The 144,179-nt window shown below is 45.1% G+C and overlaps 2 protein-coding genes across 2 annotated transcripts in view; one reads left to right on the top strand and one right to left on the bottom strand.

The window, feature by feature from the left end:
* The window catches only part of ADAMTS7 (ADAM metallopeptidase with thrombospondin type 1 motif 7), a 112,200-nt gene extending 84,330 nt beyond the window's left edge, over window positions 1-27,870 (top strand). Inside the window, exons 12-18 of the mRNA XM_036735885.1 lie at window positions 1-1,364; window positions 3,688-3,840; window positions 4,240-4,413; window positions 5,226-5,372; window positions 6,752-6,899; window positions 18,315-18,329; window positions 27,154-27,870. The exon at window positions 1-1,364 is cut by the window's left edge and continues 454 nt beyond it. Coding sequence (XP_036591780.1) covers window positions 1-1,364; window positions 3,688-3,840; window positions 4,240-4,413; window positions 5,226-5,372; window positions 6,752-6,899; window positions 18,315-18,329; window positions 27,154-27,317 — 2,165 coding nt within the window. The 3' untranslated portion in view covers window positions 27,318-27,870. The remainder of the gene's footprint in view (window positions 1,365-3,687; window positions 3,841-4,239; window positions 4,414-5,225; window positions 5,373-6,751; window positions 6,900-18,314; window positions 18,330-27,153) is intronic.
* A 31,323-nt stretch (window positions 27,871-59,193) lies between these two features.
* TBC1D2B (TBC1 domain family member 2B) lies at window positions 59,194-137,364 on the bottom strand. The gene is made up of 13 exons (XM_036735652.1): window positions 136,987-137,364; window positions 118,424-118,577; window positions 114,478-114,643; window positions 99,704-99,867; window positions 94,333-94,559; window positions 93,216-93,605; window positions 77,655-77,765; window positions 76,436-76,629; window positions 74,683-75,177; window positions 72,468-72,585; window positions 69,071-69,256; window positions 67,244-67,365; window positions 59,194-63,025 (listed from the first exon to the last, which is right to left on the bottom strand). Exons 1-13 carry the CDS (start codon window positions 137,362-137,364, stop codon window positions 62,830-62,832), a joined length of 2,901 nt encoding a protein of 966 aa, XP_036591547.1. The 3' UTR covers window positions 59,194-62,829.
* Window positions 137,365-144,179: the final 6,815 nt, after the last annotated feature.

Below are 144,179 nucleotides of genomic sequence, written 5' to 3'. Positions count from 1 at the left end.
GCACATCTGATGAAACACCCCTGGCTGCACCACCCAGCTCGGAGGGTGAGGACCAGGCCGGTCCAGAGAGCCACACGACCCAGCCCATCCCAGCTCAGGAGGAAGTCATGAAGACTGATGGCCAACGGTCTGTGGGCTTCACAACTGAACCTCTCCCATCCACCCCCACCCCCACCTTGATAGCCTTCAGTCCCAGTCAGGGACAGAAAGGCGAGACGGTACTTCCAGAAGATTTCCCAGGCCCACAGCCTAATTCTACAAATAGCTACTCTAATCTCTTCCTAGATAAACCCCCAGAAGGCCCAGGGGATATCTCTAAAGAGGACTCAGCATTCTCGACTTCCTACCCTCTATACCCTTCTTTACCCACCTCAACCTCGATGACAGCTATAGAGAAGGACAGTGAGAAAACCAACATCAGCAAAAGCCAAAGAGAGACCCAGGAAGAAGATACCAACCCTCAGAGGCCTGGGGTTCTTGGTGGCAAGGATACCAGTGACATATACGTCCCCACCAAGGCCTCTGAGAGAGACCCTGACAGGTTGCTCTGGGAAGGATTGGATGTGGCATCTGATCATGACAGCAAGTTCCCTGGGCAGATAGCAGCCACTGGGGATAGTAGAACTACCCCTGTGTCCCCTCACTTTCCCCATGAGCTGAATCTGGGTCTCCCATCTCCCCAGACTACTAGCCTGGACCCATTCCTTTCTACTGTTCCCTCAAGGGCTCCAAGGACAGAAGTCATCATCATTTCCAAAGACACTGATCCTATTGAAAGGTCACAGAACTCAAGTGACCACAGACTGAGAGACAATGAGCTCCTCCCCACTGAGGGGACCTGGAGGGCTACCTCTTCTCCCATCCCTTCTGAGACTAAGCCAGTCAGATTCTTTCCATTAGACACCTCTTTATCCCCTCCCGCCGTGTCTAGCGCCCCAGAGCCAAGGAGTATGGACCTCCCAGCCCAAGATTTGACCCAGGGGGATTTCCAGACCCCAGTTATGCCAGTGACCTCTGATCCCAATGACCTGGCTGGTCCAGTAGTCATACCTTGGGATGACCCTTCACTCTCCTCTGCACTGACCCCCAGCCTGGATTTAGACAATTTGTCTAATGAAATCAGGGTCTCCCACTACCCAGGCTTCTCATCTCCCCCCAGCCACCCCTGGGCAAACAAGTGGCTGGGAAGTCCAGATGGGGAAACATCACCTAGGAACGTTGTTCATGATGGTGGAGACCTCAAGAATAAATTCCAGATCCTGACCGAGATGGAGCCAGTTGCTACCGAGGAGCCTGCCCAGGGAACATTAGCTACCACTAAAGTCCCTGGGGGAGCCAGCTGGGAAGTCGGACACTGGAGTGAGGTGAGCACTGGCTAGAACTTCTCCTCTGAGGCCCTGGACTCTCCTCTGTCCTTCCAGGCACCAGAGGAGAAAAGGCTGATTTTATTCCATGTGGTATTTAACTTGGCAGCATGGTCTGGTGGTTAGATAACTAGTCATGACATCAGAACAACTTGGGTTTGAATCCTGCCTCTGATACTTACTAGCTGTGTGACCCTGAGCAAACCTTTTAACGTCTCTGGGCATCCATTTTCTTATCTGTAGAATGGGTGCAGTTGATGTAGCTGCCTCCCATGGTGGTTGTGAAAATCAAACGAGATAATATGTGTAAAGCTATAATTAGCATCATCATCATTTTTACTATTATTATTGTAACGGTAACAAACATTTTAAAAAAGCATAAAAGTGTATATGCCAGATGGGTTCATGGTGTTATAACTACTAGGAATCATATTTGACTGGCTAATTCATTTTCTTTAAAAAAAAATCCTCCTACTGATTATCTGTTTGTGAATTTGAGTGATCGCAGTTCCGAGGTCACTGTTTGTCACAGGGGCTCTGGTAGAAATGACAAGGCCCATGTTCCCAGCATCACAGCAGTCTCAGTTTTCTTGAAATGAGATTTTGGTGAGACGCTCCAGGCAGAGCCAGGAGAGAGAGAAGCTAGACCAAATTCCAGGCCATCTCAAAGATTAGGAAGATGAAAGATGCCAATCCAGAGGGGTTGATGAAAGGCCCCACCTCCCTGCTCTCAGCTCCCCTGCTTCTCTGTGGCATATCCCTTCAGTGAAGCAGTGGCTTAGGTAAATGCCATGCGGGCATGTCAGAACCTGGGAACCCACCATAAAGGGCTCCTCTTAGAGGCCAGAGAAGCAAAATTGGGTTGTGATCCCCAAAAGGAAGAGAATTACATGTCTTAAGCTCCTCTCATCTAATCTCCCATGATAGAATAAATCCCCTCTGTGCAAGCTCCTACAAGATGCCCCATCTCTTCCTAGCACAGAGTTTACAGCTTGCCAACACAACCCACTTCATTTCTGCTCTAGTCGAATTGTCTGGAATATTTTTTGTATCAGGCCTCCCTGTAATCCCTTTCCCATTTCCTCCGTCATTCCTAGTTCTGCTAGCTGAGGCCAAGAAGTCTTGCATGTAATAGCCCTTCTAATCCTTGAGAACCGCTCTCCTCTTTTCCTGAGTCTTTTCTGCTTCAAGTCAATATTCCTGATTCTCCTAAGGCATGATTTCCCACCCCTCACCATTCTGGCTGAGCTTCTCTGGGCATGCTCTAACTTGTCAATGTCCTTCCTAAAATATGGTGCCCAGGATGGGACCCTCCAAATGGGATCTGATTGGGACAGAGTATTAGGGGTGAGGAGGAAGGACGAAGGGGGTGGCCTCCCTTGTTCTGGACTGTGCACATCTGGCAATTCAGTCCAACATCACCTAATCAAGCAACTGGTGATTCCATGCAAAGAAGACAGAGCAGACAGTTCTCTGACCTTCAGCTTCCAGGCTCTGCACCCAGCTGAAAGTATAGATAATTTGGATTTGAGAAAGGACTCAATGTTGTATGGTGCCATCATGGTTGTGACAAACCCGTCCTGTAGTCTTCTCCCCTTCCTCCCTTTCCCCTTTCCCCTCCCCCTCCCCACACCCAAGGCTAAAGAAGCTGGGGCCTGAGGGTCTCCATCAAATACTGACATTAGAAGGCCCATTTTTAAGATAGAAAGGTTCAAGCTTACAGAGGGAGATAGTTGACTGGCAACCCCAAGGCTGGTTCTAGAGCTGGAATTTGAACATGAATCTTCTAATCTCCATACTCTTCCCAAGGTGAGATGATAATTGAATGGTTCTGCATTTGTTCCTCTGGCCCTGGACTGGGGGTCAGTGCAGAGGAGAAAGACAATGGTCATCTCAAGGCATGACCACCAGATCTTATCTTGTCCACCTGAGATACTTTCCTTCCTACCTTGCCCATCACCCATTCATTCTACAAGTACTCATCATAGTTGTTTATGTGCACAGCTGATCCTCTCTGCCAGTAAGAAAAAAAAATGTGTTAAGCTTATACATATAATCCCTGCCCTCTAAGAACTTACAGCCTAATAATAGATAGGTCAAGAGTGATGTAAGGGAGCAAGGGATAGAGGCAAGGGTCCAGAGCATTCACAGAAGAAGAATGGTTATTATTGGGCATTCTGGGTCTCAATCCCCTAGGTCCTTATGGCCCTCACTAGCCATGTACAGGAGCTAACTCTCTCAGGCCTGAGGATGTTGACCCATGTATCAGTGGGTTCTGCTGGGGAGCAGATGGGTACCAACCTCATTCTCTCCCCTCCCACAGTGTTCCACCACCTGTGGCCTGGGAGCCATCTGGAGGTCCGTGCGCTGCAGCACGGGCCGGGAGGAAGATTGTATCCCCACCAGCAAGCCAGTACCTGCCCGTCGCTGCTACCTGAGGCCCTGCTCAACATGGCGTGTGGGGAACTGGAGCAAGGTAAGGAGTCTTTCACTTTCCTTCACCTCCCCTGTACAACCACAGACCTGCAGGGAAACCAAGCCTTTGACTCAACCCTGGTCTCTGAAGAAGAACTATTCCCTATTGGGGAAACTGAATTGCCCTGGAGTTAGAGCAGAGGGCACTTACTAGCCAACTGCTCATAGTTATTTCCATGGGTCTCTGGGGCTATTGGAGGAGGGGAGGGCTGGGCAAAGGAAGCAGAGATCATCTGAGGGGCCAAATCCTCAGCTTGGTGTGAGAGGGCCTATCCACATCCTCCCCACCATGGAGGCAGTCCACGGAAGCTATGGAGGGCACACTGCATTTGGTTGGGCTGCGACCCAACTGCCATCCCCTCCTGCTGTCAATGATGTGTCTCCCCTTACCCCACCCCAGTGCTCCCGGAATTGTGGGGGTGGCTTCAGGTTTCGGGATGTGCACTGCATAGATACCCGGGACCGCCGGCTCCTCCGCCCATTCCACTGCCAGCCCGGACTTTTCAAGCCCCTGGGCCAGCTCTCTTGCCATGTGGACCCCTGCCTCGACTGGTACACGTCGTCCTGGAGAGAGGTAAGGGTGTGGTGAAAAAGCTCCCCAGGCTCCCAGGCACCTTCCCTGTCCCTCAGACACCTGCACAGCAGACCCAGCCTCCAGCAGTCTCAGTACTTCTCATCTTCCCCCTAAGCACCCTTTTCCCTGTGTTTGGAAGCTCCTACTGGCCTATCCACCCAACTTGGGGCTCAGAACCCTCAGGACATTCTGGGCCCTTCCTTTGAAGAGCAAAACTCCTCTCCCCAATTCATTTACCCTAAGGCAGAAGAGAGTAAATGTAATCCCTGGAAAAATGGTGGGCCCTTGGACAATAACCTAAAAAGGGCATGTGGAACCAAAGAAATGACTTTCAAATGGTGGAATTCAAGGCCCTTTGCCTGGTATCTGAGGAAAAAAATCTATCTAGAGATAGGAATATCCTCCTGATGCCTCTCTACTCACCTCCATGAGGCTAATGCCTCCTTCACTTTTGCTTAAAGCCAGCCTTGATCCCAGAATTTCTCTCCCTCAAACCAAGAGAACCCCCTGACCCCACCTGGGGCACCCCCTCCCCTGCCAGCTTTCCTCACTTAGAGTATCTGGTCCACTGGCAAGGAGTAAGATAGATTCCAGGCTCGGGTGTCTTGTGTGAGGGGATGGATACAGGATCTGTCAAAGCCCTTCTCCAAGAGGAGACCTCAGGCCACTGACGGGCTCCTCCAGCCTTTCCACAGAGAGCCAGACCATCAGTCAGCAGTCCCTGTGGCCAGCCCCTTCTGCCCTCCCCAGGCTTTCAGTGCCCCTGAGTCCTAACAGGGGGAATGGGGGGCGGGGTTTCTGTTTCCCCTCAGTGCTCTGAGGCCTGTGGAGGAGGAGAGCAAGAGCGTTTGGTGACCTGCCCGGAGTTTGGGCGCTGTGAGGAGACCATGCGGCCCAACACCACCAGACCCTGCAACACTCACCCATGTACTAAGTGGGTGGTGGGGCCCTGGGGACAGGTGAGCTGGAGCGGGGCTGGAGATGGCCAAGAGGGAACCCCTGGGCCTTTTAAAATGAGCCCCAAATAATACAATGAGTGTAGAGGGGTGGGCTTAGAATCAGCCGTGCTGGGGTCATATCCTAACTGGCACTTACTGGCAGATGTGCGACCTCGGGCAAATCAATGAACATCTGTAAAATGAAAGCATCGGGCTAGGGAATGTCTAAGATCTCCTCCATCTCTAACTTCTATAATCCTTTGGCACAAAGATGCAACACCCTCAGCTCTGGCATTGCCAGTCACACGGTACAAAGACTAGAAGTATCCTCAAGAGGTCAGTAGGACCCATGGTCACAGGTGCCCATCCAACAGTGTGGCCTATTGGCGAGAGCATTGGGCGCGGCATTGGCAGAGATCTGGGTTTGAATGCCCATGATTGTCGTAAGGATCCAATGACATAACATGTGTAAAGCTACTATCATGATTAAACACCTCTGGTATGTCCAAGGCTTTACACCGTGGCCAAATCACTTGTCTCCTTTGGATCTCAGTCCCCCCCATCTCTAAAATGGAGATAATACCACCCATAAGACTTTGAGACCCTTTGTGGAGAGTGCTTCATAAACCTTCAATGGCTATATAATTGGCGGTCATGGTGATGCTGTGGCCGTTTGGAAAGGAGGCAAGAAACCAGACTCTCTGGGCCTTTTCTGAGGTGCCCTCGAGGAGCAGATAGAGACAGAATCTCTGAGCCCTGCGCCCTAGAGCAGGAAGAGCCTCCATGTACCCAAACCCCACCCGTTCCAAGGCTTCAGCAGCTCTCACAGAAAACAATCATAGACGGAAAGCGGGATGGCTCCCAACAGGCCATCTGCTCCCACTCCCCTCATTTTATAGGACAGGAAACTGGGACTTAATCAATGTAGCGAGTGGATGGGGCCGTATTTGAACTCATGACCCCGACTCCTAATACCATTGTCCTTTCCAATGGACCACATGCCAAAAGAGTTCTCATCCATTCTCTCCTCCTCCCTACCTGTGTACCACATTAGCATGGGCCCTGGCTCTGACCCACCAGGCCAATTACAGCATCCCTCTCCTTGAACGCACCATGCCAAGACCTTCTCCTTCGGGAAGCCTTCCCTGATCACTCCCATTGTTAATGGGCCTCCCTCATCACTTCGTTTTATACCCCTCTCATGCGTTATGTAATAAGTGTGTATTCAGTTCTAAGTATTTTTGTCTTTTCACACTACTGGACCATGGGCTCTCTGAAGGACTATGTCTTGTCTTGCCGCACACTCCCCAGGGCCCAGATCAATATGCAGCACACAGTAACCTTTCAATGCTTGTTGAATGAATAAATGAATCCTCCTTCCAATGGCCTTTTTTCTCCAGTGCTCAGCCACATGTGGTGGGGGGATCCAGCGGCGACTGGTCAAGTGTGTCAACACCAAGACCGGCCAGCCAGAAGAGGACAACAGTCTTTGTGACCATGAAGCATGGCCTGAAAAATCCCAGAGGTGCAGCCCCCAGGACTGCCCAGGCCAATGAGTCAGGTAAGCGGCTCTCCCCTGCCCTGCCTCCCTGGGCTCAGCAGGCCACTGGGGGACATTGGATTCTCTCTCTGGTGGAGTGAAAAGAAGACAGCATGGAAAAAGAACCTGGGAATTGGGACCTGGAAACCCGAGTTCAAATCCTGGGCCACCTCCTGCTGCCAGTGGGCAGCCTTTCTATGGCTCAGTTTCATACTCTGAGAGAGAGTTGGGCTATGTGATCTCTAAGATTCCTTCTAAATCCGACGGTCTATATTCTACAGTCTCTCCCAGTGGTGGCCTTCTGTGTTTTGTTGATTTGTTTTTAATGTTCTCAAGGCCCTTTCCAGCTCTGAGAGTCTGTTTTAAGGACCCTCCCGACTCTGACATTGTAGGTTCTGAGGTCCCCCCTTGCTCTGATATTCTAGGTTCTAAGGTTCCTCCCAATTCTGACAGTCTATGTTCTAAGGCCCTGACATTCTAGGTTCTAAGGTTGCTTCTTGCTCTGACATTCTCTAAGAGCCCTCCCAGCTCTGGTAGCCTGTGTTCTAAAGTCCTCTCCTACTTGGATATTCCATCTTTCTTTGTGATCATCTGTCAAATTTATGAATTATCTAGTTCATTTGCAACTGATCGTTTTCATAATCCTCACTTGATTATGAGTTGTTGGTATTTCATCACACCCCAAAAAGTTGCCTTGATCTTGGGCTGCCCTAAGCAAGGCAGTGTCTCTAGAATGAGGAAGGTGACGGTCTCCCTAGAGGCAGGGGTTCTTAACCTTTCCTGTATCCTTCACCCACCCCTCATTCTTGGCTATCTGATGAAACCTGTGGTCCCCTCTTCAGAATATGGTTTATTACTTCCATTCATAATGGAAAGAAATGCTTAATTTCACTGAGAGTTTAGTGAAAATAAAGATCTGTTTTTTTCCCCATCCAAGTTCATGCACATCCTGAAATCATCTGTGGAGACAGCTGTATAGAGCTCTAGACTTAGAGTCAAGAAGACCTAAGTTTAAATCTTTTCTCAGATAGGTATAATAGATAGATATGATAGATGGATAGAAAAGATAGAAGGATGGATGGATGGATGGATGGATGGATGGATGGATGGATAGAAATATGATAGACAGATGGATATATAGGCAGATGAATAGAAATATGATAGATGGGTAGATGGATGGATAGATATGATAGACTGATAGATAGACTGACAGATAGATAGATAGATGGATAGATAGATAGATAGATGCATGCATAGGTTGATGGAGAGAAAAGAAGCACTATTGAAAGCACTGGGAATACAAAAACAATCAAGACAGTTCCTACTGTCAAGGAGCTTCCATTCTAAGGGCAGAAGATAACACTTAAAGAGGAGGTGAAAAGTGGGGGTGGCAGTGGAGGAAGCAGGGAAGCTATAGAAGTGGGCCAGGAGCTGAGTTGAGTTGGAAGGCTAGACAGCTTGAAGAAGCCACCCATCAAAGGAGGATGCCATAGGGCTGGGGCATTGCCCATAGGAGAAGGTCACTGGACCGAGATGGAAAGTGGTCAGGAGTCATGGGCTGAGGCAAGTTTGAATGTTTATAAATCCAGTCCATTGATGTTCTCCTCTAGTAATTTATAAACATTAAAATTCTATTACAGAAGTGCATGATTTCATAATGGCAAAGGCTTCTGGCATAACGGATGCAATGCCAGACAGAGTCATGAAGACCAGGGTTCAGCCCAGCTTCTGACAGTTTATTGCTGTGTGGCCCAGAGCAAATCAGGGTCAGTCTCTATGATCCATGGGTGAGTCTCCCCTCATCTACAGAATGAAGGGACTGGACTAAGCTATCTCTTAGGCCTGTCCCTTCTGGCTCTGGACTGGCTGCTGTCTGCTCCATGGAGGGAATTCTCATCCTGGGAGTTTCTCTCACAGTGATGTTACAGGGTCTTCCCATGGCGTGGAAAGGCAGTGTAGAGCAATGGTGAGAACACAGGTATAGCATCCATGGCCCTGGCACTAATGCTTATTCCGTGACTCTTCACAAATTCCTTTGCCTCCATGATTAAGCCTCAGCTTTCCTCTGGGGTGGTTGTGAGGAAGCGACTCTTTTTAAACCTTAATGTCCTGTAGAAATGGGGCGTCATTCCTGTTAGCTGTAGGTTTTTTAAGTGTCTCGCCACGGACACTGGAGTGCGGCCTGAGTCATCAGCATGCTTGTATTCTGTGGGAGGAACAACACACATATATGCTTATGCTTGCATGCACACTCACACATGCGTATACATGTGTGTACATACACGTATGCATATACACACGTATGTATATGTGCACATGTATAAAAGCAATTCAGAACATGGGAGGATGATCTAGGAAGCCCCTTCACTCCAAGTTGAAACTCCCTCTACCAACACAGACCAGCCCCTTCTCCAGGACTTCTAGGCTTGATTACCTAGAGCATGGAGACGTTGTGATTTACCCAGGGCCATACAGCCACAGTATGTCAGTGGTGGCACTTGAACCCAGGACCACCTGACTCTAAGGCTGACTCTCTATCCACTAAGTTACCCTGCCTCTACAAAGACAACATAAAGCCAAGTTAATTTTCTCTTGGGGAAGGGGTAGCAACTGGGAGAATTCAGAAAGACCTCAGGTCAGAGGTGCCGTTTAAGCTGGGCTTGGAAGGAAATCAAGGATGCGGAGAGGCAGAGCAGGGAGATCATCATGGCAGGCCTGGAGAATGGCCTGTGTGCTGTGGGGATGCTCTGTGGGTATATTGAGAACAGCGGCTGGGCTCAGTTTCCCTCCTTGATGGTGAAGAAGGCTGGTCTGGAGGATCCCCACGACCCCTCTGAGCTCTGCCATCTGGGACTCTGTGAAGATCCCCAGTCTAGACAGACTCCCGCAATCCCACAGCTAGGGATGACTAAGCTTCTTCCACAGGCTCCTGACAAGTCTTAGCTAATTAGAAGGGAGTCAAAAAGCCAGGCAGGCCCTGTGGCAGCCCTGCCACAGGCGTTACCACAGCTGCACTAAGGATGGCGTGGGATGGGGATGGACCACCACGGATTCTCTACCCCAGCCTCAGAGCTGGGGACATGTTAGCCAATTAGCTACAGTCCTAATAGCCTTCATGTGGCCCCTTAGATTGTGAGCTCCTTGAAGGCAGAGTCTGTCCTTTTGTGTTTTTATATCCCCAGAACTTAGCAGAGTGTCTGGCACATAGCAGGCACTTAATAAATGTTTATTGACTGACTGACTGATCTGTTGAGGCCCGTGCTCTGGAGAACAGCCCAAAGGGGACATTGGTTTGGTTTTGGGTCTTGGTAGCTACTCAAAGTCTTGTTTCTGTGTGAGGGCATGAAGGAGCAGGGGTGGATTTAGGAAGGGTTACATGAAAGTAACCGTCCAGGGCATGGACATTGATAGGATCCTTCATAGCTGGGGACCGTTTGTACCTCACTCATGAAAACTTAGCATTTGCCCTGGAATGAACAGCAGTGTGGCAGAAAGATTGCTGGCCCAGAAACAAAAAACCTGGTTCAAATTCCAGCTCCATCCTTTTATGGCAAAGGATGACTTTATATCTCTGGGCCTCAGTTTCCTCATCTCTGCAATAGCCTAAATACCCTCTAAAGCCTCAGAGTGTCTCAGAGCTCAGGCTCTCTGGTCTGAATGTGGCGTTTGGCTCTTACTAGCAGTGTGACTGGGTGAGCAATCACTAAACTTCTTTAGGTCTCAACTTCCTCATCTGTAAGATGGGGGCATTTAACCCGAAGCCCTTTGGAGCTGCATATCCCAGAGCCTACGAAGGAGTGATTACCAGGGAACCTTCTTCTCTCTGGCTGATGCCAAGCTTGGAGTCTCTTTCTCCCCAGGACACTTGCCCCTAGGCCATGTGGGGCCCTTTCCTTTTGGGAGGGCAAGAAGGCTGCCCTTTGTGACTCAATGTCCCCTGCTTGCTTTAGAGAAGTGTTTTGGGTGAGTTTTTGCTAGAATTCCTCCTCTATCCCCCACCCCCCACTACGTGCATACGCGCATGCACGCGCGCGCACACACGCACACACACACACACACACACACACACACACCCCTTCCTTCCAGTCATCCTGGATTATTCACTGATTCCTGACTTTATTTTGTTCCTTTCTGATTCCATGCATTTGCTTGTGCTGTGCTTCCTTCCTGATATGCCCTCTCCTCTCCTCTCCTATTCATACCCTTGACACCTACTTAGCGACCATCTCCTCTGTGAAGCTTATCCAGTTTAATTTGACAAGCATTTATTAAGTGACTACTGTGTTTTTCTAGGCCATGTGCTGTAGATAGTAAGGCTACAGAAAGGAAGAATGACCTGGCCCCTAGATCTCAGTAGAGGGAAATGGGATAGCAGTGAGTCATAAAGCATTTATTAAACACTTGCTGTGTGTAAGGCACTGTGCGAGAGTCTAGAGATACAAAAACAGAAACACTTCCTGCCCTTAATGTGCTTACAATCTACTGAGGGGGATGTAACCACATCTACAAGGCAGATACAAGACAATCTGGGGGAAGGCTCTCATGAGATGACAGCCATGCAGTGCTTTGTAAGCGCTAAGACATTCTAGGAGTCAGTTATTGTTATCTGCAGAAATGGCCCGTTGGAAGGGGTAGGGGTCTCAGAGTCAGGGCGCTGGGACCATTGACGTCCTGATCCTCCCGGGCGGATGATTCCTGCCCTATTTCACGGAGGTTCTGCCAGGAGGCTGGAGTGAGGTACGAACGGTCCCCAGCTATGAAGGATCCTATGCCCGGACGGTTACTTTCATGTAAGTTTCATGACTCAGGACCAGGTGGAGTCTTGTTTCTTCCTGGCCCTCCCTGTATGTTGCCTCCCTCCATCCCCAAAATCCTCCGGAAAGGGCCCTTCCTGGTTAGGAACAGTCTGAGCATCAGCTGCCCTGAGGACAGCAAGGAGCAGCGATGGAAATGGCCGCATTTCCTGACTAGCTGGGAATCGTCCCAAGGCTTTCCGATGGCAGGAAGCCAGGAGCTTAGACACACCAGCTCAGTACATGCACATGTAACAGACACATGCAGACACCCCCCATGCATATGCACACACAACACAACAGACACGTGTAGTCAAAGGGGTGGGTACACATGTGCTCACGCAATAGATGCTTGAATGCTCTCCAATGCCATAAACACGTGCATGTATGTGTACACAGTATAGTCAAATGTATGGATATACACAGGCATATGGAACAAATACATGCTACATGTTAGCTCCTCCAGGGAAGTGGCTCTTCCATTCTTGTCTTTATTTTTCGGGTCTAAAATACTTGCTATTCGATCGGTTGAATACATGGATGAATAGTCACCAGACATGCATGCACACAGAATATGACTTATTTCATGGAGGTGGGGGGGATAAGCATCTATTAAAGTCCTGCTGCATATCAAGCTCTGAGCTAAGTGCTTTGCCAACATTGTCTCACTTCACATACATGTATCAAAAAACTAGCTTCCTACCACAATCCCATCTTCTCCAGGAAGCCTCTCCCAGCCCCTCTTAATTCTGGTGCCTTCTTCACTCTGAATTCTTTCCTGTTTATCCTGTGCATGTACCGGTGCTGTTTGCTTATTGGCTCCTCCATTAGATCCTAAACTCCTTGAGGGCAGCGACTGTGCTTGGCACAGTGCCTGGCACATAGCAAGCACTTGCTGTATGTTGATCGACTGACGTATACACACAAGTACATACGTACATACTTTTCTGTTTCTATAGCTGCCTGACTAGACAGCGGCCAGGACTAAGGAAGGCTTAAACATCAGTAAGGTAGTCAGTTAGCCAGCTCCCCAGTGGGGTCCCCCAGTTATGGAAGACTAAGACTCACGGAGGAGCTTACCTTTCTCCTAACTTTGTCTATCCTCCCAGCCCCCACCACAGCCCTGCCACCTGCATCTGTTCCCTGGCCTCCTCCTCCTCCATTCCCACAAGGTTGCCACCGGGTATAATGGCTTTAACTTCTGCAGCATGAGATAGATCCCTAATCCCTGCTCTGGGCCAACTAGAACGTGAGAGCTAGGAGGGGCCATGGAAGATCATCAGGAGTCCTGGATTTGAATTCTGCCTCATAAACAGACTGTAGTAATCTCATAGTCTTTCTGGGCTTTAGTTTCCATAGCTTTGAAAAACGGCACTTGTGGCTGTGTGAACTGGGACAAATCATGTCCGTAGCCTAGACCTCAGTTTCCTCATCTGTAATATGAGTAATAAATGGTATTTATTAGGGCATCCCAAAAGTTTTCATGCAGTTTTAACTTTTCATGCCTTAAATAGCTTAACTCAAACTGCACGAAGACTTTTGTGACACCCTGTATCGTGCTTTATAATTTATGAAGAGTTCTTCCAATAGTAACCTTGTGAAGTACAATTCTCCCCATTTTACAGATTGTAGGATTCTAAGAAAATGAGCCGGTAGCAACCATAGGGATTACCTAATCCAACCCCCTCATTCTACAAAAGAAGAAATCAAGGTCACCCAGGGACTCAAGTTTCAGAGCCAGGCTTTGGAAAGAGGCCTCTGATTGCCATTCCTGGGCTCCTTCTGCTGTCCCATGCATGGTGTCTGAGGTTCATCTCCGCTGCAACATTCCAGGATTCTCGCTGCTTGGGCGGGCTCCCTGGAGGAGGTTTGCTGGGAGGATGTGGCTGGATCTCGAAGCATGGTTGAGTTTATCCAGAAAGACAGAGAGGAGCAGAGAGGGAGCAGAGGCCCACCGAGCCCCCTCCCAGGTCCTAGGACACTTCAGCCATGGTCTAGACGCCATGATCTGGCCACTTTGGGAAAAAAGCATCTGAGCCTGGTGGCTCCTCAGATGTGGTGGAATTTCTCGGTGGGAAACTCCATTTCCATTGTTTTTCCTGTTCTGAGGCAGATCAAGACCCTTTGACAGACACTGGGTGAATCCACTGTATACCCTACAAGGCGGAGCATTGGGTCCTAAGTCTTTTAGGGCCCCAGATCCCCGCAGGTTAAGGACTGGAGTGAGGGAAAGCCCAGAAAACCAGAGGAAAACACTGTCCATGCCCTGATGCTCTGGGGCACATGCTGTGTTCCCCCCTCCACCTGGTGGCAGGGGAGCACCAGCCAAGCCCACGCCAGCTGTTGCCTGCCAGGACAAACAATGGAGCAAACATCTGGCAGCCAGAGAGTGGATGAGAGTGACCTTCCCCAGTCCATGGGCTGCGGGCTGTTCCTGAGCCCCAGGCCAGTCCTGGCTCTGCCACCCAGGCTCTCAGGCCCTTGGGGTTCAGAGGAACCTTTGTCTCAGCAAGGTGGCGCTTCACCTACGCTTCCGGGGATCCACAAGGTCTGAGAGCTGCAAGGACCCCAGAGATCAGGGCATGGAGTCCTGATGAGACATGCAGGCAGAGGGTCTGGGGCCAACTCTCAGCTTGGCTTCTTACTGCCACTAAGTCACTTCACCAGGCCACAGTTTCCTGTGCTGTGAAACGAGGAGGTTGGGCTATTCAAAGAAGCAGATCATAGATTTAGAGCCAAAAGGAAAATTAAAGGCCACTTGGTCCAAGCCATCCATTTTACAGATGAGGAAACTGAGGCCCAGAGAAGGTGCAAGACAACTCAAATCCCTCTTTTTGTGAGAAGCCTCTCCCAGCTCCCCAACACTGATAGTGCCTTCCCAATGGGATTTATTCCCATACCTGAGTTATGCAGCCGGGAGTCAGAATGTGAACACAGGTCCTCTGACTCAAAATCCTGCACTCTTCAAGGTGGGAGACACTTCAGGTGTCACCTCGTCCAACTCCATTGCCAAGATCTCTCTACCCCTACCCCATCATCCCTGACAGGTAGTCATCCATCTTCTGCTTAAATACTTCCAGGGATGGTGAACTCACCACCTCATTGGGTAGTCTGTTCCGTTGCTGGACATTTCTCATTTGTTTGTTATTCTGATAATGAGATCTACTTTTCCCTATAACTTCCACTCTTTGGTCCAAGGGCTACCTGGCGGAACTATAGAAAATGAGTTTAATCTCTTGTCACTATAACCAGTGTTTGGATGTTTGAAAAAATTCTCTAAAATTCAATTCAACACATAAGCACCTACTCTGTGCTAGCCGTGTAGTGGGCAAATAGTAGCCACCTATACAGGCAAAAGAAAACAGCCACAGCCTTCAAAGGACATTCCTTCAATTGCTCCGGTCTGGTAGGGTTTCCAAACCTAACCTAACCTTCCTGGATGTCCTACCCAGGATACTCTCCAGCTTGACAGTGGCTAGCACATAGTAGGTGCTCAAGAAATACATGTTAAATTGAATTTTAGTGAATTTTTCAAACATCCCAAAGATGTACCTGGAGCTTATCACAAGCATCCGCTTGGGGCCGACCTCCGGAGTTCTGGACGCCGTGCTTGTTTTAGAATGGCCCACTCTGCCCCTGACCTTGTTCCATTAGGTCTAGTCTAGAGCTGAGGCCATCTAGACCAAACTTCTCATTTTACAGATGAGGAAACTGAGGCCAGCAAAGAGGAAGGGGCTTGGGATCAAAGATCTAGACCTTGGAGACCCTCGAATCGGCTCCTCTCGTTTTATAGCCTAGGCCCACGTGACTTGGCCAGGGTCATCTAGGCAGTAAGTATCATAGGCAGGCTCTGACCCAAAGTCACAGTGACTACGAATGAAATAGCAGACCACACTGCTGGCTTATGTTCCATCCACGGTCCACCAAAACTCCCAGGCCAGAGCAGACCTTTTGAACCTGAGACTGGCCAAGCCCAGTTTCTCCCATAATTGACTTTCTGAAGCCCAGGGCTGTTCCTGGGAACCCAGGATGAGGGCCAGAGGTCACGAACTTAATCCTCTCCTCTTCCTCCCTCGCAGCCAAGTAAAGAGCACTTGTATGTATAAGGCCTGTGCCGGGAAGTTTATTTTTCTCAGCTCCGCCGTGACCCACCGGCTTTCTAATAATAATGATGATGATGGTAACTGACATGTATGTAGCATTTTAAGGTTTTCCAAGCACTTTATAAGCGTCTCATTTGATTCTTACAACAATCCTGTAGCAATAGCAACCAGAACAATAATCCTTTTATTCAGGCACAAAAAGCAGTTGTTTAATCCGATAGTCCACAGAACATTAAATATAAAAGAATTGTAGCAAGATAATAACTTGTTCAAGACCATTTCTACCTGAACTCCATCAAGAACAGTTAGAAGAAGGAAGCAGCGATGATAGCGGTACTAACGGCTTGACATTCCCATGGGGGCATTTTATGTCCACGTTCTCATTGAACATATCCCCTTTTGGATGCTGAGGAGAAGTTGGCTAACTTTGCTGGGCCTCAGTTTCACCAGCTGTGAAATGAGAGGATTGGACCAGATGGCCTCAGAGATTTCTTCTCATTATAGATGTATGACTCTCATGACCCCAGCCCTGTGATCTAGGGAGCTCATGAATGTCCCCATTTTATAGAAACTGAGCAAGATGAGATAGAGAGGTGGTGTGTTAGAACACTCACTGGATTGGGGATCAGAAGATTTGGGTTTGAGTCTCAAGTCTGCTTCTTACTCATTGCATGACCTTGGATAAGTCACTTAACCTCAGTCTCTTTCCCTATTAGAAAAATCAGTATTTCTAAGGTACCGTCCATCTCTAATACCTAGATAACCCTGTGGATAGAGTATTAGACCTAGAGCCAAGAAGACCTGAGTTCAGATTTGGCCTCAGATAATAGCTGTGTGAGTCTAGACAAGTCATTTAACCTCAGTTTGCTCCACTTCCCTCATCTGTAAAAACGAGGATAATGATACCCCCCACTCAGGAGGTAGTGTTTGTAAAGTGCTCTATAAATGTTAGCTCTTACTACATTTCTTCTGGGTCATACAGAGAGCAAATGGAACAACTGGGAAGGGTCAGATTATTGACATTCTCCTCTGTGGGAAACCTAGGGAGGAAGAAAGAGAGAATAAGAAGTCACTGGAGTGGGGTGGTGGGGGAGAGGGGGTGTGGAGGCAGCCCAGTGTTGTTCTCCAAACACATTGGACAGGCCGGGGAAGTCAATTATTTCTCTAGATTAACCCCCTGGGCTAAACGGGGTCACTTGTAGGAAAAGGGAGTGAAGGGAAGGGTGGAAATGTCAAGCAAAGAATGCATTGTATTAGGGAGACTGGATGGGGCTGAGCTCCACAGAAAGGAGAGCTGGGAAAGTCACCTCTGACTAAGATGGGTTACAGCTGGAAGAGGTAAAATATAGAGCACCAGGACTGGAGGAGTCCTCAGAATGTAGAGCCTTAGAGAGCTGGTTGAAGCCTTAGAACATAGAACTGGGAGGGGTCCTCAGAGCATGGAACCTTAGCGGGGAGGCCCTTAGAGAGCTGGATAGAGCCCTAGAACATAGAACTGGGAGGGGTCCTCAGAGCATGGAACCTTAGCGGGGAGGCCCTTAGAGAGCTGGATAGAGCCTTAGAACATAGAACTGGGAGGGTCCTCGGAACATGGAACCTTAGCGGGGAGGCCCTTAGAGAGCCGGATGGAGACTTAGAACATAGAACTGGGAGGGGTCCTCAGAGCATGGAACCTTAGCGGGGAGGCCCTTAGAGAACCGGATGGAGCCTTAGAACATAGAACTGGAAGGGTCCTCAGAACATAGAACCTTGGGGGAAGCCCTTAGAGAACTGGATGGAGCCTTAGAACACAGAATGTCACATCTGTCAGGTTCATCCAGTCCGACCCCCTCATTTTACAGAGACAGAAACTGAAGCCCATGAAGGTATTGCCCAGAATCACACATGTGGAGAAAAGCTTCAGAGGTGGGATTTGAACCCCGGCTCTGACTCCAGAGCCCTTGCTGCCCTTCTCTGGGTGTTTTGGCTGCCTGGTTTGCCTGTCCCTAGCCCCAGTTGGGTTTCTGAGTGAATCTGGCTTGATGAGAGTTGGTGGCCTGGCCAAACCCCTTCCCTGATGCTTCTAGGCAGTGCTAGGCTGGGTCACTTGAAGCTGCTCACAACTTTTGTGCCGAAGGTTATTTTGGGGGACCTGGATTCGAATCCCAGCTCCGCCATTCTTTGACCTCGGGAAGTCATTGAATAGCTCTCAGTCTCTGTCTTCTGTAAAAGGATCAGGTTGGACCAGATGACCTCCAAGCTCCTCTCCAACATTAACCACAGCCCAGAGGGGCCAAGGGGCTCCCGTGTTATATACCTTTTCCAAACTTTCCTGATTAGGGGTGGGGGAGGGGTGGGAATGATTCACTTACTAAAGGACAAGCTCTTCACTGTCCTTAGTCATGGCTCCCTTGGGAAGTCTGGGAAGGCATATAGACAAACTTCTCAGCGTCGTGTTTTTAATGCATCAAATAAAGTGCATGAGAATACAGTGCAAACCAATTATATTAAAATACAGTTTTCAAAGTATTAAACAAACAACAAAGAGATGTACAGCCTCCAGGTTCAGAACCTGGCTAGGGGAAGAAGGAAGGGCCTCTCCTCACTTCCACCTTTCCACATCCCTCTCAGCTGGTTTTCCTTGACCCAGGGCTCCCCAAGGGCAGCCACTAGGACTGCTCCTCTTCCTCCTCCCCCTTCCCATCCCTCACTCTCCACAGCTCCCAGTAGGGCTCGAGCAGGGTCTGGCCTCCCCATCATCTGGGCTCCATCACACCAGCTCTGCCCCACCCCACCCCAGTTCCCTTCCTCTCTCCTAATCCTCTTGGGTGGTCAAGTCCTCCAGGCTCCAGCAAGGCATCGAGGGGGCTCCCCAGCTGGCTGCCAGCAGCTGAACGAGACCTGGTTTCGCATACTTTCCCAGGGAGCCCTGACTGCAGCACACACCAGTACCAGAAAGAGCAGGGAAGAAATAAGCATTTATGCCTGAGAGAGATGTACAGAGGTGGTCACTGGGTGGGAGGCAGATAAAAGATGGCCTGGGGGAGTCCTGGCCAATTCCCTTCCCAAAGACCCAGCCCACATCAACCGCACATTCATTACCTGTGACCTTCTTAGAGTGGGAGATAGATATGGAGGCAGGGTCAGGCTCAGGTCCCACTCAGTGTAGAAGCAGAGGTTTGTCCAGAGGGACATGGCCTGGTGAGAATTTCTCACCTAAAGCCATCCACTTAACCCACTCTGTGCTCCAGGTTCCTTCTGTATAGAATGAGGGTGTTAAATTGCTCATAAGCTCAAAGTTTCAGAGCTAGACCAGACTTCAGAGGCCATCCAGCCCAATGCTTTCATACAGGGGCTAGCCCAAGGTCACACAGCAGAACCAGGGTTTAAATGCACGTCTTCTGACTCCAAATCCAGCTTGCTTTACACTGTGACCTACTAGGTGCCAGGCACTGGACCCTAAGAAGAAAGTGAAACGACCCTTGCCTTCAAGAAGCTTACATCCCACTAGGAGGAAACACCATGTATGCAGATTAAGTCTATACAACATAAATATAGGGATCACCTATAGCAAGGAGAGATATAGTCTGATGGAAGCAAAGAAGGAAGGCATTCCAGGCATTGGGGACAGTTTAGCTGTAATATAGGGTGGGTGAGGGCAAACCAAGTTGGAGCCAGATGGTGAAAGGCTCTTCTTCCTGAGTTCAAATCTGGCCTCAGACACTCAGTGGCTGAGTGACCCTGGGTAAGTCACTTAACCCTGTTTGCCTCAGTTTCTTCATCTGTAAAATGAACTGGAGAAGGAAATTGCAAACCATTGAAGTATCTCTGCCAAGAAAATCCCAAGTGGGGTCATGAAGAGTCAGACACGACTGAAGTGACTGCACAACAAAGAGGACAGAGACCAGAGTCAGGGAGACCAGTTAGCAGACTATAACAATCAATTGTCCAGGCAATAGACAGCGAGAGGAATTGGATGTTGTGGAGTTAGAATGAACAAGACCTGGACAGTGAATGAAAGAGGGGAAGGGCCAAAGATAGCAATGAAGTCTCAAACCCTGGTGGCTGGAGGGGAGGGAGTGCCCTGGACAGAAATCAGGAAGTGAGAAAAATGACTCCATATCCCCCTTTTGATGTGATTTTTTTGAAGGTCACTGACAGTTACTTAGTCTGGTCCTCAATGTAGTTTTTCCAGGCCCAATGACTTGACCTCTTTGAAGATAATTAGCTGATCTCTTACTATGAATGAACAAATGAATAAATGAAAAATTGAATGGAATGCATGGAAATTCATGAATTGAATTCATGAAATTCACGAGATGAAATTTCATGAATTGAAAATTTGAATGAATGAAAAAGATATCTATTAAGCTAGGCATCAGCTTAGTGCTAGGTATACAAATACAAAAAAAAAAAAAAGACAATCCCTGCCTACAGGAAGCTTACTTTCTAATAAGGGAAAACCACATATATTGGGGAGTGGTTACAGAGAAGAGAGGATTTTTGGTCTGGGGGACAAGTTGACGCAGAAGGCAGTAGGTTGACACAGCTCTTTCCAGAAGTCATAATGGTATTAATCTGATTGCTATACCCAGAGCCAGAGGGAGAAAGTTCAGGGATGGGATAGGAGAAAGGCCCGGGTGGATTGAATGTTCAGTTGAAGCATAGTCTGGAGTCTGGAACTGTCTAGATAACTGGGCTAGTTTGCTTTCAATCGATGTTAAGCCTCAGGACTGGCTATCCAAAGATAAGATAAATTGAATAACTTCCCCAGGGCCTAGGGGCACAGATTCTGCAGGTCCAGAGTGCAGAGGTCTAGATTCAGGCCCAAGGGTAAAGGTCTGAGGATTCTCCTCACTATCTTGGGTCTCAACTCCCTGGGCTATTTTGGTTTAACCTTTCCAGTCCAAACATTATCTTCCCCGTTAAAAAAAAGAAAGAAAGAAATGAAATACAAGTTGGGTAGTTCTGCTTTCTTTCCATTGTCCATTTTCACATTCCCAACTGCCCCAAGTAGCGGTGCTATCCCTGCGATGAGCTTCCCGTCATCAACTTCTGGCCATTGGGAGTGTTAGCCCTTTGATCGTTATCCTTACCTTCTGCTAGAGTGGAAGCTTCTTCAGGTCTGACTGCGTCTGCCCTCCTTTGTATGCCCAGTGCTTAGCACAGGGCCTGGCACATGGTACACGACCGATCATCCTTACAGGCATTACGGTGACATGCTTTTGTATTTGTCCCATTACCTTCTATCTTGTGTACGTCTTCTTCTCTGCTTTTTTTTAAAGTAACAGTCACTAAATTTTACTTTCTTAAATTAACAAGTATTTGTTTTCTTTATATTCTGCCTCCTTTCCCTGAAAGAAAAATGAAAAACAAAATTCTTGTAACAAATATGCACAGTCAAGCAAAACACATTTTCACATTGGCCAGGTCCAAAAATCCATCTCATTCCGCATCTTGAGTCCATTGCCGTTCATGCACATGCCTTTGAAAAATCTGAGTCCCCTCTCCTTTCTCCCCCTTTTCTTACTCATCAGCATGGATTTGTATTGGCAGGAGTTTTTTCTGGAGAGCTGCCCATCCCTCCTGGGCTGATTTCCCCTGCAGATCTTTGGCCTCTTCCCAAATCCAGGGTGTGTAGCAGACTCTGCCCAACTTCCCTGCCCTTCTGTCTTCTGAATTCGAAGATGGCACGATCAGTTCCACCCAAGATTCCCATCACGTCCACGTCAGCTGTCAGTTCCTCCTTGTTGGTCAGAACGGCATTTCCCTCTTCCTAGGGCCTCCACCCTTTGAGGAATAAAACCATCATTAAGACAATATAAGAGCAGATTCAGAAGATATCTAAGTACTTGGAATCCTCATCACTCCTACAAATTAATAGCTAGCACTATTAGCTATTAGCTAATATAGCACTTTAAATATGTTATCTCAGTTGGTCCTCAAAGCAACCCCATAGATGCTATCAATATTCTCATTTTGCAGAGGGGGAAACCAGGGCTAAGGGTCTAAGGCGGGATTTGAACTCAGGTCTTCCTGCCTCCAAACTCAGCGCTCTATCCACGTCCAGTTTGTGATCTGTTTCCAGAGCTCATGGAATCCCAGAATTTCAGAGGGATGAGGGACCTCAGCATCCAGCCAATCCATTCCAACCCATACTTTAACAAGAATCCTCACCCTCAACAGAACGAGCTAGAGACCTGTGGCCACACTGGAGGCTCGCCTTAGGGCACATTTCAGCTGATCAACGTCCTCCTAAAATGTAATACTGAGATATGGTCTGACCAGGGCAAGACAAGTCAACAAGCAGTTTTGAAGTGCCTACTATGTGCTAGGCACTGTGCTAGGCTCTGGGGTTATAAAAAGAGGCACATTCAGTCCCTACCCTCAAGGAGCTTGCAATCTAACAGTACACAGTAGGTGTTTATAAATGCTTGCTGATTGACTGGGCTTTCTTAACATAGCTCAAGGTAGAATTATCTTTTTGAGCTACCATATTACAGTGTGGAGTCATCTTGACCTTGCGGTCCTTTAATACCCCCAGATCTTTTTCAGATAAACTCCTGAGCTTCTTCCTTTTTAGTGTATTTCTGGGATGCCATCCCTTCCATTTTTCCCTCCTTGGATTTTTTCACTACGCTTCCTTCCCCAGTTCTGGGATTTAAAATCCAATGCCACTCTACCCTGTTATGTATTCTGTTCCCGCTCCCATTTTTGTCTTTTTATCTCTAACACCTGACATATAGGTGATTATTAATAAATGAATGCTTATCGATTGGTTCTGAATAAGGAATGCCTTTCCAGAGTCTTAGTGCAGTCCTAACTTTTCCCTTAACGCTCACTTTGAATCCCCACATTAAGACCTCTCCGCAGAGTACACTGGTCTTGTAAAAGCCTTTTTCATCGTTAAACTGCTCCATATGAGGAGGGCCTTTAAAAAGCAGGCACGTTTGCCATATTACATCCAGGTCACCCTACTTATCATTCGTACTTGCACACTAATTCATAGCTATCAGAAGCCCCAGGCTTGGTTACCGGCCCTTCTCTATGGCGTTATCTCTGGTGAATTCCAGGCCCTCTGACACTCTTCCTCCTATGTTTTACCTGCCACTGTCTGCGTCATCTTCTCGTAGATATTTGTGGAGAGGATGCTCCTCCTCCACCCTTTTCGGTGCTGAGTTCTCATGGTCAGTTTTGCCAGATCCCAAGTCAATCTGTTTACAGCCCCTCTTAGGCGTGCTTCATCCCTGGCTGAGAGCCTGTCATTCCTCTCTTTTAAACCACACTCCAGGTCTCCAAATTTCATCTCAGATTCCATCTTCTTAACTGATTGTTTGCCCTTCAAGTCTTCCTCTTTGCAGAAGCCTTTGCCTTCAGTCAGCAGCTTTCTTCAGTGCTGCTGACCGTATCCCCAGGGCTTAGGAGTGTATAGTCCCATTTTGGATGGAGCATAGAATACATAATAACAATGATGATGAAAATAATTAATGATAATAACATATAGTGCTTACTATGTGCCGGACACTATGTTAAGTACTTTTACAATTGTCGTCTCATTGGGTCCTCACAACAACCCTGGGAGGTGGGTGCTTTTATTGTCCCCATGTTATAGTTGGGGAAACTGAGGCAAGCAGCTTTTAAGTGACTTGCTTAGGGTCACACAGCTGGTAAACGTGTGAGGACACATTTGAACTCAGGTCTTTCTGGTTCCAGGTCAGGGGCTCTATCCACTGTACCATCTAGCTGCCACTAATACATGGTAAGTGATGGTAAGGCTGGAGAGGTAGATGGGAGTCAGATTGTGGAAGCCTTGAGTGCCAAGTGAGAAAAAGATTATGGTCCTGGGTTCTAGACAGAGTGAGACAGGCTAAAAGGGAGGACATTTAAACTAGGAATCATATAACCTGGGTCTGGTGAGGCAGGAGTTTCATGCCATACATTCCAACAGCTACATAGAACAGTGTTAGGACCTGGAATCAGGAAGACCTGAGTTCAAATCCTGCCCTAGACACTTCCTAATGTGTGACCTTGGGTAAGTCCCTCTCAGTCTCAGTTTTCTCCTCTGTAAAATGGGGCCCACAGTGCCTCCCTCCCTCCACAGAGGAGTTGTGAGGATCGAATGAGATGATGGATAAAACCTGTGACAGACGTTCAAGTTCTGTACAAATGTGTCATCGGGTCCTCTTCCTCACAAATGCACGCCCAAAAGCATGCACACACACACACACACATTCATACACATACACTCTCATACACACACACATACACACATTCACATTCACACACACATTCGCACACACTCACATTCACACACATACACATACACACACATATACATATACACACTCACATGCACTCACAAACACTCACACTCACCCTCACACTTTTGGGCAGGGGTGTGGAAAGGCAGGGGCAGGGCATCTTGTTGTGATGACAACATCTGGAAGCGGTTGGAATGAGAAAATTCTCGCTGGGCTCTTTCTCACCCCCCGAAGCACAGCCAGGGCTCCGAGCCCCAGACGAGGTGTGTCAGGCCTGGCAATAACAGGGGCTTTTCCAGATGTGTCATCACTCCCCACAGCTGGGTCTCCATCACTGCCAAGAAAAGCCTGTATGGACAAACAAGGCAGACACCGGGGGATGGACCCTGGGAGCAGGAAAACAGGCTTTTATTTTCCATCTTCAACAAAGGAAAAGACTCATAGATTAGTGGCCCTGGAAGGGTCCCAAAGGGCAATCAGCCCAGCCACGTCATTTTCCTGAGGAGGGATCCTCAGCACAGAGAGGACAAGAGATTGGCTCAGGGTCACACAGCAAGTGAGTGTCCTAATCAGAACTCGAATCCAGGTTTCTCAGTTGCCCAGGCCCAGGGCACCATCCACCACACCACACTGCCTGTCGGTTTTGTCCTCATTTTGAGGTCTGGCAAAGGCTTTAAGAAATGGTTTAAAAAAAATACAAGAGGAATCCATCTAGAATGTGCCTGATGGCTCTTTTTTATTCTTGTTGTTAATGAGTTGTATCTGACTTTACATGACCTCATGGACTTCTTGTCTGTGGGCTTTCCTGGGCTTCTCCAGTGTGCCCCCATTCTACAGAGGAGGAAACTGAGGCAAACAGGGTTCAGCGGCTTGCCCAGAGTCACCCAGCTAGAAAGTGTCTGAGGCTGAATCTGAACTCAGGTCTTCCCGACTCCACACCTGGCATTCCGTCCACTGCAGCCCCTGACTGCTCCTAGTCACTGTGTTACTGAAAAGCTGTAGGACAGACTGTCAGAGGGAAGAAACTGAGAGGAGCCGCAGGCCGCCCATTTCCCAGGCTGCAGAGCGGAGGATTTCAGTCTCCAGCGCATTCAGGTGGGGGGGGGGGGTAAAGGACCAAGAGTTTGTGCCTGTGCTGCCCAGAAAGCTGGCTGTGGGTGAGGCCGGAGAAGGACCGAGGAGAGAGGAAGGAGGGGTCTTCACCTAATCGTAATCATCACAAAGACGAGCATTTCTGTAGCACTTGCAAGTTTGCAGAGAACTCCAAATACCGCCTCATTTTATCCTCCCAACCCTCAGAGGTGGGTGCTGGCATCGTCATCATTATCCTTCTTCCCATTTTGAAGATGAGGAAACTGAGGCTCCGAGAAGGCCCTGAGCTGCCCAGGACCAAACAGCTGCTAGATATCTGAGGCTAGATTTGCACTCGGGTCTTTCTGACTGCAGAACCAGCCCTCTACCCACTCTACCACCAGATGCCTCTAATAATAGCCAACATCACATAGCGATTTAAGGTTGGCCACCCAGGAGGTAGATGCTATAATTACCCTCATTTTACAAATAAAGAAACTGAGGCAAACAGAGGCTCAGACCTCAGTTTCTCCATCTGTAAAATGGGACAATACTGTCTGTTCTACCTACCTCGTAGTCACTGTGAGGGAAAAGCTCTCAGAGACACAGTAGCACGAGGCTTCTCGTGTCAGAAGCCCCTCTAAGCCACTCCTTCTCTCCCAGCTTCTCCTGGAAATCTCATGTGGGTGAGTTGTAGCCCCACGCTGCCCCTTTGCACAAGAGCCCAGTGAGACCTGAGCAGGGCAGCCCTGTGGCTGTGCGTGACTGAAGTGGCCAGAGTCCCAGGCTCCGTTCCTGCTTCACTCTTTACCAATTCATCTCTTCTCCGATCTCATTTCTTCCTCCGGTTCTCCGAGGCGGCTCTGACTCTTCCTGTTGGATCAGTATACAGAGAGATAGGGTGGGGAAGGATGGGGGGGGTGGTGCAGCCCCAGGAAGCCCCAATGAAGTCCCCCTTCATTCTCACTCACCACCCTCCCATGGCCCAGGTGCAGAGTGCCTCCCAACCTTCTCTCATCCAACCTCGAAAGAGCTCCCGGATATAGCAAAACGGGCCCCCCAAAATGGGACAATTGGTCTCCAAGCTGGTTCATGGCAGGTGGGTGGGCGTGCGTTCCCCGACTTGGAGCCCAGCACTCCTTCCACTGGACAGGTCTGTCCTAAATGTCAAACAGAGGAAAACTCATAGAGTCAGCAGCAGAGCCCAGACCAGCCAGCTCCCAGTTCCTTCAATGATGCAGAGCACCTGAGGAATAAATAAGGATTTCTTAAGGGCCTGCTACGTGCCAGGCACCCTGCTGGTGACACAAAGACAAACATGAAACAGCCCCTGCCTTCGCGGATCTTACATTTTATTGTGGATCCAACATATAAATTAAGAATTTATATGTATATGTGTGCATATGTGTGTGTGTGTCTATACACACACACACACACACACACACACACACACACACTGAACACAAGGTAAATGGTGGGAGGCACTCACTAGTAGCTGGGGGGGACTAGGAAAGGCTTCATGTAGAAGGTGACACCTGAGTAGGGTTTGGAAGGAAACAAAGGATCCTAACAGACAGAGATGAAGCAGGAGGGCATTCCAGACGTGGGACTCAGCCCATGCAAAGACAGGGAGATGGGAGATGTAGTGTTGTGTGTGAGCAACAGCCAGAGGGTCGTGTGGTTGGATTGCAGAGTGTGGGCAGGGGAATACTGTGTAACATTATGAGAGGCTTTAAAAGCTGAACTAAGACTCTGCTTGGATCTCCAGTTAATAGAGAACCAGAATTTATTGAGTAAGGCAATGACATGGTCAGACCCAAACTATGTTTATGAACTTTTCAGACCTCGGTGCACTGAATTAAGAGCTCTTTCCTCTGCCCAAGCCACAAGGCCCATCTGCACCTGGGGTGATGGCATTAGTGAGCATGGCCGTGCCCAAGTCTGTGCCTGCCCGTGTGAGGCAGGCTCTAATCCTTTGTGATTGGGCATCAGGCCAGGTGTGTCCCTCACCTGGTGGCCCCCCATCCACCTGTGCTCTCCTTGTTGCACCCGCAGGTCTTCTCTGTGACCGGGACCGTCTCACTTTCAGCTTCTGTGAGACCCTTCACCTCCTGGGCAGGTGCCACCTCCCCACCGTCAGGGTCCAATGTTGCAAGACCTGTAGCCAGGACAGTCATGGCTCCCGGGACCGGGGCAACGAGCGGGTGTCGCGTCGGTGAGCTGGCTGCCCAGCCCCTCCCTTGGAGGGATCTTCCACGGATCTGAGGAAGCAACTGTCCCCTCCTCTTGGGCCTCTTTGCCCCCTTCTAGGGGCAGCACAGAAGGCCTGCCCCGGAAGGAGGGATTCCTGGTGCTCACCACAACCCAGGGAAGACTCTGCTGTTGTTACAAATATTGTTATTTTTAATAATATTATGGTAATTATTATTATTTTAAAAGCAGACGCCCTGGGGCGAACCATTCCACAGCTGAGAAGGATGTGGCCTTACCTCATAACCCACTTCCCTGGGGAGCGTTCCCCACAGAGACCAAGGGCGTCCCCCTCATCTCAACCCTCTGCTCATTCACTCGCCCTCAATGGTGCTAACCCAGCAGGCCCTCCTGCTCTGTGTCTCCAGGACCAACAGTGGCCAGACACACTACTTCCTGGGAACGAGGGGAGGCTTGTTTTCCCACCTCTCCCCAGAAAAGGTTTTTAAGGTTTTTTCATTCTAACGAAGGTTCAAGGAACCCCTACTTTTTGTATTATAAATAAATATCTATCATTCCAAAGACTAGGTCTCCTCTTTGCTTATTAAGGGCAGGAGGGAATGGGGAAGCGGGGAGGGATAGAGCTGAGAGCAGGTCAAAGATGGATGTGGTCCTGGGGTCATCTGACTTCAAAATGGACCCCTTGGACTAAGAAGCACAAAGAGGGCCAACAATGGGTGTGAGGCATAGGAGAGCATGCTGAAATCCCCTTGTGGCTCACGTCAATAACACTTCCCAACCTGTGGTAGCCCAGGAACCAAGTGCCTCCCATTCCTTCTCTCATCTGAGCCCCCAAACGTGGTCTAGGGGTTATCAACCTCATTTTACAAATGAAAAAATCTGACCCCCAAACTCCAGGAATTGGCTTGCTCCCCCCTGGCCTCCAGAAGAGATGGATGGGGCTGATAGTCAGGAATTTGCAAACCATATGCAGGTTCCAGCCACCTCCCATTCCAGCCCTTTTACGTGGGGCTTTCCAAAGGACTGGATAATGGATCACAATTCCTCATCACTTTAAGATTTACAAGGCATGGGGAGGAAAAATGGACCTGTGATTTCATTGGCATGGGAAACTTCCAGAGGAGGGAACCCCCTTCACTAGTGCAGGTTGACACCTTAAGATCTTAGCATGTTGCTTGCCTGGAGCACTGAGAAATGAAGGTCACTGAGGCTCACACAGCCTGGATCCCTGCCTTCAAGGTACTGCTACTCTGTATGAGGAGAGAAAACTGGAACCCATGAAGATCTGGGGAAGGAGAGGCATTAGCTTGGGCTCTCAGGGCCCTCATTACTCCCAATGTCTGTGACCTCAGAAGTAGTTCAGACAGTAAGAGCTACGGAAACTCAAAGAAAGGAGTACTCCTTGGAGGCCGGGGTGATCATGGTGAACTTCCTAGGGGAGGTGCCACGTAAGGTGGATCTTAAAGAAGAAATGGCATTTGTATCACACTTTGAGGTTAATGAAGCAGTTTTATGACCATTATTTCATTTGAGCCTCCTCACAGCCTTGTGAGATAGGTCCCAAAGGTATTATTATCCCACTTTTCAGATGAGAAAATCTCTCAAGATCCCTCACCTTGGAAGACAAAAACTGGACCTGGTTTTCCTAGTTATGTCCCATGATCCTCCCTCCCACAATCACACATAAATGAGTAAGGCCATTTGTCATTTTGTCCAAATGCTGGCCAGGGGTCAGAACTTAGCGTGGGATATTCCTCATCCTCATCTAAAGCCCAAAGGGAAAGCCCTTTCCAGGGAGTGCCCATGAGGCACACTGCCCCTGACCAGGGCCATGCTAGGGCAACATCTGCCTGCCCCCTCCAGCTGACCAGGAAGGTCTGGCCTGACTCTTCCCTTCCAACCTTGAAATTTGGGTGTATTTAGAGATCCTTCAGGCTGGGCTGGGCTGGGTTGTTTGCTCCAGTAGCATCCTGATCATATTATGTGTTCTTGGCTCCCATCCTTGTTCCCTCTTTCTCTCCCTTCCTCTTCTCTTCCTCCCTCTTATTACCTCCTCCCTCCTTTCTCTCCTTCATCTTTGCCCTTTCTCCTCCCTCCTTCTCACTGTCTCTACTCTGCTTTTTCTTCCTCTTTCTCTCTCCCATTCTCTCCTCTTCCTACTTCTTATGCTGTCCTCACTTCCCTTTTTTCTCCCTCTCCTCCATTTTTTTCCTCCTCCTTCTCTCTCCCTGTCCTTTCCCCTCATTCTCTTCCTCCCATCCTCCTTCTACCTCTCTCTCATACTCTCCTCCTCCCCTTTCTCTACCTCTCTCCACATTTTCTTACTCTCATCTCTTCCTTCTCCCTCTTCTCCAAGTCTCCTTGAATCTATTCTTATTTACAAAATTTTAAAAGGTTCCCGAAGTTTGCTGCCTGTTATGCAAAATACGAATTCCTGTATTGTCCTAAAACCCCCACCCTCTAGCTCCCATGGACTCCAGGAAGTGAAGAACAAGACTCCTTGACCTTTTGGTGAGTTTATGGCCTGTGGTCAGATCCCTTCTTGGGCTTTATCTGTCCAAACTAGAGTCCTGGGTGGAAGCTGTCAGATTATTCTAAAATGTATATTCTAAGAGTCAGGGCCCTACTAGAAATAGACTACCTTCTCAGAACCACAGAACTGGGTTCCCAGAATCAGCAAAAGGGGCCTTTCTGGTCATCTTGCCCAACCTTTTCATTGTGTAGGGCAGGGCCTGTCTTACTTTTCAGTTTGTATCCCCAGCTCTTAACACATAGTAAGCACTTAGTAAACACTTCATTCATTCATTCTGAGAGGGAAAATTGAGGTCTAGGGAAAAGGACTTGACCAAGGTCACACAACCCCCTAGGAGAACCTTTGACTCCAAATCCATTCCTTTTCCGGTTGTGCCCGAGGGAGTTGGAAGCCATCTAGATCAGCTCACACTGAATAAAGGTAATTAGCCTCTGTCTGTAGCCTGCACAAAGTATGTCCCTACTTGCCACAGCAGAGGCACCTGGGGGCCAAGAGGTCGGCAAGACCAAGGCTAAGACTGGCCTAGGGCACATTAATCTCATCCATGGGGCATCTGGAAGAGGGGGTTCATCGTTCTGTCATCATCTGCCCTGATTGGGCCATGCCTGGAATATTGTGCTTGGTTCCAGATGCTGTGTTTTAGAAAGTCCATGGGTTCTTCCAAAAGAGGGTTAATTAATAATAATAGCAAATAAGATAACATGTAAAGCCCTTTGTAAGCCTTAAAGCGCTATATGAATGCTAGCTGACATTAATATGAATAATTATTATGATTAACAATTGCTAATATCTATCATTTGTGTTAATAATAAAAACAGGCAATTCTTAAAGTGTCATATAAGCACTAGCTGATAGTAATATGAGTGATTAGTATGTTGTTCATTCATTTTTCAGTTGTGCCTGACTTTTCATGACCCCTTTTGGGGTTTTTCTTGGCAAAGATACTGGAGTGGTTTTCCATTTCCTTCTCCGGCCCATTTTACAGATGAGGAAACTGAGGCAAACAGGGTTAAGAGACTTGCCCAGGGTCACCCAGCTAATAAGTGTCTGAGGCCAGATTTGAACTTAAGAAGATGAGTCTTCCTGATTCCAAGTCCAGTGCTCTGTGTACTATGGCACCCCCAGCTGCCCATAAATATTACAGATAATTATTATTGCTATTAATAACTACTCATGGTAACTATTTGTGTTAATAATAAAAACAGAGAAACCTTTAAAAGCTGTATAAGTTGTTGGGAGTGTTGCTGTTGCTTGTCCTTCATTTTCAAAGAGGACCAATGATATCATGGGGCAATGACTTGACTCCCACTTGAATTGGATTTAAGTGAAGCTGAGTTACACAGCTAAGGCATCTGGGTGGCAAAATGGATAAAGCACCAGGCTTGGAGTCCTGACTTCAAATGCAGTCTCAGACACTTTCTGGCTGGGTGACCCTGGGCCAGTCACTTACCCCTCTTTGCCTCAGTTTCTCATCTGTAAAATAAGCTGGAGAAGGAAATGGAAAACCACTCCAGTATCTCTGCCAAGAAAATCCCAAATGGAGTCAGGGAGAGTCAGACACAACTGAAAATCACTCAACCACAACAGAGTTGCATGACATCATCAGCCTCACTCTCCCTTCTAGTCATCGAAGTCCAATGACAAAACAAAAGTCAGGACAACTGGCGATGGCCCAGTATGCATTGGATGACCTTGGCGTCTTTATGTTTGACCAAGCTCTAAGCACTCCACAGGGCCATCTCCAGTCCTGATCTATACCTTGTCACTGGACCCAGATGGCTCCAGAAGAGAAAGTGAGGCTGGTGACTTTGCACAGCCCTCCTCACTTAAATCCAATTCATTTGCAACTCATGGCATCACTTTCCCGATGTCATGGTCCTCTTCGAGAATGAAGGACAAACCACAAGCACTCCACAGCACCTGTTTCAGCTGCCTTCATGGCCGTCGAAGCAAATTGTTCTCATCTGCCCTTTCCACCCAGATGGGAAGCGGGGCCAGGGGTGGAGTCTTCACATGCTTGCATAGATGACCCCCAACTCATCAGCAGGCTTGAGGACTATAGGTTACCCTCAACCTGGTTTATCCCATCTGCTGAGACACTTTACCAGGATGTGGCCTCTGCACACGCTACAGGTTCTTGGAGCCACAGGTGAGAGTTTGGTGAATCGGGTAGAGACCGAAGGTGAATGAACTGCCTTCAATCGCCTTTACAACAGAGGTGTTAGTCCCCCTGAATAGTCCATACAGTCTACCTGCACCACCTAGCTGCCCGTGACTATTGTAGATAATAATTATCACTATTCATAGTTACTAATGGTAATTATTTGTGTTAACAATGAAAACAGACAAACCTTAGAGGGCCGTATAAATGCTAGCTATCATTTAGCCTAGGGAAGAGAGATCAAGAGAGCCAACTTTTATGTATTGGAAGCACTGCTCCAGAGAAGAAGGGTTAGCTTTATTCTGCTTGGCCCCACAAAAGGCAGAAACTAGGAAGAGTGGGTAGGAGATGGGCTGAGGCAGATTTAAGCTTGAGAATCAGCTGACATTTCCAAACAATTAGAGCTACCTCAAAACGTGAACCTGCTTCTGGTGAGGCAGCAAAAATCTTCACAAAGAGGCTGGTTGACCCCTTGAGGGGAATACTGTAAAGCAGCTTCCTGACTGGGCACGAGATGACCATGGATGGCCCTTCCAGCTTTCAAATTCTATGATTTTGTGAACTGACAAGGTGTTGATGTTTCTAGCTGTATCAATAGGGGAGGCAGACAGTTGACCCCTGCAGCCATGGCCCTCTAATGAAGACCCACGTCCAAAGAAGGGGATCCTGAAAGCTGAAAGCATGGACATCTAATACTGATGTTGAGCGAGGGCAAAGGAAATTAATCTTTTAAGGAACAAGGAATTGAAATGGAAGAGAGCCATACAACAATCCCAAGGAGAAATTCTGGCATTCAGGTAGGGGTTTAAGGTGTAGTTTAACCACAAGGTGTATCATTAGCCACTAAGCTGATGCTGTTCAGTGAAAAGGAGCCGGCTCTGGGTAGAAACATTTCACCCAGGTAGTTATGTACTCCATCCCAAGGAACTGGGGAAGTGTCAAGTTGTCTGTGGTTCTCAGAGAGTGAATGACCTTCTATCATACACACACGCACACACACACATACTCACACACTCACACACACACACACACACACACACACACTCCTTTGTCAGTCTAGAGGTTATAGTCTTTGTAGTTTTACCCAATCACAGCAACTCTCATCCCCACCCAAAGGCCAAACTCGACCTCCTCCCTGTTCTTCCCATTTTCCAAATAACATTAATCATATAATCTTCACATAGTGGTGTTGGCTTCACCATAGGAATCATTAGGCATGCTCAAATACTGTACACAGTGTTTATATTCTTTGCATAGAATTAATAAAAGAAATAAAGGACATAGAAAAACATATCTACTATATTGCTCACTGGATGTCCTGTTTCTCCTGGACCCATGATGTTCAAAATCTAGGAGTTCTGGAAAGATGGAGTTCAATTTTTTTTTAATCCTCTGTGGCTGTTCCTCCCTTGGGTGGGAAAAAAATGTAGAAAAACATAACACATGATAAATCATTAAAAAAATACACAGACGGAAGTTCAGAAGGGGACACAGATAAGCTGGGCAACCTTGTTGTTACTGTGTTAAATTTAATATACTGCCTCAAAGAGAAGCTCACCATTTCATACCCAATCCTCTTTTTTCTGTTCTTTGTATTTTTTTTAATATTCATGTTTGCTGGTGTTTGTCAAGTTCATAATAAAAAAGAAAATGAAAATAGATAATAGGATCATAGATTTAGAGCTAGAAGAGACCTCTGAGTTCATCTAATCTAAACCCCTTATTTTATAGTTGGAAAAATGAGGTCACACAGATGATAGGTAGCTGAGCTGGGATTAGTGACCGGGTCCTGACTCCAAATTCAGTGCTTTCCCTCCTGACTACCAAGATGTCCCAGCAGAAGCTCCAGGAGGGCTGTTTTATTTAGGTGACAGACATGGGATCTGTGTCTGGGCTCTGGATCCTGGTCACTGCTCCTACTCAGAGGATGGGCCGTGAACTCAGGAGATGACTGAAGCTCCTGCGGTCAGTATTTTTCCTTTCCATACCCCGTTTCAGGCAGGGACCTCCAGCTGCTTCTTACCAAAGTCAAGAACAAGGACAGAGGAAGGACAGGCGCCTTGGTGGGGTCTCTGCCCTTAAAGATTATCTAACTCAACTGTCCTGTTTTACAATGGAGGAAACTAAAGTCGGGCTGGGTGGGGAAGTGACACAGTGGAGAGAGTGCCCCTCCTGGAGTCAGGAAGGCCTGAGTTCAAATCCAGCCTCAGACACTGATGAGCTGTAGGACCCTGAGCATGCCTCAGTTTCCTCATCTGTAGATGAGGATAATAGCACCTAACCTGTCTCCCAGGGTTGTTGTGAAAGGATCTAATGAGATCATAATGGTCGAGTGCTGGCACATTGCCTGGCAAACAGTAGGTGTTTAATAAAGCACCTTCCTGTGCTCGCTTCTTTCCTCACCCACGTTCACACAAGTAGCCCCTGCTTTGGAGCGACGCCTCTCTAATGACACATTCCCACCTCCCCTCATAGCGTCTCTAAGCCCAGCTCCCCTGGGCCTGGTTTATCGGTCTCCTCATTGTTTATTTATCCGGAAATGTCGTCTCGATGCTTGGAACATGCTGAGGGCCCAGCTGCCAGGCAGCTGGTTGTGAATGGAGAGAAGACTAACCCTGCAAGGCAAACGCATGCATCAGCCTCTGGGCCCGGGCCTCTCTCCTTTAATGGAAGATTTCTCCACCAGATGTTTCCCGACAGCCCAGAGGGCCTAGGAGGCATCTATCTGCCTAGCTCATGTCTTCACCTGGACAGCTTTCAAAGCTTCCCTGAGCCCTGTGGTTTGTCTATGCATCCATCATTCAGAGCCCAGGTATTTGCTGAACTCCCAGCTGTGTGCTAGGTCCTGTGCAACAGGAAAACAAGAGAAGGAGAAGGCCTGGTCTCTGCCCCCAGGGACCTCAGGCTGTCTGGAAAAGGTCAGAAACAATACATGACTATGTGGGATCGGGGCCAGACCATGGTAAGTGTTATGGGAATTTAGAGGTTGGTGATAATAAACTGACATTCTGATAGTAACTTAAGATTTACAAAGCATTTTTCATAAGTTACAGGGCAGAAGGAGGATCTCCTTCCTCTGGCTTTTGACTTTGGCTCTATTAGGCCTAGTTTAGCCCTTTATTAGAATTCTCAGAGGGCAGGGAGAAAAAGATCTCCTTTCCTTCTCCCAATTCTCCTCCAAAATACTGTACTGGTTGAACTGAATCGAATCCAATTGCCTGTCAATATTTTGAAGGAAGGAGGATCATAGAATCATAGAATAATTTGGGGCCCATTTACTCCCGAGAAAAGAGGCGTGTGTTTCCAAGTACCTTCTACCCATGACTTATAATCCTGCCCCGGGTCAGGCTGTCAGGCCAGCACATCCTCCTGGCTGTCCATGGGGCTATTTCTGGTCCAGAGGTCCCTGACCCCTGATGGACATGCCCCTAGGAGGCTTTTCCTAAAAAGGAAATAGAGCTGGGGGCTGGGAATTCCCCAAAAGGAAACACAAGTGGGAGTGGGGAGAAGGGAAGGAATAAAGAGGAACAGACCAGCAAACAGGGGGGTTTCCCCAGGAATAAGGCTTCTCAGGACAGCTCATTGTTCTGCCCATCAGCAGATTACAAGATTTATGGCTAGAAGGGTTTCCCTGGCTCTTAACAGAACACTTGGTACATAGTTAATATCTAATAAATAATTTTCATTCATTCATTTACCTTCCTCATTTTACAGATGAAGAAACTGTAGGAAGCATCTTGCCCCACCAAAGTCACACAGTGAGGAGCAGAATTATGGGCTGGCCTGGGTCTTCTACCTCAGATCCAGGGTTCTTTTCAGGACAATTGGAGAGGACTTCCAGAGGGCCTCTTTTCTCTTGCACAAGGGAACATGGACACACTGAGGAGAAGAGCAAGAGATGGAAAGGCATCCTTCACTTTGGAGAAGGATGTTCCCGTATGTTCATTCATTCATTCACCAACCACATTGTTGAGTGCCTTGTCCAAGTAAGACCTTGTAGGGGAAACAGAGATAGAAAAAACCCAGCTTCTGCTCTCATAATGCTTACCATCTCGTAAGAGAGGTGAGAAAGAGACAAAAATAACTATGGTACGAGGAAAAAAAATGAGAGAAAGAACATAAGATGAAAAGATGCCATCTGATCCCTGAGGCCTTTAGAGGCAGCATTGGAAAGAGGAGATAGCACTGAACTTGGAGTCAGGAAGACCTGTGTTCAAATCCTACCTCAGACACTTAAAATCTGTGTGATCATGTGCAAGTGGTTTCATTTCTCTGTCTCAGTTTCCTTATATGTAAAAGGAAGGAACCAGGTTCAATAACTTTTATTGACCCTTCCTACTCTAAATCAGTGTTCTTAGGATCTTCCCCGACCCACAATCTCAGTGATCTCTCTTCAGATTGGTCAAGACATTTGGCTCAAACCTGTAAGTGACCCTGAACACACATCCCTGATTGTATCATTTGTCTGTGTTCATGTCTTCCCCCCATTATTTTGTAAGCTTGTTGTCTCTCCTGTTGAGGGTAGGAGTTGCGTTTTGAATTCTCAAAACCCAGCAAGGACTCTGCACATAGTAGACACTTAATAAATGCTTGTTGAACTGATGTGGCAAACAAACTTCTCTTTTACTATATCACTCCCCTGTTCAGGGACCTTCACTAGCTCCCCATTGCCCAGGACACTTCAAGTTCAAACTCCTCTGTCTGGCCATCAAGGGCCTCCTCAATCTCACTCCAATCTACTCATGTCTTTCTGTGCCCTTACAAAGCAAAATTGGCCACATGGAAAAAGACATGCAAAAATTCACTGAAGAAAAATACTCCTTAAAAAGCAGAATTGGCATGAAAAGACCAGAGCTGAATAGCAAATGTGACTTTCAATAACAAGGCTCAAGAGAAACATAAAAAGGTAAACAGGATAGATAAAATCACAAGGGATTCAAAAAGGTTAAACTGTTTACATTCCTGCATGGGAAGATGATACTTGTAACTCCTAAGAGCTTCCTCATTATTAGGGCAGTTAATACACAGAGACAGAGGGCATGGATGTGACTTGAATATAATAGGATGATATCTAAAAAAAATTACATTATGGGGTGAGGAAGAGGAATGCCCTGAGAGAAGGGGTAAGGGAGAGGTAGGATGAGGTAAATCATCGCACATAAAAGAGGCACAAAAGAGCTTTTACAGTGGAGGGGAAGGTGGAGGAGGTAAGGCAGTGGGGAGCACTTCAGCCTTATTCTCACTGGAACTGGATTAAAGAGAGAATAACACATACTCAGCTGAGAATAAAAATGTATCTTACCCTACAGGAAAGTAGGAAGGGAAGGAGATAAGGGAAGTTTTGGGGGAAACTGATAGAAGGGAGGGCAAATTGAAGAAGGTGGTAGTCAGAAGCAAAGCACTTTTGAGTATGGACAGGGTGAAAGGAGAGAGAGAATAAGATAAACAGGGGGGTAGGATGGAGGGAAATACACAACTGGTAATCATAAATGTGAAAAATTTTTATAAGTTTTCCTAATAAAGGCCCCATTTCTCAAAAATCTAGAAAATTGAGTCAAATTTATAAAAATAAGAGCCATTCCTCAACTGCTAAATGGTCAGAGGATATGAAGAGGCAGTTTTCAAACAAAGTATTCAAAGCTATCTCTAGATATATGAAGAAATGCTCTAAATTACTATTGATTAGAGAAATTCAAATTAAAACAACTATGAACTACCATCCCACACAGGTCAGATTGGAAAATGACAAATGTCAAAAGGGATGTGGGAAAATTGGAACACTAATGTACTGTTGGTGGAGATGTGAACTGATTCAGCCACTCTGGAGAGCAATTTGGAACTATGCCCAAAGGACTATAAAATCACGCATACCCAGCAATTCTACTACTAGGTCTGTATCCCAAAGAGATTTAAAAAGGGGGGATATAACCTATTTGTACAAAAAAAATATAGTTTTTGTGGTAACAAAGAATTGGAAACTGAGGGGATGCCCACCAATTGAGGAATGGCTGAACAAGTTTTGGTATATGAATGTAATGGAATACTCTTGTGCTAAAAGAAATGATGAACAGGTGAACTTCAGAAAAACCTGGAAAGACTTCTATGAACTGATGCTGAGTGAAGTGAGCAGAACCAGGAGAACACTGTACACAGCGATATTGTAATGATCATCAATTGTAAATGACTTAGCTATTCTCAGCAATACAATGACCCAAGGCAATCCTGAAGGACTCATGATGAAAAATGCTATCCATCTCCAGAGAAAGAACTATGGAGTCTGAATGCACATTGAAGCAGACTATTTAAAACTTTTTTTTTCTTGTTTAGTTGGGATTTTTTTGGTCTGTGTTTTCTTTCACAACATGACTAATATGGAAATATGTTATGCATGACTGTATATGCATAACCTATATCAAATTACTTGCTTTCTCAATGTGGCGGGGGGGAGAAAAAGAGAGGGAATTTGGGACAATTTTTTTTTAAAAAATGTTAAAATTGCTTTTTACATGTAATTGAGGAAAAAATAAAATATTAAATATATATTTAAAAAGGAAAAAAATTAATTAGAGTTGTCCAAACATGTAATGGGTTGCTTAAGTAGTGAGTTATAAGTCACTGAAGTTTTTCTAAGCAGAGACTGAATGACCACTTATTATGGCTGATATAGAGGGAATCTTTCCGGAGGTATTAACTGTATTAGATGACCTCCAGGATGCCTACAGAATCAATGGTTCTGTGATTAGATGATCTCAAAGGTACCAACTCTGACATTGTCTGATTCTACATTAATAAATTTAAAATTCTGGAAAATAGCAATACTTTTAGGCTAATCTCAACATAATCCAGATTATAATAGCTAATATTAACTCCATAGCATACCAAATGGTATCCATTCTGTCAGTTCCCGTATGAGGCTTCATCGCTCTATGCCCAGGTAAGAAAAAGAAAAGAGTCTGTCCTGGGTACAATTTCACTTTGGTCAGACCTCCTAGGGTCCAGAATTTGAATGACCTTCAATTTATGGGAAGGCAGCATAGTTACCCAACATGAGAATTATGTAGATTTATATTTGCTTTTAATTTTTTAAGGAACTTTTCACAGCAGAAACCAAGGTCCCACAGCTACCTAAAAAAATACAAAACAAAGGAGACCTAAAGGTTAAATGACCAACTATTAAGAGTCATTAGAGATCCATGATGGAGATACACGCACACGCACACACACACACACACACACACACACACACACATTTCATTTCCCATCAATATCATTTCCCATCAATCTTTCACAGTGCCCAACATTCCAGTATTGGAAATCCATGTCCTCTGTTCGAATGCAAATCTCCTTGGGAGGGGAAACACATTAGTCTTATCAACATTAACACCTTATTTTGAACCATCACTCTATCATCATTGTCTAACAGTCCAGTAGGTAAGGGTAAATAGTGAGGAATTCTTAGGGAATCACTGGAGAAGAAAAGCTGGAGGAGAGCCTATGGGTGGGTAGCATTGAATTAGACGAGGGCATTGCCAGGATTTGAGCATTCTGGGAATTGTTTGGTACCCAAGAGCAGATTGAAACAGAAACAGAGGGCAAAATCTAACATGACAAATGTCAACGATTTCACAATTTTGCTCAGACCCAGCCAAATTTAATTCATGATCCTCTTGGATATGAAAAAAAATGGTGCTTCACTGAAAGAAATACAATATCTAACTGATGCTGGCTGACTAGGTTGTGTCCTTCCCCCAAGGAGATGGGGGGAGGAGGGCAGACAGCTAGCATGACCGAGGATCCAGTGCTTATCCCCTGACACCAAATGTATTCCACAGACCCCTGTCTTAATCTTTGTCTGAGTGTTGTTTTCAATTGCATTTTTGACCCTCTTTGTGACCCCATTTGAGGTTTTCTTGGAAGAGATACTGGAGGGGTTTGCCATGTCTTTCTCCAGCTCATTTTACAGATGAGGAAATGGAGACAAAAAGGGTGAAGTGACTTGTCCAGGGTCTCACAGCTGGTGAACGTCTGAGGTCAAATTTAAACTCAGGTTTTCCTGACTCCTGGCCCAGCGCTCTATGCACTTTGGCACCACCTAGCTGCCGTAACCTATTCATCATTGTTGCACTAAAAGGGACCTGGATCTGGTTACCTGGATCTATGTATTTGGGGAACGGTCCAGCTTCCCTTTGTCTATCTCTGTAAAACTATACAGCCCTTAATAACCTTGGGCCACTCCAGATTACACCAAATTTCTGAACAGAACCTCCTAGACTATGGTTACACGTATGACTTCATTTCCTAGAACTATAATGAGAATTGAACCCAAGGATAAATCTTGGTACCCTGTTATTTAATAAGCTATTAATAAACCTGTAGTTATTTTAGAGATGGGCATGATGGTGTTTCTTCACTTTGAGATCCAGAATGGGATTAAGTGGCTAGTGTACAAGTAGCCTGGCATATTGGGGAAAGCACAGGATGAGACCCGAGTTCAAATCCTAGTTCTTCTACTGTGTGACCTTGGGTAAATCACTTTCCTCCTCTGAGCATCAATTTCTTCATTGGGAAAACGGAGATTAAAACACTAGCATTTTGCATCTCATATGAGTGTTAAGAGGAAAGTCATCGCTTTAAATATGAACTGTTTTCTTCCAGTCCCAGAGAAGAGCAGATGCAACAAGGTCATTTAGGGGGGATGGGAACTAGAGAATTACCCAGTGTAAGGAGATTCCATGGAAAAAGTCCAGCGAGTCCAGTGGATGAGGCATTTGGGTGGGGAAAAGTCCTGCTATGTTGCCAACCCAAACTAGAGTATTCTCTAGTCCCCTGATCCCCATGTCAGTCCCTCATAGAGACAACTTGAGTTACTTTGAGGATCAGGATGGAGACCTAGACTGCTTGCCAAGGAGCTCAGGAAGGCTAACAAAGCACCCAAAGAGATTAGCATTCAGCAGGGACCTGCAAGCCCTCTCAAGTCCAATGAGCAGGCCAGGTGCTGCTCTAGGGCATCCTTCTTGGCTCTCCCAAAGCTCAGGGTGTGAGGGAACAAGCCTTCCATTTCCTGAGCAACCAGGGTTCTGTGCATGCGTATGCTGGGGCTTCTAAGGGCATCATCTGCTCACTTCCTGTCTCTTATCGTTTTCGGACTGTTTCAGGTGGAAGCTTCCAACCAGACTGGGGACACCCTAAGGATAGAGACTGTGGTCTCTTCCTCCATCTCCATTGCATTCTTCCCATTACTCCACAAGTACAAAGAAGTTTATAGGATGTTAGAGCCAGGAGGGACCTTAGAACATAGAACATCATAGCTAGAGGAGGGACCTTAAAACCTAGATCTGGGAGGGAACTTAGGTCATAGAACATAGAATGTCAGAATTGGAAGAAACTTTAGAACATACAATTTCAGAACTAGGAGGAATCTTAGAATTTAGGATATCAGATCTAGGAAGGACTTCAAAACATAGAATGTAAGAGCTGGGAAGACTCTTAGAACCTAAGATGTCAAAACTGTAAGGGATCTTAGAACCTAAAATTTCCGATGTGGGAGAGAACTTTGGTCATGGAACATAGAATGTCAGAATTGGAAGGAACCTTAGAACATAAAATTTCAGAACTAGGAGGAGTCTTAGACTATAGAATTTAAGAGCTAGAAGAATCCTAAGGTCATAGTGCATAGAATAATAGAGCTGAGAACTTAGAATGTCAGAGCTATCAGGGACCTCAGAACATAACAAATAGAGTGCCAGATTTTGGAGAGGGCTCGGAGTGAAACAGAGCCAAGTCAAAGGCAGTATCTGTCCTCAAGAACCTCAGTGTACTTGGGGAGACTTTAGGCATATGGACCAGATGGGGAGCAATGTCAGGGGTCTTAGGATTCAGTATCCAGTTTAACCACTAAAGAATCCGAGTCAAAGAGATCAGTGCCTGTGACTTCAAAGAGGCTCCTGAGTGGGATCCCCTCAATTCTCAAAAACACCTAGGCTGCCCTGATCCTGGAGCTCCCCTACCTTCCAATCAACCAACTCAGCAGTGACTGTGACCCCCAGGAGGATCTGAGCTGCCCTCAACCTCAGGGTTACCTGAGGTCTCTACTGACAATGATGTCCTTGCTAGAGCGTCACCATTGTGAGCGTTGCCACTTAAGACACACAAAGGTGAGCTTCAGAGACCTAAATTTTCATAATTAAAATTTATAAGTATGGTTTTGACTTCCTCACTTTTTGCCTTTCTCCACAAAAATCCTTTTCTGTTGCCTCATTGTGTTGTTCAGGTGACCCGGGGTCCTTGAAGCCAATGCCAGCCCAGGTCAAAGTTTGGCCAGTTCAACTATCCTGGAAAAACTTCAGTTACAGTCTTGGAAACAGACTATGTCTGCTTTCCGAGGACATGTCTAGCAAGGCTGACCACTAGATGAGTCCTTTGACTCTGAAAATCCATGAGACAAAGAAAGTTACAAAATGGTTTGTGGTGCCCAGCCTCCTTTCCATTTCCATAGTGATGATGGAATGGTAGGAGAAAAGAGTGTGAAGGGGCCTACTTTAATGTTTAATACATAGTTTGAGGTCATCTAAAACCACTGACATTATGGTTTGTACTCTGAATCATCTCACATAAGGGTGACATCCTTGTCCAATGACCAACAAGTCAAGTGGAGTCATACTAATCTTGACATACTATAAATTAAATCAAGAGACAAACAGCAATTTTGTAGATAAATACCAGAAGAGTAGCTTACAGGCTAACCTTAAAATAAAGGAGTTGGTTTTATTGTGCATTCAAGGGCAACAAGAAATATCCTTTCATCTTCTATTACACGGCTCATGATAGGCATGTGTTAAAGTTGTAGAACGAACTCATTGCCTCGATGCATTTTCCAGTATAACTCTCCATCTTTGCTCTGGGAAGTTGTATCAAAGGATCTGTAATTGTCTTCCCTTTTTTAAACTCTGAGTCCCCAGCCAAAGACAATGCTTCTGGCAAAACATCTCAGCATTAGGAGATAGATCTATGGCTGACATCTATCTCACTTTCATTTCTTTGAATGCTTCCCCTTTAACTGTCTCCTCCCAAATGCATTCCTGATAAGTACCCCCAGAATACCAAATGCCAATGGTTAACATTGTTTATAAGGAAAAAGTAAATATTTAAAACAGACTGTTCCCATGACCAGAGGGAAAGGCTTCTGGCTCTCATCAAGGATCTTATACACTTAAACGACCTCCTCCTCCTCCTCCTCCTCCTCCTCCTCCTCCTCCTCCTCCTCCTCCTCCTCCTCCTCCTCCTCCTCCTCCTCCTCCTCCTCCTCCTCCTCTCCTCCTCCTCCTTCTTCTTCTTCTTCTTCTTCTTCTTCTTCTTCTTCTTCTTCCAATTGGGGTTAAGTGACTTGCCCAGGGTCACACAGCTTGTGTCTGAAGCCAGATTTGAACTCATGGTTTCCTGACTCCAGGCCCAGCCCTCTATCTACTGAGCCACTCAGGTGCCTCTGATAATTTATTCTGCTGATTGATTATTGGGGAGAGAGGGTGGGAACCCACCTTGCACTTCTGTAGGATCACAGGACTAGAGTCAGAGGGACCTCAGAGGCCATCCAGTCCCCCCTCTCACTTTACAGATGAGGAAACTGAGACTCAGGAAAGTAAAGAGATTTGTCCATGATCATGCAGGCAGCAAGGATCAAGGTGGGACACAAGCCCAGGTGCTCTGACACACAGCCAGAGCTCTTTCCACTGTGCTGTGTTACACACCCCACACCCCGGTAAAACTGATTTGTGTTTGTGTTTGTATCCCCAGTCCCAAAAACTCAACACCCAGTGACAGGGTCACTGTTTGATAAATATGTGATTGGTTGTGTGACCTAGGGCAAGTCACTTTCTGAGCCTCAGTTTCCTTATCTGTAAAATGATGGGATTGAGCTAAATGGCCGGAGGGCTCCTTCCATCTCTAAAGCCTGCCCCTCTCTCTCTCTCTCTCTCTGTCTCTGTGTGTTTGTCTCTGTCTCCTCTCTCTTTCTCTATGTATGTGTCTCTCTGTGTGTCTCTGTCTCTCTCTGTCTCTCCCTCTCTCTCCTCCCCCCCCCCTCTCTCTCTCTCTCTCTCTCTCTCTCTCTCTCTCTCTCTCTCTCTCTCTCTCTCTCTCTCCCCTTCTCTGTTCTCTCTCACTAGTCCTGCTTTAGAGTGAAGTTCCACTGAGATAATGTGTGTTAAAGGTGCCTCCAAGGAAGCTGGAAAGGCTGACCAGGCCATGTCTTTTTGTAGCTTCAGTAGCTGATCAGCTCAGCCCCAAAACATCAGGAAAACAGTGACTCACATGAAGCCAGATACACGCAGCTGACCCGGATTGGAGTTTCAACCTTGTCTGTCTTCCCCTCTTCTCGGCCTCCTCCCATGGGGCCTGGGAAGTGTCTGGGGCACCATGTGAGTGAGTAACTGAGGGCCAGGCATGGGATAAACAGACCTTGGGGTTGGGAAACGTTCCATAGCAGAGGCAGAGAGGAATCATGTGGCATTGGTCCAGCTCCAGCGGCAGGCACCCAGTAGCTCTGGGGAGGGATAATGTGAGAGAGAGAGTCAAAGAGAGACAGAGATAGAGATAGATAGATAGATAGATAGACAGATAGAGACAGACAGAGATAGAGACACAGAGAGACAGAGACAGACAGAGAGAGATAGACAGAGAGACAGAAACAGAGAAAGAGGTAGAGAAAGAGGGAGAGACAGAGGTAGAGAGAAACAGAGATAGACAGAGATAGACAGAGAAAAGACAGAAATAGAGACAGAGAGACACAGAGATAGACATAGATTTAGAGAGACAGACAGAAATAGAGACAGAGATAGAGACAGAGACAGAGCAATGTAAGCATGTATGAACCTATAGTAAAGCCAGGAAAACAAAGCCAGATAAGGGCACCCCAGACTAATAGCAAGCACTGGCTAAGGGCCAGTAGAAAACCAGGCCGAGCAGAGGGCCACAGTGCAGTAAATATCCACTGCGTTTAGGGCCAGTGCTTACTACTTATGTGACCTTGGATAACTTGCTCCCCCTCCTCTTCTTCCAAAAAACCAAAAACCCAAATAAAGGGGTTGGATTAGAGCCAAGGCTTTTGGCCTTTTTTGGTGGCATGGACCCCTTTGACCCAGCCTGGGGAAGCCTAGAGGCACCTTCCCTGAATTGTGTTGTAAATGTTTAAAAAAACTAGTACGTGCCCATGTAAAATCCAAGGACTAAATAGAGACTTTGGCATGGTATAGTGAAGTGGAGAGAACTCTTGGAAATTGGAAGATCTGGGTTCGAGTCCTGACTCTGACCTATTCCAGTGGTATGACTTTGGACTATTAGGTGGAAAGAGCATTAATTAGACTCAATCTATTTTCCTCCAGAGGGTGGAATTAGAAGCAAATGGTGGAAATTGTAGAGCCATTGATTCAGGCATGATTCATTCGTTCATTCATTCATTTATTTATAACTTTTAGTGCTATCCCAAGGTCGAACGGGGGCAGCTAGGTGGTACAGCGTAGAGAACACTGGGTGACCCCGGAGTCAGGAGGACCTGAGTTCAAATCTAACCTCAGACACTTACAGCTGTATGACCCTGGACAAGTCACTTAATCCTGTTTGCCTCAATCATCTCATCTATAAAATGAGCTGGAGAAGGACATGGCAAACCCCTCCATTATCTTTGCCAAGAAAGCACCAAAAGGGGTCATGGAGAGTTAGCCACGACCAAAATGACTCAACAATAACAAAATAGAATGGCCTGGTTTCCCCTCACTGAAGGTCTTCAGAAGGATGTGGGTGATCCCTTGTTGGGGAGATCATAGAAGGGATTCTCAGTGAGGATTGTGTTAGAACCAGCTTGAAGAAGCTGGTGAGAGCTGATAGTAAAATTCCCAGCGTAAGCATTTAGAACTCAGAAATCAACGAACACTACAAAGAAAGACTTAATTTATTGTTTTGTTGATCGTCCAGACTTAAAAAAGTGAAAAAGAAAACATACATTAAATTTATGACTTTTTTTGGAGAGCCAGTTGTTAAATAATTTCTCAACACAGCCCTGGATAAAGGTTAGAAGAGATGGCCACTGGGGGCGGGGGAAGGGGACCTTCCAGCTCAGAGAGACTTCACTTCCCCACCTGAAAAAGGAGGTGATAATACCTTGCACTACCTTGAGGAGGCTGAGACAGAGCCAAGAAGCATTCAGAGTGTGAGGGAAGCGAAAGGAGGCAGGGAGGCTTTTCTTTCTCCAGGTCTGAGGATCATTTGTGTGGTTCAGGTTTTCATTGTCTTTTCATTAAGCCGTGGGTTGCTTTCCTCTGTCACTGGGTTAGAAGCAAGGTGTCTTCCCTGTTTTGGGTAGCCCCTTCACATCTAATTCCATTCCCCTTTCTGACATGGGGCTGCTTAAGAGTTCTATGTCTGTTCTGTTAAGTTGGGCTTTTAATATTTTTGTAGATAATTCGGAGGAAGAACAGGACCAGGCCCTGTGCCCTGGAGCTAGCAGTCTGGGGGCTGAGAATAGAAGCCAGGGGCCCCTCAGGCTTTCCCTCAGAGAGCCAGTCTGTGCGGGAGCTTTAGGAAGGAGCAAACACTTGGATCCCTCAAGGCAGCTCAGCCCAGGCCTAGGCCCTGTTCCCGGGACACAGAGACTGGAGCAGTGAGAGCCAAGCGGGGCCGGGGGAGAGTGAGGCACGGCTGAGCCTGGCTACCCTGAAAGCCCTTTCCTTCCTTTGAAGAAAGTTGGGGGCTTGGTTTTTCCCTTCTCCAGAACAGATATAAGACCAGAGCTTGGAGGGATTAGCGAGTCTGCACCAAGGTTGCCCCTCTTCCCAAAGCAGCCCCAGGAACAGAGGAGTAGCATGTCTCAGACACAGTCCCTAGAGCTGGGCTCTTCTGCTTTCCAAGGGCTGGAGGGGAGCTCTGAGTCTGATGTCCATGCCCTGGGACAGTGCTCCAGGCACCCGACCCAAGTTGTAATTGTTCCCATTAAGTCCCTCTCCCGCTCCCTCCCTTTCTCTACTTTCCATCTCTCTGTCTCTATCAGTTTCTCTCCTCTCTGTCTTTTTCTCTCTCCACTCCCTTCCTTACTCCCACTCCCTCTCCTGCTCCACCTACTCCCCTCCTCCTTCCCTCTCTTTTCTCTCTCTCTTATTGCCTTATCTCTCATCTCTCTCTTCCTGTTCCTCTCCTGTCTCTCTCCCTCTCTTCCTCCCTATGTCTCTATCTCTGTCTCTGTCCCCCTCTTTTTCTCTTCCTCTCTGTCTCTCTCTGTCTCTTTCTCTTTTTCTCTCCCAATCCCTTCTTCCCTCTCCCTCTCCTTCCCTCCTCCCTTTTCTTTTCTCTTTCTCTCCGTGTCTGTCTCTGTCTCTCTGTCTCTGTCTCTGTCTCTGTCTCTGTCTCTGTCTCTCTCTCTCTCTCTCTCTCTCTCTCTCCAGTTTGAGTAATCTCTCCCAGAGTTAATAGTTAATTCTACTTCACTCTGTAGATGATGGAATGAAAATACAGACAAAGACACTGCATGTTGTTGGCAGGTCTGTGGGCATCTCTCTTCTTATCAGACTCCGATTTAACCCACAAACAGAATTCAGATTCCAGTTTCACAAGCAGTCAGCTGTGTAGAATAGTCTATCTGAAGAGAGTCTTAGGCTGAAAAGTAACCTAACACCAGGCAATGATCTCGACAGTAATCCTTGAGGTACATTCTAACAAGTTACTGTAATTTGAGCTTTAACAAAACACGAGATCAAAAGGAATTCTTGTAAATGGGTTTAAACTGCTTTATTTTAGACAACCTGCATGACATGTTTTTGAAAGCAATGCCTCCATTCTAAATAAATCAAGGTCAAAAACGAATGAATAAAGCTTATGATGAAATCGGTCCAAGTTTGTGCTGGTGTTGTGTAAATGACAAAAAGCAGCAGCCTGTTATGATGATGGGTGATGCCAAGTAACCAGCTGAATTTGTTAACATTTCCCCTTTTCTAAACCATTCTTAAGGAAAATCACAAGTGGTGTCTCACCATCCACCCGAAAGCTCAACAGGGCCACCATCTGGAGTCGTGTTTTTGCCTAGAAAGAACTGATTGTTTAATAAAATTAACAAGGATGTGTTTAATTTGTTGGGCAGCTCCCATCATGAAAGGTTTTACTGTCTGGCTTCCGTCCGAGACCGGCTTTGATTGATCTCATGTAGTCTCTGATGTACTTTTTGTAGGATTCTTTAGTGAGGCTAGTTTCTTGTAGATGGTGGTTCATTACGGTGATTACAGTGACATCTGTTCCTTCACTCAGGATCTTCAGCAGATGTATTCCTCGATGAGTGAATCGTCCGAGGTAGCCTCTGTCCTACTGATCTTCTTCCCCTCCATCAAGGAGGTCTGGAGACATTTGGGCAAAGGGCTCGATTGTGGAAGCCTTAGTCTCTTTGTAATTCTATCTCATTATGCTTAATAAACAAACTCGCAAAAATGGTTAGCAATTATACAGTAATTTACTATTTGCAAAGGGCTTTATGTTGTCTCATTCAATCCCACGGGAACATGGCCTTAGAAAAGCTAATTGCCCACGAATGATCACAATAGAGGCTCAAGAGAAAGCAGATTTCCCAGAGTTGAAATGAGTCTAGAACCATAGAGATTCTCCTACTTTAATAATTCTGAGCTATATTTTATAACACGGTCCTAGACCACTCTTGTTCCTCGGGCTGACCTCCGCAGCACGTGCCAGGAGGAAGAGTCTAAGAATTCCTTCATGGAGCATCCTCTAGTGGGCAGTGGAGGTACTGCAGCCTGCACTAACCCTCATCCATGAGGAACACAGAGGAAGCCTGAAATGAATTAAAACAGTCGTGCTAATAACGGTAGCAAGCACTTATGTAGCACCAAGTCATGTGGCTGGCACCGTATGGAGTGCTTTAGAAATATTATCTCATTTAGGAGATGGATGCAGCTATTATCCCCACTGTGCAGGTGGAGAAACTGAGGCAAACCAAGATTAAATGACTTGCCCAAGGTCACAGGGGCAGTGTCTAAGGGTGGATTTGAACTCAGGTCTTCCTGACTACAGGCCCAGCACTCTATCCACTGGGCCATCAAGCGGCCTTGGAAAGTACTTAGCTGATGGCTTGGGTCTAGTGCCACCTGGTGGACAACTATGTGTTACATTCCCACACTGATTAAATAATCAATAAAACGACCTGTTTTTCGTTGGCTTGTGGAAAGCAGGATACTAAATCATCATCAAAGACAAAGTCCAAAGTCCAAAGATTAAAAACTGTTTGTGTTCTCCTCCGTCTTCAGTTTTGTTGGTTTATCCCACAGCGCACGTGGGAGGTTCCCTGGAAAAATCAATTCATTCTATCCCTCAGTCAGTCAATTAGTATTGGGCACCTACTGTACACAAAGCTGTCTGCTTAGGGGAAGGGGAAGGGAGAGGGACTAGATAAGACCCATTCTCCGCCTTCATGGGGCTCAGGCAGGGACAATCAGCAGTGGAAAACAGGGTGCGTATATGTGTGTGCACATGTGTGTGTTTGTGTGTATGTGTGCATACATGTGTGTACGCTGGCGGGGTGGGGGGCTCTTAAAGGAAGAAGACACAAACCAAGACTGGTGTAACACACAAAAATGGGTGACAGAGGCATTAGAGGGGAACATGACAAAATGCTGCCTGAGGTTTCAGAGGGAAGCTTGGCATGAGTGGGGATTGCTACCTCTTGGCACAGTCTCCTCTCTGCACAAAACGAGGCACCTGAAGATGGCGGCTGGTAAGCAGGAACTAGTGTGAGGTCTGTGCCGAGTCCCTCCAAAAACCTATAAGAAATGGCTCTGAACCAATTCTAGAATGGCAGAACCCACAAAACAGCAGAGGGAAGCAGGGCCCCAGCCCAGGACAGCCTGGATGGTCTCTGGGTGGGGTCTATCCCACACGGACCTGGGAGCTGGGAGCTGGGAGCTGGGAGCTGGTAACGGAGTGGAGCAGAGCCCAGCCTGAATGGTGTGGACCATCCAGACCAGAAGCCGGGTGGAGGGGGCCCTAGCGCCCTGAATCAGTGAGCTGCAGCAGTTACCAGACTCCTTAACCCACAAACACCAAAGACTGCAGAGAAGGTTGGTGGGAAAAGCTGTGGGAGTGGAAGGAGTTCCCAGTTCGGCTTCCAGCCCCGGGGGCAGCGGAGGTGGGGCAGCTACAGCTGTTGTTACTTCCAGCTCCAGGCCCACCTGGTGGGAGGAATTAAGTGGCAGATCAGAGCAGGAGTGTTCAGCCTGCTGAATATCTAAGCCCAGTCCGGGTTGGGGGTTGGGGAAGGAGCAGTGCTGGTGTGGCAGAGCTGGCACCTCCCCCCCAAACGTGGAACATAGAACTCTGTAGTCTACAAGCAGTCATACCCCACTGAAAAACTCAAAGGTCAAGTTAGTTGGCTGAGAATATGGCCAGGCAGCGAAAACGCACCGAGATTCAGTCTCAGACTTTGCATTCTTTCTTTGCTGACAAAGAAGACCAAAACATACAGCCAGAAGAAGTCAACAAAGTCATAGAGCCTACAACGAAAGCCTCCAAGAAAAACATGAACTGGTCTCAGGCCATGGAAGAGCTCAAAAAGGATTTGGAAAAGCAAGTTAGAGAAGTAGAGGAAAAATTGGGAAGAGAAATGAGAAGGATGCGAGAAAACCATGAAAAACAAGTCAATGACTTGCTAAAGGAGACCCCAAAAAATACTGAAAAATATACTGAAGAAAACAACACCTTAAAAAGCAGACTACCTCAAATGGCAAAAGAGCTCCAAAAAGCCAATGAGGAGAAGAATGCCTTGAAATGCAGAATTAGCCAAATGGAAAAGGAGGTCCAAAAGACCACTGAAGAAAATACTACTTTAAAAATTAGATTGGAGCAAGTGGAAGCTAGTGATTTCATGAGAAATCAAGATATTATAAAACAGAACCAAAGGAATGAAAAAATGGAAGATAATGTGAAATATCTCATTGGAAAAACCACTGACCTGGAAAATAGATCCAGGAGAGAGAATTTAAAAATTATTGGACTACCTGAAAGCCATGATCAAAAAAAGAGCCTAGATATCATCTTTCAAGAAATTATCAAGGAGAATTGCCCTGATATTCTAGAGCCACAGGGAAAAATAGAAATTGAAAGAATCCACCGATCACCTCCTCAAAAAGATCCCAAAAAGAAATCTCCTAGGAATATTGTCCCCAAATTCCAGAGCTCCCAGATCAAGGAGAAAATACTGCAAGCAGCCAGAAAGAAACAATTTGAGTATTGTGGAAACCCAATCAGAATAACCCAAGATCTGGCAGCTTCTACATTAAGAGATCGAAGGGCTTGGAATACGATATTCCAGAGGTCAATGGAGCTAGGCTTAAAACCAAGAATCACCTACCCAGCAAAACTGAGTATCATGCTCCAAGGCAAAATATGGATTTTCAATAAAATAGAGGACTTTCAAGCTTTCTCAGTGAAAAGACCAGAACTGATTAGAAAATTTGACTTTCAAACCCAAGAATCAAGAGAAGCATGAAAAGGTAATCAAGAAAAAGAACAAGAAAAAGAAATTGCAAGGACTTACTAAAGGTGAAATGTTTTGTTGACATTCCTACATGGAAAGATGATGAGTATGATTCATGAGACCTCAGTATTAGGGTAGCTGAAGGGAATATGCATACATATATGTTTATGTATATATATGGGTGAATGTGTATGTATGTATATATCTATGTGTGTATGTACATATATATATATGTATATATATATATATATAAAGAGAGAGAGAGAGAGAGAGAGAGAGAGAGAGAGGGAGAGAGCAGACACAGGGTGAGTTGAAGATGAAGGGAAGATATCTAAAAGAAATAAAATCAAATTAAGGGATGAGAGAGGAACATACTGAGAGAGGGAGATAAGGAGAGATAGAATGGGATGGATTATCTCGCATAAAGGTGGCAAGAGGAAGCAGTTCTGTGGGAGGAGAGGAGAGGGCGGGTGAGGGGGGAATGAGTGAACATTGCTCTCATCAGATTTGGCCTAAGGAGGGAATACCATACATACCCAATTGGGAATCTTACCCCACAGGAAAGAAGAGGGAAGAAGATAAAAAAAAAATGGGGGGGATGATGGAGGGGAGGGCAGATGGGGGTGGAGGTAATCAAAAACAAACACTTTCAAAAGGGGACAGGGTCAAGGGAGAAAATTCAATAAAGGGGGATGGGTTGGGAAGAAGCAAAATATAGTTAGTCTTTCACAACATGAGTATTGTGGAAGGGTTATACATAATGATACACATGTGGCCTATGTTGAATTGCTTGACTTCTTAGGGAGGGTGGGTGGGAAGCGAAGAGGGGAGAGAATTTGGAACTCAAAGTTTTAAAAACAGATGTTCAAAAACAAACAAAAATGTTTTTGCATGCAACAAGAAAATAAGATACACAGGCAATGGGGCGTAAAAATTTATCTTGCCCTACAAGAAAGGAAGGGAAAAGGGGATGGGAGGGGAGCGCTGACTGGGGAACAGGGCGACCAGAATATATGCCATCTTGGAGTGGGGGGAGGGTAGAAATGGGGAGAAAATTTGTAATCCAAACTGTTGTGAAAATCAATGTTGAAAACTAAATATGTTAAATAAATTTAAAAATATCCCTGAAAAATAAATAAATAAATAAATGGCCCCCCCAAAAAAAGTAAACAAAAAAAAAAAAACAGAAACGAGGCACCTCTGGCAGCAAGAAGAACAGATTGGAGGAAGAAAGGGTAGGGTCAGCGAAGGTCCAGACGTAAGTGTAGCCAGCCAGCACTGAGCCGAGGGAAAGCCACTGGGCTGGCAGAGGTGGAGGAGCAGCGGGGGAGGTGCAATGTGTGTGTTGGTGGGGGGCAGCCTGCAAGAGGGATGCTGGGGGTGGGGTGGCTGTACCTTGTGTCTCAGGGGATCCACAGGCAAGGTAAGAGGTGTGGGCCCATCAGTCATTCATCAAGGAACTGAGGAAGCCCAGACCCACCTCCCAGGTGGACACCCTGGGACAAAGTCACATCCATCCCACGTCTCTTGTGGCTCCCAGCTCAGACAGGTTTGGCAGCTGACTCACTATGTGACCATGGACGGGTCATTTGCTCTTCTCAGCCTCAGTTCCCCATATCTACAATGTAGCGTTCACTACAACTGCAACTGGATTTGATAATGCTTTTGACTCCTCCATTTCTGAAGGCTTTAATAACATTAATTAATAACATAGATACAGCTTACTATGTGCCAAGGGCTTACAGAGATCTCATTTGATCCTTACAACAACTTTTGGAGGCAGGTGCTACGATCATCTCCATTTTACAGTCGAGGAAACAGAGGCAAGCAGCAGTTAAGTGCCTTGCCCAGGATCATACAGCTAGTAAGCATCTGAGGCTGGATTTGAACCGTCTTACTGAGCCACCTAGCTGCCTGTTTAACGTTTATACAGCATTTTCCTCCCAAAACTTTGGTGGGGGAGGGTGGTTACCTCTGGTGTTTACCTAATACTCTCCAGTTTACAAAGTCCTTTAGATACAATTTCATTTGATCTTCAGGGGGGCCCTATAACAGGGGTAGATGGTTGCCTTTGGTTTGGGTTTAAAACAAAGCTCAGCCTTTGAGAATTTTTGCCCTGATCCACCAATGCCTGACTGCAAGGCCACAATTCCAGGAAAGGGTTAATGATTTTCTGGACTCTCTCCCTTCCCCTTGCCATTATGACAAATGGCAGAAATGCAGACTCATCCTTCTCATATGATTTTCCATTTGGAGACAGCATAGCCCCAGCAAACAGCTGTGACTCAGGGAGCTTGCTCCGATGAGGAAAACATTTCTGTGGCTTTCATAACGCTTCTGTCTGGGTGGCAGCTGTGTCCCCCCTTCCCCTACACACACACCCCTTCCCCAGAAACATGTGGCCAACAAACCGGATGTTCCAATCTCCATTTGGAATGCCTTCCCCCTCCTCTTTACCTACTAATTCCTACCTGTCCTTGAAGGCCATCCCTAGGCCGTCTTCCTCTTCCAGGGAGCTCTCATTGATACTCCCTTAGTCTACTTGGCTTGACTACTCATCGATTCCGACAGCACTCAGGGTCTGGAATCCCTGGTGCCCTGTTCTGCTCTTCTTCCATCTTCCCTCCACAGTCAGCCCATGGCCTTCCTAAGGTCCAGGTTGGCCAAGGGGCAAAGATGGAGGTGGGGAGATCTTTTCAGACATAGTGGATGACTTGGGTGTGATCAAAGGAGCAGCCAGATACAAGAGATATTGCAGAGACAGAAAGGCCAGGACTCGCTAAGTGGACTGGATGATTCCAAGGTTATTAACCCAGGAAACCCACAGCAGAGCCAGCATTCTACCTCCAGGACCCTCTTGTCACAGGCCCAACTATCACAGAATAGTGGCATCTCAATCCTACTTAAGGTGTGCAGAGGGCTAGATGTACATTGTCTAATTGGAAACCATTCAGTGATTTTTAAAAACAGTTCCTACAGATATTATTGTCATTTTACAGATGGGGAAATGGAGCCTCAGAGAGTGCTTGCTCATGATTAAACAAATTCTTTAAGTGTCAGAGGCGAGATTTGAACACAGGTCTTCCTGACCCCAAGATCGGCCCTCCCTCCGTTATTCCATGATGCTTAAGCTGCACCCCTCTCCCCACGTTCACATTTCTCATACCATTTTATAGGGATCTCTTCTTTGCATGGACCTCAATTTACCTTGAACTGCAAATATTTGTGTACTCCTCTCTTCTCATTAGATTGTAAGCTCTTTGAGGGCACAGACTTCACTTTTCACCTTTGTATGTCCAACCTCTCCTAGAGTGTTCTGCTTAATTCATGCTGGTCAAATGGAGTTGAATAGCAGGCCTTGCAGATGCTACTTCTTGATTGGACTCCCCTGGATCTGCCCAGAGGGATGAGATCATGGAGGCTTTCTTCTCCTCTTACAAACTATGGAGCAGAAAGGTGGCATCAATCCTGCCCCTTTTCCCCATATGGTTGGCAGCTCTCTCTTCCCAACAGCCTTCTCTGTAAGCTTCCCAACAATCAGGGAGTCTTAGGATGTCTGAGGTGGAAGGAACTTTAAAGGACGTCTAGGCTAACCTTGACATTTTGTGGAGAAGGAAGTGATTCAGTCAAGGTGCCATCGGAACCCACACAAATGGGCAGCCATGTCATGGATGCAGACTAGGTATGACAAATGAGGAGGGGAGTACCATACCAATGGGCTTTAGAGCTCCAGTTACAATACTCCATCTCCCATCTCCAGGCCTTTGCACAGGCCGTTCCCCATGCCTGGAATGTATTCTCTTCACTTCTGCCTTAGCTTCCTTCAAGGTCTAGCTTAATCAACACCTTCTTCAGGAAACTTATCCTGAAGTCACTAGTTCCCCACACCCTAAAAATTATTATACATACAGAGAGAGAGAGAAAATTTCCTTATCTTGGTATGCTTGTAAATGTTTAACAACCAGCTCTCCAAGAATATATATCTATATCTATATCTATATCTATCTATCTATATATATATATATATAGTGTGTGTATATATGTGTATATATATATATATATACACGCACACACACACACACACTCTCAATACACTTCTAGTTTAATCTTCTTTATCAACATTCTCTCCATCCCTTTCTCAATTCTAGACAATCAACAGAACAATGAATCAAGCCCTGAATTGTGCTGTTTTGTTGACTTATCAAGTATAAAGCTAGCATTGAAAGTTTAACTGCTGGCTCCCGGACACTCCTGGATGTATGGTCCCAGTAAACTATAAGCTCCTTGAGGGCTGGTGCCGCCATGTTTTTGTCTTCGTACCCCCAGCACCTTTGCACTGTGCCTGGCACATAGTAGATGCTCAGTAAATGTTTGTGGACTTAATAGATATGGCTGTTTCCAGGGCCCGTCAAAAATAATTAACCTTTAATTATTCTTAAGATTCCTTAAGCTTAATTAATCTTAATAGAGGTAAATTGGCCATAACCTTGGGCAAACATTTAATGGGTGTTCTTTTATTTCTCTCCCAGTGCAGTGTTTATTTTTCATTTATTTTTAAATGTATTTTATTAGGAACGCAATCGTCAGCAAACAAACGTTTCATTATACACAGAACAAAAAGAGGATTGTATGTGAAGCCTGTTAAGGTGAAACACACACACGCTTGGGGGCCCTCAGGTATAAGTTTTATTAAATATCGTTGCTCCTACACTGTGTCCTCACGGTCTGAAAAAGGCTTCAAGTATAGGCCCCGTAATGACCCATATTTATCATTCCAACACCACCTGGGCTAAATGTAGAGGGTGACAGTCCTAAGCCTTGCCTCTGGGGGACTCATTCTGTGAACACAGCTCATGAACTCTGAGAGGGTGCCCCCCCACCCCCACCTCCATGATGGAATCACAGCTCTTTGGATCATCAAAGGACTCATTCAACTTTGTTTCCCACTAACTCCCATCCTTTATACAACGTTCATGTCTTAAAAATGTTGTTCTTTTCATGCAGCAAAGGGTGGTGTGTGTGTGTCTGTGGTTCACAGGGAGGCAAGAATAGAAATCTCTCCTGTCTTCTCCCTTCACCTTATTCCAACAGAGACCGATTCCTGCCAGGAGGGAAAGCGGGAGGTCGAGGCCAAAGGCTCTGTGATGATGAGGGACTAGAGTTCAGGGGAGAACTGAGGGCTGGATAAATTTTTTATTTTAACTTGGAAGATCTTATCTTCTGCAATAGACATTGATCTACAGCTACAACTATCTTTGTGGGGCGGGGCTTTTTGCTTATGTTCAATGAGCACCATGAAACCAGATGACCAAACTCCCTATGAAATGCTGTTTTCTGTTGTCTTTGGATATACAGTTGTTGTTGCCGGACAGTCATTTCAGTTGAGTCCAACTCTTCGTGACCGCATCTGGGGGTTTTCTTGGCAAAGATGCTGGAGTGATTTGCCATGTCCTTCTCCAGCCCATTTTACATACTGGATACACAAACTACTTCCTTTATCTATGCCTCCAAAGAGAACCTGTAGGTCATGCTCCAATACATGTCACTTCTTTTATTTCCTGGCTTCATTTACAATGAGAAAATCAATTTTCACGCGGTTTAATTTCTGATTGCAATGTTATTATAATGATATTGTCCCTTAAAAAAGAAATAAAAAGAACCTCGCCCTCCCTGCCTTCTTTGCAGAAGTGAGGGGATTACGGGTGTGGAACATTGAATATGTGGTCAGATTTAGTTGATGTCTGTCAGAGAAGTAATGGTGAAGGGATATACATGGAAACAAAGATGATATAAAAACAATAGGTATCAATGATATATATATATGTAAACACACACAAATATCTATATGTGCATACACACAAATATACATACACATATACACACATATAGACACACACACATATATACATATACACAGGCATACACACACACACATATATATACAGACACACACACATATATATCACACACATATATACACATACACATACACATACATATATATATATATATATACATGTGTATATATACGTAGAGAGAAAGTTCAGTTCCTCCAGTAGCTTGTGGATTAATTAGTTGCTGGACCAAGATCTCACACTGAAATTACCAAGTTATAATATCTTTAGGAGGTCAATATACTGGGTAATATGTAATATGACTAAGAAACAACTTACCGACCAAAACCCTGTGTAATCGTTATCTGTCCTCTTCCACCCTTCCCCCGCTGCAGAAACAGAAGGCAGGGAAGGACAGAGGGCCATTTTTCTGTTTCGTGGGTCCTCGAGAGCAAAGAATTGCTCGCTGAATGGTCAGCTCTCAGAGAGGCAATGGGTCTCTCCATATTTAAGAGTAACTAGGATAATACTTAAAGACTTTCTGGCACAGAAGCTGCCATCGCCTATGCTCTGCTGGCCCAGCCTTGAAGACCTCAGGGCCCTACCTCCAGGCTGCAATGAGGCACTGAGGGAGGACTTTTGTGGGAGACATTTTAACAAGCCATTGTTGACTTTAAATTCAATTCTGGGGGCACATTTTTTATAATGTAGAGAGACAACCACGATAGTGGAGGGTCTTAAGTTCATACCCTGTGAGGATCACTGGAAGGAACAAGGGATGCTTCTTAACCTAGAGAAGAGGTGGGGTAGGGAGACAGTGAACATAACATTTGATGGCAGGTATTTTAAGGGATGGGATGATGAAGAATGAGACTTATTCTCCTTAGCAGAGGGGAGAGCAGAAGCAATGAGAAGTTACAAAGAGGTGAATTCAGGTATGGCTACACTCTCCTTCCTTCCCCATCTTGACCTCTTAGTAAACCAGTTCAACTCTAAACTGTCTCTTCTCTTGACCGCTTAGCCCATTGCTGATCTAGCCCCAGAGAAAATCAAGATCTTGCTGGCTGGATCCAGTACGAGCTTATGCTATGTAATATCAACTGGGCCCTCACTGCTGGGAGGCAATTCTTTTATGCCTCCCTCATCGAGTCACTATCCCACTTTCTACAGCAGCTCTCCCAGTAATTTTCATCCCTCCTCAAGCCTCCCATGGCTCCATGTCAGACCCGAGAGCCCTCTTAAAATAGAGAATAGGTCAGAGTGGGAAGGGATATTGGGGGTTTTTGATGTATTCCAATAAAATGTCCATACACTACAGAGGGAAGAAACCAACCACCAAACTGGCCCAGACATAAAAAAGATTTAGAATTCGTGTCTTAGGGGCCCATACCACCAAGCCTGATTGACCTGAGTGGAAGAAATGGAGGTTAAGAGGAGAGGCAGGTGCCTTGAATATTCTAGGGACTTAATAAGGGATGATTTGGAATAAACTCCCAGGACTATTCCATACACACACACCTCCATCCCTGCCCCACCTTCGACCCCTTTCCATGTGTTTTCCCTCATTAGAATGTAAGCTAGATGAGGGCAGGGATTGTCTTTCCTTTAGCTTGGACCTGTATTCCTAACACTCTGCACAGTGCTTGGCACATGGTAAGCACTTAAATGCTTTATCTGGCTGCTCTGTGTTCTATTATACATAAAGTTAGGGATTATCAGAGCAGGAAGGGACCTTAGACAAACCCCTTTGATTTCTTGACTCCTAATCTTTCTCTACACTCTAGCTTACTTACAATGATTATTTTAATTGTGTAAATAGGGAAAAAACAACTCAGAAAGCTACACAAAATCAACATTTTATTTTTTCCTTTAATATTACAATTCTAAAACTTCACTTGAAGCTCCAAGTAACACATAAGCCAGTTGGCTACTTAAGAAAACGAGAGCCTTCCTTTAAGGCAGGTCGCTTCAGACATCTTTAGCCAGCTCCAGGGCTGGGGGAGGGCCAGTCTGCATTCTTACATCACAAATTCCAGCAACACAGGAACATCACATGCCCATGTCAAAATGGCCCCCTGAGGCTTTCTCACCATTCCCCTGCTGTCCAGGGGCCTGGTCAAGCTCGACCTGCCAGATCCACCCCTGTATACATAATGAAAAATACTGCAATTTTCTCCGGCCCCAGCTCCAAAGTGGGGAGGGACAGTTTATGCAATATGATAAACCATTCGTCAAAGAAAACAAAGTAGGAATACTTGTCTATAATATTTGATATTCCCGTACACAGTATAGGTGAAACCCGAATTACTAGCAGCCCACCTCAGGCAGTGTGGCTCTTCCTCCCTCTGGCATTACTCTAATATTCCAGCATGAGTAACCAGAGGGACAGCTGGGCCTATAAAGTTCATGCATAAAGTGAATGCTGACCGAGGACAGAGGAGAACAGTAACTCAGTGGTTTGTGCTTACATAAATACACATAAGGGGAATCATGCATTTACCATGTAAAATAAAATGTACATTATCTAGAAAACCTCAATAAAATTGCCTATAAAAATATAAACTGTAGTGAAAATATACAAAACGTACTTATTCATTGCATGAAAACACGAGAATTTATCATTTTCATCTTGAACATTGGCATTTCCAAAGCGCTGGCTTAGAACAGGCCAGGATGACTGCCATTCTTCCAGCTGAAATGGGAGACCCAGAAGTAAGCTGCTCTGCATGACCTCTGGGGTCCTTCACTAATTATCCAGTCTTGGTCTCTAGAAACTCATCATCTGGCAGCCCATTTCCCCCATGGGTTCTCACCACAGGAGGACAACAGTGCATCCCATTCCACTATAAGGTGAACAGCATGAACCTCTAGAGACTCTAAGATGAATTTTGAGGAAGTTTAAGCTCCCTCCTGCCGGCTCTTTGGTAGAAGAAGTGAATGTTGGAGTAAGGGATAAGCCTTTCTTTCCCTGCCCCCACCCCTGCTCTCTGCTGGGATATCAGTGAACTTGTTCTTCCACATTCTCTTCTGCTGTGGTTCCAGAGCAGTGGGGAATAGGGAGTGGTGATGGGGATGGATCCCAGAATTGCCAGAGTAAGAAATGTAATTGCCTCCCATGTTCCTAAGAAATTCCAATACAGACAGCCCTGCAGAGATCTATTGGTCCCGTGAATTCCTTCCAAGGAACAGGCCCTCTGCTCCAAAAGATCACCACAGTATCTACTAGGGAATCAGCTGATCAAACACCATCCGCCCCATTAAGAAAGGGCTGAGTTTACAAATTCAGCCCACATGTGGCAGTTCTCTCTAGAAACTTTCTTGAACCACTTTCAAACAGCAGTTGCAAGATCTGTTTCTAAAAACAGAATCTAGCAACAAGTTAACCCCAGTAGATCTGCCAGAGATGAGGAAATCTCCACCCTGGAGTTTGCCAAGTTAAGAACCATCACTTCACAGGGCAGACGGCAGAGCTGCTCAGTGTGCAGCAGTAGCTGGGGAAGTTGTCCCAGATTGGCTCGTAACTGCAAGGCTCAATTGTCCACCAAGTTCTGAAGAAGTGTGTGCTCTGCTAACTCCACTTACAGCCATCTTTCCCCACCCCAGCCAGGGATGAGTTTTAGAAGGAATTTCACATGAAATTATTATCTGAATAGAAAATAAGACTACTGTATTAAAGGTGCAGCTCACTGTAGAGCCTGGCCTCCTCAAAAGAATACTCCAAATTCTAACATCAGAAAGATTAAACTGAGCCTCAGTTTGTTGGACAACTAAAAAAATGGGTGGAAATATAAAATTTTTTTAAAAAAATAAACTTGATCATAAAACAGAATTTCTAGAAATCACTGAACAAAAATTTGAAAGTTAGTGTCCACAGAACATATGTCATTATTTCCAGAAGTCTTCAGTCAAGATAGGGATGTTGGAAAAAATGTAATTTCAAACCTCAGTTTTTAAAAATGTTCCTTACAATATCTATGAGTTAGAGTGGAACCATGGTATTAAGCACAAAACAACTTCCTCCAACTAAAGTCTGTCTAAACCCAAAATGGACATATATTTATTACTATAAACTAAAGGAAATCTCCCAGAACAAAGGCCCTCCCACATTCTGATTTGATTAGAACAGATGGCAGCCACTTTATTATCAAGTAGCATCCCAGGGCACACTAACAGCTGAGAGGAAGCCCCTGTAAACAGCCAGCCACAGGCTGACAAGTGACCAAAGACGATTGCTAACATTAAGGAAAATGTGGCTCTCTAGGAGAGACTTGATATCTTTCTCCAGCTTCTCACAAAGGAAATGCTCTAAGACTAACCATGGACCAATGGGGCCATTCACCCCGACAACACGGAGAGCCAAGGCAGGGGTAGAAACCTTGGATGGTAAAACTCCTCAGGAAGTGGCGCTTGAATTAGAGAATGCAAGGAAATGCACCTGGAGCCAAATCAGTTTGCTCTTTTGGGACAGAAACTTCTGAGAAAAACTGAAGGTGGGAGACGCTTAGCCTTCCCAGCCACTGAGGAAATGTGGCTACCCCTGACCCATCCTTGGTCAATGCCCAAGCTGTGTTTGTTTGTGTGATATGGTTTTGTTCCCTTGTTGGGAAGTCAAATCTTACACTAATCAAAGAGTCTTGCCCAGGTATTTACCATAAAGTCCCCTCCCCCCAAATCGCTCCAAGACTGCCATGGCTGTTGGCTCCACAGCATATAGATTTGCCACCAATCAATGCATCTTAACAAGCTGAATGCCACTGAAGATGACAGCCCTATTACTCTCTGTACCTACTATAAACATGATTGGCAAATACTACTGAGGAGAATTATGGAGGGGCTATGTATGTGGAGAGTTTCAAAGCCCTAAAGTTGCTTTTGAATTCTTGTTTGGGAAGATGCCCATGGAAGAGCAAGGAGAAATGCAAATAGAGGATTTCATAGGGCATTTTCACTGCAGCTTTACACAAGTGTATAGAAAAGCATTTCACTGACAACATTTTAGAAAGGGAGGGACACCCTCTTTCGAGAGCACCTTCTGCTGCTTGTCCCCCATGCAGCAGATGCCAGACAACCCTGGTCAGGAAGGTCGGGCGTCCATCCCCCAGAGACGCTCCATGTGGAGACTGCTCCGGCTACAGAACGACTCTCTACAAGCTAGGGCATTGCAAGGGCCTGAAGAGTCAAGCAAGATCAGGTCTGAGGAGGGAACAATGGTTCTGGGCCTGCAGATGCTGCCGAGCCTGCCGACAAAAGTTTCCTAACTTCACACACAACTGACACAGGACTGTGTGAAAAACGGCTGTAAACAAGTGAATGGGATTCTAACTCAGGCATTAAAAAAGGCCGTCATGTTTGGAAATGTGTCCAGCAGACTTCCAAACGCTGACGTGTACATTCTCTGTTTTAAAGAACAGACTGGCCTGAGCTCAGCCTGCTCACCTCGCTTTGGTCAGGATGCCCTGGGAGGGCAGGGCTCCGCTCAGCTGTCCTCATCATCATCGCTGATGAGGTCGCGCTTGTCAGGGTCGGTGTCTCGCTCCCTCATGAAGTCCTCCCGGATGGCCTCCAGCTCCGTGAGCTCAAGGCGCACCTTCTCCAGGTGGTAGCTCCTCCGATTCCGGATTGGCCGCAGAGGAAAAGGGTTCAGGTCATTAAAAGCAATACTGATCAGCTTCCTAGAAGACAAACACACCAGGGACAAAGGATGGCATTGCTCAGCTGTCTTCAGTCAAGTTTTCATTTCAGTAAATCCTCAATCAGTCAAGCAGCATTCATTAAGCACCTACTATGAGCCAGGCACCACACTACGTACAGGGGATACGCAGAACAGCCAAAGACATACCCTCAAAGAGCTCTCTGTCCAGTGTGGGAAACAATACGCAAACAGCTATGGACAAACAAATTACAGACAGGATAAACTGGGGCTGGAGGGAGGCCTAACCCTAAAGGGGATCTCGCACCCGTAAACGCTTGATGTTGACTCGGTCCTTCAGAAGTATTCCTAGTGAATGGTGAGGTGGAGAGCGCACTGGAGGGGAGACTGCAGGCTCTCTCTGTGTGACCTTGGCCAAGTCACTTCTATGAGCATCCCTTTCTTTGTGGGTTGCACTCTTTCTAACTCTAAATTCTATTATCTGTGATCCCAGGGCAGTTGTACGGAACATCTGAGTCATACGTTTATAGGATTATTCAATACAGAGTACCATTTAAGGATAAAAAACTGAGGGCAACTATGAATATATTCAACAATTTAAAAAATTAAAAATTTTAAAAATTCAATAATTTAAAAAAATAAAACCTCAAATGTCCTGAGGAATCACTGTAGATTTCTGACACTCTCTACTTTTATCCATCATGTTCTCATAGCCAAAAATGACCTTTTGGAGGGCAAGAAGCTTTTTCTTCCGAGGCTGGCATAAGACACAACAATCATCATGATGGGGGCTCATGGGACCGTCCATCCCTCAGCATGGCTCTCTCCTGGACCCTGCTCTTTTCTAACTCCCTATCCCTTGGTAATCTCAATAGCTCCCATGGACTCAACTGTCATGTATATATAGATGCCTCCCAAATCCACACAGACAGCCCAAATCTTTCTTCATTTCTAGCCAAGGCACATTAACCTCGAGGTTCTGTCTGCACTTCCAACTCAATATATCCTAAATGGAACTAATCATCTTTCCCCTCCACTAAAAAGATTCCCTGTTTCTACGGATAACGCCAGCATCTTTCCAGTCATTGGTTGGAAAGCTGAGTCATACTGGATCCCTCCCTGTCCTTTACAGGCCTTCACCCAGGTTTAATCAGCTGCCATGTCCTGCCTGCTCCATGTCTACAACCTTTCTCACATCCGTCACTTGCTTTCCCTGACTCTCGTCACCTACCTGGACTATTATAACAACTTCTATACAAGGATCCTTGCCCACAATCTCTCCAATCTAACCTCCACCCAGCAAGCAGCCAAAAAGGGATATTCTCTGACCACAACCTCAAGTTGTCCCTAAGATAAAATACAAACCCCACTGTTAGGAAGTGAGAGTCCTTCACACCCTGGCTCTAGCTGAGATTTCTCTCTTCACAGCTGTGTTCCCAGCCCACTTGGCTTCTGCTTCGCCTGCCTCGGCATCCCTGCCCAGGCTGTCCCTTCTCCGTTGCTTTTTCAGAATCTTCCATTTCTTCAAAGCTCAGCTCAAGCACCACTTCCCAAAGAATGACCTTGTATTTGTTTGTTGCATATTTTGTTATTTCTTTTTACATCTTCACACATATAAAAATGACCCTGGAGGACGAAGGTGGCACCCAGCACCCAGCACACCTGGTGATTAGTAAGGATTTGTTGAGTGGCTGAATGCTTTAGATTTCCACAAAGTATAAGATCAAAGGAAGTCAGAGAGATAAGAATCACAGAACCTTGAGCATCTAGTCCAGGGCTTCCTCACCTTTTTCCACCTGGGACTCCTTTTTGCTCAGCTTTCATCGGCTGTGTGGCCTGAGGGCAGTGCAAAATGCGCATGCTTTGTGTTCAGAACCAAGGCTGCAGTGAAGTTACCCAATGCAACAGGACAATTGCTGATAGAAACACCTCAGATTCATTACGCGTTTGATTTTTAATTATTTTTTGGTTGTTGCATATTCTGAAACCTTTTGCTATTTTTTTTTATCATTGACAAATTTTTGTGGCCCCATATGGGGTCCTGACCCACAGTTTAAGAAGTGCTGAATTTTAGTCCACAGAGGCCCAGAGGGCAGAAGTCGTTCACCCAGGGTCTCCAAGCTAGTCGGTATCAGAAGTGGAACTAAAGCTCACACCTCCCTAGCCATGGTTCACCCTCATATGTTTTCCACATTCTTTTACCATGGACAAGTCACAATTTCTCTGGGCCTCTGTTTCCTAATCCGTAAGATCAGGGTCTTCAAAATCTCTTTGAGCTCCAAAAATGCTACCATTCCATCCTAAATTACCTCAATATTTTTATTTCAAAAATACTGGAGAAGCAACTCCATAGAAATTCACAAGGTGGAGCTCTGCAGCCGTGTTTAAAAAGCCAATTGAGGAAGAAGCCAAATCAATTCTCGGTTTGGCAGGCATTGGGCCAAATGCCACTTTGACTAATGTTCCCCATCAGAAATGAGAGGCATTTGGCACGCTTCCCAGCATATGCAGGGACACTGGTGATATCTGGAGTCTGCCCAACTATGAACTTTGTCCTGGGAGCCAAAACAGCTTGAAAACAACTCAGTTTATAGAGAAGAACCAGCTGCTTTTGGGCCTCGAACTCTGTCAAAGCTTCCAAGAAATAGAGAAGTGACTACAATTCTCATGGTTCCTCTCAGTCCTGTGATTCCATACTTCAGAGATTATTTCTTCAAGATCCCCAATAATCACACCATTTAGGCACAAACTACATGAATAAAGGCTACATCTTAACTTTTGAAGAATTATATCTTCACTCCAGTCCTCCATTGCCCATCACTGCACAGAGGCAGCCCTTGACTCACGGGGACTCTACCAGCAACGCATAAATTAGGCCCAGTCCCACTGAGTTCAAAGGGCTTCAAGTACTGGTCCAGTAAAGAACCGTGTATTCTGTCTGGCCTCCAAGTGCCAAGAGAGAACTGTCACTACCGGGCTAGCCATGGCTAACTAATATCTTCAGCCACATCCACTCAAAGATTAGATGTTACATCACAGGGAAGCTGAAATCTGTGTTGGTGGAAGTCGTGGATTTTTGTAGCACTAAAGTACAAGGATTAAATCGCTAACATGAGTGACTGACACACATTGAAATTCCATTCCGTTTCACGCCATCCAGGGCACCTCCACACAAGCCTTACACAACCTTTCTCCACCCCTTCCTTCAGTGTTCTGGTGAAGAGATGCATATCTGTGCCCCCCGCCCAACCCAGTGATCTGGGTCTCTTATCCCACAACTCCAGGGCCCATATTCTCTGTCCCATTCATCTGTGCCCTTGACTGTGTATTACTGAATTGTAGGAGTAACTTAACTGCTATTTGTTTCACACGCATGTCTAGATCTTGTTTCTCTGACATGACTGTAAGGTCACAGAGGGTAAGAATCTTCAGGCAAATCCTCTCCCTTCTCCAGGTCTCAGTTTTCCCAATCTTAAAAAGAGAGGGTAGACTAAACAGATGATCTCTGGGGTGCTTTGACATTCAAAGAGTCTCTAAGTTCTTCCCAAAGTGTTATAGACATTATAAACAAATGAGAAAATTAAATTCATCAACAAGTATTTGTATGATGCTGCTTCTGAAATCCTATTGTCAGAGGACTAGAGCTCAGCAAACCCCAATGCAGGAAATAATACTGAATTCAAGGGAAAGGTGATCACTTGTCATAGCCAGCAGCTGCTAATTCCTCAGTTCTAACACTTGGTGCTTTTTGGCTAATGTGATTCAGAAGACCGTGAAGCGTTTATCCTCCCAGATCCATCCTGAGGCTGGTTTAGGCCACCCAGTGACATGCTCACTGCCTCCACTCTCTGGCCACAGGCAAAATCTGATGAAAATGAGCACGGGCAGAAGCCTGATGGGAGGCATTGCCACTAGGGAGTCAGCCCTAGCTCCTGGAGGAGCTATGAGATGAGCTTCAGGTCCTTTTTAGCACCAGTGATTGGCACCATCATCCCATTCTCTGTCGCTGACCAGCAGTTCAGGAATAATTGCCCTTAAGGTATCTGTAGATGCCAGAGGCAGCCTTGAACCTAGCCGCACCCCACCCCCAACACACAGACACACACACACACACACACACACACACACACACACACACACACACACACACACACACACGGATTTCTTCATGACAGAGCCATTAGTCAAGATTCCTAACTCACTCCTGAGGTCCAGCAAGGTTATCTTTAGAAGCCCATACCTAGCATCGAGAACAGTGCGAGTGAAATGCCGCAGACACTTGAATATGGCCATTGGATCATGTAACTTCAGGATTGCTTCTTCTTTGTATTTAAAAAGTGCCAGAGCAAAGCGGAAAATGACCTGTGGATTCAATGACAAAAATCAGAGGATTCTGGGAGAGATCCCCACTGCCATGCCTGCTTGGAGCCTGGGGACCTCCTCCTATAGCACACCACCGAAGTCATGGAGGCAGCTAGGTGCAGGCCATTTCTCCTGATCCATAGTCTGTCAAGGGGGCTTTCCTGAGCTATGGCCATGTTTGCACCATGAGCCTGCTGGAAGAAGAGTAACAGCAGTCGGTGTCAGGGCAGGAGAAGGCTGAGCTCAGTGGTCTCCACTCAACTGGCTCAGGACTCTTCTGGGTCTCTCCTAAACCCCAGCATCATCAGTTTCACTTTGACCAACAACAGAACATGTTTCTAAATTTTTCTTTCATAAACTAATGCTTCTGTTCCTAATACTACAGGGAATCAGAAACTACTTTTCTAAACTAATGGGCTGCTGATTGAGGGGAACACATTGGATGTTGTCTGGTTAACGAGCCTGCGGCAAGCCCCTTAGCCTCACTAAGCCTCAGATCTCTCATCTGTAAAAAGGAAACAATCCTTATGTTGCCTGACTCATGGAACTTTGTAAGTGGTGTGCTGGGTAAGCCATCTTAATGTGAATCGTGATCCTCATTACTAGCTGGGATTTTAAAATGCAGCACCCCCAGGCCAAATGAAGCCTGCCTGACAATTCCCTTTCAAGCATTGGTCCCTTCATTACCAATAGGCCAGCACAGCTTCTCTACCTATCTGCCTCCATCACTAGGTCACTGACTACCATCAGCTATTATCCTTTTAAGACTGAACCAGTTAAGAAGTGCAGTTCAAACTAACTGTAACTGACACTAAAATTAAATTAATGGGGCCCAAACTCCGGCCTTCAGATCATAAGGCTCTATTAGTGTAAAACCTGGGGTGGGGCCTGTTAAGGTAGGGTTGCCACCTCTGAGGCATAGTTGGGGACCATCTTACTGATGAGCCAGAGTACAAATTCTTCATTTCTGGGCACTGAAAAACATGTTGATTTATTTTGGCGTGAAGACAAGTTTCAGAACAGAGCCCTACTCCCCAAGGAAAAGAAATTCCAGTGCCCTAAACCAAATAGTTTTGGGGTTCTATTGCAATATATACTTTGCTTTAATAACAGAAGAAAATCAGACACCTTACACAATGCAACAGGTCCTTTCTCCTGCACACAGGAGGATTGCATAGCTATGGTCTTCCAATATTAGCAGGGCTGCTGTCTTCTTACCATACAAGGCAGAATTAAGGACAACAGATGGCAGATTTAGACAACATAAGGAAAAACTTCCTGACAATCAGAGCTGCCCAAAGGCAGATTGGGCTGCCTCAGGGAGACAGGTGCTGGGTTTTAAACTGTGGGGAGATAACCTTTTGTTTGGTTCATGGCAGGAAAGATTCATGATTTCATGATTAGGATGCCTCTAAGGTTCACTCCACTCGCAGGCTATAATAAGAGAACATTTGCCAAACATTTCTGATTTCATCCAAAGAGGACTGACTGAGGTCATACAGACTTGCCTTAAGTAGACATTCAGAAAACAGTCTCATGAGACAGTCTGCATTTAACTCAAATCAGAACAGGCTTCAATGTCAACTAAGGTCTCTCTGCTTCACTTCACTATCATACTGACTATTCTGCTCTACTCAAAGACTTCTGACATAAAGCGATTATCAGTATGGTCATGATCATCAAATATATAGATTAGGCAATGTACCTTTGGTCCTTCATAAAGGAAAGAGTCCCAAATTTTAAAGAGGATGTCACTAACAACACTGTCCACAAATATCACCAGGAACCAGTTGAATGTGATGAGTGTATAGTCAACTTTGTACTGTTCAAAGTGGGAATGTAACCGAGGCAGCTTCTCACTCATGAGATCCTTGAAAACTCGCTGGTCAACCTGAAGAAAGAAAAAGAGAGTGGTAAACAATACCCATCCACATTAGTTTAGCAGCAGCATCTAAATCATTACCAAGGATCCACAGGATGCCCAGTACCATCCTAAACACAAAGAGAGTCAAAACTACCCCAAGTTTACATTAAGTGTGGCACCAGGAACAATACATGCTGTTCTTCAGGTCAAAAGCCCACATTACTGACTCTTTGATCATGTGGAGACAGGGTTGAAAAAGCCAGCACTGTCTTCTCCACATTGTATAAAGCAGACGGTCCCTGAGTTTGATCCTAACACCCATACTCAAAAGGAGCTTATAAGAGAAAGAGGCAGTCCCAGAGAGTAGATAGGTTCACAGACCATTGCAAGAAAGACTGGACACAACATATGTCAGAACTGGGAGTTAGCTTAGGAAATCATCAGGTACAACCTTCTCACTTGACAAGGATAAAGGGACCCTGGGCAGGGAGCCAGTAAGGGGCAAGGTCAACACTAGAACCCAGGGCTCCTAGGTTGCACAGCCAGTAAGGGTCAACACTAGAACCCAGGGCTCCTAGGCCGCCATCCAGTAACAGCATTTAACATTAAAGTGTAGCTCCTGGATGATGGTGATAAAAATGTTTAAGGGATCTGATAAGCATGCTGACTTGTTAAATCAAACAAAATCTGCTCACTGACCTGTGGTGGATATAACTCTCAGAACCACACAGGAAACAACATCGCTACTCTAGTTTGTTGTTGCTTTTCAGTTGTGTTCACCTCTTGGTGACGCCATTTGGGCTTTTCTTGACAAAGATACCGTAGTGATTTGCCATTTCTGTCTCCAGCTCATTTTACAGATAAGGAAACTGAGGCAAACAAGAGTTAAGTGACTCCACCTAGGGTAACTAGTAAGTTAGTAACTTACTAGTAAGTAAGTAGTGTAGCTAGTGTCAAGTCAACTTTGAACTCGTGAAGGGGAATCTCCCTGACTTTAGGCCTGGCACTCTATGCACAATGGCACCACCCAGCTGCCCCTTACTACTCTATAAAGCCCCTTAATTTCATTTGAGGCTGGGGTTAGTGACCTTTTGAGTACTGGATGCTAGTGTTAGAGCTTGGCCAAGGCTGTCCACTGGCTTAAGAGAGGAAGAAGAAATAAGAGGGCAGGGGACTGGGGTGGAGCGTGAGATGAGGCACACAGGAAATAAGAGAGAAAATGAGAAATGACCTCATCACCAGCCCCCGGGGGCATAGGCTGAGTTTCTCCTGTACCCTCTTGGCATTAAACCCAATGCTGAGCTCAGAACAAGCACTTCTGCCAAAGCAGGCTAACTGGAGAACCTCAGAAGTGCTGTGAGCAGGGATCAAGGCGAGGACTACTCAGTGCTGCTCAGAAATGTCAGTCTGGGATCTCCTTGAGCCGACCAGGGATGAAGTCTTCGGCTCAGGTCTCTGGTTTGGCCTTCTCTGCCTTCAGAATTCTCACAAAACCTTGCACTTAAGTAATCTTTGAGTTGTATCCAACTCTGTGATTGTAGGGTTTCCTTGGCAGAGACACTAGAATGGTTTGCCATTTCCTTCTCCAGCTCATTTTACAGATAAAGACACTGAGGTGAACACGGTTAAGTGACTTGCCCAGGGTCACATAGTTAGTATGTGTCTGAGGCCACATTTGAACTCAGGTCTTCCTGACTCTAGGCCTGGCACTCTATCCACTGCACCACCTAGCTGCCTTAATCACACAAACACATCTTTCTAAAAGATTTTTAACATGTTTTTTGGCTTCTTAGCACAGGTTGGTGCAAATTTTATCTTTAAATTCACATATCCAAAAAGGTTTGTTTTTTTCCATGGTGCTAATGCTAAGTGGAACAAAGAAAAGACAACAGTTTGAGGTTTGCCCCTACTCTCCGAAATCCCGAGACACCTGACACTTGGCCATTCTGTCCTTCCAAGTCATTATAAGACTTTCCTTCCTGACTTGAACTCCATCTTTTCCCCTTTTCTTTCTTATATGATGGTATAAAAACTGGGAATTGACACCAAAATGAGTCTGAAGATTCATGAGCAAAGTGTCTCCGAACAAACACTCTTGAAATGTCAGTGACACTCATGGCACCACAAGAAGTCAGAGATCTTGGAGCTAATTAATCAAAGCCTTCATTTTTAGGCTGAGGAAAGTGAAGCCCACACAAGGTTACATGACTTGCCCAAGGCAATAAATAGCAATGAATAGCAGAGGTGGAATTTTTTTAAGATAGATTTTGTTAATATCTTTCATTCTACATCATTTATAATTTCCCCTGAGCTCCTTCCTTTAGTCCCCTCCCAAAGAGTCATCTCTTATAATAAAGAATAAAAAAAGGGAAAGAAACAAAGTTCAGCAGCGCCAACCAAAATGTAAAATGCCTGTCAGATGTTATGTGCAGTATTCCACAACCACGACCCCCACTTCTGCAGGGGGGTCTGGTGGGGGAGGTTGCCTCTTTTTACTTTCTTCTTTGGGGCCAAGTTTGGCTACTCTACAGAACATTCAGCTGTGATTGTTGCGTTGGTCTTTCCACTGCCACAGCTGTACTCACTGAACAGGCCTGTTTTCACAGCTCCGCCGACTTCACTTCGCATCAGTTCATATAAGTCTTTCCAGGCATCTCCAGACTCATCGTGCCTGTCATTTCTGACAGCCTCAAAGAGTCCATGATCTCCCTCGGTGGTCATTTGTTTAGCTATTCCCAGCTCAATGGGAACTAGCCTTGTTCCCAGTTCTTGGCCACCACAAAAAGGACTGCCATAGTATTGTGGGGCGTACAGGGCCCTTCTTTTTGTCACTAACCTCCCTGGCACACGTGCCTGGATCAAACAGCAGAGATGCTTTGGTCACTGTTGTTGCATGATTTCAAATTGCTTTCCAGGGGGGTTGTGGCAGAGGCGAGAGGCTAACATCTGACTCTGGACCCCGGATCTAACGTTTTGTCCATGCTAAGCTGTTTCTCTCCCTCCAACACCTTGCTACAAGTGTAGGCCTACAGAATATGACAAGTACTTCTGATCTCAGATCTTCCTTCCTCAGTATCACCCATAAAATATTCTTTGTTTAACTTTTCAAGCTGACAATTTCTTTGATGTTCTTCCCTCAAGTTAAATAATTAAAACCTTAAAAAGAAATAAATGAAATTACAGTTTCAACTCTAAAAACAAGGAATGGAAATGTAGCATTCTCTGGATCTTGTAATACCTGTGATCCTAGGAGAGTCTTTGTGTAATAATCTCGGGGCATGAAAACTTCCACGATGGTAACAAGACACCAGAAGGCATCTTCTTGGTCCAAATAGAGGAGAGCAACTGCAGCCAACCTACAAGCAGACCGAGAAAAGTCAAAGAGCTGATCCTTCCAGAAGAAAGCATCTGTTTCAACACTATTTACAAGAGACAGATATGTTCTTCATTCCTCTCCCACAGCCAAAATGATTTAGCACATCCCAATAAGGAACAGTCAGCAGGACTCCTCCAGCCTAGCATTCCTGAAAGCTTGAGAACTGAAAAAAGATTTCCTTTTCCGTTTCCATTTGTGTTGTCTTTGCTGCTGAGACACTACAAGTTAGTTCTTTCCTTTGACTGGACTGTTTCTCAGGAGCAATCACACACACGCTGCATTAAAAAGCAATTTAAAAAACCCAAGAAACATATCTCTTTATCTCACTAATTAAGCCTGCTGTCCTGTTCAAAGAGTTCAAGTAAATCCACGAACACTTAACGAGAAATCTTGAAATAAATGTGGAAAGCAGCGGCAGTTTGAAGCCCAAAGATGCTTCTGACTCTAGGTGACTGTGAACAACCGAGAGCCTCTCTGGGAGCCTGCCTCCTCATCCACCAAAGGAGGGTGCTCGTGCTTGACCCAGAGTCATGAGGAGGGAAACATGTAAGTCTCTGTGTTTGGAAGAGCTAGCTTCAAAGGATTCAGAGAAATTGGTAGATGTCTGATTTCATGGCCTCACATTCTACAAGGCGCTGGAAAAATTAATCTAAGACGGATAAGGTTTCAAGAATGAAATTCAGAGATTAGGATTGCTACACCTGCTTTTTTTACTTTAGCTGAGGCACAATATATTTTACTCCAGCCTTTTACCTTAACCCTATGTGTATCCCCCTGTTTCAGATGCGTTTCTTGTAAACAGCATGTTGTAGGATTATGGTTTTTAATCCATTCTGCTATCTGCTTCTGTTTTGTGAGAATGTTCATCCCCTGCACGTTCAGGGTTATGATTTCTATCTGTGTCTTTTTCTCCATCCTAATTCCCCCTGTTTATGCTTTTATTTCTCCCTTTCCCCTTCTTCTCCTCAACAAAGTTTTGCTTTTGACCGCCGCTTTCCTCAGTTAACCCTCCCTCTTTATTCCCCTCCCTTATCTTACCGTTACCCACTTGCTACTTCTCCTCTTCCTTCTGCCCTCCCCCCTCCCTTTTATGAAATTCAGAAACTGCAAAGAGAAACAGTTCTGAAGAGGAAAAGAAGGAGGGAGCTGTTTCTGAAGGTTAAGAAGCAGGCCCAGGAAACTCCTCGCCCACCTTCTGTTGTCCAAAGACATGCCCAGAGGATGGAAGCCAAGGCAGCTAAGGTAAGCGTCCTGGGAGAAGAGCAGCAGAGGAGCCGTGCCCAGGCAGGAAGAGCTTGGGGCACAAACAGTGTTTGTCCTTTGGGTTGGTTTTAGCTCTTTTGGGGGGGAAGAGGAAACATCCAGCAGTGCATGGCAACAGCTTCAGGTGGGTGTGCAACATTCACTCCTGAGGAGCTGTGATCTAGGGCAGGAGGGAGCCATGGAAGGTGACAAGTCAGACTTGGTATGAGGAGGAGGGAAGAGACTAGTCCAGGAAGCAGGCCTGAGAGAGAGCTGCTAAATGCTCAGAACGGACACAGCACATAAGACTTCCACCCACAACAATCAGAATCAAATGACTTATTTTGCTAATAGGGGATTCCACAGTCTTGGAAAAACTCCTCAACATGCCAGCTCAAGGATTTGTATTCTACTGGGGAGAAAGTGCCCAAAGCAGCAACTAAGCATGCAAACTTGTGACAACAGAGAGGAGCAGCCCAGCCCTGAGACAGGTCTGACACATTTGTTTGGATATCTTTCCCCTGGTACATCCTATTAATTACAGGGAGAACCAAGTGGCTTCAGACAAAAATAATGTGCTTTCCTCCATACTACATGGAGAGAAGGCTTATTTCTCTGAACTTCTTTGGCAATACTGGATGTTCTATTTCTTCTCCTGCCTTAAAAAGTGGAGAGGAAATATGGCACAGTGGGAGAGCATTGGGTATGGATCCAAGGATCTGGGTTCAAATCCTGACACCCATCCTGTCACCCCTGACACTGGCCCAGATGGCTCCTGAGGCCCCTCCAGCTCCTGCTCAAATCTTCCTGTGAGCTCTGTGTCCCTGATTCATACCTGTTTAAACCTTGGCAGTATCCTATATCGGGGTTTCTCCATGAAAAGGCCAACAGGACATTCCGCAACTTCTGAATGCCTTCCGAAGTGGGACAAGAGTAATGTTTGTTATTTGGCAGTGTTCTTAAGAGGTCCAGCTCGATCTGCTTCGAGGCCGGGTTCTGCTTCTCAAGAGCATTCTGGAGCAGGGTCTGGAAGTAGCTGGGCTCAGCGCGATCCTTGAACTTCTTCGTGTGGAGGTCAACACACCACTTCCATATCTTGGAACGATGCTCATGGGGAATCCCAGTGCGGATAAGGTTTTTCAGCTCGGGAGAGCAGATCATCTCACGGTTCATGGTGCTGGCAAAATAATTTTCCCATTTGACCCCAGTGGAGATCTCCTGATTTTCTGTGAGAGCCAGAGTCTTCAGATCCAGCGCCCGCACTTTAGCTACCAATTTCTCTTCTTCATCGTCCTCAGGGACCGTCCGAAACCCATAAATGTCATACTCACTGAGGAGAAGAAATTCAAACCTGTATTAGGCCTTTGAGCTACACCAGGCACGGACATGTGCCTGCCAATGCCTGGCGTGTGGCAAGAACATGACCTGGAGCCACTTACTCTGTCTGTGCCAGGGCAATCGGCTCTAAAATGGGGCAAATCTTGCCATCCTGTGGTGCCTAGAGCTAGACTGGCTAAAAGTGGTAGAAGACACAGTCTTTGCCCTCAAGGAAGGGGGAAAAGGGAAAGAGAATGAGCATTTATACAGCACCTCCTCTGTGCCAGGCACTGTGCTAAGTAAAATAATAATAGCTAACGGTTCTATTGTACCTACTACATGCCAGGCACTGCACTAAGCACTTTATTATCTCATTTAATTCTCACAGCCCTGCAAAGTAGGTGTGGTTAGGATCTCCATTTTATAGTTAAGGAAACTGAGGCAAACAGAGGTTAAGTGACTTGCCAAAGGTCACTAGTAAATATGAGGCCAGATTTGAACTCGGGTCTCCTGACTCCAGGCCCAGCCTCTTGTAATCCAGTCGGAGAGAATCGACCCATGAACATTAGTGAGCACCTACTACACGTCCAGTACTGTGGCTAGAAGGACAAATGTCAAACAGATCCTGAGCTGAAGGACTTTCTACTGGAGAAGACATACTGCATACAAAGTAAAAAAATACAAGGTGTTTTGGAGAGGAGGCATAAGCTCTTCAAAGTTAAATTCAAATGTAAAACTCAATAGTGACCACAAAGACATATGCATTCATCCCAGCGTCACCCATGTTGGCTTCCTGCCCTGTCACTAATCAGCTTGGTGACCATGGGACGGTCACTCCACCTGGAAGTGACACCCACGTCCCCATCGATCAAATGAGGGGTCTGATCTCAATGCCCCCTGCCAGTTTTTAAGAGCCTATGCTTCTATTCTTTTCTTCTTGATTAATGAGGCTTAACAAATGTTTCTAAGAAACAAACAACAAATAAAAACATGGTTGCTCGAGGTCCAGCTGGAGGTCTCAGGGTGCTGAGGCTATGGCAGAGCATGTGTGAAGGCAGCCGATGTTACTGTCTCCATTCAGCACAAGCCTAGAGCCCCTGGTGGGGTGGGGGGCCTGCAGCCCTCTACATCCTTTCCTCTTCACCTGTGAAATGGGGACAAAGGCAGCCAAAGGCTCCGTGTCTGAGGCAATCCTATCCTACAAAGAGGGGAGAGTTGGGCCAATTGGATTCCTGTGTGGCCTCCTAAAAATGGTCCAATGGCCCATTTACCTGACAAGATGTGGTTTGACAAAAGCTTGTTCCGGCTGCTCTGGGGCTTCCACCTGCAAAGCATCTTCCAGGAGCCGGGCTATGACATCCCGGGCAGGCCCCTGCTCTTCTGAGCACACAGGATTCTTCATTTCTTGAAGCAAAATCAAATACTTGCTTTCTATTTGACACAGTTTGGCTTCCAGGCTAGAATACTGAAGAAAATGTTCTCATGACCACTTCAATTCAAATTCAGGCACAGAAAACACAGCACTACATACATATTATATGCTTATTTTAATATGTCAGGAACCTGATTTCCCTTACATGAGTGCTCCCTCCACTAATGCAGATCACAACCCATCGCCTCAAAGCCACATCTCTGCTGACAAGCATCTGCACTTAGCTGGTCCTTAGAAAGCACACAGTGGGTCTATATACCACAGCCTTCTACCTCCAGAGGACTTGTTTCCACTGACACAGCCTTTAAAGGTTCGGTAAACTCTACATCACAGCGAGGTATCAGAGTGGGACTTCAGTGGAGAAAGACACATGGGGAAGTAATAGCCCTAGCCTCCTCAGTTTCCTCACCTGTGAAATGGGTACACAATATCTTACACTTAGATAGTGCTTTGAGGTTTGAGAAGCACTCTGCATGCATTAGCTCATTTTGTCTTAGCCCAAGGATGGAGGACTTCTACCCCTCCCTCCCAGGGCTAAAGTGGGGCATTTATTTTTCCGACTCTAAAATGCTACAAAATGTGTGTTACGATTTGCTAGAGTCTGTGTTCTTAGCTCCATCTGACAGATGATAAAATGACGGCAGCCGAGCTTACATGGGAAGGGTCATGGGCTGGCCTCCCCTCTTTCCCACCCTGACGCCTCTACACTCACACAACATGCTCACTTATAGGGTCTGAGTCACAGGACTAAGAAAAACATAACAACTTCTGAACAACTTCCACAGTTCTCTTTTAAAAAGAGACACATCAAAATGATATTTTTAACTATTCCTGACAGTATCACTTAAAATGTATTTTGTAAAGGTCACAAGGGTCTCCCTCTTCTCAACCAGGCAAGCTGAGAGTCAAAGAAGGCTTAACTGTCTAATTCTTCATATTCTCCAATAACCATTTCTTCCTCTGTAAGATTTCTATTTGAACTGGCGTTCCTAAACTCCCAAGCTGGAATGGTTCTCCCCCCAAACCTCCCCAGACTAGGGCAAAACTTTCAATCTGACCTTAACCATTAAATCCTTCTCTCGTCTTTCTGCATTTCTTCGAAGAGTTGAGAGTTCCAAAATCTCTTTATTTAGAAATTTATTCTGTGTCTTGTACCCTTGGAGACTGTCCTGCAGAAGGGGAAAAAAACCTCCATGAACATAAACATACATTTTGAGTCTACTATTAGCATATCGATAATTAACATGGCCATTGGGTTAAAACACGCCTTTCCCTTATAGCTAGCTTTACGCGTATCCCTTTAACGTTTTCAGGGTGCTTTAGACATTTTCTCTTTTGGTCCACACAGCAACATGATGAGACAGGGTTTGTTATCATCCCCATTTTATTGTGGGGACACTGAGGCAGAGCCGCTGGCTTGCTCAGAGTTACGTCTTTACAGAATTGGCTTGGTTTAAGGAGTCAGAACTGAAGCATTCATTAGGCTTTCAACTTAAGGATGGATATTCTGAGGAAAACAAAGAAGACATTAGACTGATTTGGTTTTAAAGTGATGGTTTTCTCCACTGCCTATAAAATAGCTCCTTTGTCTGGGAATTACTTCTTAAAGTTACACAAATGTTGTGCACACCCGAGTCCTTCAGAGAGCAGGATACCAGCGTCTTAGATAAGAGAAGAAACACAGCTGGCCATGGCCATTTTCACTTCTTCCCCCCTCCATCCATGAGATCCTCCCCAATACAGAAAGGGGGACCATGCACCCCAAGGCTGAGCTGCTGAGATTACGATGGGCAGCCTCTGCACCTCATCAATCCTGTCTCCCAACCTGTTACTTCCCTGGAACCCCACTGACCTCTGTAGCCTAACTCTCTGAAGTCACACTCCAAAAGGACCTCAGGCCTCAGAGCAAAGCACATTCAGGTCAGAAGGAACTTCAGAAAAGAGATGGCCAGTTCTGGAAGAGACTGCCAAGGAAGGTCTGAGCTGGAACAAAATGCTGAGGCCCAGAGAAGGGGGACATGTTTGCTCAAAGGCCTGGAGCTGGTCAGGGCTAGAACCACAACCAGAACCCAAGCTTCCTGACTCCTCTAGGGTTCTGAAACATGATACCAACTCTCAGAAAATTCATTCCTGACAACTTGGAACTCAGACTTTTGAGAATCAAATCCTACTTTCACTGCTGTCACATGCTCATCTTAATTAAATATATCCAGGTTCTATTCTAAGCAGTATCATTTATCATTCCAACTATCGATACTGTTTGTGCATTTTTTAAAAAGCATCATGTCCAACACACAACATAAAATTACAGCATGTTACATTTGGGTGATTTTTAAAAACCTTTTTGCATAATCCCCTCAATTGTTGGGGGCAGAGGGCCAAAAACTGAAGTCCAGGGAGGTTTCAGGGGGGCAGAGCTGGCAACTCGAGCTTTGATGCCTGATTCCCAGAACTGTCTTCTGCTGGCCCATGGACCACGGACTACATGTTTTTATAGCTAGCCCATACATTTTGTATAAATAGACACACAGCTAGATCTAGGTGCAGACACAAAAGCAGTTAGCTGAATATATAATTTTAACATTCCATAGCACATTAACAAGCTGGTGACAAGCTCGGCTGACCTGAGGCTTAAGTGTGGGTTTGGTAGAGAGAGTCAGGAACACTATCAGCTATCAGTGTCAGGAAACCAAGTCCCTTGGAACTCTGAGCAGGAAAGATTGAAAGGAGTAAGGAAGAGAAGGATGAAACAAGAGTTTTCATGCAAGACCATATGCAAACAAGGTTCAGTACATATGAGTACACACCTAAAAATAATGAGTTTAAACAGAAAACTAAACCTGCTAAGTAAGCAAAGGGCTGCACTGAGCCAAACCTGGAACAACCAGAGCCGTGACTGCCAGGGCTTTGTGCCAACACCGCTGCTGGTATTGGGCAGACCCTTTGTTTCAGCGGTTGTCCGTTTTCCTAAAGCAAGTATTCTTTGGCACCACCTAAATTTATTGGTGTGCCCCTCCATACTACAAATAATCTGCTAGTTGCTTTTCTTTGCCAAGTACCTTTGGTGATTCAACTGCCTGGTCAACTCAGCTGTGAAAGAAAAAGCCTCTTAACCTTCCACTTAGAGAGGCTAACCAGGCTCTGAGGAAGGGGCCCTTAGGGGTATAAAGTACAAAAAGCACAAGATTCAAGAGTCCAAAGACCTGGGTTCAAGTCCCAGCTCTGCCACATCTGGTCATGTGACCTTCAAAACCTACTCTGGAGGGTCATTTTTCAGGAAAGAACTTGGAAAACCACAATGCTGGTGACACATAACTGTGAGGGATTATGTGTAAGTATTATCCTCACTGCTCCACAGATTGGGAAACAGGGTCAGGGAAGCAGACTTGCCCACCCAGATCAGAGCTGGCAGGAGGCAGAGCAGAAACATAAACCAGATCTTGGACTCTCAGTCTAAAGACAAAAGCAGTCCTTCCCCCAGCCACACTGCATCTAGGCCATTGGATTCATGTTATCTAGTCTGGTCTGTCAAAAATTTCACAGGAAATGAAGTGAAGAGGTGGCATGATGTAACAGGACATGGGAGACCTGCTTTTGCTGGCCCAGGTAAAGTACTCGAGGCTAGTCTGTGGGGGATCCTGGGAACAGGGAGGCCTCAACTGGTTAGAAAAGACAGTAAGTGCTCCTTCCCCCTCCCCTGGGGGAAATGTTCTGGCAAATTTGGAAGAGCTGGAGACAGGGCCAAGGAGTCACATGGCTTGGAAGTGTTTGAGGGAGGATTTGAACCCAGGCCTTTCTGACTTCAGGTCCAGTGTCCAATCATCTGGACCTCAGGATTTCCACAGACACACTAAGCTGAAACAAGAATCAGGAGGCAAGTGGCAGTAAACTGGAGGAAGCTTCCCTCAGAGGCAAGAGCCACCAGCAATAAAAGCCATCAGGTTCTTTCCTAAGGGAGAAGTAAAGGCCCAGTTTATCTGGCAGTCACCGCTGAAATGAAGGGAGGAGGTGGGAAGGAGTCGCTTCACCCACACAAAGACAGGGGCCCTCTGAGAGAGGGGAGCAGATTTTTATCCAACTCTGGCCATTGTTACAATAATAAAGTACTGTAATAAAAGAGATGAACCAATCAGCTAGGTAGACCTCAAGATTGGTGCCTTGATAAACATAAGAAAAACCTGCTAGCTAAGAATGTCACTCTGGATTTATTTGGTTCCCTTTCAGTAAGTACTAAAGTGAACTCTCAATAATATCATCATGGCTTATCTGCAGTAAATCTCACACTGAACCACCACATCAGCATGACTGGTTTCCTCTTCCTCCTCCCTGGAGTCCCACAGGGAACGCCTCTGGTCACAGATGACTTCTCCAGTCCCCAACCCAGAGAAGGCAGTCCCTTGTAGGCAGACAGAAGCCACGTGAGGATTTCATCCAGATCGGGCCTTCCCTTCCTCTCCCAGTAAGTGCAGAGACTATGTCTTTGGCCATGACTGCTCCTTCACCTGGCACAGCTGACTAGGTTTTTCTGAACCCAGAGCCCTGGATGACACTGTAGACACTGAGCTGATTGTGATTCCTGAGCTCAGAAACGGAAGGCACTTTTCCCCTGCCCCAGTCTCTGGGTGTCCTTTCTCGCACTCACTTCAATCTTCCCCTTCTTCCCCTTCTTCTCTATTTGGTCAAGACTACATTTTCTAGGGGCTATTAACAAGGGTAAAGACTTTATAAAAAACAAATAAAATAACTAACATATTTGTGTTTATAATACAAAAAAAATATATCTAGTTCCCAAACTAGGTGGCCCCTAAACTTCCCAAGTTATCTTAGATTCAAGTTCCTTTGGTCCTAGCCTTGCCAACCCAAGCTCAGCCCCACCTCCACCAAGGGCAGGGCCACTGCCTCAATTCCTCTCAAGACCTCATGGCAAGGGGCAGCTAGGTGGCACAGTGGATGGAGCACTGGCCTTGGAGTCAGGAGGATCTGAGTTCAAATTCGACCTCAGACACTTGACACTTACTAGCTATGTGACGCTAGGTAAGTCACTTAACCCCCGACTGCCTTGCCAAAAAAAGAAAAAAAAAAGACCTTGTGGGAGAAAGGTATCCTCTCCTCAAAACAGACCCAAGCTGACCTGGAGGGTCCACCTAGGCTGCGTGAAGCAGGAGAGTAGAACCATTCTTCCAATCAATGTTCATTCTCATGATGAAGCCTACAAGGCATGGTACCATCCATGGACAACTATCAAAGACCATCTGTAGTAACTCTGCTGTCATCACCGGACAAGGACATATACAAACCTGTCACTAGGAACTTTCCCTGCCTCCCATCTCTCTCCACTTCAGGCCATTCTCCACTCACCTGTCAAGGTGATTTTCCTAAGCAGATCTGACCATGTTACTCTCCCTATTCAATCAACTCTAGAGGTTCCCTATTACCTCCAGGATAACCTGCCCCTCTCCTTTCCAGGCTCCTTACTCCTTACTCACTCCCAGTTATTCTTCAGTCCAGTGACACTGGATCCTTGCTGTTCCTTGATCAAGACACTCCATCTCCCACCTCCGGGTATTTGCCCTGGCTATTGCTCATGCCTGGAATGCTCTCCCTCCTCATCTCTGCCTCCTGGCTTCTTTAAAGGGCCTGCTAAAATCCTGCCTTTCACAGGAAGCTTTTTTTTGTGCCTTCCCTCTACTGATAATCTAAATTTCTCCTGAATGTAGCTTATTTGTACATAGCTGCTTTCATGTTGTCTCCCTTGTTAGACTCTGAGCTTCCTGAGGGCAAGAACTGTCTTTTATCTTTATTTGTAAACCCTCAAGTATGAAGAACAGTGCCTGGCACGTAGTAGGCCAATAATAATCTTTACTGACTATTCAAGTACTCTCAGTTTTCCAAGATGAGAGTCACAGGAGAAAAGGGGCAAGTGAGGGACTGGAGCTGGAAAAAAGGGAGAAAGAATTATGAATCCAAGAATCACAGAATTTCAGGGTTGGCATAGACTTTAGCAGCCATCCAGTCCAACTCATACCACAAAAGGGGATGACAGGAGAAGGGAGGGAAAGAATGAGCATTTCTATATCACCTACTATGTGTCAGGCACTGTGCTAAGCATTTTACAAACATCTCATTTGGTCTTCACCACATCCCTCAGAGGTAGGTGCTATTATTATCCCCGTTTCACAGATAAGCAAACTACGGCAAACGGAAGGTAAGTGACTTGCACAGAATCATACAGCTAGTAAGGGTCTGAGGCCAGATTTGATGTCTGGTCTTCCTGACTCCAGGCCCACACTCATCTGGGGCAGCTAGTGGTGCAGTGGATAGCACAGTGGGGCCTGGAATCTAGCAGATCTGAATTCAAACCCAGCTCCAGACACTTACTAGCTACATGACCCTAGGCAAGTCACTTATCCTCTGTTTCCTCATCTATCATCCTCGTCTAGCTCAGAGCCAGGCCCACAGAGGAGCTATACAAATGTCAGCTATCGAGATTCTCATCCAATGCATCCTCCACCATATACCCAACAAGGGGCTAGCCAGTGAAGGGGGTCCCCATTCTGCTTTGGAACAGCTCTAATCATCAGATTTCGTGATATCCAGCCTCAATCTGCTCTTTGCAGCTTTTCTACTTCCTTGCTCCCTAGCTTTGCCATGGGAGCCAAACAGAACAAATCTCTCTCTCTCTTCCAGTATCTGGAGACTGGCGATGTCAAGGGCTTCAGAATTGTGGTGAAGCTCAGAGACTGAATCTGGGGAGGAGAAATACGGATGTGCTTAAAGAGAAGAGCACAGGCGAAAAAAGGACTCCAGCAGGAGGACATGGATGAGGCCAGAAGGAGGAAGGGCAGGCATTTCTGGGCCGAAGGAGAAGGACGAAGTGGAGAAAGGAGGCCAAAGGAGAAGGCACTGTTTAAGGTAAGCCAAGGCACAAAGATTAATGATGGAAGAAGATGGAGTTGGTTGTAGCTGTCAAGAAACAAAGGAGTGTGAATAGGGATAGGTCCTGGTCTGGAAATTACCGTAGAGGATGACTCACTATCATAAGCAGCAGAGCTGGGCACTGGTCTCAGGTGCTTTCAAGTACAGAGCCCCTCCCACCCACGGCCTCCCAATGTGCCAAAGTGGTGAAAGTTACATCTCTGGAACTGAACTAACCCACAGGTATTCTCCAAAGTCTTCTGAAGGAAGTACTTCCCTTCTGCCACATTCCCCTGAGCCATGAACTCCTCAGAAACATTAAGAAGACATCAGCACATTCCTCGACACCTTCTCCTTTCTGCAATGTGGGGTGGAAAGGGAAGAACTTAGGAAAAGAGTGGGCAGTTGTCCGAAGCATTCGTATTAGAAACAAATGTCTCTTGTAGAAACTCTTGTCTGCGCCTCTTGGCTGGGGAGGAAAGCAAGCGTCATGAAGGTGACTGTGGCAATCCCAGCCCTAGCAGGCTCCTGACCCTTGGCAGAGAGGTGGAGGCCACTTCAGACACAGCGGATGCTTTTATTTGTTTGGAATGATGATTACTTGTTACAAGGAAAAGCTCTACGGGATGAAGAAAGGCCATTGGGAAGTGACAGAGATGTTTAAAAAAAAAATCAACAAAATATTAAAAAAGAAAAAATGGGACAAATTTAGGGGTTTTTTGAGGAATGCAGGAATTTCCTGGTCAATCTCTGTCTCTGCTAAAACACCTATTGAGAATCATTTTGGTCTGAATTTGTGATTTCATAAGTATAGGGAACTCTTAGTAAGCAAACTCCCTCTACCAATTCAGGTCAGAAACAGTTCTGTAGCTTACTGTTTCCTTACTAAGGAAGGAATCCTAGCTGCTTGGGTCACTGAGAAACTGAGAGATGTGTCTGCAGTCATTCAGCCAATGGATCAGAGGGTGAGCTTGAACCAGGCCCATCCTGAGCTGGCGACCTCTATCACCCATAGCATCTCGCCTCTCTTAAAATTCAAGAGAACCCTATAGTCCAGAAATCCTTCTCCTCAGGCCATCTCTAATGATCCCTGGGCTGTGACGAGCACATGTCAAGCTTTTCTTAGGTATTTGTAAGACAACAACAAAAGAATATAGATTAATTTCAAAGCAGTAAGGTGAAGGCTTCTTTGGCCTTAAAGTAGACAGAAATTCCTGGTGATTTCACTCTGATTTGGGGCCTATAATTTCTAAATATATAGTTTCCATGAATTAGAAACATGTGCCCTCAGTGAATCAGGATCCTCTAACAGCATGTTACAATGAGTGATATTTGACCTAGCCTCTTTCCTATGCTAGCTGAATTTCCTATGTAAACTGGAGCCATTCCCTGTGACTTCTGGTCCACTCAATGTTTTTTCAAATTAGCAGAATGTAGCACAAGCCATTCTAGATGAATTTAATCAAATTTCATAGACTAAATCAGGGCTGTCCAAAATGCGGCCTACGGGTGAGATTTATGCAGCAGCCTACAAGCTTAGAAATTTACATAAATGCTTTAGCAAATGAAGCAGAGCTCTCACTAAAATGGCAAATCAAAATATATTGCCTATTGTTTCAATAAAAACCTAAGGTTGGGCAGCCCAGGACTAAACGATAACTGAACTATCGTCAATTTGTTGGGATCGCCATAGTAAAAAAGAATGATTCAGGAAGGATATGGGCCTAGATCAGAGGTGGGGAACCAGCAGCCTCGAGGCCACATGTGGCCGTCTAGGTCCTTGGGTGAGTCCAAGTTTTACAGAACAAATCCTTTTATTAAGGGGATGTGTCCTGTGAAGTTTGGGTTTGATCAAAGGGCAGCACATCTAGGCCCTAGCTGCTTTACAAAGCAGTGGATTCTACAGCCCAGCTCAACGACGTCATCAACGTCGCCCTCTAGATGTGGAGGAGGACAGTTCACCAAGCAGAAAGCTCAGGGACTTTAATAACACCTTAGAATTCTGCATTCTATTGGGCTTTGTCTATGTATAGTTAAGTTGTAGGAGACGTGATCGGACTCAACATGACCAAACCATGCTAACACACCGCCTTGGTCTTGCTCCCAATTGCCATCCAGCAAATCCACGGACATGTCCACAATGCACAGCTCAGTGGTTGCTGGAGTGGGGCTGGAAGTTTGATCAGAGACAGCTTCAGAGCCCATACAGCCCACAGCAGCTGAGAGTTCTGGACGAAGTCAACAAGTAGACGGAGAATGTGTGTGTGGTCTGTGGAAGGGTAGAAGAGAGGATCTGAGATGCTCAGTGTCTGGGGATCGCCTCCCCGTTAACATCCACTCCACACAGCACAGCCCTCTTCTGCTGCCACCAGCACAGCTGCCAGGTGTGTGGCCCTCATAGTTTGTCTCCTCCACATGACCATCCCCAGCAGTGCTGGACAGTCTACACTCAGCCCCCCATACTGTCCCCACAGCATTTTCCTTTATGTGGGCTGTTCCCACACTTAGAAGGTCTTGCCTCCCTCTGGTAAAAGTCTGATGCTTTGATGGAGCTTTGATTTCATCAGTGTGGAACTCCCTGCACTTATATAGACTACTCTTCCTGCCTCATGCCTTCTGGCCCTCCACTAACTTCCCCCATATCCTCTCCTCAGCTCTGCACAGGACACTGAGCCCACTCACTGTAGCTTTTCTCAACGTCCCCTGGAGTCAGGGAGGGATCACAGGCTCTCCCTACGGGATCAGCACATCTCTTTTCCAGTCTTAGATCTCCTGGCTACAGGCATCATCTGCTGCCTTTGCTCCTCCTCACACGCTCCTGAAAGAAGCTGGAGAAAGGAACAAAACTGAGCTGACTGAGCTCTCTACAAATGAATGCAGAATAACCTCAAGAGGGTCCTTACCAAGGCAGAGTGACCCTTTACACTTGCCTTCCTCGCCATAGGGGCTCGTCCAAACCTTGTCATCCCTCCTCCAGCCTCTCACCCTCTTGGCCAAGAATTGAGGCCATTGTCTGGGAGCTCCCTCTCCAAGCCTCATCCTTAGCTCATGCGTCCCAGATAGCTTCTGCAACTACTTCCTCCTTCACCTTGGTCTCACCTGACGACCTGGCCCTTCTCCTTGCCCTCTAACATGCAGGAGTGAATCTCATCCATCCTGCCTTTTCCTGCAGATTGTCCTCTCTATCCCCCTCTCGCTCATCTTCCATATGTCTGCTGACTGCTTCCCTACTGCCTACCAACCTGCCCATCTCTTGCAGAGCCTCCAAAATCCCACCCTGCATCCATTCATCCTTGATAGCTACTGTCCCACATCCCTCCTTCCTTTCACAGCTAAACTCTTCAAGAAGCCCATCTGCCTAGCACCAGTTTTCCACTTTCTTTTTTTTGTTCTCTTCTTCCAACCTCATCAATCAACTGACACTGCCCTCTCCAGTTACCAACAATCTTTTCGCTGCCAAATGGAATGGCCTTTTCTTAATTCCCATCCTTCTCTCCTTGACGCATTTGGAACTCTAATCCTCTGCTCATCCATGAGATTCTCTTCTCTCTAGGTTTTCAGGACATGCTCTCCTGCCTCTCCTCTTCCCTATCTGACTTCTCTTCCTTGGGCTCCTCTGAGGGACAAACATCCAGGACAGTCCTGCCATGGGGACCCCTTGAGCCCTCTTCTCCCTCTATACAATTTCACCTGGTGATCTTATCAGCTCCCAGGATTCAATGATCACCTCTCTGCTGATTATTACCAGATCATTTATCCAGCCCTAACCTCTTTGCCCATCATAAGCTGGCCCTTTCCTACCTCACTCCACTCCATAACTTAGTAACACTGGCTTCCTTACTGTTCCCAGAACAACTCCACCTCCCAACTCTGGGCATTCTCCTGGCTGCCCTCCATGCCTGGCATCCTCTCCCTCCCTGGCTCCACCTCCTGGCTTCCAGTCCCAGCTAAAATCCCACCTTCTACACAAAACGTTTCCTAATTTCCTTCAATGCTAGTGCCTTCCCTCTGAGATTTTTCATATTTTGTTTGAATACAGTTGTTGACAGGTTGTCTCTCCTATCAGACTGTGAGCTTCTCTGGGACAGGGGCTGTTTTTGCCTTTCTTTGTGCCCCAGAGCTTAGCAGTACCTTGTACATAGTAAGTATTTAGTAAATGCTTGTTAGTTTGACTTGATTATATTTTATACAATTTCTGGGGTGCGGTTATTTGTCAGCGATAGGCTACAGTCTCAACATGAGTCTGCTTTTCCACTGTCCTTTTGGTGACCCATGACTTTCATTCCCAGGAGGCTGTGGTGTTCTATGATTCATGGCCATACAGCAGCACTTGGAGAATATCGGTGCTAAAAATGGGCTTCTGTTCCAAGGAAAGGCTCCCCCACTAAGCCTGTGCAATCCCTACCTATTCTCTAAAGCCTGATTCCAATGCCATCTACTCCAAGAAACCTCGGCCAGCTGGCCTTCCTGGCTGCTGGAAAGGCCCTTCCCCGGCTCCCCTCAAGCCTTCTGCCCCACTGCCAGGGCCTTCCCATTTCCGTTGTCTCTAGCTTGTTTGGATGTAACTGCTTTGCATGTTGTCTCCTCCATTGACACATATGCTCCCTGAGAGCAGGTTGGTTTGGTCTTGGGTTTGGGGGTTGTTTTTTTTTTTTTGTATCCTTAGCATATAGTACATAGGATTATGTACTGGGACATAGCTGTTTCTACTAACCAACTGACCTTCCTGCTTGTCTTTCACCTAGCATCTTATAACTCTCTAATAGACTTGTCATGAAATATTGTGTATTAATTAGAGTGATCTGGGGTAAAGCTTCTGGTGGGGTCACCTAGCATGCCCTGCCCCAGGACCATGGACGGGACAAAATATTATGCAAGCTCCCTAACAATACGAGGTACTTGGAAGACCAAAGAATCTTGGAGAATGAGACAAAACGATCTTAGAGCCAGGATGATAGGCAAATCCAAAATGACCAAATTCAAATGAATGGAACATCCTTCAGTCTAGTTTGAAAATCAATGACAACGCTACATGGAGGGTGAATTATGGTTAGAGTTTTTTTTCATGATAAAAGAACTCTAGGTTTTAATGGCCTGTGAGTTCAATGCATTAGCGGTGAGTCCTGGCAGCCAAGAGAACTAATACAACTGATCAGACATCTGGAAGGCTTTGTCTGCCTAAGGAACTATATCTTAGGAAAAAATATTGACTATCTTATGGCTATGTTGATGCGGATTGTTGTGATAGCCAAAAGTAGAGATTATTTGTATTACAAAAAGATATGGAAAGTGGAGGATTTGGAAGATTTATTTTTATATTTGGATTTATACAGATCTTTCCTCACTCCCAGACAATGCATTTACAAATACTGGGCTTATTAAAACACACGCAAACAAAAATCTACTTTTCCCCCAGAGCAAAGACTTTGCTGTTATTCCAGGCCCATGTTGAGGTCAGGATAATCTCAGCTCAATTCCTCACCTCTGACACATTAGTTGTGTGACAACCGGCAAGTCCCTCAACCTTTCAGGGAACCATATTTCTGAGAGCATTGTGGAAATAAGCTTTCATACTGAGAATTTCCCAAATGGATAAATGATTTGCCTGGACCACAAAGTGCCTTACATTTACTTCAAAGAATCCCAAGGTATCACCAAGACCATTCAAACCTGCCTATATCTGAAAAAAGTGTCCCCTCTCACCCTCCTGACAAGCTCAGGGGTGGGGAACCTGCACCCTTGAGGCTACATGTAGTGCTCTAAGTCCTCAAGTGAGGCCCTTTGACTGAATTCAAACTTCACAGAATAAATCCTCTTAATAAAAGGCTTTGTTCTGGAAAATTCAGTCCTAAGGCCACACCCAAGGACCTAGAAGGCCACACGTGGCCTAAAGGCTACAGGTTCCCCATCCCCAGGTTAGATGGTCTCTGCCCCAAGACCTCCAGTGAGGAAGAGCCCGCTACACATGGAGGGAGCCCATTCATTCCACTTCTGGAGAGCACTAATTGTCAAGAAGCTTATTATACTTGTCTTCCTATCTACTGTTTCCAGGTCTGTCCTCTGAGACCAAGCAGAACATTCCTTCAAACGCTCAAGCAGTGTTCTCTTCCAACTCAGGCTAACCATCCCAGGTGCTCTGCATGATGTTCATAAGGCAGGTACTAGAGGCCTTTCATCATCTTGGCTACTTCCCTCTGGAAGCCCTTCAGCTTATCAATATAAAAACATGGTGTGCAGTCCTAAACATGGCACCCCAAATGTGGTCTGACTAGGAAAGAACACATCAGGACTATCAGTACTTCTGTATTCCCAGAAACTACACATCTTTTAACATAATTGAAGGCTGCTTTCTTGGCTTCCATATCAGCTTGCAGTCCACTAAAACCCACAGATCTTTTTCAGATAATCCTTTCCAACGGTGCACTTTCAAAGTTGATTTCTGAACTCTATTTAGCACTGTTAAATTTCATCTCCTTCTATTCAGCTCAATATTCTAGCCTGGTGAGATGTTCTGAATGTTGATGCTTTCATTCAGCATCACAGACATCTGCAAATCTGACAAGCATGCCATCTGCGATTTTACCCAAGTTACTGATAAAAATGGTAAATGGTACAGATCCTTGGGGAAATACAGAGACCAACAGTGCTAAGATGACCTTAAGCCATTAAAGATGGCTCTTTGGACCTGGCCATTCAATCTGTACTGATGTATCACTCAGCCCATGTTTTTCCATAGATTTTATGCTTGCTAACATCTCTGTCAACTTTATCTAGTTTCCCCCTGATCTGCTAGTGCAAAAAACCAGCCAAATATAGGGCTTTATTTGATCTTAGAGCTGATACAGATCCACTGGAGTTTAGTGAACAGGAGGCAGGGTGACATGGTGGCCTATGCTTTAGGAAGATCAAGTGGAGAGCTAAGTGGAGGACAGACTGCAGCAGGGAGAGAGGGGAGACTGGAAGACCAACCAGAGGAACGGTCCAGGTGTGAGGGGATAAGAGCCTGCATGGAGGGGAGGGCACCAAAGGAGAGAAGGGGCTGAGAATGACGTTAGTCTGGCATGACTTTCCTTTTCTAAATGTTCACTAATCAAGCCTTAAAAAATATAACCTAAAGATGTAAAGTCAAGGTCACTGGTATGGTTGGCCCGCTCTAGTCTCTTCCCTTCTTGATAATCAGTCCAGGATCTGAGATTCCTCTACCACCTTACAAACCTTTCAAGAATCATTGACAATGAGTCAGCGATCACACATACTAGGGTGCAGCTTCTCAGAGCCAGGCAACCTGAGCTGATCAAGGGCTAGGGGTTGTTCTCTTACTAATTCCATATTTACCTTACGTATTAAATTCTTTATAAGCCATTTTTATTATCCCTTTCCAGTCCAAAGGCCATTCTCTTTGGCAGAAGGAAACAGCAGACTCAGAGTGGAGCAGTTCTGTCTGTCTGCTCCCCCTAAGCAACAAGTCCCCTCCTTTCTTCCCCCAGAGCTACATGAACACCTCTGCCACCTTTCCATCGTCCTTTGCTTTCCATGACAGTCACAGCTCACTCTGGCCTTCAGCACTGCTGACACTACTCTGCCAGGGCTGGACTTCGGCTCTGTATTCATCCTCCATGACTTCTCCTCTGCATACCTCACAGAGGGAGATGTGGGAGCACAGCCTCATGAATAAAGTGCTAGAGTCAGGAAGCCCAGGCTCAACTCCCACCTCTAGGGATAACGAAGCCTTGGACATCGCTACTCTTTCAGTCAGTAGGCATCTACTGAGCACTGACTAGGTACTAGGTTTGGTGTTAAGTGCTAGGGATACAAAGAAAGACAAAAATAGTCACTGCTCTCAACGTGCTCACAGTCTAATGCGGGGAGACAGTATGAAAACAACTAGGCAAAAATAAGATCTACACAGAATACACTAGAGGGAAGGCACATTAACAGCACCTTCTTGGTGAAGGTGGGTTTTCAGCTGAAACGTGAAGGAAGCCAGGGAAGCCAGGAGGTAGAAACAGGGAGGGAGAGAGTTCCAGGCATGGGGCACTGTCAGTAAAAATGCACGCAGTCAGGAAATGGAATGTCTTGATCAAGGAACAGCAAGAAGGCCCGTGTCGCTGAATCACAGAGTACATGGGAGCGAGAGAGGCAGGTGTAAAAATATTGGAAAGGTAGGAAGGAACCAGGTTATGAAAGGCATCAAGTGCCACGTAGAGGATTTTATTTGACCTTAGAGCTGATACAGATCCAGTAGAGTTTAATGAACAGGAGGCAGGGTGACATGGTGGCCTACGCTTTAGGAAGATCAACTGGGGAGCTGAGCAGAGGACAGACTGCAATGGGGAGAGACTGGAGACAGGAAGGCCAACCACAGGAATAGTCCAGGTGTGAGGGGATAAGAGCCTGCACCGGGGGGTAGCATCAAGGTAGAGAAGTGGGCAAATTTGAGAGATGAAGGTAAAATGGTGAAAGGAAGTAGAGAGTCAAGGATGACAGTTCAGTTGCAAGCCTGGGTAATTGAGAGGATAGGCCAGTGGTACCTTGACAGTAACAGAAAAGACAGAGGACAAAGTAATTCTGTTTGGACATGTTGAGTGTAAGAGGTTCATAGGCTCTACAATCTGAAATGTCCAAGAGGCAGGTGAAGAGGTCTATCGGTAGGTTAAGAGACAGGACAGTTTCACATGCCTCTGTATTCCTACAAGATAGCAACAAAGAAGGTTGTGAATACCTCAAGTGATGATGACCCCCTCTCCTCCTGCAGAATGCACTCTTGGTTCTGCTACTTTGTGGTCAACTTGGAGCAGTGAGAGGAGCCTGTATGCACAGCCCTGCCATCCTTCCATACCATCTATGGGGCACTCTTTCCCTAGGTAGCGCAGCTTAGCTCCTTGGGGCTAACAAACCACTCCAACTATTTTTTAACTTGCCCAGGTGAGGAACTATGCAAAGTGACGCACTATGCAAAGTGAGTACAAGTAAGAAATAAAAACCCCATCACTGTCATGGATCACACTGCATAGTGTTTTTTGGTCAATGTTGTGGCATAACTATGAAACAATATGGCTCCCCTGTGTGCCTTACAAATAGCTTCTGACAGTGTTTACAAAAACACTTAAGGCCATGGCGATGCTGCCATAGCTGAGGCATTAGGTCCCTTCCTGACCTTGTCAGTCCAGCCAAATTGCCCTTCTGGCTTTTCCTCCCCAGGACACCACTTCTCATCTCTCATCTCCATGCCCTGCACCAGCTGTCTGCCCTTTGCTTAGAATGCACTCCCAGCTCACCCTGGCCTCTCAGAATGCCTTGCTTCCTTTAAGACTCTGGTCAATGCTACTTTCCACCCTAGGCCTTCCCTGACCCGAATGTGAGCTCCTCAAGGCCCCTCTTGACTTCTCTGAACGGAGGTTCTCTGAGGTTCACCTAGTACAGTGTCTGGCACATAGTGGTCACCTAACAAATGACTGCTGATTAATTGATGGCCTCGAAGTGATTACTCTAAAGGAGAGCCTTCACTTGGACATGAATGACATCTTGAAAGTTTGCTAACGACAGTCTCATTACTCTATAATCACATGGAGTCAGCAATTTCTCAAGATCATCATCAAGATCAATAGCAACCAGTTTTTCCCAATCACTCCCAAACAATAGGCATTTTTCGTTCCTCTTCCTGTAATAAATAAGAAAGGAAGACTATCTTTTTGCTCGCTTACTTTGAGTCTGTCGAGCTCCTGGAGGTCTTTGTGAACAGAAGACGACATGGATGTGCCGAGTGCTTGGGAAGACGCGTTCCCTTCACATTCGCTGAGCTGTCTGGAGAGTTTAATGATCACCTCATCTTTGGCTTGGATGGTCTCCACTAACATGCCCAGCTGTTCATTGAGCTCGCCAACTTTGCACTTCAAGTTCTTCACTTCCTGTTGGAGACTGTCTTTTTCCAGATTGAACTTTTCCAGCTGGCTGCTGAGGCCTAAGATCTGATCATCCTTTTGGTGCAGAAGCTCCAACTTCTCTTTTGGGACTCCATCACAAAGATGGCTGCTAGTGAAGTACTTATCATACTGGGATGACCTGACCGTCTGCTGCAAAAGTCGTACAAGCTCCTGGGAAGAGGGGGTGGGGCCAAGGGGAATAACAGAGATATGCTGAGTTATTAAAATCTAAAATGAAGAAAAACAAAGATAGGAGCGACTCTCTACAAGGCAATTACAGTAAAACCCAAATTTCTCCTTGATGGACTTAAAAAACAAAGTATTTACTTTTGAAGGAAAGCAATTAGGAAACAAGAAATCATAATGCATACAAAACTAAATGAATAACAGTGCTGTGGGAATATTTATGTGTATGAGCATTAAATTCATCTTAGAATTAGAGGTACTTTTAGCACTTGAATTATTCAGGTACATGTAAGATTTATAAAATACTTGCATAAAATGTTTTCTGATTGGCTCAGAAGTTAACCTTGTTATCTGGCTTGTCTCAGCCAGACATAGCTAAATTGCCATTAACTCCAATGACCAACAAAAACTGAAGTTAGCAATTTTTTGAGTCAGGAAGATTTCTGAAACCTATTGAGAACAATAATTAGGCTTGTGAACTCAGACCTAGGTGGAGGTAGAAGACATTCCCCTTAAGAAAGGTTCAACCTCAACGCAAATTCCAGGTATCTTGAGCTGTGACATTATTGGGAGTATTTGTGACTGCAACAGTGGCCAAGAGCCCTGGAAATTTTAAAAGAAAATCAGCCTCTGGGATTTAAAAAGTCTGATGAAATTAGATGAAACACCAAAGCTCTCGCCCCTTTCTGGTCCTCTGCCCACCACACGTTACCTTCTGGCTGGAGAGCTCCTTCTTCAGTCGTTCTAGTTCTTCCTGCTGGTTTTGAAGCTTCAGGTGCATTTCAGAAGCTGCTTTATTGCCATTGCCTGAAGTCCATTCAACCGGAGCATCACCACTGCTATGTCGGTTCTTGTATGACCCAATCATCTCTCTCAAAGGTCGCTTTCCTTTATAGGGAATACGGCCAAAATCAAAGAGGAATGCTGAGCCAGTTACTCCTATGCAAAAACAAAACCATTTGTCTAGTGCAGACCTCGAAGGCCACCTCTGAAGCCTCAGAACTGCCCTTCAGACCTGCATGAGGGCTTCCTATCAGCCTCTGACAACCCCAATGGTGCCGCCACCTCCACACAGGCAGGAAAGCTAGGCCCTGGAAGAGCAGTGTATCCTCTCTCTATTTGGGGTTCTTCCTCAGACTCAGTCTCCAGAGAGCCCTGGCCTCACTGATGAGGGCAATGACTCCACATGCTGCCCATCCCCATGCCTCAGCTGGTAGTTTTCCCCCACTGCTGTGACCAAAACAATTCATCACCTACTAGTTCATTCTGCAAGATGAAATCAACTTGGAAACTCCGCCCTCCTCTGCACCGCCTGGCCCTGGTCGTCCGTCCCCCCCCCCCCCCCCCCCCCCCCCCGCCACCTCCCTCTATCTGTGGTGAGTGGGAGGTGGCCAGGAGGGTAGCTCCTCTCAGAGGCTCCACTGTACAAGGACGGTGCCCAGGGAGTTCTCATCATTTCCCAGTCAGCCATTTTCCTGGACTTTATCATCTCTGGAAACTCATCATTCCGCAAGATGAAAGCAACTCAGGAACCACCTCCCCGCACCCCACCATGGCTGTAGGACTTCACTATGGCCTGCACCAGTGACCCACCTCTGCTTTTCTGGTTCTTTTTCTGTGTTGTCGCCCCCAGCAGACTGTGAGTTCCTTGAGGGCAGGCACTGTCATGTGCCTTTCTTTGTATCCTCAGCACCAAGCCTGGTACACAGTAGGAGCTCCATCAATGTTTATAGACTCTTGACTCTGGATCATCTCTGGGTGAGGAGCCTCTCTGAACTTAGCTCTCAGTCCTCATCCTACACACCCACTTGGCAGGATCTGCCAAAGCTTGTGCTTGGATGGCACGGACTTCCAGAGCCCAGGAGTGGTGCCCTAGCCATGTCTGAGACTATCAATGCCAATCTGCATCGGAGCACTGGGACTTGGTTTAGTGAGGAGTAGCAGATGTTAATGTTTCTGCTTCTTCAGTGTGGTATAATGGAAAGCCCACTAGCGGAGGCTGAAGACCCAGGTTCAAATCCTGTTTGCTCCTTAAGTTAAGCCCCCGATGGCCTCCTTCCAGTTCCAGAGCCTGTGAATTTTCTGCTTCAGTAAAGTCCTGGGACAAGCCCAAAGGCGTTTTCAATCTTTACCACTTCAACAAACGCACTCCCAAAACCGCTTAAGAACACAGCAGGTTCCTAAAGGTAAATGTGGCTGTATCTACATACACATTGGAGCACAAAAAGGCGTTGTTAGCAAGCTGTTGGGTGGGTGAGGGCTCCCATTTCTATGGTCCTTTACAGAGGCAGGTGGTGCAGCCTCAGACATTCTGATTTTACAGAAGACCTAGGAGGGGCTGAGTGGTAAATGTCAAAGCAATAGAGAGTGGCAGAGCTAGGACCAGAACCTACTGTGCTTTATACCACCACATACAGGTGCTCCCAGGGAAGCTTCTTTTTTTGGGGGGGGGGGGGAATTCTTAAATTTAATATATTTAGTTTTCAGCATTGATTTTCACAAGAGTTTGAATTACGAATTTTTTCCCCATTTCTACCCTCCCCCCCACTCCAAGATGGCGTATATTCTGGTTGCCCTGTTCCCCAGTCAGCCATCCCTTCTGTCACCCCACTCCCCTCCCATCCCCTTTTCCCTTCCTTTCTTGTAGGGCAAGATAAATTTCTATGCCCCATTGCCTGTGTATCTTATTTTCTAGTTGCATGCAAAACAAATTTTTTTTTGAACATCTGTTAGTAAACCTTTGAGTTCCAAATTCTCTCCCCTCTTCCCTTCCCACCCACCCTCCCTAAGAAGTCAAGCAATTCAACATAGGCCACATGCGTATCATTATGTATAACCCTTCCACAATACTCATGTTGTGAATGACTAACTATATTTTGCTCCTTCCTAATATATCTCCCTTTATCCAATTTTCTTCCTTGACCCTGTCCCTTTTTGAAAGTGTTTGTTTTTGACTACCTCCACCCCCAATTGCCGTCCCTTCTATCATCCCCCCTTTTTTATCTTCTTCTTCCTTCTTTCCTGTGGGGTAAGATACCCAATTGAGTGTGTATGGTATTCCCTCCTCAGGTCAAATCTGATGAGAGCAAGATTCACTCATTCCCCCTCACCTGACTTCTCTTCCCTTCCAACAGAACTGCTTTTTCTTGCCACTTTTATGCAAGATAATTTACCCCATTCTATCTCTCCCTTTCTCCCTCTCTCAATATATTCCTCTCTCATCCCTTAATTTGATTTTCTTTTAGATATCATCCTTTCATCTTCAACTCAACCTGTGCCCTCTCTCTCTCTCTCTCTCTCTATATATATATATATACATACATACACCCTCACATATACATATATATACATAAACATACACACACACATGTGTGTGTGTGTATATATATATGTGTGTACATATATATATACATATATATATATATATATATAATGCATATTCCCTTCAGCTACCCTAATACTGAGGTCTCATGACTCATACACATCATCTTTCCGTGTAGGAATGTAAACAAAACAGTTCAACTTTAGTAAATCCCTTGCAATTTCTTTTTCTTGATTACCTTTTCATGCTTCTCTTGATTCTTGTGTTTGAAAGTCAAATTTTCTATTCAGCTCTGGTCTTTTCACTGAGAAAGCTTGAAAGTCCTCTATTGTATTGAAAATCCATATTTTGCCTTGGAGCATGATACTCAGTTTTGCTGGGTAGGTGATTCTTGGTTTTAATCCTAGCTCCATTGACCTCCAGAATATTGTATTCCAAGCCCTTCGATCTCTTAATGTAGAAGCTGCTAGATCTTGGGTTATTCTAATTATGTTTCCGCAATACTCAAATTGTTTCTTTCTGGCTGCTTGCAGTATTTTCTCCTTGATCTGGGAGCTCTGGAATTTGGGGACAATATTCCTAGGAGATTTTTTTTTGGGATCTTTTTGAGGAGGCGATCGGTGGATTCTTTCAATTTCTATTTTGCCCTGTGGCTCTAGAATATCAGGGCAGTTCTCCTTGATAATTTCTTGAAAGATGATATCTGGGCTCTTTTTTTGATCATGGCTTTCAGGTAGTCCAATAATTTTTAAATTATCTCTCCTGGATCTATTTTCCAGGTCAGTGGTTTTTCCAATGAGATATTTCACATTGTCTTCCACTTTTTCATTCCTTTGGTTCTGTTTTATAATATCTTGATTTCTCATCAAGTCACTAGCTTCCACTTGCTCCAGTTTCATTTTTAAGGTAGTATTTTCTTCAGTGGTCTTTTGGACCTCCTTTTCCATTTGGCGAATTCTGCATTTCAAGGCATTCTTCTCCTCATTTGCTTTTTGGAGCTCTTCTGCCATTTGAGTTAGTCTATTTTTTAAGGTGTTGTTTTCTTCAGTATATTTTTCAGTATTTTTTGGGTCTCCTTTAGCAAGTCATTGACTTGTTTTTCATGGTTTTCTCGCATCCTTCTCTTTTCTCTTCCCAATTTTTCCTCTACTTCTCTAACTTGCTTTTCCAAATCCTTTTTGAGCTCTTCCATGGCCTGAGACCAGTTCCTGTTTGTCTTGGAGACTTTTGCTATAGGCTCTTTGACTTTGTTGACTTCTTCTGGCTGTATGTTTTGGTCTTCTTTGTCACCAAAGAAAGATTCCCGAGTCTGAGACTGAATCTGGGTGCGTTTTCGCTGCCTGGCCATGTTCCCAGCCAACTTACTTGACCCTTGAGTTTTTCAGCGGGGTAGAGTAGTGCTTGTAGAGTAAAGAGTACTATGTTCCAGCTTGAGGGGATGCACTGCCACACCAGCACTCCTCCTTCCTCAAGAACCCCCAACCTGGACTGGACTTAGATCTTCAAGCAGGCTCTGTACTCCTGCTCTGATCTGCCACTTAATTCCTCCCACCAGGTGGGCCTGGGGCCAGAAGCAACTGCAGCTGTAGTTCTGTAGCTGCCCCACCTCCGCTGCCCCTGAGGCAGTGGCCGAACCATGAATTCCTTCTTTCACTCTGTCCCCAGCAGCCTTTCCCACTAACCTTCTCTGTTGTCTTTGGTATTTGTGGCAACAGCCACAGCTCACTGATTCAGGGTGTTAGGGCACGCTCCGACCGGCTCCTGGTCTGGTTGGTCCACGCGGCCCACGCTGGGCTCTGCTCTGCTCCCCTCCCAGCTCCGTGCACAATAGACCTCACCCAGCAACCATCCAGGCTGTCCTGGGCTGGAGCCCTGTTTCCCTCTGCTATTTTGTGGGTTCTACAGTTGGTTCAGAGCCATTTTTTATAGGTTTTTGGAGGGACTTGGCGGGGAGCTCATGCTAGTCCCTGCTTTCCAGCCACCATCTTGGCTCTGCCCCCCCAGGGAAGCTTCTGAACCAAAAAGATGGTGCTAAAAGGGCCTTTGTGTTTCTATAGCTCTCTATAACGCAGGTTCCATTTAAAAAACAATGCACAAGGAGTAAAACAAAGTTATTTCTCAATCATGTGACCAAATGGTTCTAATGGTGATGGAGCTACCGACACTTTCTGTTACACTGAACTGGGCTCTGTTTCTCTGTTTTCTAACTCTTCACGTGCTTGTGTCATCTTTGCTCACTCAACAAGCATTTAAGTACCTGCTACGTGCCAGCGCCTGCTAGGGGCTAGGGACACAGAGAGGAAAAAACACAGAGCCTACCCTCAAGCAGCTGACACTCTATGAGGAGCACAGGAGAGACACTATAAACACACATAAGTGAACCCAAAATATACAAAGTAGTTTTTGATGAACACAGCTATAGAAGCCGAGAGCAAGCAGACCAGGTCTCAGGATGGAGATGGTTCAAGAAAGAGCCCAAGAGATAGAAGGAAGGAGGAGGGCCAACCTTTGCCAAGGTAGAATTGAAGGAGACAGGAGTTTGTAGGAAGTGGGTAATGTTCAGAAGCTGGTGAAGGCAGCTGAAGCACATTGTGAAGGAGAGAGACCATGGAGCCACTGGCACTTGTTGGGCAGGTGAGTGACTGGGACCCCCAGAGCTCAAGGCAGAGAACACATCTTCCATCCTTCTTTGCTCCTCCTAGTGTCCCACACTGCCTTGCACATAACAGATGTGCAAAAAATATCAGAGCTTTTTGTTTACCTTTGTTTCCCTCAGAGGTTTGCTTCTTCCCTTGTTCATGAACCACCGACTCCTCTAAATCCTTCGGATTGGGGTCTATAAGTTCCCACTCTTCATTGGTATAAAACACACTCTTCCGGCTGTCATTATTTCCTCTCCCAGGTCGAAATGAAGACATCGAATTTCTGTGAAAATAGGAGGAAACTGCTATTTAAAAACTTTTACTATGTAAAAGAATGCATAATCATTTTTGTCACCATATTTCCAATTTTGATAAGTGATCTGAAAGAAGTTGGTGTCACTGCATGAAAAAGAGAAAGGGAAGAGAGGGAAGGAGAGGGCAGGGGAAGGGAAGAGAGAGGAGGGGGGGAGAAGAGGACTGTATCTTAACAGATGGGAAATAACTAATGAATGGAAGTCTACAATCAAATGTTGGTTGACAAGCAGACCATCAATTTATTAGAGATAAGGTCGAAATCTACATCAAATTAGAAGAAAGGATAAAGATGTGGAGGTGATACCCTATACCTTTCCAGCATCTCCAACCTGACCTAATACAAGTTACTGTTGCTGAAAAAAAAAAAATGTGAGAAAATGGGAAAAGGCAGGGATACTGATCTCACTCATTACCATTCTGTATAGAAGTTTCATATAAAGAAAACAGTAAGGAAGAGTTCCAAAGAAGTCAGAAACTACCTCAGCCAACATAGATTTTCTCTTTGCCAAGAACAACATTGCTCTACAAAGCAAATTCAACTGTAAAACATTACAGGAGATGGCAGATGATTATAAGCAGTTTCATCTCAAACAAAAGCAAAAGCAGAGTAATTAAAAAAGTGTACATCGCTCAGTATGAGACCCAACCAAGAGTATTCAGGAGGAAAAAGTACAGATGAAATCAATGAAATAATGGAAGAAAATAACAAGCATTTTTACAACAAGTTATTTTTTCCTCACCAATGACAGTGGAACCAGCACTTTGGGACTCTACCACCTTGGTCCCCAAATGTCTACCTGAGGAAGAAATGGTCCTGAAGTTGCCCCTATGAAGAACAGCTAGGCCTACGCTAAATAAAAAGAGGAGGAAAATGTGCTCCAGGAGATCATCAGATAAAATATTTCAGAGAGGAAAAGACACCAATGGAACTGAATGGAACTAAAAAAAAGACAACACAATTACTACCTCCAAAAAAAGGCAAGTAAAAGGACAAAAAATAACTACCAACTTAGAGACCTTTCAATCTTTAGGAAGATGATCTTTACAGAGAGAGGCTTTTATTGATGACAATGTGAAAACTGAACAGGCATGCTCTCACATTTTCTTTAGTAGATCACATCTTTATAATCACTCAGCTGATGGGAAAGTACAGTGACTACAATAACCTGTTTTATCTGTTGACTACATAAAGGCATTTGACACAGTATCACAAAATGTGGCTTTACAGCTTCTTCTCCAACAAAGAGGTCCTTCTCACTCCCATATTAAGACAGTATAGAATTCTTTGGGAAACACAAGTAAAAAGATAATTTTGTTCAACAATGTTCTGCTTATAAGCATACATTTATTATATGTTGTCTCTCTTTGTACCCCTAGTATCCAGCATAGTGTCTGGCACATAGTGGGTACTTGTATCAGTAAGGCAAGATTCACGATGTCAATGGTGATCATGAATATGCCTGTACAGTTTGGAATCGCAAAATATAAGAGACTCTCGATACATAAGGCAGAAGAAGTAAAACATCTATTCAGACACCAGAGGATCAAATCCCAAAACCAGTAACTCCAATTCAACATAGCAACAATTGTACCCCCAAACCAGTAAGTCCATTTCAATGTAACAGCAACGAAATTAAAACATAATATCGCAGCAAGGAGCCAAGCCATCCTGCTGGGGCCTTTCCATAAATACTCACTCACAAACCCTAGCTGTCTGCTTGCCTGCAACTTCTCCTCCTGCAGTTCTGAGAGCTTATAGTTCTGAAAACCCTTGTAGTTTTCTCTCTCAGTCTCTTGGTCTCTGTCTCTGTCTCTCTCTGTCTCTCTGTCTCCCTCTCTCTCTCTCTCTCTTTCTCTCTCTCTCTCTCTCTCTCTCCCCCCCCTTCTCCTTGGGCTGAATTCTGACCTTAATGGCTATCCTTCTTAGGGCTCCAGAGATTCACACTTAATCAAGTCTTCCTACAAACAAGCCTCTCCTAATCAAGCTTCCCTTAACTAGCTCCACCTAAGGCCTATTAAGGGGATGAACGGGTGGGGAAGATCTTTAAACATTCCTTAATTGATTGGAGTCATAAAAATAGGGAAGCTCAAAGACATTTGCCAAAGTCATGGAGGAGGTCTTTGGTAGGGTCCAAATGGAAGACAGATTCTTATAGATGGTGAAATCCTCCAGATTTTCAAATAACTTTACATGAATTGCAATAAGACCTAGAATATAGCAGATCTCTTCAGTGAGAACCATCATCATTAAAAAAAAAAAAAAGGTCAGCCTACAAATCCATTTAAAAAATCAAGGACAATGAATGTACCTGTTGTCTAGGATATAGAGTTAGATGGCCAATCCTCTGAGTTAGGACATCAGTATCTCTTTAGAAACAACGGGTACTACAGAGTGACAATTTGCTAATCCCAGAGCTAAATATGAACTTTTGACAGGAAGTTGAACAAAAATGGCCAATACGGAGTCGATACTCAGCTTAAGTAGAGATGGTAAGAGAGCACCAAGATGTCCTTGATGAATTCAAGTGAACAGGTGTAAACTATCACCAAGTCATTATTATCAAATCTTTGAAATGATATTGATATGAATAACAGAATTGCAAGACTGAAAGGGGACAATGTCTTAAAGTATCATGCCTTCCTCCTCCTCAAGCAGAGAATATCATCTACAAATTTTTTCAGTCGTTTTCAGTCATGTCTGACTCTTAGTGTCCCCATTCGGGGTTTTCTAGGCAAAGATACTGGAGTTGTTTGACATTTCCTTTTCTAGCTCATTTTACAAATGAGGAAACTGAGGCAAATAGGGTTAACCGACTTGCCAGGGTAACACAGCTAGTAAGTATCTGAGGCTGGATTTGAACTCAGGAAATTGGGTCTTCCTGACTCCAGGCCCAGCATTCTATCCACTATACCATCTAGCTGCGCCCCCCCCCCCCCCTGCAAACTCTAGGTCAATCAGTTTGACTTTTGATTCCAGTCAAAATTTCAGAATTTATTATTAAAGAGATGGCTGGCAAACAGCTAGAAAAGAAAATGGGGATCATAAAGAATAAGCCTGGCTTGATCAAGACCAAGTCATGCCACATAAACCTTACTTCCCTTTTTGGATAGATTAAACTGGTAGAACATGAGAATGCCACAGTTTATAGATTTTTATCAAAGCATGACAAAGCTATTTGATGTTCTTCTTATGGAAAAGATGGACACATGTGGAACAGATTAAAGAACTCACTAAAAAGCTGTACTCGAAGATGGCGGCTGAAAAACAGGGACTAGCGTGAGCTCCCTGCCGAGTCCCTCCAAAAACCTATAAAAAATGGCTCTGAACCAATTTTAGAACTGCAGAACCCACAAAAGAGCAGAGGGAAGCAGGGCTCCAGCCCAGGACAGCCTGGATGGTCTGTGGGTGAGGTCTATCCTGCACGGAGCTGGGAGCAGAGCAGAGTGCAGTGGAGCAGAGCCCAGCTCGAGAGTGGCACGGACCAACCAGACCAGGAGCCGGTCGGAGCGTGCCCTAACGCCCTGAATCAGTGAGCTGCAGCAGTTACCAGACTTCTCAATCCACAAACACCAAAGACAACAGAGAAGGTTAGTGGGAAAAGCTTCTGGGGACAGAATTTAAGAAGGAGTTTGTGGTTTGGCCACCGCCCCAGAGGCAGCGGAGGTGGGGCAGCTACAGAACTACAGCTGCAGTTGCTTCTGGCCCCAGGCCCACCTGGTGGGAGGAATTAAGTGGCGGATCAGAGCAGGAGTGCAGAGCCTGCTGAAGATCTAAGCCCAGTCCGGGTTGGGGGTTCTTGGGGAAGGAGGAGTGCTGGTGTGGCAGAGCTGGCGCATCCCCCCAAGCATGGAACATAGAACTCTTTAGTCTACAAGAAGTCATACCCCACTGAAAAACTCAAGGGTCAAGTTAGTTGGCTGGGAATATGGCCAGGCAGCGAAAACGCACCCAGATTCAGTCTCAGACTCGGGAATCCTTCTTTGGTGACAAAGAGGACCAAAACATACAGCCAGAAGAAGTCAACAAAGTCATAGAGCCTACAACAAAAGCCTCCAAGAAAAACAGGAACTGGTCTCAGGCCATGGAAGAGCTCAAAAAGGATTTGGAAAAGCAAGTTAGAGAAGTAGAGGAAAAATTGGGAAGAGAAAAGAGAAGGATGCGAGAAAACCATGAAAAACAAGTCAATGACTTGCTAAAGGAGACCCAAAAAATACTGAAAAATATACTGAAGAAAACAACACCTTAAAAAATAGACTAACTCAAATGGCAGAAGAGCTCCAAAAAGCAAATGAGGAGAAGAATGCCTTGAAATGCAGAATTCACCAAATGGAAAAGGAGGTCCAAAAGACCACTGAAGAAAATACTACCTTAAAAATGAAACTGGAGCAAGTGGAAGCTAGTGACTTGATGAGAAATCAAGATATTATAAAACAGAACCAAAGGAATGAAAAAGTGGAAGACAATGTGAAATATCTCATTGGAAAAACTACTGACCTGGAAAATAGATCCAGGAGAGATAATTTAAAAATTATTGGACTATCTGAAAGCCATGATCAAAAAAAGAGCCCAGATATCATCTTTCAAGAAATTATCAAGGAGAACTGCCCTGATATTCTAGAGCCACAGGGCAAAATAGAAATTGAAAGAATCCACCGATCACCTCCTCAAAAAGATCCCAAAAAGAAATCTCCTAGGAATATTGTCCCCAAATTCCAGAGCTCCCAGATCAAGGAGAAAATACTGCAAGCAGCCAGAAAGAAACAATTTGAGTATTGCAGAAACATAATCAGAATAACCCAAGATCTAGCAGCTTCTACATTAAGAGATCGAAGGGCTTGGAATACGATATTCTGGAGGTCAATGGAGCTAGGATTAAAACCAAGAATCACCTACCCAGCAAAACTGAGTATCATGCTCCAAGGCAAAATATGGATTTTCAATACAATAGAGGACTTTCAAGCTTTGTCAGTGAAAAGACCAGAGCTGAATAGAAAATTTGACTTTCAAACACAAGAATCAAGAGAAGCATGAAAAGGTAATCAAGAAAAAGAAATTGCAAGGGATTTACTAAAGTTGAACTGTTTTGTTTACATTCCTACATGGAAAGATGATGTGTATGAGTCATGAGACCTCAGTATTAGGGTAGCTGAAGGGAATATTCATATACATATATATATATATATGTTTGTGTATATATGTATATGTGAGTGTGTATGTATATACGTATGTGTATAAATATATATATATACACAGAGAGGGGGGGGCGGCACAGGGTGAGGTGAAGATGAAGGGAAGATATCTAAAAGAAATAAAATCAAATTAAGGGATGAGAGAGGAATATATTGAGAAAGGGAGAGATAGAATGGGGTAAATTATCTTGCATAAAAGTGGCAAGAAAAAGCAGTTCTGTTGGAAGGGAAGAGAAGTCAGGTGAGGGGGAATGAGTGAATCTTGCTCTCATCAGATTTGACCTGAGGAGGGAATACCATACTTACTCAATTGGGTAACTTACCCCACAGGAAAAAAGGAGGAAGAAGAAGATAAAAAAGGGGGGATGATAGAAGGGAGGGAACATGGGGGTGGAGGTAATCAAAAACAAATACTTTCAAAAGGGGACAGGGTCAAGGGAGAAAATTGGATAAAGGGGGATAGGTTAGGAAGGAGCAAAATACAGTGAGTCTTTCACAACATCAGTATTGTGGAAGGGTTATACATAATGATATGCATGTGGCCTATGTTGAATTGCTTGACTTCTTAGGGAGGGTGGGTGGGAAGGGAAGAGGGGAGAGAATTTGGAACTCAAAGGTTTACAAACAGATGTTCAAAAAAAATTTTTTTTTGCATGCAACTAGAAAATAAGATACACAGGCAATGGGGCGTAGAAATTTATCTTGCCCTACAAGAAAGAAAGGGAAAAGGGGATGGGAGGGGAGTGGGGTGACAGAAGGGAGGGCTGACTGGGGAACAGGGCAACCAGAATATACGCCATCTTGGAGTGGGGGGGGAGGGTAGAAATGGGGAGAAAATTTGTAATTCAAACTCTTGTGAAAATCAATGCTGAAAACTAAATATATTAAATTTAAAAAAAAAAAGCTGTACTCAAAGTAATTAATGGTTTGATGTCAACCTGGAAGGTGGTCTCTAATGTAGTGCCTCCAAGATCTGTTCCTGGCCCTGCACTGCTTAACATTTTTATTCAACGACTTGGATGAAGACATAGATAGTGTTCTTATCACATCTGCAGATGACCCCAAACTAGAAAGGATATCTAAAATTATGCATCCAAAAAAGATCCTGACAGACCAGAAAACGGGCCTAAATCTAAGATAAAACTTAAATGGGATAATTAAAAACTTACATTTTGGTTTTAAAAAAAATGATTTCACCAGGTAGAGGAGGCATGATTGGACTTCAGTTTGTTTGAAAAAGATTTGGGGGTCTTATTGGATGTCACACACAAAGTAACTGTGGTAAATGAAAAAACCAGTGTGATACTGGGCTGCATTAAGAGAGGCTTAGCTTCTAAGAGTAAAGAGATTATAGTCCCACTGTCTTCTGTCCTGTGGGGACTGCTTCTGAAGGATTGAGTTCAGTTCTGAGTACCACATTTTAGGAAGATCATCACTAAGTCAGAGATCATCTAGCAAGGCAACCAGAACAGTGAAGTGGCTCAAATCTCCACCCTGTGAGTACCGATTGGAGACTTTTAGCCTGGAGAAGAAAAGGCTCTTGGAGTCAGGACAGCTGCCTTTGATTGACTGAAGGCTGACACTTAGAAAAGGAATCAAGCTTGATCAATGTGCAGAAATTTCAAAGTGACAAATGTAGGCTTGATATAAGGACAAAAGTCCTAACAGTTGGCTCTGTTCAAAAGTGGAGGACATCAGGAAGAACGTGTTGTAGTGGGGATTCTTTTTCAAGTGTAGGCTAGATTAGGTGGCCTCAGAGGGACTTCTAGCACTACACCTGGGGCATGGTTCCCTGCTTCTTTTGTATTTGAAGGTCTTTTTCTTGGTCACTTGCAGAATTTGTTGTTTGTGAATTGAATCGTTAAATTTAGCCCTGTGTGTCTCGGAGTTTGCAGGCTTGAGTTTTTTCTGGAGGCAATCTATGCATTCTTTCTTTTTTTTGTACTTTATAGTATTTTTTCCTCAATTACCTGTAAAGATAGTTTTCAACATACATTTTTGTAAGATTTTGAGCTCTGAATTTTTCTCCCTCCCTCCCTTTTTTCTCTCCCCCTCCCCAAGACAGCAAGCAATCTGATATAGGCTATACATGTCTGGTTATATTAAACATATTTCCACATTAGTCATGTTGTGAAAGAAGAATCAGAATAAGAGGGAAAAACCATGAGAAAGAAAAAAGGGGGGGTGCGAAATAGTATGCTTCAATATGCATTCAGACTCCATAGTTCCTTCTCTGGATGTGGATAGCATTTTCTATCCTGAGTCTTTTGGAATTGTCTTGGATCATTGTATTGCTGAGAAGAGCTAAGTCTATCATAGTTAATCATTGCACAATGCTGCTGTTACTGTGTACAATGTTCTCCTGGTTCTGCTCACTTCACTCAGCATCAGTTCATGTAAGTCTTTCCAGGTTTTTTCTGAAATCCACCTGCTCATCATTTCTTATAGCACAACAATATTCTGTTACAATCACATATCACAACTTGTTCAGGCATTCTTCAAATGATGGGCATCCCCTCGATCTCCAATTCTTTGCCACCACAAAAAGAGCTGCCATAAATATTTTTGTACATGTGGGTCCTTTTCCCTTTTTATGATCTCTTGGGGATACAGATCTAGTAGTGGTATTGCTGGTATGCATTCTTTCAATTGCTTTTCCTTTTCTGTATTCAGATGTTCTGGACATTTTTTCTTGTGTTATTTCTTGCATTATGGTTTTCAGGTTTTTTGACTTGTGTTTTTCTAGGAGACCTATAATCCTTGAGTTGTCTCTAGCTGTCCTGTCTTCAAGATCAATATGTTTTGCTTGACATGAGAGTATGTTTTCTTTTACAGTTATTGCTTTTTGCTTTTCTTCTTCTAGATTGTCCTTCACTTCTGTCTATGTGCATTTCCAATTCGCTTACCTCTCTTTTGTTTGTTTCTTTAGGGAGACTTGCCACTGCAGATTCACATTTTTCTATTCTACCAATTATTTCTAATGTGTAGACCATAAATGCTCCTGTCATAATTCTCATTTCTCTTTTGATCTACTCAGAACAATGAGTTGTGGTTCCATTTTCTCCTCAAATTACACATGGTCCTCTGTCTCACTGAGTGTTTTGCAGCAATTATTCATATAGTCTTGCACTCCTTTAGTAGATCTATACATATTTCCTTCTGCTGCTGCTGTTTTCCCTGTTGATTTATCTGCTTATGCTCAAAAGCTTTAAGGGTTTCTTTAGCCTCCTGAGACCTTTGGTAATTTCCTTCTTTTTTCTTATCTTTTTTCTAATTTCCCCTACTGTTCATTTACTCCTTTCTGATGATGGGTTCCCAGGGGGCTGGATCTCAAAGCATCTCAGCCTCCTCCCATACTGGCCAATTCAGGGTTCATGGGTGCAGATCTCTGCCCCAAGTGACTTTTGGAGGAATAGGACTGGACCCCACTGGATGCTGTGCTCCTTCCCTTAGGCTTTGTGGAGTGCTGTCCAGCCCTCGACACTCAGCATCTGGTCCAGTTCCCTCTGTCTCTTACTTCTCTGGCCCAGCAGTAGAGAGCACTGCCATGCTGGATCTGATTTCTATAGTTTGGAATTTGGGACTCCAAAGCTCTGGGAGGGGATGGGGGGAGGTGTAGTGGGGGGGTTGAGCTCTATTTCAAGCTCAAGCATATGTCCTGCCCTATTCCTTCTGTTTTTCTACTCCCCTGCAGAGATCTTTTGCAGCACAGAACACTGTTGCAGCCCTGGCCAACAAGGTCTTAATTTCTGCAGCCTTCAGCTCAGATCCCCAAGGCTCTTAAATGAGGGAGGGAGCCCAAGAGTGTAGGGTTGGGTCTTGGTGCAAGCCCTTAAGTCAGGCAAGGCACTGTGAAGGGTGGTGAGGAAGGGGGCAGTGAGTAAGGGGATGCTAAGTGCACTCAAGGGAGGTGATGGTTCATGGGTGTTTTGTTTTGTTTTACCTTCTTCTGGATTCCTGGTATCCTAGACCAAAGGTATTAAACATGAAGCCACAACACTCTAGATCAAAATGTAATTGGGAAATATTTAACAAAATTAGCAAAATTACAATAGAATACAGAACATTTTAATATGTGGTTTTCTAAGTCAATATATAATCCACAGGGGTCCTTATGTATAATTTAGTGGCCCCATTTCTATTTGAGTTTGATACCACTGTCCTAAACCACAGGGATAGCTGAAGTTGCTTTATCTTTGGTGCATAATTGCTGTCTTGGGAGGTTTGAGAGGCTGTAAGAATCAGAAAAAATATCTAGCCCCCATCTTGTTGGCCACATGACTTCGAAGTCTTGGGACCTGTGCAGTGCTTTCAATGAGCACGAGCTGTTTTTTGACACAAAATCTCATCTTTTGAATACAAATGTTCTTCTAGTGGCATATGGTTACTGGAAAACCACATTCTCCGAGTCATAGTTATACATGACTCAAAGGGCAAAGGAGATTTGACACATGGTAGACATAGGCAAGTTGCAGCAAATTTCAAACAATGACACACAAGAAGTAGCACAAGGGATATTTTCCTAGAAATGTATGATGAAGAAAGGAAGTGGACCAGTCATGAAGTAAAATCAAGAGGACTGATCTGGTACTCTCCGCGCCCCCCCCAAAAAAAAACAACCAGAGGATGGTTTCTAGCCCAACGGGCAGATTTTCTAGAAGGATCTACTGGAGAACATGTATGAGAATGGCACAGGACAAGAAGGCATGACTGGCTGCAATTTTCACCAATTGATCAAATCCCTATATCACTAGGTTCATTGAGCCAATGAAGGCCTGATTTGTCAATAGCTGTTAAGTGTGGTTGCTTACGATTTAGGACCAAAAATCAACTAATGTTTCATTGAGTACTCTTTGAGTAAAATATCATCCTTATTAGATTCTATAAAAACATATATAAGAAATCCTTCCCAGACAAAGCAAGCAATACCAACTAATAACAGAACATTCTTACCCTCAGGGAGCTTCTCATCTAATAATTATATGTATACAAATAAGTAAGATATAAAATAGAATGTGCTAAGGGAAGGGGGAAGGGAACAAATATTTATTAAACACCTACTATGTGTCAGGCACTGTGCTAGGTGCTTTGCAAATATTTCCTCCTTTGATCCTCACAACTCTGCAAGGTAGGTGCTAATATTATCTCTATTTTACAGATGAGAAAACTGAGGCAAACACGCTTAAGTGACTTGCCCAGGGTCACATGGCTAGTAAAAGTCTGAGGCTGGATTTGAATTCAGGTCTTCCTGACTCCAGGATCAGTATTCACTATGCCACCTAGATGCCAAAGGACAGATCCAAGAAAAATATAATTTGAGGATTTGATTACTTTCGCTCTTGAAGAAGTTGATATGTGAGTCTTCAATCGATGGAGGTGTGCAATGAGGGAAGCAATGGAAGAAGATCTGGAACAATGCACAGAATTTGGAGAGAGCAGGAAGAGATCTGGTGGCATCAGCCATAATGGTCTGTGACGGCACGAAATAAGGCTACGAGGATAAGTCCACAATGGGTTTACGTAGAGAATTTTCCTGCTCAGAGGGTCTATACTGGTACAGTACCTCGATACTATAGTTCCTATAGTTAATTTGTTCATTCAGCAAACACTTTGTGATCACCCGCAATGCAAGATGAACACCAGCTAGTTTCTTTGCATTTGTCCAATAAATATGCAGCTGCTATGATCTACAACACTGTCCAAGACGGTAATAGCTGACTTCTGCCAAATGTTAATATCCTATCCAGATTTTCATGAGCAAATTGCATGCTTCACTTTAAAAAATTCTTCTATATTGCATTGTTATGTTTGAATCTCAAAAAGCTCATAGGAGGATTAGAAAAACAACTATCAGATTTCTCAAGAGCCTGGAGCCTTGTGAATTCCATCAAGAGACATTTCAGACTCCACTGAAGCCCAATCTATCCAAACCCCTCAGCGGGATTAGAGATGATAACAAAGAAATGAATGTTGCCTCACTAAGAACTCACTGCCTAAACACTTCTCCTCGCAGGCCACTGACACCCTATGCCTGCCTGCCAACAGTCTCCCAATCAGAGGCCTACGAGAACATTTTAAAACAAAGCCGTACAATGAGATGTCACCATTCAGGGAGCTTTTCTGCCTGTGGCAAGACTGAAAGGCTCCATTTTTCCATGGTCCAACTCTTGTGGGAGTGAGTTATAAATATCAGTTTTGGAAGTCTCAATACATTTACATTGGTCACAATATATTTTACTGCTTCTAAGAAGACTTGAGAAAGCCTTCTTGACATCAAACAGACCCAACAAAAGGCTGACTAAAATGGGACACATCTAGCATTCCTGAAAAGACCAATATTCTATAATGTACAAAGATGCTATTACAGAGCTGTTAGATGTCATTTCTCCTCTTCACAAAGCTGTTCTTACCATCAGGAAATGAAATCTCTAATGAAAAGATGAAGCCTGCACCCATTTTTATAGAGCAACAGAACCAGCACCACCTAACAGAAAAGCCATAGCATTTCCCATCAGAAAACCTAGTTTTCATTCCAGACTTGTAGGCCAGTCTTGTAACCTTCTAGCCCCTACACCTTACAGAGCGACATTAAGGAAAGCACTTAGAAAATTGTAAAATGCTACATACAAATGTGAATTATCACAAAGTAGAACTCTGGCTTCTAATTTATTTAATGAATTCTTTAAAAACAGGGTCAAATGATCACAGTGTTCATGACTATTGTCAAGAAAAACCATGACAACTTCTGAAATGGGCATTTCTTAATGGACATGAGCATATGACTTCTGTCATAGAAGGGACAGGAAGAAGAGCAGTGTCACTGAGGGCTGTAGAGCATAAATCTGGATTTCAAAGGAAGTTAACAGAGACAGTGAGCTTCAAGACGAACTAGACTCAAAGCAAATGCCAATTTTCTGCAAATGTTAAGCTCAGAGGTTGTGTGGTGGCTATCTTATACTACAGCTTATTAGGGAAAAAAAATGGAAAGCCATCACGACTTTGAAAATGCCAGTATCTGGCACATGGAAACCAAGTTTAACATTTCTCATGATAAAAATACAGTTGTACCATATTATCATCATGGGCATGGGAACCTCCAGCACAAATGTCACCTTGAAGCATTTTTGACTTTTCTAAGCCACTTTCACATTTATTTCATTACCTCTCCAGTCCCCAACTCTAAAAAGTATGAAAAGCAGGCATTTTCCCTAGTTAAAAATGAGTAAAATGAGAAGTCAGAGGACCATCACTAATGTATAGTGAAATGTACAGCCTTGGGAAAGAGTCAGCATCACTGGGGCTACTGTCTTCCACATAGATGGTCTGATACTGTTACTTAAGAAATAGGGTGGTGTAATGGGTAGAGATCTGGCCTCAGCACCAGGAAGACCTGGGTTCAAGTCTTCTCACACACACTGGCTATGTGAACCTGGGCAAGTCACTGAGGACTGGTTTCAGAGCAGGTACTGAAGTGCAACGGTAAACAAGCTCCCTACACGAACGAAATCAAACATGGTCCTGTCCAAAAAAATGCAATTACTAAGCGTCACTGTGTCAGCTCATTTGGCTGGAGGCTTGGGCTCCTGACTCTTAGCTTTCCCTCACTGTCTGATCCTCCACTGACAGGTCAATAGCATCATTCCATAACGGATTCAGGGACTCCAGTGTCTCTCTAGCCCTGACCCATCCACTTTCCCCTAGGGTACAATAACATCTCCTAGGCTGTTCGGGTCACATAGGACACCTGCTGTGCTTGGCCTGGGCATGTCAGCCGCTGTTTCTTCTGAGTCCTCCTCTCGTTTCCATTTTTAGAGATCACAGCGATAGCTAACGAGTATAATTGTGGATGAAATCAATAACCTTTTTAGAAAACCCAACAATGGCTCAGAGCTTCAGAGAGACACATTTCAGTTTGGTTTAAGGAGGAATTTCCTAACAATGACAGATGTCCAAAAGTTGACCGGGCTGAATTGGGTGGTGATGAGTTCCCCGTCATGAGAGGGCTTCAAGCAAAGGTTTAGACAATCACTTGAGAAAGCTGCTCTCGGGGTGATGCCTACACTGGCACAGGTTAAACCAGCCACCTTCTCAGTTCAACCAACTGACACTTATTTTTTAAATTCCACGCTGGGAAAATCACTCCAATGAATGAGACAATCCTGTGTCTGAGGAGCTGACATTCCAACAGGGAAGACAAGAACCTATCAAAGTACAGAAGAGAAGAGACTGGGGAGGGTGAGCAGACTGACCACATGGCTGCAGTAAGCTCCTGAGAGGAACTCCTCTGCCAAGGTGGTCAGGCACCATCTCTGTAGCACGGAGTCCCAGGAAGCTACCCTGGGGACTTGCCCAGAGTGACCCAGACAGCGTATGTCAGAGGCAGAACCTGAACCCAGCCAAGCTGCTTCCTATTTATAAGGACATGCCAACTATAAAGAGAATAAATACACACAAGTACTGAGGACTCTAGTGACAAAGCGGTATGAAAAAGAGGGAGGGAGGGAGGGAAGAAGGGCATAGGCAGTGTGGGGAGAGGGATTGGGATGGCTCCATGTAGAAGGTGGTGACTGAGCTGTCTCAGCAGAAGAGGAGTGCACTCCGAAGCCGAGGGGAGGACAGGGCACTCTAGGTATCAAGGTGGGGGCCAAAGCCAAGGTCTGCAAACTGACAAAGGAGGCCTGTCGAGCAGAAGGACCAGGGAGAAGGCCAGGTGGCTCCAACCTTGCTCCACATTGCCCTCCCTTCATCCCCGGCTTCGAGAAGCCGAGCCCGCCCCTGCTGCTCCCCACACATGGCACGTGGCCTCCCATCCCCGAGCCTCTGCACTGGCTGTCTCCCTGTGCCTGGAGGGCACCTTCTATCTGCTCTCCTCTGGCCTTTAATCTCCTCACCTATAAAATAAAAGGGTTGAACCCCACGGTCTCCAAGGCTCCCTCCAGTGCTAAGACTGTTAACTCTGTGAAATCCTTCTCTAATTTAGACCACTTTACTGGCTCCATTTTATGAACAATGGAATTTTTTCTAGAGAGAAGAGGCCACACAACTAACGTGACTAAGCTTTCTGGCCAGTGAAAAAAGATGGAGAGTGAGAAGGGATGCTGGCCAAGTGCCCACAGCTTCTTAGGAATAAGAATGACCTCACGTTTATGTAACCAGGGAAAGTTTACAGAACTTTCCAAAATCTTTCTCACAACAAACATTATTATTCTCACCTCACAGAGGTGTAAACTGAAGCCCAGAGAGGAACATGCCCGTGTTCACATAGCCCTAAGTGTCAGCGGCTGGACTTGAACCCAGACCTCTTGGTTCCAAGCCCTGTGCCTTTTCCACCAGCCCCTGGGGTGTACAATTTCAGCTCTGACATAGCTGGAAAACACAGAAGACTCACTTGATATCCGTGCCCCACTGCTTTAGGGAAAAGTTACTGGAACTTGGTTGAGCCGGGGCAGGCTGGCTGGCAGCCTGTTCTCCAACCAGCTCTCCAGGGGTAGCCTCCACAGAAAGGACGTTCCTGGCTTTCTCTGCAGAGGCATTTGGATGTAGGAGAATTACATCTGAAAGAAAATGAAAACCCAGGTCAGTTGGCCTCAGCTTTCCCCTCTCAACTTACATTCAGAACTTTGGAATCAGAGACAGAATTGTCTATCCATGGACAGCTTTGGATATTCTTTCCATAGGTTCTGAAGTAGGTTTTCTCTATTGAAAAGGGGAAGTGGGACTGCACTAACAAAAATGTGCTGTTTTCTGAGATTTTCAGAGTATTAGTAGATGTTTCCCAAACTATCAAATAAGACCACCAATGACAGATGAAGATTCCAAGTTCACTTTCATGACACACTGGTCACTTACCACAGCTTACAATTGTCCAACTTTCCAGAACACAGAATAGAATATATTTTTCTTCAAGGGGTAATGCAGTAACACTGAATACACTGTCAAACCTCAGCATGTACCATCTCTAAAATAAAATTTCTGCCAAAATGTCTCCATTTACAAGCCAAAAAAAAAATTAAGAAAATTTTTCCAGATGAGATATCCACAGGGAAAATACGTCATTTAAATTTATCAATAAAATGTGTAAAACTAATCCACATGCCATCTTTAGATGAGCAGTGTTCAATCTGGGAATTTATTTATTCTTTAGTTCAAGGAAGAAAAACCCTAGCCAAGAAGCACACTTGCAAAGCAGATGTTCCAGAACATGAGGAATACCCCACCTTGAGGGGCAGGGGTATAACAACCCTTAGAGGCATTATGAAGCCAAGGCCAAAACCACTGGATATTTTGAGTCCAATTTTCACATAATTAAAATCACTTTTTTCAATGAAAACAAAGTTCAAATCAAAAATCAAAATTAACACAGTGAATTCAATTCAACTGACAATGAAAGCAGTACAGCAACTATGTAATAAAGCATGTAAAAATGAGATCAGATTTAAATCACTGGTACAGTCTGCTGCCATCACTGTTGTGGGGCTCTGGACATAGATGAGTCGCATTATTTAACTGCTTTAAACAATCTTTGTGTGTTTATTAAAAGTATCACAATATTTGCAAACTTTCTCAACATCATTCATTTTGGAAAGCATAATATAAAGGTATTTCCCCCCAAAACACAAGCAATTAAAAAACTCAAGAATGGTTATAGAGAAACTGAAGTTTTAAACAACTGAACTTAAATCTGTCTTCAATCTTATACTGTCTAATTTTTTATAAGTAAAATAACATCCCTTAATGATAGAGAAATATGTAACTGATTGGAAGAGAAAATTCACTGAAGCAACTAATAATAATAAGCAAATGCAACACAGATAGTTTAAGTAGCAGGAAAAAAAGTCCAAATCTAGAAAATAAGATCCACTATATTTATCAATGAAATTCACAAGTACTATAAATTAGGAAGAAGAAAGCCCACTGGACTTCCTCTGCATGAATGCTATGGCTGCAGATAGCATGGAACCTAAAAAAGTGAAACATCTTGTCAATGGCAGGATGAGAATTTTTCCAGAGAAAAGAAGATGCTTCTAATAAACAAAACTGGATATTTTTAGCCTAATTTATTAGAACTAATGGTGCTAATTTCAACTACTGAGATGACCAAAACAATGCTTGGCATATCCTACGCAAAACAGCTTTGAGTGACTTCACTTGCAAATAATACAATGGGAAGGAGAACACCCATATGTCTGCAGTCCTTTGTAATCAATTCGTTGAGAGGCTAAAATGTTCAGATTTCATATTGATGCACTTAAAGATATTCATTTGATTACATATGTAGGATACGTTAGTGAAACTGATGTTAGGGAAGATTCATTACTTAGCAAAACCATTGATGACCATTGATGATGAAAACCATATTTAAGAAAAATTTTCAATGAAATTGGTGGGTTTCTTTAATGAAGATGTGTCAGATTCTGCACTGACATAGTTCTATCAACATCAAGATGAAAAGCAGGTCTATAATATAAAGACTAGAAAAAAATGTGGTGCTTCCTGTAATTTAACCACATTTCATGCTTCACAGACAAGTAATTGTATTGAGAAATATGAAGAGGTCCACACTTAGATAAAATGAGAGCTACAGAGGACCACCTTTTTATGTTGGTGTAAGAGTAATTAACTTTTTGAAACAAATTAAAAGGAAAGCTCTGTAAAGTTATGATAGCATGGGGACAGAGAATAAGACATATATATTACCGTAAAATACTCTGGATTTTTGTGCCAAAGTACTCTGAAGGGTATCAGAGCTAAGAAAAAAAAGTCCATTTTTCTTCATGATAAAGTTAAATCAAATTCATTTTATAATAAGCATTTTCACCTTAAAATCTGGTATGTGGTAAATATTTTTTTTAAAACTGGATATTCTACATGATCAACTGAGGTCTTCAAATTCATGATCTGATCCAGAAAAACGAAGTGACTAAATGTGAGAAAAATCCTAGATAATGAATTTAACAATTCTTTTTAATTTCTCAATTTTAGAAAGACTTGTTCTGCAAATGAAATAGAAGAAAGTGAAGACCTTTAATTATCTGCCTGGTCTATACAGAAGTCATTCCCATTTTATTCTGAAGGCCAAGATATTTCTAAATAATACTGGACAGACTCAAATGGAGCTCCACCCAACAATGGAGGCCACAGTCCATCAGTGACTGCCCATCCTGTGTGACTGATCCATGTTCTCCCAAAGGTTTGCCATCAAACACACTGCAGACTTTCCTTCTTTTCTCCCAACATATTAAAGATCTGGGGGAGCCCTCTGGCAATCCACCTTTTATGAGCAGCCCATCTTCTTTTCCTGTCCTACAACTCCTTGTGGCATCCTTCATTCCTGGTCCCCTCTAGAGTTTTTCACTGTTCATGGCCTGCAGTCTGTCCATACTCTCCCTCACCCCATGCACCCTTCTTTTGCTCACTATGTGATACTTATCTTTAGTTCTTTGGAAGCAGGGTGTCCCGCATCTCATTGCCACAAAGCAACACTAATAAATTGTTAGTATTGAAAAGATGGGTCTTTGCTTTCATAGGATTCTTGGGACCAGTAGAAGAACTTAACAATTTATTTCCTGAGGGCATTCTAGCCCATCCTCAGTTTTAAGTCTGGACTCAATCTCTTATCTATCTGTACTGTCTGTCCCAAATATATGCACTATTGGACAAGCTCCATAAGGATGGATGGAAACCCATTTGCCACAGATTAATATGAAACATTTTAATTTACTTTAACTGAACAAGAAGAGAATGTCTTGTGATAGTACACTGAAACGAATTTGAACTGGAATATCTTTTGGTTTGGCTAACAGACAAAAACTTCTCTGGTTTATCAAACACGGTTCTAATTTTACTACCATTTGAACATCCTGTCTATGTGAAACAGAGTTTTCTGTTGTAACTATTATAAAGATAAAATACCTATCTCAATTAGCATTTGAAAAAGAATTCTGAGTAGCCATATCAATGATGACCCATTTTAAGGAACTCTGCACCCAAAACCCCCCATCCTTCATATTTATAATACTATTGTGGTTATTATGTTTATGTTATAAATATGAAAACTGTAAAGGATTTTATCAATAGACATCTGTGTAAGTTACAGTATATTTAAAGTTTCCTATAAAAATAGTCATAAAAATTGCAAGGGTGATAATGAAAAAGGTGGAAAGGAAAAGGGTCTATCAGTATCAAATCTCAAACTATACTACAAAGCAGCAATTATTTAAAACAAAGAATTTGGGACTGGTTATAAGTAAAGAATTTGATCAGTAGAGAGGTTAGGTACCTAATGTACACAGGGTCTACAAGTTCTCCCACATTCCCTCAGTTTCTGACTTCACCTGTGTTATCTTTGGCAACAAGACCTTTGGAAAAGTCACCAGGATTTGGGAAGGTCCTGCTGTCCCGCTTCACAGTGTCGAGGCTGTTGCAATATTCCCATCTCTTCTGCTGTAGCTCTTGTAACCAGTATGTCATGAGCTGACGGTTAGGAGCCTAGAGAGGGAGAAAAAATAAAGAGATATTAACTATGTGCTAAGAAATTCAGGAAAAACATGTGAATTTATTCGGGCCTGGCCAATTATATCTTTAAGAGAAAGGAAGGAGAAGAAAGAGGTCAGAGTAGAGAGAGAGGGAATTTAGTCAGGTCTAGGAGTTGGTACAATACAAAGAACACTGACTTTGGATTCAGAACACAAGCAGGCAGTAACCATAAGTCAAATAATAAAGCAGTTAATTAAGACTAAGAATGCTGATGATGACAGATTACAGGCTGCCATCATTCTTCCCAACATTGTCCTCCAAACAACTTTAAAATAACAGCTCAAATCAAACTTTGGAGTGGCAGAACCAACAAAAGATCAGAGGGAGACATTTTTCCAACCTAACCCAACTTAGGAGGTCTGTGGGAGCACCTGCGGGGGGCCTTGGTTGCAGCAGCAGCAGCTTTGGAAGCTCTCAGTCCAGAGACAGGAACGAGATCAGGCAACTGATCAGAAAGAGATTCCAGGGGACCCATGGCTGGCACCGGGTGCAGCTGGTGCTGATTGGCATCTCTACTGCCCGTACAAAGCTCTGGATCACAGTTCCAGATGGAGAGGAGAGTTTGTGATTGGTCACAAGGTGGCAGGGGCACCAAGAGGAGCACTACTGCTTGCAGCTGTGGGGAAATAGGGCACTTCTTGGGCAAAGCACAGACCAAGAGAGCAATGACCACACCTTTCCCAGGGTAACACCACCGTGGAAGAATCGAAAAATTTTAGACCCCCAGAATGAGCTCTGAAAACAACAGCATGAAAAAACCAGAATTAGTCTAATGGTAAGAGAGGCACAGAAATTCCCTGAAGAAAAAAAAACTCCTTTAAAAGCAGAATGGGTCAAATGGGAAAGAAGGCACAAAAGCTCATAGAAGAAAATAATTCCTTAAAAATTAGAACTGGGCAAGTGGAAGACAATAACTCCATGAGACTTCAAGAAACAATAAAACAAAGTCAAAAGAACGAAAAAATAGAAGAAAATGTGAACTATATCTAGAAAAACACCTGACCTGGAAAATGGATCGAGGAGAAATAATTTAAGAATTATTGGACTCCTTGATTAAAAATAAGAGCCTAGACATCATCCTTCAAGAAATTATAAAGGCAAACTGCCCCAATATCTTAGATCCAGAGGGTAAACTAGAAATTGAAAGAATCTACCGATCACTTCCTACAAGAGATGTCAAAATGAAAACTCCCAGGAATATTACAGCCAAATTCCCACGTCAAGGAGAAAATATGTTTTGTATGATTCCACATGTATAAATGATATACTGTGTGCCTTCTCAGTAATAGGGAGCGTGGTAGTGAGAGGGAGGAAAGAGAATCTGGAACTCAAAATGTAAAAAGAAAATAATGTAAAAATAAATAAGAAATGATTGTTTTAAAAAGGCTGAACAGCAGTGTAAATGAGGGAAAGTTGGGTAACAGGGGGCAGCTAGGTGGCACAGTGAGTACAGCACCTGCCCTGGAGTCAGGAGGACCTGAGTTCAAATCTGGCCTCAGACACTTGACACGTACTAGCTGTGTGACCTTAGGCAAGTCACTTAACCCCAATTTCCTTGCCTTCCCCCCTCAAAAAAAAAAAAGAAAAAAACAGATGGAAGGCACTTAATAAAAAAGAAAGGAGGATGTGCTTATGATCTGATATGACTTAAGCTAGATAAGAGGGATGAGCTGCAGGTCCAGGAGTCGTTCAGAGTCTCTCTTTTCCTGCTGTTCTCATGATCAGTCACCGTACTCCAGAGGCCAACACGGGTTAGGAATGGAGTCTATGCCCCCTTCCCAAACTGTCCAGTGCTACCAGTCCTGCCCCCAAAGCCCGGTGCCATGGGGGCAGCCCTTTGAGGGACTGGATGTGTTGGCTGCCTCTGCTGGTGATGGATGCAGATCCTGCCTCCTCAGTGATTAGAGCTAGTGACAGCAAAAAAAAAAAAATTCACCCAAATCCTTGGCACTCATCAAATGGTTCAAGATTAGAAACGTATAAAGTTTTAGGAAAAGTTTTGATGTTTTACTATTCCCTGAACAAACCTTTTCACTCCCTCTTTCATTTCTCTATCAGAAACAATACAACATAACAGAAAGAGCACTAGCCTTGGCCCAATGACATGAAAGGCTGTCTGCTTTGCCTCTGTATCTTAAAAGGACCATCAGGCCTTTCCAGCTGACTTGTAGTTAACCCTCCTCTAAGTGTCTTCTCCTCCCTTAGAATATGAGCTTTACACACCTGGCCTTAGGGAACACAAGCGTTGGTGAATCAAAGCCTCAACACAAGTCCATAGAGTGGCAGTCTCCCCCAAAGTTAGTGAGATCTCAGGCTGCATCAAGAAAGGTACAACACACGGTACTCTGCCCAGATGAGAAAAAAAATCCAGAGTTTTAGCTGTGGGCACCAATTTTGAGGAAAGAGAGTATCCAAAAGAAGGCAACCTGCCTGCTGAAGAGTCTTAAGATACTGCCAAAGAGGATCCACTGAAGAATGTGGGGGTACCTGGCCTGGAGAAGAAAGTGCTGAGATAGACATGATAGCTGCCTTCAGGTATCTGAAAGGATGTTATATAAGAGGTCAGAGTTTTTCTTTTAGATTAGACTTGCTCTGTTTAGCCCCAGAAGGCAACACTAGGAGCAAAGTGGGAACTGCCAAGGCAGATTTTAGGCCACTAACAATTAGAAATGTCCCAAAGCGTGTGGGGTGGCGGGGCAGCCGCAGGGTCACTGAGCCAGAGCTGGAAGGGGCCTAGAGGCCACTGGTCCAATCCCCTTGTTTTATTGATAGGTCAATGACTTGCCTGAGGTCACAAAGACAGACTCCCCAGAGGCATCTAAACCCAGCTTCTCTGACTAGAGAACTCTCTTCACTCTCTCACTCTATATCTCAGGTGTGTTCCTCCTTTCTGGATCTTTCAGTGCAGGGTAGATAAGAATAATAGTTAACATTTAAATAGTATTCACTATGTGCCAGACACTGCACTAAGTGCTTTACAATCATTATCTCATTTAAACTTCACAACCCTGGAAAGTTGGGCCATCATCAACTCCACTTTATAAATGAGGCAAACAGAGGTTAAGTGATTTGCCCAGTCACACAGCTAGGAGGTATCTGAGGCTGGGTCTGAACTCAGGTCTTCCTGAATCCAGTTCCAGCACTCAATGCACTGAGCTACCTGGATGACCACTTGTTGAAGATATCAAATTTCCCTATTCAGGCACAGGTTGGACACCACTGCCTGAGGTCTGGTCCAGCTCTAGATTCTGTGATCCCACAAGAACCAGGCCCAAGTCCTCTCATCCTCATTTCCTGATGCTCCTGAGTCTTGTCCACCCTTCCCAGCCTCCTTCACTGCAAAGCACCTCTGCTCCCAAACTTCTTTAACATGGAGACATCTATAGGATAAGACAAAGCAAACAGGGGTGCTCAGTGGAGTATGGGAGCGCCAAAGAACTTTAGGTATCATTAAGTCCGGTTCATTTTTGAAAAGAGAAAACTGGGTCCCAAGAAGGGGTAGTGACTAACTCAAGGTCACCTGGGAATTGAATAGCTAGGCTAGGACTCACATCCCCAAGTCCTGGCTCCTTCCACAACCCATGAATTATGGGACTTGGGTGCATAAGGGATTCCAGGGTCACTCAAAGTTCTCAGAAAATCCCAGACTTGGGGTCTGGTTCATCAAATGTCCCCCCCCATACACACACATGCAAATACATACACACAGTACAAACTCACACACATCCACATGCATACAACACTGACATGAACACACACGTACATGCATAGACACATGTACATACACTCATACATGCAAACACATACACACATGCTCACACAATGTATGCACATACATACATGCACATAATAGAGACCACCCTAGGTACTTCCTCAGGGAGCATAAAGCAAGTTTGTATTGGATCCCATCCAAATGACTGACCCGTGTACCAAATGGACTTCATAGATATGTCCTCCAAAGCGAATCTATAGTTCAGACCCAGGGCCAATTTTATGCATCATGTTAGCTTCCTAGGGCCAGATATTCTAGGTACCAGAGAAACAGGAAAACTTCTTCCAAGGCATTTATATCCTGAAAACAGATAAGACAAGTACTAATTCCATTTTCTCCTCCCAATGGGAGTTTGTTCATTTTCTTCTCTTTCACACACTCTCTCTATTTTTTAGAGAAAACTGTCTAAACCATTTGGAATAGTCAAGAGAATATGCAGCCATGAGAAACAAGGCTGACCAGCCAAATACAGCAAGATGTCCCGGCTCTGCAGGCCTTCTTGTCGGGGTGAACCACGCACAGTAACATTGCCTCACCGATGCACATTTTCTGGGCCTGTGGAACACTCCAAGTGCTATTTCAGGCACCTACCAGTTGTAAAAACATCAACCAGCAGTACAACAGTTTTTGGATTTTAATCTTGTGGGGGTCTTAGGGAGGCACCTGAGGCAGAGTAGGAAAGCCTTCAGAGGTGTGTATACCATGGTCTTTAAGGAGTGGGAAGAGGTATCCCCAGAGAGCAATGATGCGACCCCTCAGGACGCATGATCAAACAATTGGACTGGAAGAGATGAGCCCCTCGGTTGTAACCTAAACCAAACCCTCTCAGCAGGCAACCTCCCACCCCAAGCATCCCCTCCCAGGCCCACCAGGTCACTTCCATAGCTCCACCATCCTCCTTTTGTCATCTGTAAGACAAGGTTGCCCTGTGTGAGCCCGCATGGAAAGTGGGGGGGGATGGAATTGGTATCACAGACCTTGTTACATTCTTCACCTCAAAGCCCGCCCCTCTTCAGAACTATCAAAGGCACCACAGCCCTTCTAGCCACTGAGCTGGACACTCCAGCACCATCCTCAACTCCTCAGACCAGGCCACAGAGGCAACCACTGGCCAAACCTTGACATTTCTACATTTTCATCTGTCCTCTAAACTCAACTCACAAAACCAGCACCCTCATCTAGTACCTTACTATCTTTTCAGCCTAGACTGCTGTGATTGCCTTCTGATTGTTGTCTTTGCCTCAAATCTCTCCCTTCCCTAAACTCATTCTCTTCATAGCTACCAAAGGGATTTCCCAAAACCAAAGGTTCAATGATCTCACTCCTCTAATGAGACCTAGTGGCTTCCTAGTGAGTTGAAGGTTAAATATTCCATCTTTAGCTCATTCTTTAACATTTGTTTTGGGGCAAGTTTTATAACACATAATACTTTTAAAGTAGTAACACATTGTAAGTGCGGTACTCAATTGATTATCCAACCCATTTAAAAGTAATTACTTTCGTTAAGTAAAAATACTTCTTGGTTGTAAAACAGATCGGTATAGCATCTAGGATCAATCAAAGCCATTGAGTAGGAGACTTGGCTGCGTCCTAAGGAATCTATATAAAAGGAAGGAGCAATCTCTGAGCCAGATAGATTCCAAAGTCTAGATGCTGAGACGAAGCATCAGGATTACATGGATTTAGCCAAGAACTGGCAGCCTTGGGGCAACCAGTGAAAGGAGAAAGAAAAAGTAGGTCTGAAGTGTGGCAGAGAAGGGAAATCTGGAGGAGAGCCATTGGCTAGACAAGTACCTCAGAGCAGAAGCCCTATGTTTACGCCACCTGTGGACCCCCCTACTCAAGGACTGTGGAAAATCCTGAGAAAAGGGATGTTTTTCCCCAACTCAACAGATAATTTGCTATTTCATTACCCAAATTTTCTAGTAACATGAATTTTGCCTCACCTACAAAGAGGCCAGGGTTTAACTAAAGATAGAACTCCTAACACTTAGGTAGTGGTTGCCTGGGGTGGAGAACCTGCAGCCTAGAGGCCGCAGGTTCCCCACCCCTGGATTTGACTGTGCCAAAGTTCAAATATCTACCTATCTATAGGCATAGATATCACTTGGAAGTCAGGAATGGTTGTGAATGAATTCATAACTTTTCATTCAAACTAAACTCCCTAAAATGTAGCAGAAGGAATCATGCTGACGTTAGAGTGATTCTACTTTGCCCTAGGATTAAAATGAGCAATAGGGTGTTACATATCTATAAATTTAAAAATAAGTAAATATACTTATATTGGGGATGTAGGCTTAAAATTTTTATACAGACACAGGTGAGCCTACTATCAAAAAATTATAGAGACCACTGGCCTATAAGATAAAGTATAAACTCCCCAGCTTAACCTTAAGCCTTCCAGCAACCTAGGCTCTTAACGAAAGCTTATCTGATCTGAACCTACCTTTCCACCTCCTACTCTTCAGGCACATACCAACCAGTCTGCATGCCTTGAATAAACTCATCTGTATGTTTCAGAAGACAACCTCCTTCAAGGAGGAGGCTAACTAGGTACCGCCTCCTCTGTGAAGCTTCCCTGACCCCACAGTCTCTCCTCACTTCAATTGTCCTAGATCACTTTGGAGTTGTCTTTTGCCTCTACCAGACCCTAATTTCTGTCACATTTAACTGTGTCCATGTCACAACCACACACACATACACACACACACACACACACACACACACACACACACAAAATCACTGAAGCTGACTGTAAATACCTTGAGGTGTAAAATGGTATCATTACTTATCTTTGGATTCCCAGCACAAGGCCTGGAACTTTCTTAGGCAACTAAGAAATATTTAACTGAATCAAACCAAGACAAAGAAGATCAACGCCATTTTCTGCTTTTGTTCTTTCTTCATGAAGTAGGAAATGTGAAAGACTGTTGAAAACACTTTCTGTTTCATAACAGCATGAAAGTATGAGCTGTAAAATAAAATGTGGCCTCTAAGCGACCACGTCTACATTCCAATGGATTAGGAGAGCAGCTGGGTCATTTGGGTGAATCTGAGCTGAATCTGTAGCTAACCACTACCCAATCCAGGACAGTTAAAATGCAAGAGCTCCAATTTTGTTTGTTCAGGGTAAATAAAAACTTGTGTGGCCACACCCATTGTCACACTGGGAGCTCTGCTCTGGACTCTGTTGTTAATAGTTTCAATGTGCCATTACAGATTGCATTACATGATCTTGGCTCTTCCAACACCATCATATTTTTGGAAACACATGGAAACTTTACAAAAGTAGAAGAGAAAGATGATGAGGCTATACATTTTAAGTGAAATTCTATCTGCTTCTAAAAGAAAGCATTTCAATATCCTGACCACAACCTGAAAACTTATATTGCTCTCACCACACTGCTGCCATGCACTATAGATTCAGAAGAGTGTCTCACCTAAGGCTGTCTGTTATCTGATGGAGAAATCCAGGGATCAGAAGTTCAGAGCCACTGGGCTCCTCCTAGCTATGTGGTGGTAGCAATGGCAAACCCACACTGACTGTATGAGATGCTGAGCCAGACTCTAAGCTACAAGGCACTCTTCTAAACACGGCTTTTTGCTCCGCCAGTCTTTATACACTGGAAGAAAGTCACACTAGGAAGGCGCAGTGAAAACCAGCCTGGAATTGGGGCCAGATTGCCTGGGCTCACAGCACTGATTAGCTGGGTGACCTTAGCAAGTTACGATGCCTCTTTGGGCTTCATTTCTTCAACTGTTAAGTGAAGGGGCTGCCCGGGAAGATCTCGAAGGACCCTCCTAGTTTAAATTCTACAGTCCTGTGAGCTCCAATAGCTTTTTTTGTGGCAGCAAGACCTACAAAATAAACCATAACCTATTTGGGGAAGTGCTGACATAAGAGTGCAGAGATAAACCTGAAAACCACTGGTCTAGAGCAAGCTCATTTGGATAAGGAGAAGACATTCAAATACTAGCCACAGTGTTCGTTCAACAAGAAATATGTTCACACTTCATTAAAAAAGACACATTACCATCTGTTTTGCCACTGTTCCTTAAGAACCCCTGGGCCTTTCCACCTGTCCTAAAGCGGAACCTTTCTATATGGGTTGTCATCCCCTCCCCCTCATTAGAACATGAGTTCCTTGAAAGCAAAGACTAGCTTTTCTATTTGTATTTCCAGGGCTCAACACAGTGATTTTCACACAGTAAGCATTTAGTGGATGCTTTCTAATTCCTTCACTTGTAACACAGGAATGGCCACATAACATGGCACCCAACTTCCTTTTTCATGGAATGGCTCACTTAACCCCAAAATCAGCACTGGGGGTGGCAACCATGGGCAACCATGTTGCTAGCTCAATCTCAGGATCTGAGAACTAACCCTGACATGGGGGAGGAGAAGGGAAAGGGAGAAGGGGGGACACAACAGTTTTACTGATCGCCACTACAGCTCCTGAGCCCCAACTGGCATGCTTCCTATTTATACAAATCAGTCACAATGACACTGTCAATACTTAAGCATGAAGCATATCCTAACAGAGAAGGCAAAATCAAGAACAATCATAAAATTTACTTAATAAAAGGCCAAAGCAGGAATCATTGAAACATTCTCATCAATATATACAATGTGAATGGTGGGGAAAGTGAGAAACCTAGAAGTGAGGCATATGGGGAGGGAAACCCTACCCAGCTCTAACCCAGCACACCTGGATATCCCAGGCCACCTCGAGAAATAGTCTGTACCATGAATGACCTGCTGAGAGAGCCTCTTCTGGCCCTCTCCACTGTCCTGGTGGACTCTTGGGCCACCAGAACAGTAGTAAGTTGATTTAATAGTCAGCTAACATTTATTGAGTGCTTAATGTGTACCAGGCTGTACACTGTTAAGCACTCCTGACACGATGGAGGACAAAGACAGGCACTGTTCTCAAGGAGCTTGTAATCCAGTGAGGGAGATAGGTAAACAACTATGCGCAAACAAGCTGTATTACCAGAGAGATTACCCCACCTGCAGCACAAAAACGTTAGCAAGCAACATGAGAAGGGGAGAGGAGTGCAGAGCAATCCAGCGTGGCTGGAACCAGGCTATGAAGGACCTTGAATGCCAGGATCAAGAACTTATACTTTATTCAGGAGGCAATGAAGGTTTCTGACATAGTCGAAGTGGTCCCTTAAGGATACTACTCATTAAAATATAGGACTGCTTCATTTCCATTTTATACAGAATAATTAGAGCATTAAGCAGTAGGCAGCACAGTTCAATGAGAGTCAAGATGACCCAGGCTCAGTTTGAAACTCCCATCATTCTGGCCAGTAATTATTTTCAGGGGAGAAAAATGATATTTCCCCAACTTGTCATATTTCCCCTAAATTGCTACTTTTTCCTGCCGCAGAAAACCTGGAACCTGTCTCTAGCTAACTCCTTACCTTGAGGATTTGACCTTCTATCACACTCGTGTTCTCTGTTCCCCAAACTGCTTTGAATCAGAGCCTCCTAGGAACTCAAAGCTGGGAAAATCTCAAAGCACAGCCCTCGCTGGACAAGTACCTCCTCATGCTTCGGCTTTAAATCTCCTCTAGCCATGCAGCCATGCCACTGTCTGTCAGCCCCTCCACCCTTCCTTCCCTGTGTTCCAGCTTTCTAAAAAGCACTACCCCATATTGGTCTGGCCTTTCTTATCCTATCAGAAAGGACAGGGACTTTTAAAATATATATGTACATGTGCGTGTGCGTTTTTGTATTCCAGTGCTTAGGACCTAGTAAGTGCTCAAAAAATGCTTCTTCATTCATCCACATCTTGCCCCTGACACATACTGTGTTCTGTGATCCTAGACAAGCTAGAACCTTCTGATGTTCTAGACAGTTTCTGGTACCAATGCATTGTGAGAGGGTGTTTCCTCATTAGGAGCCCCCTTCATCAATGAAGTTACAAGTCAGATTCCTGTGAATGACGACAACAAACCCAAAGGTAGTCACTAGAAGAACCGCATTTTTAGGAGGGCATGTTGGTTACTTCGGAGCCCAAAGCTCTTGTCTTCTAAGAATCTTGCATCCCAACACTAGCCCGATCTGATTCACCCCTTTCCTGAGAGCCCAGAACATTTCTTTGATGAACCATACATTTTCACACACTGGCTGTGTGACTGTGGACAAGTGACTTTACTGCAGGGTGTTCTGGGCAGTTCTCTAGAACTACAAAAGATGCTCATCTGCATCAGCAGCAGTTTCTTTACCTGAGTTCTCTTTGCCCGTGAAATACCAAGCCTAGTCTCTAATCCCTACATTTTTAGTCATTGGTTATAACTGACTATGATAATTATATACAGAAAATTCCCTATCTAGCTTTAGCTAGTCACCTACAATTTCCCTCTAAAATTCTTGTGATTACATTTGGGAAAACTCATATATTACCAACAATCTATAGCTTGTGACTAGCAGGAAAATCTAATGTCTCATGAAATGGATATGACTTTCTTAATAATCTTTTCCCACAAAAATGCTTCCAGGTGCCTATAGGTGCCAATGAGAGGAAGAGAAGACAGTTAAAACTATTTGTTACCTATGCTACATAGAACGTTCGAAACCATGAATTTTTAATCTATACAGAAAATCCTTTAGATAAATTCTCATCATTCTCCAATTGTTTTGTATATATCTTATCTCTTTAACCAGATCATAAGCTCCCCGAAGACAAGAGGAGATTCTTAATTTGTATCCTCTGTGGCACTGATCACATTATCAGCACCCTTACATTAGCCAGATATGATATTCAGCAGAATTCACTGAGATAGTCATGCTGAAAAGTTTTGGGGCTCAACAATCCTCTATTTCTATATGGTACTCATTTTTAAAAATCTCTTTAAAGGGAAAAAAGCAAAGAAACACCAATCAAAACAGTTCTGTCGGCTGATTGTATCCTGATAGAGTTTAAGCTCACATCTAATTAAATATACAGTACGTGCCATTAGGGAGGACAGCTCAAAACCTTGGCCCTACGTTCATTTCAGTCCTGCTGCTTCATAAATTGTGGTTACTCTTAAAAGGGAAGGAAATTGGGAAAGTATGTTATCTTGCACTACTAACTGCAAAAAGCAAGAGGAGTCATTAAAGGTTAACATTAGAAAAGCTTTATGTTAGCAAGGCTAAACAAAAGCAAATCAGCTAGGGCCAAGCAGTGAAAAGACCAACACAAAAACCTGTGAGTCGTACAACAGTCCTATATGTAACACAGTACTTGTGAAGCCACACATTTCATATCGCCTTTTGAGCTACATTAGGAAGAAGCTCTACTTGGGAGATAATTTTGTGACTATTTTTAAAATTGAGATATATATTAACACGTATACATACATACACATGTACCTACTCTGCATAGCATGAAGCAGAGCAACAGGTATTTAATGAGCACCTATAAGTGTCAGGGACTGTGCTAGGCCTTGGGAATAAAATGAGACAGTCCCAGTCAAGGGTGCAGATAAGTATTAAATCCACAAACTAAATACAAAGTCATTTTACTGGCCAGCCACTAACACCCAGGGGAATCAAGAAAGGCCTCTACAAGTTAAACCTTCAAGGGTATGGGCACAAGTGTGCAGAAGTGAGTAGGAAGAGGAGCCCAAGAGTGGCAGCCAGCCTGTGCAAAGGCCAAAGGCAGGGGATAGAATCTTGTGTACAGAGAAGGGCAGAGGTCGTAGAGGGGAGCAATAGGCCATCAGCCTAGAAAAGCAGACCACAGGCCAAGTGTAAAGGGCTTTCAATGCCAAGCAGAGAAGTTTGCATTTGATTCTAGAGGCAAGAAGGAGGCATATGTCACAATAGTTGTTGGTTGGACCTGACTGTTTCAGTAATACCCCTTTGGCAGCTGTGTGGAGGACAGATACAGGAAGATCACTTAGAAGACGTCTGCAATAGTGCAGGCAAGAGCTGACGAGGCCTGGAAAGCAGTAGTTGTGGTATGTGTGAGAAGCAGATGGAGGTGAAAGGTGTTGCAAAAAAAGTTTCAAAAAGATGTTAGTGATAGACACACTGATACTATTGGTGGAGCTGTGACCTGGTCTAGCCATTCTGGAAAGCAATTTGAAGCTATGTCCAAAAAGTGACTAAATTCTGCATACCCTTTAACCCAGCAGTAACACTACAAAGTCTATACCCCCAAGAGATCAAAGGGAAAGGAAAAAGGCCCATAAGTACAAAATCTATAGAGCAACTTTTTGTAGTGGCAAAGAACCGGAAACTGATGGGGTACCCATCAATTAGGTAATGGCTCAAAATTAATATAACTGTAATGTAAGAAACTAAGGAAGGGATTTTTTCACAGAAACCCGAGAAGACATGTATGAACCGTTGCAAAGTGAAATGAGCAGAACTCAGAGGAACAACTTAGGTTAGTACATCAACTGTGTAAAAAACAAACCATTTTGAAAGACTCAACTCTCCTCAAGTCAATGATCAGTCATAATTCCAGTACCAAAGAACCTTGCCCACCTCCTGACAAAGAGCTTAGGGCCTAATAAGTAGGATGAGAAACATGGCCAACATGAGAATTTGTTTTGCTTAACTATACTTATTTGTAACAAGTGTTTTGTTCTTCCTTGGGGAGAGGGAGGATAAATGCTTGATAATTAAAAAATATAGTTTAATTTAAAATAAAGATGTTGCCTTAATTCTACTCCTAACTAGTTACTTGAACTTAAGCAGGCAGGTCACTCCTGCCTCAATTTCCCTGATGGTGAATTGGGATGGGGAGAGGTTGGGCTAGGTCATCCCTAACAGATACACACCCTAACTCCAGATTATCATCCTACCACTGTCTCCTGCATAGCCTCTACTCCAGCCAAACTAGACTAGTAGGCATCCCCCATACCTTCCCCAATCAGTGCCTTTCTTCATGTCTCCCCCTAAGCTTAGAAAGTTATTTCTCCTCCATCATGACCAACTGAACATTACCTCCTCTAAGAAGTTTTTCAAGACAACCCCCTCACCCCATAATGAACCTTCTTTTCTTGGATCTCACAAAGCATTCTACATGCACATATCACCTACTGATTTGTATTAAAGTTATCTGGGCATGTGTCACAGCCCTCTACTGGATTATAAGCTCCAAAAAGACTCTGTCCTCACAAATGCTCTGCTGTGGGCAGTAAGCAGCTGTTATACAGGGTGTCCCAATAGTGTCAATGCAGTTTTAACCTATTAAAGCCATTAAAGCTTAAAACTTCACTAAGACTTTTGGGACAGTTGGAATATTATTTTGAATTGAGATTTGCCTCGTACTGCTAGGCCCAGAGCATGGATGGTTGGTTGGTTGGTTGGTTGGTTGGTTGATTGTTGTCCTTCATTCCCAAAGAAGACCAAAATGACATCACCATGCTACAGTCAAGTTTCATGTGTCCAGCTGTGGCTAATATGAGCTCAGAATGTGCTACCACAGGTTGAGCACAAATAGTCCGTGTTAACACAGAATAAGGAGCAAAGAATAACAGGAGAGCAGGATTTTTTCCCCTACGATTTAAAGCTCCAAGAGCCCTTAGTGACTGATCATTTAAGCCAAATCCATCGCTTAAAAGAGGAATTACCTGAGATCTAGAGAAGCACAATGATTTGTCTGCAGTCACCCAGGGGTAAGGAATTGTGCCCAGAGATGCGCTCAGGCACTGTGACTCCAATTTCAGAGCTCAGGTCACTACCCGGTGCCGCAGCCTAACAAGGAACAATTTTCTAAGAGTCAGAGTTGTCTGAAATGGAATGCATTGCCTCCAGCAGGATGACACAGAAAAGGACACAGGTCCAGCTTGGACTAGCTGGCCTCTGAGATTCTATGATGCTATGAAACGAATCTGATGAAATCAATTATTATAATTACATACTCTAATTTTTAATTACTTTTGTTGGAGTAACAAATGGCCTAATATCAAGCAAAATTCAAATCAAATATTAAATGGCCGTATACTGTGTTCAAGGCACAGGACTATGCATGAGTCTGTTGGAGCAAGCAAAGAAACAGAGGTGGTATCATAGCTTAAGGAGCCTACAATCTTTGGGGGAGACAGGTGAGACAGCAAAGAGCAACAGACTTAAGCAGCAGTTTAAGACAACGGCTAGAAAACTGTCACAAGAAAATTTATAATTAAGCTTTAAATAATTAAATGCCAAACTACTGAGTTCTTTTGCATAAAATATCCTTTCTATGATTACAAAAGCAACAAGTATTTGCCAAGAAACAGAAGATGTTTCACAGAAAAGTTGTATCCTTCACATCAACATGAACATGTGACTACTCAGTTGCATGACCTCGCCCTGCAAGGCAAAGGCAACACCAACACTTTATTTAACAAAACAAAATGACAATGTGTGCAGCAGCACTGGGTCGTGGAAACCAAACTGAACCGAATCAAAATGCCTCGCAGTCACGGTGGGGGGAGACGAGACTGGATTCCCTGAGTTCAATGAAATTCCACAGATACTTAGGAAGCTCTGACCGGGCACCAGCCAGTACAGGGGGAAAGACCCCAACAAGGAAAGTCCTCCCTGCTCCCAGCTATACCACATGTCCTCATCACCCTTCTTCTGCTGTCCATATTCATTTGTCTCCAGTCTTATGACCTTATTTAAGTCACAGAAACAAGAGAAGATTTTGAAAACAGCCCAATACGGAAGTCTAGCAGTGAACAGGCATGGACTAACAGGCATAGCCCTCCCTGTGCCAAGCTTGGCTGTGTCTTCCAAAGGTTAACCTTCATCTAAAATGGGTTTTTTCTTTCCACTTGCAGTTGGAAAGGGACTTCAAGGGTTATCTAACCTAACCCCTTGATTTTACAGATAGGGAAACTGAGACCCTGGGACCCGAATTGTCTTGCCCAAGGTCAGGCAGACAGTAACTTGCAGAGCTAAGGTTCAAACTCAGGTTGCCTCATTCCAAGTCCAGGGATCTTTCAACAACATCTGACTGATAGACAAATCATGGTGAAAATGATTCCTATCCTTTCACTTTCAAAAAAGATTGAAAGAAAATACCTGAGTGAAACAGAGCTGAAGGCTACACACACAAGTGTATCTCAAGCTTCATGTTGCAGCACAAGAAGTATTGATTCCCTGAGAGCTAGGGCTTCTGGCAAGAGAAGCAACAAGTGGGCTTGCCCCAAATCCACCATCAACATGGCTAGATCTCCAACAGGATGTTTACTAAGAAATAAATGATCAGTTACTCTTCGAGGCTCCTCAAGAAGTGGAGTGTCTCAGGGAAGCCCGGTGACCCCCTAACCACAGGCATTTCTTCTTAAAAACAACCTTGGGGAAACAAAATTCGAATGGGGTGATGAGTGATCAGAGTCAGAGGATCTGAACTGAATCATCCACCTGCACTTTCTACTGCTGTGACCATGGGCAAGTCACTCAAGTAACTTCCTCTGAGCCCTTTTCCTCATCTGTAAAATTATAGGATAGGACTAGACAATCTCTAAGATGTCTACTGACTCAATGATCATAGGGATCCCCTTTATGGGATATAATGCAGGGCAGTTACGTGGCCCAGTGGATAGAACACTGGGCCTGGAGTCAGGAACACTCATCTGCCAGAGTTCAAATCTGGCCTCAGACACTAGCAGTATGACCCTGGGCAAGTCACTTAATCCTCTTTGTCTCAGCTTCCTCATCTGCAAAATGAATAGGAGAAGGAAATAGCAGACGACTCCAGTAACTTTGCCAAGAAAATCTCAAATGGGGTCAGAAAGAGTTGGACACGACTGAAGCTACTCAACAACAAATGGGATATAAATATATAAAAGGAAAGCTCTTTTTATACATGTTTTACACATATATGTAGGTATATATACACACACATACAAAACTTAAATTTAAGCAAGACAATCCAGAATTACAAAAATCCATCTGGAAACTGAGTGTACCATGTGGCCAGCAGGGCAATGGCTAATCAAACTGAATTAACTATGAACCCGTACTTTGATCCAAAAGTTAGTAAGAATGAGTACTAATTTTCATTTAAAATTTTCACAAAATTTCACTAACAAAACATAGTTAAAAATTACATTACCATTCAACCGTTTAAAGCACATTCCTATCCCAAGCCTAATATTGTTTTCAACTTTTACATTGTTTCTTGTTTCTTATACATTGTCACTTTTGTCTTCATTTGTATAACATTTTAAAAATAAAGTTACTCAACTGTTTTATCCAGATACGGTCTTACTTTATAATTAGTTTAAGATGGATTTCTTATGCATATATGTGTGTGTGTGTACATATGATATTTGGGGAGAAAGAAAAAGCTGCTGAATTTGATTGCCTTGTCTTCCAAGCCTCGAGTCTTGAAAGATCATTTCCAGTAGCACATGACCTAAACATACAAATCTGAATCACAGAACTTCAGAGTTGGAAGAGGTTTTAGAAACTAGCCCAACTCCTTCGTATTCCAAATGAGGAAACTCACACCCAGAGGCAAATTTACTGTCAGTAGCTGTACTGTCCCGGCAGAGAAAATATGGGAGAAAAAGTTTCTTCTCCTAGACAGCACAACTAAGGGCTGACCTTTGTTTTATATAAACAGTTCTAAGATACACAGAGACTTGGGGAGGGGAGAGGAAGCAATAAAAGCATGCCCAAAAGCAATCAAATGAATTTTGAAATAGGATACTAAGACCTGAAACTATGTGATGAGAAGCTTCTATTTTCATTTTTAATAAACAGTTCTACAGGAAATTAAATTTACCTTAGAGTGGTAAATGTGTTAGCTACTGACAGTCATTGTTTTGGCCAAAAGTTCCTCTGGGTTATTCCTAAATTTACATAAAGAGTTTGGTAAGTACAACTCAGACTTCGAATCTTTTCTACTTCAATGGAGAAAAGGACCCATAGGATCTGAGCTTCCAGTTAGGCAGCACAGAGAGAACTAATTTGCTAGAACCTGCCAGCCATAATCAAAACCAGAACAAAATGGTAACGGAAGAACAAAATGTAAACGTTTCATAATGACCTCAGTTGTGGGCAAACAGAGCTGCTGAGTATGACCAGACTTAGTAAAGGGATCCCTTGGGAAAACCCCCAGTAGCCACGACTGGTTGGTGCTGACCACTTGGTTAGTTTTTTAAAAATGTACCAAGCAGGAGACAAATCGCTTTGAATACGGAATACATTATGATAAAGAACAGAACCCAAGAAAAGACAAGAATGAGAAAGAGGAATCGTAGGCTCTACAAGAAGGTCATGTCCGGGGCAATCAAAAGATAGGGAGGCGGTGTAAGTAAAAGACAGTTTGGCAAGCAAAGTTGGCAGGGATAATAAGGAGGAAATTAGGGGAGGGAAGGACAAGATAGAGACCACAGAAGCACAGATTAGAGGCCATCTGTCCAACCTCCTCATTTTACAGCTGGGAAAACTGAGGCAGAGAGGTTATATAATTGCCCAGAATCACTAAGTCCAGCCTTCTATCCACTACTTCTCCTCTAGTGGCTTAAAGAGGGACAGAAAATTAGAAGGTTTAGTACAAATAATGGCACCTGAAGGAAAGATAACGAGGCTCAGGCAGTTTTTCCAAAGAAGAAGGATGCAGGACACACAAACAAGCTCCTCGATTAGACCAAGGTAGAGGAAATTACTAGCAGCACAATGCAAGAAGTCACCCAAACCCCTACGATTAAGCTGGGATCGATCAACTGAATAATCTGGGGAGGGAGGGTGGTGTAGCCGCTAGACTACAAGAAGCATACAGGATTTAGAATTGGGACGAATTTCGGAGAACTAGCCCAAATCCTTGGTTTTAGAGAACAGGGAAACTGAGGTGTTTAAAGGGGAAATGACTTGTCCAAAGAAAAAGAACACGGGGTGGGGAGACAAGAGGGTGGAATAAGGGACGGGAGGGGAAGAAGAGAGGGAGGTGAAGGAGAAGTGGTGGGTGGGACGGGGACTGGAGCGGAGGAAATGAATTGGAGGGGGACAGAGACAGCGGGAAGGAAGAGGAGGAGGGAAAAGGGAGAAAGAAGAGAGGGAAGATGGAGGGTGGCTGAGTTTGGGGAGGGGAAGCGTCTTGATGCGGGGGTGGCGGTGGGAGGGGGCTTGGAGGATGTGAGGGAAGTGTCCAGATGGAGGGGAGTGTCCTGGTTGGGGAGGGTCCCGCGGACTAGTTGTGGGGGAAGGCTCCGTGGGGTAGGGCGGCCTGTTGTGGGGGAGGACCCCGTTCGGGAGGGTCTCCCGAGAGGGGGAGGGCAGGTTGCTACGGGATGCCACGTAGGGGACTGGGCTCCTGGAGGGAAGAGTGTCCCATTGAGGGAGGGTCCTAGGGGCGGGCTGCTGTGGGGCGGGATGTGCCCCGTTGGAAAGTCTCCCAGGTGGGGGGGCGCCCCGTTAGGGAGAGTCCCCCGGTCAGGGTGACGGGCGTCCCGGTGGGGAGGGTCCCGGGGGCGGACAGGTGTCCCGTCGGGGAGGGTCCCCTGGGCTGGGTGAGGAACGCCCTGTTGGGGAGGGTCCCCCGGTCGGGGTGGGGGGGCGTCCCGTTAGGGAGGGTCCCCAGGGCGAACTGCTGGGGGGGGGGTGCCCTGTCGGCGTGGGTTCCCGCGGGGATTGGGGGCGCCCACCTTGAGCACCGTGACGCCTCCTCCGCTGTGCACCTGGAAGAGCGCGGCGGGCGGCTCGTCGGCGCCCCCGGACGAGGCGGGCCCCGAGGCGGCGGCCCCGGTGGCGGGCAGCTCGTCGGGCCCCTGGTAGCTGAAGCAGGCGTCGGCGATGTCCAGGTGGCCGAGGGGCAGCGCGTCCTGCGGGCTCTTGAAGTAGTAGAGGTAGCAACGGCGCGGGTCGAACACGAACCAGCGGCTGCGGTAGCCGCGCAGGGGGCCCTTGCCCGACAGCTTCTGCAGGTAGCCGCAGAGCCGCGCCGGCTCCCGCGCCGCCTCGGGACCCCCGCTCTCCTCCGCAGCCGCGGCCCCGGCCCCAGCCCCAGCCCCAGCCCCGGGCATCCCCGGGCGCCCACAGCGCCAGCGGCCCGCCTGCCGCGGCCGATCCTGGAGCCCAGCCTCCGTCCCCGCCCCACTCCCGACTGACAGGCCGGCCGCCCGCCGCGCGAGGTCTCCTGGGACACGTAGTCCTCGCCCGGGGCGGGGCGCAAGGCAGTCTGGGAAGTGTAGTCGATCCCTCTTCCACCGCCTTCGCCTCCGCGGAGCGGCGGGCGGCCCCACAAAGCAGCCTGGGATTGATGGTCGCTCCTTCCTCTCCCCTGTACTCCCCTCGCCCCCCGCCAGCCTCTCCCAGTCCTATGACAGGCCGGCCGCCGCGCACGGCCCCTTGGGACTTGTAGTCCCTCCTTGTAGACCCACCTCTCCCGCCCCGCCTCGGCTTTCCATCCCAGAGCCCCTTGGCAGGACACGCGCTTTCTCGTCTCGCCCCATAAAGCGTGGTGCAAAGCGCGCCTGAAGGTGCTCGTTTGAGGACTTGAAGGGCTTTGCAAACCTGAAAGGGCAATAGAAATCAAGCAATCACTGAGAAAGTGCGGCTAATGGTTAGAGAGCTGGCCTGCAGATAGACACAGGAAGGTTCCAGGTTCGAGTTCTGACACGGACATGAGCTACGAGAGCTCCCGAGACCTCCGAGGACCTTCACAGCCATAGCGGCCCCTGGGCTGCTACGAAGAGACTCCTTCCCTTCTCCGAGCCTCAGTACCCTCCCCTGGAGAAGCAAGTGGGCTGTGAGCTCCTCCAGAGCCCGGCTTTGTGTCCCCAGCACTTAGCACATCGCCTGGCACATAGTAGGGGCTTAATAAAGTTTGTTGACTGGCTGGACTAGATCATCTCCAAGGTTCGTTCCTACTGAAACAGACAGTGCCTAGCCCTTAGTAGGCACTTCATAAATGCCGATTGATTGATTACTGCTTCTTCTGGCTTAGGATGGGCAGATTCCAAATCTTCTAACCAGCGGCATTGGAAGGCTAGAAACGCAGTATTAGAGTTAAAAGACACGTGGGAGATGAACCTAGCCCAACCTCCTCATTTTATACTTGGCCAAAGTGTCCTCTAGAAAGGGGCAGTGACCAGCCGAAGGCCAGCAGCAGTTCAGTGGTAAGAACCCAGGTCTTTTGAATTGGGGGTGTAGGAGTACTGTCTTTTCAAGGTACCACCCTGCCTCTCATTTTGACACGAATGTGTCTATGTTAATCAAGTCCCTGGAGGGATGTAGGCATAGGAAAGGAGACAGTGGAAAGGCATTAGGGGGCTGGCCAGGGTAACTGGGTAACTGGCTAACTAGACTACTAGTTACAGATAATCTGGTTAAATCTTTGAACGCTACTCTCCTTTAGCCCTGTCTGAATCTGCCTGGGAGTCTGAAGCCCAACATGGTTTCCCTACAATTCCTGACTTGGAGCTTGGATCTTCCTAACCTCCATCCCTGCTTGCTGCATCTGCTTCCCCCCAGGCCCTGCCCTCCCCATTTTTCATCCCAGACTGATAACCTGACCCCAATTCCTCCTGAGACTGTTTGCCTGACAGTCTGGTACAGTTGTTCTTGCCCCTAGGCTGCTCTCCAGTACAGTCTGCAATAGAAATTTAATAACCATAGCAATTAGGGAAGGGAAGGGGAAAAAGGAGATGTCTGCTGCTTGGATTATAACATGAAATTGGAGCTTGTCCTCCAATCAGTATATCTCTCTGGGACAGACAGTACAAAGTCCCTGTCACTCCAAATCCCACCCACCCGTTAAGGGCAGGGACTTTCTTTGGCCTCTTTTTGTATCCCCAACACTTAGCACAGTGCCTGACCTATGGCAGGCACTTAATAAATGCTTATTGACGTTAACTTCTTTAATGACCCCACACATCTACCAGAAACAAAGCCCTATTTAATACCAATATTCTACCAGTGCTGTTGTATACAGAACACTCTCCAAAGAGGTCAAAATGAGTGTCATCTAGAAAGCATTAGAGAGGGGTGGGTGGAAGTGAGCTTCAAGAGGGGACAGGTAAGGCACTTTGAAGAACTGTGGCAACAAACGTCATCGAGAGGATGTATGATTGAAAGAGAAGATGGGTGGCTCCTGTAGTTACAGACACAGATAGCGATGCATGAGAAGGGTCTCCCCCTGGAGCCCCCCTCAGCACCTGGGCCTCCTCATCCCAGAATAACCAACTTGTCTTCCAGCCTTCTCACACTGGAATCTGCCTCCTTCCATGGGGGATTTACTCCTGGGGCCTCTGTTTGGTTCAGGGTCCTGGAACAGTCAGCCTTCATCCCCCTTCTGATTCTGCTCTGAATTTCCAGGCTTTCAAACCAGGCCTTTGTACAGGCCTCATCATTCGCCTACCTCATGAGCTCCCTTTTACATGTTGCCCTTTCCCACCAGAGTATAAACTCCTTGTGGGCAGGGACTGGCTTTCTTGTATCCCTAGTAAAACTTAGCTCAGTGCCTGGCATCTAGAAAATGTTTAGTAAATACTTCTTGACTTGTTTTGTCGCCTGATTTACTGACCCACCAATCACTGAAGATGCCAGCATTTCAGAGTCGATAAATCTCAGAGGTGGAAGGATTTCAGAGACCCTTCAGTCCTATCCCTCTCTTTCTAAGAATACCTACTGCAAGATGGAAGACCAGTGGCCACCAGTCTTTGTCTGAAGCCCTCCTGTGCAGGGAAACTCAGCACCTCCAGTGACACTTTGGAACCCCTGTAATTATTAGGACATTGGTCCTCACATCAAGACCAAGCTGTCTCTCACTACTCACTGCTCATAGCCAGGCAGAACATCTAATCCTTCTGTGTAACAGTTCTTCAGATACTTAAAAACAACTATCATGTTCCCTAAGCCTTTTCTTCTCAAGGCTAGATGCCCCTAGTCCCTTCAGCCCATCTTCCTGTGGCACGATCTGAAGGGTCATCACTATCCCAGTTACCCACCCTGAATACGCTCCAACTTTTCAATGTCCTTCCCAAAATATGGTGCCCAGAATTGTACACAGTATGCTGGATGTGGTCTAGATTTGGCATTCTTGCAGAAAACAATAAGAAAGTCACCTCCTTATTCCTGAGCACTATCTCTCTCTTAAGACAGTCTAAGATCGCTTTCTTAGGGACCAGAGCACTCTGTTGATCCATGCGAAGCTTGCGGTCCCCTAAGACCCCCAGCCTTTCTTTAGATGAATAGCTGTCTAGCCATACAGCCACTCCCCCTATCTTCTCCTTGTGAAGCTGACTTTTGAACCCAAATGGAAGACTACACTCTCCTCTGATGGATTTCACCTTTGGGGCTTCAGCATGATCTTTTGGGACCCGGACTCCATCACTCATGATGTTAGCCCTCTCTGTCAGATTCCCAGGTCTCCATAGAAAACATCTTCCCAAGCTGACATCAAACTCCCAATGAGTGCTCTTTGAATTCGGTCATTCAAACAGGCCTGAATGATACTGTTGTCCAATCCTCATCTGAGCCTTTTTGAGTCATGGACCCCTTTGGAAATCCGGGGGAAAGCTACGGATGCCTTCGCAGAAGATTTTAAAACATCAAATAAAATGTATAAGATTGCAAAGGAAGCTAGTTGTGTCAAAATACAACTATTAAAATATATTTTTAAAACATATGGACCCCAGCATGGGAACTCCCGTTATTGAGGCAGACAGGTGGTAGATGGCATGCTGGGCCTGGACTCAGGAAGACAAGTTCAAAAAGCACTTAGCTCAGGGCCTAATACATAGTAGGTGCTTAAATGTTTATTCTACAGCTTTTACTACATTGTTCATCAGGCAATGATGGATGTCTAACACCACCTCTCTGGTCCAGAACAATTATTTAAATCTTTTGTTATTATTTATTTAAAAAAAAAACTATCCCTGCTTTTCATCCCCCGAAGTAAAGCAGGGAGAGAGAGAAGGAACAAGCATGTAAATTAGCACCTGCTGTGTGCCATGCCTATTCTAAGCTTCTTACAAGTATTTTCTCATTTGATCCTCACAACAACCCTGGGAGGTCAGTGCTGTTATTATCCCCATTTTACAGTTAAGGAAACTGAGGCAGGCAGGGATTAAGTGACTTGCCCAGGGTCATACAGCTAGTGAGTGTCTGAGGCTGGATTTGAACTCACGTCTTCCAGGCCCAGGCCTTTATCCATTGTGCCACCAGCTGCAGCCCTGAGCAGAGCTCCTGGCAAGTATTCCACGAATGTTTGTCCAATGAGTAAGTGTAATGAGATATGCTCGCCAGGCTGCTGGCACACCCATCTGCCCCATGCCCACCAAGTACCCTTCTCTAGGGACCAGAAATGGAAAGGAAGCAGCTCAGCCAATACGCTCCACACAGAGGGAGCGAGGCTGAATCTGACCACAGCCCTCCCTCAGCATGGCTTCCTTCCCCAATTCTGGTGTATGCTGTCGGATGTGGGCCGTGGAACAGCACAAGCCACAGACCTGGGCACCCACCCACACCACAGGACAACAGAAGGGGAGGAGATGCTGGACCCCCCCTCCCAGGCTGGTCACCACATGGCACCTCCCATCCTCATCCAATACTGACTCTTTGTAACCTTGGTTCCATTGACCCTTGAGCTCTCACCACCAAGAGCCAGTGTGGGAAGCGTCTCAGTGCTGTGGCCACAAACAGATCCCTGAAGGGCAGCATGCTGACTTCGAAATGCTCAAATTAACGTCATCTATGCTATATTATATTTTTATTTATTTATTTGGGAAAGCATTTTCCAATTCCACTCTGCATTCCAGAGTTTACAGGCCAATAAATCAGCCAACCAATGAGCATTTATGAAGTGTTTACTGGGCTTGGAGTCAGGAAGACTTCTCTTCATGACTTCAAATCTGACCTCAGACCCTTACTAGCTGGGTGACCCTGGGCAAGTCACTTAACCCTGTTTGCCTCAGTTTCCTTATCTATAAAATGAGCTGAAGAAGGAAATGGAAAACACCTCTAGTATCTTTGCCAAGAAAACCCTCAAATGGGGTCACAGAGTTGGATATAACTCAATAACAACAAACATAACAAGCACTGTGCCAAGGGATTAGGGAACCAAAGAAAGGCAAAACCAGTCCCTATCAGGAAGACTTGAGTTCAAATCCCACCCTCTGAAACTTACCGGATATACGACTCTGGACAAGCCATCTAATCTCTTTGGGGTTCAGTGTCCTCATCTGCAAAATGAGGGGTTTGAAGCAGACAGACAGTGCCAGATGTGAAGTCAGGAAGACCTGAATTCAAATGCTGACTCACTCTTACTAGCTGTGCGACTCAGCGCTATCTGCCTCAGTTTCCCTCTTCTACATAAGGACCAAATGAAATAATGTATGTGAAGTGCTTTGTAAACCTTAAAGTGCTTAATGTTAATAATAAAAGTTAACTTTTATGAAGCATTTTAAGGTTTTCAAAACTCTTTACAAAGAATATCCATTTTATCCTTACAACAACCCTGATAGATCCATGTTGTTGTTGTGGTTTGGTCATGTCTAACTCTTCGTGACCCCATTTGGAGTTTTCTTGGCAGATCTATGGGAGTGGTTTGCCGTTTCCTTCTCCAGCTCGTATTACAGATGAGGAAACTGAGGCAAACAGAGTTAAGTGACTTGCCCAGGATCATGCAGCTAGTAAGTGATTGAGGCTGGATTTGAATTCTGGAAGATGAGTCTTCCTAATTCTAAGCCCAGTGCCCTATCCACTGGACCATCTAGATGTCCTTTGCACATTTAAATCTACACACCGGTGACCAAGTAGAAGCTAGCCTCCCTCTGTGCTAGCCTGTCTTTTCCCTTGAGCAATTCTAAACAATCAAGCGGAATGCTAATTTATTATTTATGTATTTTCTGTTTTCAACATTCACTTCCGTAGGATCTTGAGTTCCAAATTTTCTCCACATCTCTCCCCTTCCCCCATCCCAAGATGGTATGTAATTTGATATAGGCTCTACATATACATTCACATTGCACCTATTTTCACATTAGTCATATTGGAAAGAAGAATTAGAACCAATGGGAGAAACCACAAGAAAGAAGAAACAAACAAACAAAAGAAAAAAAAAGAGAGCAAAGAATATGCTTCAATCTGCGTTCAGACTCCATAGTTCTTTTTCTGGACGTGGCAGTAGAATGCTAATTTAACAACTAAACATTAACCTTTGTATTACTTCCCCCTCATTTCTCACATTCAATCCATTGCTGGGTCCTAATGATTTTCCCTTGATAGTCTCTCTCCTATCCTTGCCCTACCCTTTACACTCATTGAATTATATGCCTTGGAATTGAAGGCAGATGTGGGTTCAAACCCTGACTCTGCTAACTTTTTAGCTGGATGACTATGGCCAAGTCCCCTTCCTTCTCTGAGCCTCAGTTTCCCTCTTTGTACAGTGAGGGGGCTGGGGTAGATGACCTCCAATGTCCCAGCCATCTCTGACTTGCTTTGATTTTTTTTTTTGAGGTGGTGACATGCTCTGGCCATCTCCTTTGGTCTCCTCATCTGTTTTCTGCAATGACAAGGGGTTCCTCCCTTGAACTGTGGTCCCTGCTGCCTCCAAGTCCCATGACACCCCCTCTCTTACTATACTGACACTAAGGGAGGCTAGGAATTTCCCCAACTCTATCCTTTTATGGGGAAAGGACGATTATAAGGAAACAAGAATAGAGGAAGTAGCCAAAGTTTACTTAAAAGAGGAAATGGGGATAAACAAGTGTATCGCAATTCAGCCCTGTGATGGGCAGCCCTTCAGCTTGCCCACAACCATGCAAAGAATGACTCATCTAAAGCAGAAAGATTAGCTTTCCTAGAAGCCAGCCAGGCTGAGGCACAGAGGAGAGGG

Source organism: Trichosurus vulpecula, chromosome 8 (assembly GCF_011100635.1).
Source record: "Trichosurus vulpecula isolate mTriVul1 chromosome 8, mTriVul1.pri, whole genome shotgun sequence".
Taxonomy (NCBI): Eukaryota; Metazoa; Chordata; class Mammalia; order Diprotodontia; family Phalangeridae; genus Trichosurus; species Trichosurus vulpecula.
This window is presented reverse-complemented; position numbering and strand designations above follow the sequence as displayed.

Coding starts and splice junctions, on each gene's coding strand:
- TBC1D2B (XM_036735652.1), bottom strand. CDS start 137,364: ATGCCCGGGGCTGGGGCTGGGGCTGGGGCCGGGGCCGCGGCTGCGGAG. Junction 77,766..93,215: donor AGGAGCTCGACAGACTCAAA/GTAAGCGAGCAA, acceptor CCCCTTCTGCAG/GACAGTCTCCAAGGGTACAA. Junction 72,586..74,682: donor TACTGCCAAGGTTTAAACAG/GTATGAATCAGG, acceptor GTCTGCTTGTAG/GTTGGCTGCAGTTGCTCTCC.